Source organism: Gekko japonicus, unplaced genomic scaffold, assembly GCF_001447785.1.
Source record: "Gekko japonicus isolate JY-2015 unplaced genomic scaffold, Gekko_japonicus_V1.1 scaffold71, whole genome shotgun sequence".
Taxonomy (NCBI): Eukaryota; Metazoa; Chordata; class Lepidosauria; order Squamata; family Gekkonidae; genus Gekko; species Gekko japonicus.
The window spans coordinates 674,801-818,979 of record NW_015164667.1 but is presented as its reverse complement, the minus strand read 5'-3'; the positions used below and the strand labels follow the sequence as shown (position 1 = coordinate 818,979).

General features: G+C 44.2%; 2 protein-coding genes across 4 annotated transcripts; both read right to left on the bottom strand.

Moving 5' to 3' along the window:
- Positions 1–7,938: 7,938 nt before the first annotated feature.
- On the bottom strand, positions 7,939–18,649 carry NXNL2 (nucleoredoxin-like 2). Its single transcript, XM_015409106.1, has 2 exons — positions 18,035–18,649; positions 7,939–8,272 (listed from the first exon to the last, which is right to left on the bottom strand). The coding sequence occupies exons 1-2, from the start codon at positions 18,334–18,336 to the stop codon at positions 8,104–8,106; spliced, it is 471 nt and encodes a 156-aa protein (XP_015264592.1). The 5' UTR covers positions 18,337–18,649; the 3' UTR covers positions 7,939–8,103.
- Positions 18,650–26,050: 7,401 nt separating this feature from the next.
- On the bottom strand, positions 26,051–76,172 carry SPIN1 (spindlin 1). 3 transcript variants are annotated; one of them, XM_015409111.1, is made up of 7 exons: positions 75,894–75,966; positions 46,642–46,850; positions 46,169–46,292; positions 33,644–33,692; positions 32,946–33,199; positions 29,986–30,219; positions 26,051–29,245 (listed from the first exon to the last, which is right to left on the bottom strand). In XM_015409111.1, exons 4-7 carry the CDS (start codon positions 33,667–33,669, stop codon positions 29,046–29,048), a joined length of 714 nt encoding a protein of 237 aa, XP_015264597.1. In that variant the 5' UTR covers positions 33,670–33,692; positions 46,169–46,292; positions 46,642–46,850; positions 75,894–75,966; the 3' UTR covers positions 26,051–29,045. The 3 variants fall into 3 exon arrangements, with proteins under 3 accessions (XP_015264597.1, XP_015264596.1, XP_015264600.1); XM_015409110.1 differs by lacking the exon at positions 46,169–46,292; XM_015409114.1 differs by lacking the exons at positions 46,169–46,292; positions 46,642–46,850 and having other exon boundaries at positions 75,894–76,172.
- Between the last annotated feature and the right edge of the window lie 68,007 nt (positions 76,173–144,179).

The following is a 144,179-nucleotide window of genomic DNA, read 5'->3' as shown; positions in this document are numbered from 1 at the left end:
AGTAAAAGGGAGCACAAGCTGTTTAAAGAATTAAGTCAATTTATTAAGAAGAGAACAAACTTTGTAAGAAAGAGGGGAGAGAAAGGGAAGTCTAAGTGTCTAACTAGCTAGGAGAGAGTCAGTTATGAACAGTTCTCAGCAGATGTAGGGAATTAGGGAAAAACCCTAATTGAGTCAATCAGGAGACAAGAAGGAGAGTATTTGAAAATAGCAGGAAGTCCCTAATCTCACTATGATAACTAGTTGTCCCCTATGCTGCCCCCTGCAGGATGTTCTTGTCATCTTCTTTATCTATGCACGATCACCTTGCCTATTCCAAAAATAGCAGGATCTCAATTATTTACTCACAGCATTTTGATATATTTGTTTCCTTCACTATGTTTTCCCCTGGAATTAAACCCAAATGGTGACCATATAAACTAAGCTTGTTATTCCAGTTTGGTCCTTGCATCTGTTAAACAACTTTGATAAGCTGTATGCTGATTTGCTGCTCACTGCCTACCTATATGTATGGAGTGGTAACTTCTATTTCAATGTATCTGAAGAAGTGGGGGTGCACACAAAAACTAATACCTTGAATAAAACTTTATTAATCTTAAAGGTGCCACTGGACTCAAACTTTGTTCTGCTGTTTCAGACCTACCTGAATTAAGTCAGCTGTGACTTGACAACACACAAAAATAAAAGAAAAGAAAAAGAGAGAGTGAGTGTGAGAGAAAGGAAATGTAGTGTATGGATTTTGTTCTTGTTTGGGTTTTTTTGTGAGGACCTATATAACTGTTTACAACCTTTTTGTATTTTATTTGATTACCCCAAATATCTGATTCTAATCCTTCTGATCCACAACAATATTAGACATGAACTTAACAAGAGAAATGTGAGCCTTTTGTTCCCACAGCACAGGTGGCTGTTGCTAACTAGAGGCCACAGGCACATCAATTAAACCTCCAGAGGTTTAGTCTCTGCAAGAGAAAGAAGTAGCCTCTCGCAAAGGCTTTCTGTTTACAGCTTGCAGGTTGTGAATGCAATAACGAAATGAGGGTCATGCAGATGAGTGGATTGAGCAGATTGTTCTTTGCTCCTCTACTTCTAGCAACATTGTCCTTGAAGGAAGGTTGGATGTGAAAATGCTTTGGACAGCCATAACCCAATCCTGTATTGTGGAAACCCCAGAGCATGGAACTCTTAACACCAGGGGTCATTTCATAGAAAAAGAGGTGCAGGGGCTCATTAGCATAACTTCTTTGCATATGCCACACCCCTTGACATCACCAGAAGTGTGTCAGAAGGCAACACCCACTGCTAAGGCTCCACTGAACTGTTTTTGATTGCTAGCTATTGGGGGAGGGGGAACGTGCAGATCTGTCCTCACAGAGAAGGGAGAGTTTGTACCTGAATAAAACTTGGTCTTAAAGGTGCCACTGGATTGTTTTGGACCGGGGGGTGGGGGAGGGGTTCTGTAGCTTACCTGGCTGCTTCTTGCTCTGACTGAGGGCTGCTGAGAGCAGGGGGTGGGGCTTGTTGCATGTGCCCGCCCCCTGGGCTCTTTACTGCCGGAGCTCTGCTCCTGTGCACTCCTGCAGGAAATGACCCCTGCTTAACACTGTTCCAGTTGCCAGCTGATATCACTTGGTATCGTACATCTACCTCATAATGCATAAAACTAGAAAATCTGGATTGGATTGGGCCCTATGTCTCCATTCATTCTTCAGGGTCCCAACAAGATCTCTGTGTCTCTCATAGTGAGTACCTCCTGCTATCTTAGACTGAGCAGTGAAGTATGCTTTGTGCCTTGAAAATTGTATGGATAATGGATGTGCCTCTTCCACATCATTGAATGTGTTGTAAACCTGACAACAGGTGAAAATGTGGCTTTTTACGAAGGCCATTTTAAGTGGCTAAGTTGCTGAAGTCTCTGGCATCTGATTATCAGGTAACAAACACAGGGGGAACCTTCTCTGTGTGAGTGTAAGTAAGTCCTCGCTCTTCATTGGTCACAAAAGAAGAACCCTGCGAAAACATCACAGCTCGGGTCAAATTTTCATCAATGGCAGGGTCAGACTTAGGCATTATCGAGTCATGAACCAGTTTAAACAATTGAGCTGGATGAGATTCTGCTTGTTTCCTGCAGAAAAGAGTCTTCTTTGCTGCCATCACTGCCACCTCATAGGCCTGCAAATGGACATCATTATATACTCTCTCTCTCCAATCCATCCCAAGCCTTCTGCCAAGATTGCTCTAGTTGCCTTCCGCTAAGGCGTAATCTTTGTGGGGGCGGTGGGGCGTCCAGGGCTACGGACACAATCTGGCAACGTTTTCAGGGAGGCATCATCATCAGCAGTAAAAGCAGACATATATTTCTGGACCCAGCCCCCCCCCCCCCCCCCCGGGAAATTGGAAAGGCTACCCCCTGAGCCTTCCCGGGAAACCCAAGGGGGTGGGGGGGGGGGCTCACAGATCATGGAAGAGGATGCCAAGGAGCAACTCTGTTTATGGCTCCAGTCAGACCATCATTCCATGCAGCTACAATGGCCTCCACAGAGTCACTGGGGAGGCTCTCAAAATCCCCCACAGCCTCTTGGAAGCCAACAGGATCCATTGTTCTTCAAGGTCAGACCATCCAAATCAGTCTATTGCCCCTGCAGGGAGGAGGCAGCAAGCTCAACTCTGCCTTCAGAAGATAGTGATCTGACCACAAGGGTTGCACTTCCAGCCCCCTAATGAGATCACTGGCAAGCCACTCAATGCAGAAAGTTCAGTATATGCCCTTTTTCACAGGTTGAGCCCATTACAATCTGAGACAGACCCATGGATGTCATGGCAGCCATGCAGTCCTGAGCCCAACCTAACAAGGCAGCCTTAGCATGTATGTTGAAATCTCCAAGGACAATCATCCTCAGGATTCTCAGCATCAAGTCTGACACCACCTTGGTCAGCTCAGCCAGAGACCCGGCTGTTAAGTTACGAAGACAGGACCCCAGCAGGATCCACAGTCTGTCCCTGGTGCCAAACAGAGGGGTACATATAATCAAAGCCAGCCTCTGTCTGCACCAAGTACCTAGTGATACAAAAATATTCATGGGAAATAAGTTCTACCCCTCCCCCACCCCCATCCTCTTGTTCAAGGTTGGTTCAAGGACTTTATACCCAGCCAGTGTGAGCTGTGTCAAAGTAACCACATCAGAGTCATTCAGCCAGGTTTCAGCAGTGAGCCAGATAGACCTGTTCCTCAATCAACAGGTAAGTATTGTTAAAATATTACTTTTCACAGATCTGGCTTTGCACAACACCAAGATTGAAGCTCAGTCACCTGACAGGGCCTCAGCACCCACATTTATAAGGATGGCATGGATAGACTTGCATTATATCTCCCTGCATGTCTTCCAGAATCAACACTGCTCCCGTCGCCATATCTTCCCACCCCTTGCACCATTTCAGTCCAAGATGGAACAAAACACAGTCTGGAAGACAGCCAAATGCAAGTTCCTTACCTCTGACATCCAGAACCAACACTTGCAATTGGGTTCTGCCAACTACTGAAGCACCTTCTGGAAGGACACCCTTTTAATGTTCCTCTCCAGCACCACCAGAGGGAGCCACCCTCAACAGGAGGTCTCCATGATGAAGGCCAGCTGAGCTGGAAGGCTCTGATAGCTAGCGGAGCTGTGTCAGCATGCAGGCTCCTCCAGGTGCAGTCAATGTCACAAATTTGGCACCTCAGGATCCTTCCATCACTCACAGTCTCTTCAGCTTGGCCTCTCCTGACTGATTAAGTGTAGCTGGTAGCAACAGGAGGGTAGGAGGACTAGATGGACATTGTCTTCTTTCTTCCCAACCTGCCAGCAGCAGACACTCAGCTGACATTAAACATTTATTTAAAATTGTGTATATTTTCTGCTGCCCCCCAAAAGATGCTAAAGAAGTATATACCAGAGCTCTTTTTAAAAATCACCATAACTACATGTAGCTGCTCCTGGGTAACTCCTGGGTAGCAAATTACTAGGTGATTGCTGCTAGGCCTGGCCCTAATGCAGGGGTGTCAAACTCATTAGTGATATCTTAATATGGAATCTAGAAAAATATTAGAAGGATGTTGTTCAAAGGAGAACTCAAAGTCCTTTGTCCTTCTCTACCTCCTGCTTCGACATCTGTCCCCACTGCCATTCCCCTCTCACCCTCAGCCATCCTTTGCCCTCAACCACCACTCAGAAAGAAGAGCGGAAAAATTGATTGGGAAGAAGAGACCTTCTTTCCCTCCCCCATGCATCCCCACTCCAATTTAAGTAATCCATGCACAGAAGCAAGCTTACATGTGTGTATGTCTTATTGAACCAAGAACCACAAGAACAAATGGAAGTCTAGCCAATGCACTTTTGAATGCAGGTGCTATCTATTCCACACAGTTGCAACTATAGTTTTTCAGTGTGCAGCTGCTACATGGGCGTTGCTGCACATCCAAACGCACATCCCATTGAAAGCTGCACAGGCGTCTACATTTGGATGTGCTTCTTTTCCAGCAAGAGATACATGCACAAAAGTCTACTTCTTTGCACAGATTTTTGGGACTTGGATTAGGGCTCCTATCTTGAGGGAACTTCCTGCCAACCTAGCAGTTCAAAAGCAAGAAATTGCAAGTAGATAAATAGGTACCACTTCAGTGGGAAGGTAACAGCGTTCTGTGCGCCTTGGTGTTTAGTCATGTTGGCCACATGACCATGGAAACGTCTTCGGACAGCGCTGGCTCTTCGGCTTTGAAACGGAGATGAGCACCGCAACCCTAGAGTCGGATTTAACTGGCTTTCAAGCAAGGGAACCTTTACCTTTACGGAACTGCAGCTCCTCTGCTCAAACTGGGAAGCACCCTGCTCAGATAGAGTTCTTGCCAGGCCTGGCTTCACAGAACTGGCATCATTCATATCCACTGTAGTACTAAGGTCAAGATGTGGAGTGGTGGAGCTGACATCAAAGACAGCCACAGCGGCTGGTGCCACACTTCTGCTTTAATTGGAAAGTGCCCAGTCCAAGCAGAGGCGGGGGGAGTCTTAGCCAATGGGCAATGGGCAACAGGGGCAACCTACCACGGACTCACCACACCCCTGGAAAAAAGAAGAGCAGGCTCCTGCCACTTCCCATGCCCGCCCTATCTGATGGCTGGGCTGCAGGTTTGCAGTGGCAGCTGTGGTGGCTCCTGCCCACCCTGAAGGGGTAAGGGCCACCCATTGCTTGGCCCTGGTAGAGGGGCCAGTTGTAGGATGGCAGTGATTCTGGGACCTCCTTCAGGGTTTTTGCCCAAGGCTCCAGTATTACTAAGGCTGCCCCTGCTCAGAGTTGGCTCTGCTGTGCCAAATCTGGGCAATGTACTCTCTACTGTCTCTCTACTGGAGCCAGGCATTTCCTGTGTCAGGCACAGAGGCTCCCAGCAGTGCGAATCTTCTCCCATTGGCTCACTTGAACTTTAAGTGGGAAGCCGGTTTCCACCTACCAGAAGCTGATTGGATAAGGTCTCCTCCATCAACCCTGAGCAGGCAGGGTAAAAATGATGTTTCCTCTCAACCGGTTGTCAGAAGAACCTGTCCTATTCATGGCATGCAGAACAAGCTGCAAACATGCCTAGAGTTTCAAATGTACAAGTCTCTCTCTGTGTGTAAAATGTCATCCAGTTGCAACCAACTTATGTTGACCCTCAAGGCAAGAGACTAATAGAGTTGGTTTGCCATTGCCTGCCTCTGCATAGCAATCATGGAGTTTCTTGTTAAGTCTCCCATCTAAACACTAACCAGGCCCCACTTTGCTTGCTTCTGAGATCTGGCATACTGATAACATACCATCATTCTTTGGTTTTGACTTCTCAAGCTGTTTGTCTGGAACCTCTTCCCCCTTCTCTCTATATACTAGCTTGCTTAATTGTAAATAAGGCTCTGACTAATGAACCTGCATGTCAGAACACTTCCCTTGCTCTGGCTCATTCTCATGTTACTGGGTTTCAGGGTGTGGAAGACCCTCGGTGCAGACTGGGAGGATTCGTTGTCTAACTCCACAGTATCTCCTTGAATATAGTCTACTATGCCTATGTATTGTGAGCTCTCAGGGGTTTGATAACTCCCTTCCGTTTGCAATTCCTGGCAGACAAGAAAAAAACAGGAGGTTTATAAAGTGCCTGATGAGTCGTCATCCATGACTTGGCAGATCACAAGCAGTATAGCATTTGAATACCTCAGAGACCTGTGCGAGTGATGAATCATTTCTCTGAAAGATAAAACATTCTGAAATCAGCTCTGGGAGTAAGGCTGCCAAACTGGCAATATGAGAAAGAAAAGCTACACAGCTTTCTTATTGCTGCCCTCCTAGCAAAGCACCTCTTTTGTAAGTTATTTTTATTCCTTGACAGGGGGATTGGGTATACGAGGAAAGGAGAGGACAGCCATAGAAAAAGCATGTGAGACATTCATGCACAAAATATTCACGATACAATTTAGAACAATTTTGGGCTGGTGCTGAAGGGTGCTGCTCAAAATGTACAACCAAATTGTGATTCAAGAAGAACATTTGCTTATTAAGCTTATATAAATTAGGTGGTTAACACAGAACAGAATATGGAGTCACCATCAAATAGAGACATTATGTATATAGACCAGGGGTCCCCAAACTTTTTAAGCCTGTGGGCACCACTGGAATTCTGACACTGGATGGTGGGCACAACCACAAAATGGCTGCCACAAGAGGTGGAGCCAGCCACAAAACATAACTTTTCAACATTTCAGAGAGAAGCTCTGTTTAATGTCATGGGCATGGATGAGGATGAGCTGACAGCGCCCGCAGAAACCACAGCTGGCTGCTCTGAAGCAGCAGAGGAGGATAGCTGGCAAGTTCCTGTAACAGCAGTCTTCACACCTGGCCCAGATAAGAAGAACTGCAAGCTGAAAGTCCTCCTGACTCACCCCCACGTGTGACTCATTTAAGGGAGCGACTGCGACAAAACTTAGCAAGCAGACGATGAGAGGCCAGGCTACAAGGGAGACGCTCAGCCAGCCCAGAGTTCTAACAGGAGCCTGGCTGATTGTGCAGCTGGCTAATTGGTAGCAGCATTTAACTCCACACTCTGGGCCGTACCCTTCGTGGAAGCAACAAGTCAGCTTCGTGCTGTTAGCATCCACTCCGGCTCGGGTCTTGCACCTAGACCTTCGGACCCCCTGGCTTTGGACTTGGCTCTGTGTTCCTGCCTCCTGATCCCGGCTTGGCTTTTTGGACTTTGCACTGTCTTCTTGGCTCCTGACCTTGGCTTGTTCTGGACTCCCTTTGAAGAAGAGAATGTCCCAGCCCGTGACATTTAACAGGATGCCTTTTAAAATGAACATATTCTTTAAAAATATTTTCTGACATACATACAGCTTATCTTCAGTAATACAGTGAAGATCTTTGTGCTGGACTGGCAGCTAGTGCAAAAGCAACATTTAAAAAATCTGCACAGCCAATCAGAAGCCGGACGGGGCAAAAGCCCCACCCGCTTTCTGAAAATACTTGGTGGGCATCAGGAAAGGTACCTGTGGGCATCATGGCACCCACAGGCACTTGCTGGGGAACTCCGATATAGACTGAAGAAGCTTTAGGTAAAGAGCCATCAGTTTTGATTTTGTATGAAACTGAATAATACAAGGAAATAGTAGTAAGCAATATGTAACTTTATTAAAGCAAATACTCTTAATTTTGTAGTAATATAAATTTTTGACCAACATTCCAAAAATTCTTCTGGTTAAGAAATATAAAGTTTTCCTTTGCAAAAATAAAGTGCTTGCATAGATTTGAGAGGGCACGCTTTCTAGATGTTAGAAATGTGCCTACGATACACAGCTGACCTTCGGTCTTCACTGATATTAGGAATGCTTTGGTTATCTTCTATATAACAGACATCAGTAGTAATAGAGAACAGAAGCAGCGAGATCAGAAACATTTAACTATTCCATCTATGCAGAATCTGAAATAAAGCAAAGGAGCATGAGACGAGGCAACTGTAAGCCCCCTTTTGAAAAAGTAGCAACAATAAGAACTCTAGATTTATAGAATGTATATAACAAAGCTATCTCCTCTGCAGATCCCACCATTGGTTCAAGTACAGAAATTCTCAAAGACATTCGCCCCCTCAACCCAGTTTCGGAAGCAGTTGAGCCCTCTCTCCCGAATATGTTTTCTGCCTTTATCTGTAATGACTTCTCCAGTTTGTTTAACAATCACAAGTTTGGGAATGGCCGTGATGTTGTATTTCTTCTTCAACTCACTACAAAGAAGAAAAGAGGGAAAGTTAAACTGATAGGTGCATAAACAATGGGGAAAAAAATCTTATTTTTAAAATTTTTTTGTTACATTTAAATCGCTGTGTGCGGTTTCTGTACAGATAATTTTTAAAAACTTTTCTTAGATTATAAGCAAACATGTTAAACCCTGCTTAATACATGACCCTCCATCAAACACATGGGATTAAAAGCTGTTGATCTAAATCAAAGGTGAACCTGGGGGGAAGGGACCATGTCCTGCTAGAATTCTTTTTGCTGTGGGGGACCAAGGAAGTTCGTAACCACACATGTATGTTAGATTTCAGTAAAGCAGACTTTAATAAACTCAGAGGTATGATGAGAATCATTCCATGGGCAAGACTGCTGGAAGGGCAAGGAGCAAGTGATGGGTGGGCTCTCCTAAAACAAGAGCTCTTGCAAGCTCAAGCCATCACTATTCCAACAAGAAGGAAACACGGTAGGGGATCCAAGAAGCCAATGTGGATGAACAGAGAACTGCGTGATGTGCTAAGGGGAAAAAAGGAAATGTTCAAGAAATGGAGGCAAGGACATACCTCTAATAAAGAGTATCTGTGGGTTGCTAGGCACTGTAGATCAGCCATCAGAGAGGCCAAAGGTCACAGTGAGCTAAAGGTGACCAGGGAGGCTTGCTGCAACAAGAAAATCTTCTTCTGATATGTGAGGAACAAATGCAAGGTAAAAGAGGCAATGGGCCCACTGTTGGGTGAAAATGGAGAAACTCTGACAGAGGACAGAGAGAAAGCAGAAAGGCGCAATGCTTATTTTGCATCAGTTTTTTCCCTGAAGAAGAGAACAGGCTCATCTAGAGATGGCAGTAGGCAAGGCATGGTGTCCAGGCTGCTGGTTGACATGGACAGAGAGGTAGTTGAGAAGCACCTGGGGGCAGTGAATGAGTATAAATCTCCCAGGTCAGATGGTATGCACCCAAGAGTGCTCAAAGAACGTTCTAGAGAGCTTGCAGAGCCTTTGTCCATCATCTTCCACACCTGTTCGAGGACGGGAGATGTGCCACACGACTGGAGGAGAGCAGATGTTATCGCAATTTTCAAAAAAGGGAATAAGTATAACCCAGGAAACTACAGGCCAGTCAGTCTGACCTCTGTCCCAGGGAAGATACTGGAGCAGATTTTAAAGAGATTGAACTGCAAGCATCTAAAGGTGAATTTTGTGATATGGGGGAGTCAGCACATATTTGTCCCCAACAGGTCCTGCCAGACCAACCTCATTTCCTTCTTTGATCGAGAGACGAGCTTACTTGATCAAGGGAATGCTGTTGATGTTGTTTACCTGGATTTCAGTAAAGCTTTTGACAGGGTTCCCCATGATGTTCTAATGGGTAAACTAAAGGACTGTTGACTGGACTCTAGGATAGTTAGGTGGTTAGGGATCTGGTTGGAGAACTGCACTCAGAGAGTAGTTGTCAATGACATTTAATCTGAATGGAGGGAGGTGTCCAATGGGGTGCCACAGGGCTCGGTTCAGAGCCCAGTACTTTTCAATATTTTTATCAATTATCCGGCTGAGGGTGTGTAGGGGCTACTCATGAAATTTGCAGATGACATCAAATTGGGAGGAGCAGCGAACACACTGGAAGATATAGAATTCAATGAGATCTGAACACACTGGAAAAGTGGGTGGATGTGAACAAGACACAATTTAACAAGTGTAAGTGCTGAGTTCTACATCTGGGTAACAAAAATGAGGAACAAGCACACTGGATGGGGGATACACTTCTGAGGAGCAGTGTGTGTGAACAAGATCTTGGGGCATAGGTGGACTGTAAGTTAAATATGAGCAGCCAGTGTGATGCATTGCTACTGAATGACCAAATGTTTTTCACTGTTGCAGCTTGCCAACCGTCCACCAGTTTTGTTGTCATTTTCACATACACCTCACTTCAAACTATTTTACTTTAATTGAAAATAATTAACGTCAGGACTGATTTCTGGCTGAATCCATATGCCTAGCACAGAAATTCCCAGATGAACACAACTGTACCCAATTCTGTCCCAGTTAAAACATTTATCAGACTGGTGTCCTTCTTTGTGTGGTAGAAGGGCAAACCCACCAGCATGCCCTTCCTTCTGCACCTAAATTCATGTACAATGTCTGGTCACATGGAAGTCCTATTTGATGTGGACCAGAGATCTGTTTACAGGTTTCCATGTATTTATTATTTCTATTTATTTGCATTTTTACCCCGTCCTCCCCAGCTACTGGCCTCACACAGGACAATGTCCATGTGATATGAAGGAGAGATGTTCATTCAAGTCTTCTACCATGGAAAATGCAGTGCTGTCAAGTGTATCATCTGGGCTCTGTAGATGAACATCAAGCTGACAGGTTGTAGATGTTAATAAAGAAATAGACGGGGTGAGAGAGCTACGCTCAGAAGTGGTACACCTAAGCAGAGCCTATATGGGTAATTAGTGCCCTAGGTCAAACCCAGCTTGAAACAGGGTCTAAATGAAGGATTGTGATTTATGCTGGCAAACTGCTATACACGCACACATATAACCCCATTGATTTCAATTTCTGACTATGCAGGTAACAACATGGGAATGGGATATAATTTGCTACTCACTGTTCCTAATCAATTTCTCTTACTTTGCTTGCTTCATCTCCTCTTGTTTGTCCCTTTCCCCTCCTGCTGAGATCAAAAGTGGATTTGGAAAGTACCAACCAGAAAATGAAGCTGATTGAAAAGCAGGTTACTGGGCATTATATAACCTGGTTGTTGCTAGCCCCACCCATATGGAGTAGGAAAGGTGCAAGCTTACCATGGGAAGATTTTAAGAAAGGAACTGAGGGGTTTGATTTGATTTATTTAATTTGTATCCTGCCCTCCCGGCCGAGGCCGGCTCAGGGCAGCTTATAGAACATGGTAAAAATTCCAATACATATAAAAACACAGCAACAGTTAATATAAATACAATATTAAAACCAAACAGATAATAAAGTGCTAGCATAGTTCTTCACTTTTAACGTCAGCTCCATTGGTCTGCTTCAGTTGTTTTACCTCAGTTGCTTTGGGGGGTTTGGCTTGGGCAATAATGAAAGGGACCAGCGTATCAAGGCTCTTCCACCACAGGGTGTTAATTGTTGGTGATGGTAGTGGTGATTATAGTGGTAGTGGTTGCGGCCCCAAAGGTCTGGTGGAAGAGCTCTTACAGGCCATGCAGAACTGTAGAAGGTCCCACAGGGCCCTGATCTCCTCCAGGAGCTCATTCCAGCAGAGTGGGTCCGCCACTGAGAAAGCCCTGGCCCCAGTTGTCATCAGCCTGGCCTCCTTAATGATCGGGAGGACCAGCCGATTCTGGGTCCCTGATTGCAGCACTTTCTGGGGTACGTATAGGGAAAGGCGGTCCCTCAGGTATGTAGTTTGAACAACTTGGTATAAAATGGAATCATGTTTCCTGAATACAGAGGTCATCTGTGGTACAAAAAAATGCCAGGCGAGCATCTCTAGTGAAGGTATGATACTAGCAGGGTGCTAGAAAACAAACAAACAGGCATGAAGCAGGTACATGTGGGAGCAGGTGAGCCTTTAGGTACCCTAATTGCCAGTCAAAGGTTTTACAGACCAGGTTCCGGTTTTGGCGTTCGCCATGGCGGTCGCTTCTCCTGATCCTCCGGGAGAAAACTGCCAGAGCCTGTGGTGTGGAGGGGGTGCGATTGTCCGTGCCACCCCCGGAGCCTCTGAAGGAAGCTCCCAGCCATGGGGCGCTAGGAGGCTCTTCCTCCAGTGAGTCTGCCGGTGAAGGGGGGCCTCCCCATGCCCCGAAGGTCCCGCCGCGGAGCGTCCCAAATGGGAATTAGAAGCGCACACCGGAGCAAGCGTTTGGTGGCCAAGGGAATGGAAAAGGAAAACGGATTTATCGTTGGAATGTGAGTTGGAGTTTAAGAAAGAACCACCGAAAATTTAAGCAGAAACCTACCCTTAGAAAGTGAGGGGGGAGGGGAATCTACCCTGATAAGAAAAACTAAGCGAACTTTGCGTGCATACGAAAAGGGGGGTGGACTACTGAAGCAAGATAGACTGAAATAAAAAGCATTTAAGAACTTACCAAGCTGTTTAAGGAGTATCAGAGACTGTGATAACTTTTCTAAAAAGTAAACAACCTCAAACATGGTGCCCACGAGGAAGGATGAGAAAGACAAACAAGTAAAACCAAAGCTTCTTGCCAGAACTGCTGGTCCAGTGAGTCCTGCCCCTAGACAGGACACAACTATGGAGCTACAAAAGATGCTGACAGAAGCATTGTGACCCCTGCTGGCACAAGTGACGGCACTGCATAGCAAATTTGACACACAGCCATTGCAACTGACTGAAATAGCCAAAAAAACAGATAAAACTGAACAAATAGTAAAAGAAGTGGATAGCAACACTAAAAAGCTTTAAAAACAACTGCAGGTGATGGAAAAAAAGAGACTGATGGAGGAGTCTCAACTGTTACAGCTACAAATGGAGAGAGCAAGCTATGTCTTAAGATTTCAAGGTGTTCCTGAAGAAAAATCTGAGAATCTGAAACAGACTATGTGTGAAGTATTGGGACTTATGGCAGATTTTAAAACAGACATACTACAAAGTGAAATAGATATGATCTATAGATCCTATCCAAAATTTATAAGAAAAAATAACCTGCCTGGGGAAGTGATTATAGATTTTCAAGAAGACAAGTGAGAGATAAATACTTAAAGTGACAAATGGATCTACCTTGAAGATCAAAGACAAAGAAATAAAAGGGTTAAAGACATCCCGTTTGAAATAAGAAGGAAGAGGAGGAAATATAGAGACTTGGTGACATTTTTACAAAAGAAAAACAAACCCTACAGATGGTTAGTTCCCGAAGGTACAATCTTCAGATTCATGGATAAGAAAAAATTGACTCTGTTGAAAAGGCATGTGAATTTTTGCGTCTACATAGTCATCCTTTAGGAGAGGCAGAAGCGGAGAAAGAGGACAGCATTAAAGATAGCGAAGAAGAAGGAGCAGTGGCATCTTCAGATGAGGACTCAGACTCTAAATTAGGGACAGTTGCCCCGAAGACAAGCTACCATTTGAGAAAGCAAAAGCATAAAAAATGAGATGTTATTACACTCTGAAAGCTCATATAATGTATTATTATAAATAAGTCTTATATTGCTTTTTTAGAAGTTAGAAGTAGAGGTGTTTAAAGTTATATTATCAGCATAAATTGATTGTTAGATGACCACATTCAATGAACTTGAATGGAATTATGAGCTAAAAGCTAAATTTGTTAAGCAGTATGTATGACCACCATCTCTTGGGTTTTTAGTGGGTTTTCTTTACTTTCTCCCATAGTATGTAGTTCCCTAATTTCGTTGTAGCTTTTAATAGTTTGTAGTTTATAGAAAATCCAAATTAAAAAAAAATCCCCTACGGGGGGGGGACAAAAAAAGAAGAAGGTTTTATAGACCAGAACCTGAAGGTGTGGGTGTTTTAAAAACTTAGAGAGTGCCAGTGAGCAGCGCCTTATGTTCCTTTTTTGAAAATCTACTGTGGTTGTACTTGTAATGTTATGATGTTTTCCATTTTCCACGACATTCCATTTTTATCCCACTGTTCCTTCTAGGAGCTCAGGTTGATGTACTTGCACTTTCCCCTTCTCTCTTGTGAGAGAGAATGTCTGGCCCAGCAAGTTTTGGGGCAAGCAGGGACCAAAACCTGGGTCTCCCTGGTCCTAGGCCAACACTGACCACTACAACACAGGCTCTCAATGAGGAGCAATGAAAACTGTACTCCTTATTGCAAAGCCTATTTGCACTGTGGCAGCTGCCAGCACTGTCCCTATTGACCTTCCCTGTCTCTTCCCACATTCTAAAGCCTCCCCCAATTCTCCTGCATCTCTGTCTTTGCCATGCTGCCTCTTGTTAGCACTTCCAGAGTGAGCACACTGGCTTCACCTGTTACTCATCACCCGGGTTCCATCATGCACAAAACAGCCAAGATTCAAGAGCTTTCTCCACACTGCTTTGAGCACATTTAGTACAGCTGTGAAGGAGCCCACAGAGATTCCAATGTGCTGGCAGTAGACAGTGCCACAGCATCAGGGTCTTCTCCACTGCAAGAAGGCCAGGCTGACTGGCAAAGAGGCCAGCATGTGATGAAAACATGGAGGGTGTGTGTAGGGAACATGGGTCCAAGTCAACCAGGGGAGAGGGAGTGCTGTGCTTAGACGAGGCCCTACTTACTCACGGGGTGTATGTGTGTATGGGGACAAGAAACAGGTGAAATGAACTCAGGGACATGGTTTAAAGATGACTATGAATGAAGGAGAAATTATGCTCACACAGGAAACAGGGATTAAGGTCAAAAGATTTGACTGTGGAAGTATAGCTGACCTCAGCAATGAAAAAAAACGATATGATAAAATAGTGGCAGAAGAGGTGGAATAACAAGGAGGGGGATTGCCACGGAGGGAAACAGGAAGGCAGCTGTGACCAGAGTGCTCCCCTGGGTGTCCTATCTTTCCTACCAATTACTTTTGTCACTGACAAATTGGCTACCATTCCTGTTAGTCGAGTGCTGCTACCATCTTCCTACCCAATTCCTCGCTATTTTGCTTAATCCCTGTATCTTCCTTGGTCATTCTACCAGGTCTGCTCGCCACACCTGGTGCCCTCATCATTCCAGACCCCCTTAATCCCAGATGCAGACCTACCTGTATTTTTGTGCCCGTTTAATGGGGACTGCAACTAACATCAAGATTGCTTACTGAGAGGTGTCACTGAGGCATCTGTTCCTCCAGAGGGCATTTCATATCAATTTCATCCTGAGACCAAATGCTTACAAAACACTAAAATAGCACTGACACCAGCATTAGTGTTGCCCCCCCCCCCACTGGCAGAGGGAAACAGGAGGGGGAGGTCAGTGCCTACACAGGAGTCTCCTGGGAACCTCAGGTAAACTGCTTTAATGGAACAAAGGCAGACTATTAGTGGAACAAAGAAGACTGAAGCCACAAGACAACTGCAAAGTAAAAGTTCCTGGAGTCCAATACATTAAACTTGCACTTTATTAGGCTAAATGCACTCACCAGTTTCTATTCAAGATTGTATAACTTCCTATCTTTTTTGCTTACATAGTGCACAAGTTAAAACAGGTGCTCTAACTAGCAATTTCCTGGTTCTTTTTAGCAGAATAAGTGTATTTATATTTTCTTTTCTTAAATCTGAGGTTGCTGCTTTTTTAAATATGAGCATCTGGATGTTCATACTACTAATGCAAGTCTTACAGTTACATTAAAGGACATAAAGAGTGCAACAAGCAGTAAAACCAACAGACTCCCTGTCTTGGTACCTATTCAGGACACAAATGTTACGAAATGGAGCAAGCATGGCAGAGTGTTGAGAGTGTCAGACGCAGGTCTGAATCTCCCACTCTGCCATGGAAGCTCGCTTGGGTGATCATGGGCCAGCCCACACTCTCTCAGCCTACCCCACTGCACAGCATTGTTGTGAGGATAAAATGGAGGAGTGGAGAACAGTGTAAGCCACTTTGGGGAGGGGTATAGATGATATAAATAAACATTTATCATGTGAAAGATTTTACTGCAGCCAAAGAGAATGAGTGAATCACCCAGGGTTTTGTCATTACAGAACAATGTTCTGCCAGTCAGTCGCCAGAGGTTGCTGTGACTTCCATGTGTGTGCGTGCACACACGCACACATGCATGCAGAGATGAAAAATACAGGAAAAAACTACCAAAAACCAACCAACGTTCTGCAGCCAATGGAGAGAACAGGATGCTTTTATTTCCGTTGCTCACTTCTCTCAAGATGATCAATGAGACCAGCAAAGCATGTTGGCCTTTGAGTTTATCTGCAATAACCTCAAGATGGTCTCTGGCACGGTATACACAACTAGGGACAATTATCTCCAGTCAAAATTTATGCAAGGTCAAGATCAGGCATCAAGAATGCAAGTCTGCTGCTCTCGCCACCAGCAAAGTGACTTCTCTAGGCACAGTCATGAGTGCAGTTCGGTCTTCAGGCAAACTTGAAAGAATGCAACTGCCTACCTGATGCAGAACTGAGGAGATGCTGAAGTGCCAGCCCCTTTCCTGCACTTCTGTTGCTATTTAAAACAGATGTGTGACTGGAGCAATATATTTTGGACACCTAAGGCTGAATCCAAAGGTTATCCTGCTGTGAGCCACATCTGCCTGTGTGTGTGTGGGGGGGGGTAATTTTTGCCAGTTCCCATCCTCCTCTGTGACATTTTTAAAAGACCTCTTTAAAATCATGCTAGTCAGAGACAGCAGATCCTCACAGCAATAGGGGCAAAATGGGGGCTTAGAGTGGGAGGGAAATCTCAGGATTTTGCTCTATAGTTTAGCATTCCTGTGACTTCAAAAAGAGTGCCCAGCACTGCCCTTGTCCCATCCATTCTTACAGCATTCACTCCAGCAGTAGACTTTTACATTTGTGTGGGGGCATGAAGGGAAGGAAGCAAACTTTTGGCACATGTTTATGCATCCGTCTTCTACACTAGCCTTCTTCTACACTGGATAATGTTTTATGTTTTAAAAGAAACAACAAACAGGTGATTCCTTCTGCAGACACTTATTTCCCTTTGCAAGCAATTTACTCTTATTTAAATTTTTCTAGGCTGCCTTTCCCCACTAATGCCTTTCCATGCTAACAAGGCCACCTCACTCTGAATTTGTGAGGCTGGGTTATTGCATCACTACACTGGATTATTAGGCTAAAAATAGGCTAAACTCTGAATAACTGGGATGCAAGTTCCATTAAAATAGACAGGATGCTTCTTAGTGGCAGCATGGCAGTACAGAGGATAGTGCGGGACTTGAACCAGACACAGGACTCTCTGCTTAAGGTGATAGCCATATGAGCAGTACTAGATAGACACAGGACTCGATTCTTTTCCTTACTAAGACATGAATGCACAGAGCCTGGAACCTGTGCCTTTCTCAGCTAATCTGCTTCACAGGGCTGCTGGGAAGACAGTGAAGCAACTCTCACAGGTGCTGCTTGGAGGAAGGATGGGACACAGGGGTGGTAGATAAGCAATCAGACATTCCAGGATGAAAGGTTAGTGTAAAATAGATGCTGGAAGATTTTGAAGACTGAGTTTACAAATACCAATTCATCATTTGATGGTCAAGGGACTCTTCATGTATCACATATCCATCACACATGTGGGGAACTAATTTTTTCCTCTCTGACCAAGGGTCTGCTTAGACAGCACAGTGAATGGCAGCTCTTGGGGTCCTGCCATTGTGAGGGAGGGGGCGCCTTCCCAGCCCCTCCCCCACTGAAATCCTTTTGACTGGCCTTGCCAGGAGTTCAGCTGAACCTGGGCCCTTCCACTGGCAAAGCACATTCTCGGCCACTGAGCTATCGCCTATCTGCCCCTTTCCAGATTTTGTTTGTCACTCCACAAGGATTTCACCTGAAATACCCTTCTTCTCCCACAAAGTCTTCCGGTGGTAAAATCATCCCATGATGGAAGTATCAGTGTAGGTCCATATATATGTGAACCGACCCCACAGGCGAGCCAGCTTGCGTCCCCCCTGCATCGAATACACCCCTTTTGGGATGTGCTACAGCCCTGGCATTTCTTCCTCCGGAGAAACTGCGATCTAGCCGCAAACGGAGGGCGTCCCCCCCCTTCCCGACACTGCGCAGGCCTGGCCCCCACCGGCACGTGGCGAAGCGGCGCCCGCGGGCATACTCACTGCTTAAAAGGATCGTGGAAAGGCAGCGCCAGCCAGTCCCCGTGCGTCTCTTGCATGTAATCCACCATCTCTTCGGAGCTGCGGTCGGAGGAGATGAAGACGATCTCGAACGGGGCCGGCGAGGGCGCTTCCTCCACCAGCTCGCTGTAGAAGTCGCACAGGGTGGGGGTGAATTCGCGACACAGGGAGCACCACGCCGCCGAGAAGTACAAGCCCACGATCTTGTTCTGCAGGGCTTCCTCGGGGTCCACCAGGTGCCCGTCCTTGTTCATGAGGAGCCTCCCGCTGAACACATCCACCATCCTTGCGGGGGGAGGGGGAGGACACACCGCTTCAGGAGGCGAGCGGGGGGGGGTTGCGGGGGTGTTTACACACCCGATGGTCTGAATCCGGAAGAACGGAGCTACCTAGACGAGGGAATGTTGTTCACGTCGAGACTGACCCAGCCTCTCCGGCGCAAGTGTTTCTCCTGGAGGAGAGAGAGCGTCTGAGGTGGCCCGGCCCAGACCTCTCTTTAATCTCCCGGGCTGCTCAGTGAGTGAGCTTTATTTTCTCCACTCTCCCGCTTCAGCGCCTTGGGATGCTGGAGGGAGAGAAAAAGAGATCAGCAACAAGTGCTCCAAGCGGATACCAGCCCCAAAAACTTGGCGCGCCTCTGAGTGAAGGCAGCAGGCATGCGCGTGCGTGCCGGTGTGGGGAGGGGGGTTATTCAACCCGCTGAGCGGGAGGCAAGTGCCTCGGGGCTGGTGGGGCCTTTGTTTGCGACGGCTATAAATGGAAGGCGCGCCTCTAAAAATAGAGCCCGAAAGCCAGACCGGAGAAGCGCTGGCCAAGGCTCCGCCTCTAGATCAATATCCCTGGCGAGGCTTCCACAGCCGGGCGGACACATCTTCTCTCCCCCCCCCCGCCCCCCCGGCTTCCTAGCTGGCCCGACTCAAGGCAGAGTTTTGTATGAACTCTTTTAAACCCTATTGTTCTCGGTAAGAGACTGAGAGTCTCAAAGCACGTTTACATTGAGTTTTTTGAAATGCTTAACTTTGGGATTGTAACTACAGAGACTGAATGTGCAATTATGAATTGCGATGAGTGCTTTATAACAAGCTACAGGATTCGGTGAGAGCCTAGCCTATTTATTTCCGAGGGGAACGAGAGCCAAAACCGACATGATGAACACATTAAACTGCTTTGTTGTTGTTCAGTCGCACAGTCGAGTCCGACTCTTCGCGACCCCATGGACCAGACCCCGCCAGGCCTTCCTGTCTTCCGCCGTCCTCTGAAGTTTGCTCAATTTCATGTTCGTTGCATCTATGACACTGTCTTTGGTCTTCTTCTTTTACCTTCAGTCTTTCCCAGCATCAGGGTCTTCTCCAGTGAGTGCTCCCTTCTCATTTGGTGGCCAAAGTATTTGAGCTTCAGTTTCATTATCTGGCTTTCCAGGGAACAGTCAGGGTTGATTTCTTTGAGGATTGACTGATTTGATTTTCTTGCAGTCCAAGGGACTCTCAAGAGTCTTCTCCAGCACCATAGTTCAAAAGAATCTATTCTTCGGCGCTCGGCCTTCCTTATAGTCCATATAGTCCAACTCTTGCAGCCATACATGACTACTGGGAATACCATTGCTTTGACCATGTGGACTTTTGTTGGCAGGGTGATGTCTCTACTTTTTATCATGCTGTTTAGGTTCGCCATCGCTTTCCTCCCAAGGAGTAGGCGTCTTTTAATTTCATGGCTGCTGTCACAGTCTGCGGTGATCTGGGATCCCAGGAACCTGAAGTCTGTCACTACTTCCACGACTTCCCCTTCTATTTGCCAAGGAGTGATGGGGCCGGATGCCATGATCTTAGTTTTTTTGATGTTGAGCTTCAAGCCCACTTTTGTGCTCTCCTCTTTTACTCTGAGCAAGAGGCTCTTTAGGTCCTCTTCACTTTCTGCCATTAGAGTGGTATTGTCTGCATACTTTATACTGAATCAAACCCTCGGTCCATCAAAGTCAGTATTGTCTACTCAGACTGGCAGCAGCTTTCCAAGGTTTCAGGCAGGGGTCTTTCACATACTGCCGGATCTTTTTACTGAAGATACTGGGGATTGGACCTGGGACCTTCTGCATGCCAAACAGATGTTCTGCCACCAAGCCACAGTGATATTGCCAGGAGTACCTTTTACCACCTTTGACTAGTCAGCCTGTAGTAGCCTTTCCTGGGCAGAAAAGATCTGGCCACTGTGGTGCTTGCCAGTTACATCTGGATTAGATTACTTCAATGTGCTCTACATGGGACTGCTGTGGAAGTGTTTGGAAACTTCAATTGGTGTCGCATGCTGTGGCCTGGATATTGACTGGAGTAGGTTGTATGGACCATATCACTCCAGTCTTGGCCTATTTACACTGGCTCCCACTTTGTTTTCAGGCACCTTTCAAGGTGCTGATGCTGACCTTCAAAATCCTATATGGTTTGAAACTAGTATACCGGAAAAACCACCTATTTATTTATTTATTCTTGAGATTTATATCCCGCCCCATCCAGTAATTCAGCTCGGGGCGGCTTACAAAGGTTAAAATATAAATACAACAGCAGCATAATAAACAATATATCTGATATAAAATTTGGTGCTAAAATTATTTACATAAAATCCAAGATGGACGACGTCCCACCTACTATCCAATCATTATAGTCCTATTCCAGGTTAGGTGCCCCTGCCTTCTGAGATTAGGCAAGTGGCAACCCAGAAGAGATCCTTCATGTTTGTGGCACCTAAACTCTGCAACTGTCTCCCCAAGGAGACTTATCTTCTCTGTTGCCATTTCCCACCAACAGGTGAAGACTTTCTTGTTACATTTGGTGTGTGCCCTTGGTGAATCCCCCTCTTCCTCACCAGATGTTTTAAAATTGTTGGTTTTATGTCTTTGATCATATTTTACCTCTGTTTTAAATTGTTTTAATGATGCTTTTAATTGTGATTTTATTATGCATGTTTTAATTTGTTAGATGCTTTGTTGGCCTTTGTGAAGGCAGAAAGGCAGGATATAAATTTTGTAAGTAAATAAATAAGGCTCACATTTCACTCAGATTAAGGCAGTTTTATGTGTAAGTAAATCCCTAATTAACAATCCATTTTAACTCAAACTTTAAGACAGCGTTCAAAGCTGGTTTCAAAATTCAAAAAACGTTATCCATGGAGGCACCATGTTAATGTTAAACCTAGATATATCTGCATTTAAGGAGGGATAAGCCTGGGGTGGGGGAGAGAGTGTATGATCTAGTCACCCATTCTTAATCCCATTTGTTTTTGTAAATGGCCTTGAACTAGGAAAAGTGTGGCATATCAGTTCAGTGAACAAATTAAATGGCTTGATACTTCTAGGAGCACTGAGAAACTTCAGGGTTGCTTTTGCCTGTGCTCATATTAAACCATGAAGATAACTTATGTAGAAGTTCACTTTAATTTGGATTCTAAAGAAAACCTTTTACCTCTTTCTGCAAACAACTTATCAGTCATTATGCAGTTCTGTTTTCACTGCATTTTTTGGAATTGCAGATCTGTTATACTTACAAGGATTTCTTTCTGGTCATTTTGTGACTTTGTAGTATAGTCTTTCATTTTATTAAAGTTATGCATATGATACTGTAAACATGCTATGTTAATTGATTATTTCAGGTTTACCTTACCTTAATGATTATTTCCATTGGTTATTATTTTTCATCTTTTGATCCATTAAAGTTTATAGGAGACAAGCTCCTCTTTTGTTTGATTTAAATTAAAGCTCAGGTCGGAGTGACACTGCTGTAACAGGTAAGCATGTAGAAAGAACTGTTGCACCTGGTGGCCTTGGTAGACTTAATGAGGAAGCACACAGTTCTCTAGAACCTTTGCAAGCTCTTTGCCAGTTTTAAGAGAGTTTACAGAGGAAAATCTGAAGGTGAATACATTTAACAGAGTTGTTTTGTTCATGGCAAATTGTCTACACCTATTCTATTTCTTTAAAGGCCTGGGGAGGGTGGACTTCGTTCTGTAAGCCTCACTGAGATTTATCATGCCGCTATTTATACAGAGTTCCTGATCTTTTCTCAAGGGAGCAAATTAGCTTTAGCTTGAGACTGAGGTGACATTGCTTATTGGAAAGCTGGTAAACATTGGAGATCTACTGCCAAGTATCAGCTGTTACACACATCAGAAAGGTATTTTCATGCTTCCAAACACTCCATTTATATTTTGACTAGAGAAAGTTTCTATTGTGCAGTCAGTTTACATTGTGATTTTAAAAGCTGTATGTGGTGGGGGGGGGGGAGAGTAACTTAGCTGGGCACACTGAGGTTCAAACCACATCATTCCTACAGGTAAGTAACCAAAACTTCCCAAGACTATAAAAATGTAAGAGAGGTGATGTCTGAGTGAGCCATACCTGCAGACAGCATTACTAGATCCAAATCTGCTTGATCACACTACCTCATTTAGCTTGACACATCCCAGGTCACCAAGGTACATAAGAATTTCACTATGGCACCTAGTATTTTTAGCAATGATTTTAGTGTCTCTCAGTGAGAAGTACAAAGCTGATCATTTCACATCAGAATATGTTTTATTGTAGGGCATAACATACATATGCTTATATACTAACTTTACATCATCCAATAGTGGTGGATGAATTCATTTCTTAACCAGTTGCTTTATATAATGGCTCCCAAGATTCAGTTAAATGGAACTTTTAAGGCAATAATGGAATTATCAGAAACAGGGAAGAAGTTAGGCTTGTGTTAGGGATTGGATTTTTGTTGTAGTGATAACTAGAACTATCCTTATATTTATATTTCACACTTTTGTCACAGCTTTAATAAAATTACAAGAACCCCTGAAGAGGTTAGGATTAAGTTTTGTACACATAATTAGAAAATACCATAATTAATATACAAAACTGTGAGGACTGACAGACAAGCCTGGCTCCTAAAGCCAAGGAAAATTTGGCAAGGCCTTGTATAGCTTGTTTAAAGTATAAAATCAGGAAAGACAGATGCAGTGGCTTGAGTGCTGGACAGGGCTCAGATCTCAGCTCAACCAGAACCCACTGGATAAACCTCCAGGCAGTCACCATCTGCCAGTTTAATCTACCAGACAGAATTATAAGACAAAGCAAACTACTTCTACATACATTGCCCTAAGTACCTTGGAAGAGAGATGAAGTACAAATTTAACAAAAACAATAAAACTCTACTTTTAGATTGTGAAGTAGCTGAAGTGATGCCATTTCATTAGGGTGTAATGCCAGTATTTCTGCATCTAGGGATGCAGCTGCCATTTTTTCCTTTAATGACTCTCCTGCAGTATATTAACTATTACTTCACAAGAGTGATAAAGCAAAAAGATTTTTTGCAGTCACATATTCACACAGCCTTATGTTCATGCAGCACATCTGATTTCATTCTGTTGCTCTTAGATTGTCCTTTCACACATCTAAGTGGAGAAGGGAGGAGAAATTAGTGGAGGATGTATGACTTGCACCCTTTACTTTCTGCTATTGTGGCAGAAATTCCATGGCTATGGCTCTGCATTGTATCATAGTGTCTAACAGGGAATTGGGGTAGTTTCTGCAAGATTTTGATCTGCGCTAACAGACAAGCACAGCTTGGAACATTGCAGGGAAGCACAATTTTGGTACAGTCATGTGAGAAAGTGAACCCAAAATAAAAACCTTCCCAAACTGAAACCACTTTTATTGCTACTGAGAATCCATTGTAAGAATATTAACTTAATAGGAAAAATCCATGAGCATCTTCAAAAGGCAAAAAACTAGACAGTTTACTTTGATGGAGGAATCTCCATTTTAAACGTTAATTTCTCATATGGTTTTTTCACATTTTTTGTGTTAGGTAAGAGAAAATCACTGGCAAAGGTGGCTGATGACAAAATCTGTTGAATGATTCTCCCTGTGATCCTTGAGTGGGTTTCTTTAAGCAAGAAATCAATGCAAAGTAGTAACAGTAACTTGACATTAGAGCCAATGTGCTAAATGTGACAATTTAAAAACAAGCTCTGTACATGTTGCCTATGCAGGGAAAGGTAACGGGAGCCATCAGATAGTCATTAAAGAAAGGAAGCAATTTTGGTGCAGTGGCAATTTTAACCAGAGCTCAGTTGATTTATGAAGGAAAATTATACATGCTTTTAAGTTAGGGAAGTCTCATTTTAGACAGATTTTTGAAAGGTGTTGGAACTGGTTTTATTTGGTATTATAGATTGTATTAACTATTCTGTTCAAGTTTTGACAGATGGTTCTTTTTAATTACAGAATACCACTATGAGCAAACATTCTAGGAGTGTGTGTCCATGCGTTACAGGAGGAAACACTAATACCCTTGTATGATGGAGTCTCAAACATCTTTTCTGCTTATTTTAGAACGAAAAATTGTTGGGCTACTCAAGTCAAGGCCACAAAGAATAGTGTTTCAAAATACCAGGGTTGGATCCTGTTCAGTACAAGTACTTACAAAACTCTCCACCACTCTTTTCCCATTGCAGCCTGCCATACCTTCTCTGAAATCATATCACAAGGAGAGCCAAGTGAGAATGTACACCAGAACTAATTGGCAAAAAAAGTTTCTTCAGTTGGCAGAAGTGCCTTCTGCAATCAGAAAACAGGATATTATCCACATACCTGTTCTAAACATTAACCCAGAACATGCCAACAGTCTGATCCTGAAGCTCTAATTATATCACCTTATAATCCTGGATAATGGTATTGGCAGTGTCAACTACAATATTAAATCAATCCTTGTCTTATACCTGTTTGTTCTGAACACTGGCAACATTGAAGACATCCTAGGTAGACAGTTTAGAATTTTAGTCATGTGACCTTTAAAAAGCTACAGCTGACAAGAGGATATTACTATGTGGTTTCCCCCCTCCCCACCTTATGATTTATATTTCTGAACTGGTTAAGGCTACCTACTGTATGGTATGTAGCTGACCTTGGCAAATGTCGCTTAAGTGGCCCCCCCTTTTCTTCCTGATACTGCTACAGGAAGATACGCTTCCAAGAGGCTAATATGTAATTCGTCCTGACAGAACTCTTGCTTACTTTACAACTCTTAATAGCTCAGGAAGTCATAGGTTTGCCACAATGCCAAAATCTGCCATTGGGGAATGTGGATATGTCCATTCTGTAAAATCTAAGTCCTGGTAGCTTGGTTCCAAGAAACAGAGTAAGTGTATAAAAAGGTTAACATTTATGGTCTCTGCATGTTTGATTCCCCACTCCTCCACACACATCTGCTGGATGACCTTGGGCAAGCCATAGCTCTGTCAGAGGTGTTCTTGAAAAGAGCAGTTGCTGTCAGAGCTCTCTCAGCCCCACCTACCTCACAGGGTGTCTGTTGTGGAGAGGGGAAGGGAAAGGAGTTTGTAAGCTGTTCTGAGACCCCAGGTGAAGGGCAGGGTATAAATCCAATCTCTTCTTCTTCAGAGGTTGTACAATCTCAATCCTGAACTACAGGATTGTACAATCTCAATCCTGAACTCAATTTTTGAATGACAGGTTAAATGTTTATGCTGGTGGTGGATGATGCATTAAAATACTGCCTCATATTACTTTCAATACTTCCTTAGACTGTGGTTTGTGCTTTTACTAACAAATTTCATCCAGTCCAAATGGATCACATCAGCCCTGTACTTGGCAAAAATTGCCCAATAAGTATAGCCACTCAGAGGCAAAAATATGTCTCAGCATAAATTGCTCACTGAAAAAAAAAAACAACTGAAAAAATTATCTTCTGTTTTAAACATATTCACTACAGTTGCCCTATGAGAATAATGTTTACAGTCATAAGTTGCACATAAAGGGTTTATTTTAAATGTTTTAAGGATAGAGTTACATCATAATTATAAAAATTACTTACAGAATTAAGTAACAGATTTAAAGTGTTTATACTTCTAAATGCAGAGAACAGGGAACTGTCTACATTGTTAAAAATAAAAAATGAAACCAAGCTCTAGAGATGAATTTATCTAATTTTAAAATGTGAACACGAAGACCTTTGAACTATACACATACCAAGAACCATCCAAATTGCACTAATGATGTAAAATAAAAAAGCAGCATTTCCAAGGAACCACAAATGAATTGTTTTTTCAGGTTCTCTGAAATGTTTGCAATTAGTGTGTATTTGGAGAAGCCTTTATTTATAAAATGTATCAATTTAAGAAGGCTAAAGAGCCAGCACAAATGCTTATCCCATTATTGTTTGGGGGGGATTCTAATAGGAGTCTACTTCAACTTATTTTATAGTATTTGGCACAAAAAAAACATTTAATTAAACTGACTTTATTTTTATTTTGAGCAAAGTACATGGTCCCTTCAAATGCTGCATGACATATACACCTGGAAAGTTACCTCCTGTTGGCACTATGTTTGCCTCACCAGTGCATTTAATTCTACTAACCACCATTAAAAAACAGCACAATAAGCAAATTCACAAAAAACACAAAATAAAAAACTAAAAACCTAAACATTTTTAACATGCAACTTTAAAGTTTGTTACACTGAACATTCTACCTTCTAAGCATGCAAAAAAGGATGGTCTGCATTTAAGTTTTTCTTAAAATTTTACAGGGCAGCCTGACATCACGCAAAACACACAATATACAATACTACAGCAGGTAAATTGAGAGAAAGGCCAGTAACTTTTTTATACACAGATCCATAGCTTGTGCCGCCACAAGCCCCGTGATAACTTGGAAAATCATGTTGAGCCCCTAGAACAGGGAACCAACATTTAGTTACCAGGGTAACAAGCACTGCATGCAGATCTGAAACATGAGCCTAAAACAAAGCCCAAAGCAGATGGGCAGGGAGTAGAATTAGTCTCAAGCCTCAAAAAAGGTGGTCTAAGCTATTAAAAAAGCGGACAATGTGGACACTTAAAAAACCATAAAATTTATACAGAATATAGATTATACTCTAAACTGGCAGAATGTGGTGTATCCCAGTGACTTGCAGAAAATCCTCAAATGCAAGCCCTTTGAATAACATTTTCGGTCTACTTAATCCTCAGCAAATATCTCAAGACATACCTTGGATTTAGTGTTTATGTAGCCCACAATTCATGTGTATGTTTCAATACACTCACTCATTCTTGTGCCACAAATATCAACTTGGGCTCATGGAGCCAGGCTCAGTTTTGAGATTTACATGCAGGACTCTAAAGAGTCAATAGAAAACGTACAGATCTGCAGGATGAAAAAAAAATTAAAAACACACAGGGTTGCAAATCTGCTCACTTTGTTCAATAACACAAAAACATTTATGTTTAGGGCTTAAGGACTGCATTGAGAAGCTCTTCATGAAAAAAGACAATAGTCTGCCTTTGGTTGCCCATGATGAAATACTGGACAGAATGCAACAGTAGCAATGGACAACAGATTTTAAGATACTGTATTTGGGTGATGTATATTTGTTACCATTAAAGAGCAAGAGGCACAAGCCTTAAGGCTAAAATATGAAGACAGGTAAAAAAAGAAATGAGGGCTTAAGCCACACTGAGTTTTCAATATGCATACCCACACTAGAGGTAATTTGGACCTCTGAAAGCTAATCAGCAATGCTCTTCTTACCCTTCCTAAGAAAACCTGTATATACACAAGCAGTGGTGATGGTTTCATATATACTTCTGTACACAGTTCTTACTACTGCAATGTCCTGCCTCAAGGTAACTTGACAACTTTGTTACTGCTCTGATATCTTTCCAATGATTACTTATAAAACCACCACATCTACCACCTTGCAAAATGAAAAAAAAAAGTATTGTGGTTGTGGGCGGCTTATTTACATAAACAATCTGGCTGCAGATGACTGAACCATGGAGACTGCTTAGCTTGTGTTAGATAGTACACCATTAGCATGCAGAACTCTAGAGTTTCTTTTTTTAAATGAAGTTCACATTAACAGCATACCTCGAGAAATACAATGTATACCACAAAAGGTGACAACGTGTTTGAGCTGTGGAAAGTCTTGCCTGGATGCACCCCAAGAAAAAGGCCAGAAAAAAGGTGCCTTCAACTAAGAGCAGTAAAACGAGAAGGAATGCAGCAGATCAAGTAGAAGGCAACAAAATGATTTTCCTTCTCAGCAACACAAGATCTCTTTAATACAAAAGGACTTCACGTTCATGAGATCTGTCTTTACATGTCACACATTTTAAGTCCACGCACAGAAATCTAAGTTGCTAGTTCTGATATTGAGACACCCAGTAGCTGCTGTATTCTTTAATGTTAACCAGACTGCTATGGCACGAAGCACCTGGGTTCTGCTAAAAATTACAAAAAATCTCTATATTTAGAACTGAAGGCATCCTTGTTGTAAATATTTTGACTGGTTCCTACAATTTGCATTATCTCAAAAACCTGCGATTTTTGAAACTATCCATTATATGTATCATGGTCTCCTTTCCTCAACTAAAATGTATAAGACTCTCATGTAATAGTAGCTCAACAGTTAAGCTGATCACAGTACACTGATGTTAATTAGGTCAGGCACTCCTTAACACTGCTTAAAACATTTTATAGTCATCATTGCCCAACCCCCAGAAAGAAGGACTGCTAGACAAGAAAATTTAATGTTACATAAGGAACATAATATCAAGCTACACTTGCATGTGGCAGTTGAACAGTTAAGTGAGAAGCTGAGAGAAAGTTACAGTTAAAAAAAAATCAAAAATCATAGTAATGATTACATTGCTAGAGCCACTTTTTACACAGCTTGAATCTGCAGCTGCTGTTTTCTCTAACTTCATTCACATACCCCCTTCAGAAGGCTTCCTTCAAGAAAAGGAGTTCCCTTACACAAAACTGTATCATGTTCACATAAGTCTATTTGTAAAGTTCACAATGGAATAGTTTTCCTTGCAAGATTGTGGGCTCGCAGGGACATTTAAGCTTTCAAAGAAACTGGAAAGCAGTTAAGTCTTTGTGTCTACAAATTTTACACTGAAGTTCCACAAGTTTGGCAAAGTTTGCATGGTGGTGTCTAGGATGTCTTCACCAAATCATAGACATAAATATGGAAATCATCATCAAATTTGATGAAATAGACAGAAGGTTTGGCTTCAACTTGATGAATGACCATGCCAGTTCTTTTTGAGCCATCTTCTTTGGCATATTCCACTTGTTTCCCCACTAGGCTGTCCACAACTTCACCTGGTTCCCGTTCTGCTGGAGGTGAATCATCTGAAAGAACAAGATTCAGTTGTTAAAAAAAATTATAGAACAGGCCACAACCACCTACCCCCAGCTGACCAGTAATCCTTTGTAAATCACAAGCAAGAGTCAATGGTATCACTTCAAAATTAAGCAGGATCTAGCATGTTACTAGTTCACAAAGCTATCCCCCAAGTTTTGCAGTATATATTCACTAAGACACAAAATAACAGATTCTGCTTAAAATCTTGCCTGGAATGTCAGCCAATGCTGCTAATACTTCTGTTCACAACCTGTTTACTATTTTACTCTTTGGGTGAGAAAAATCCATCCTCATTAGATTTCCAGCCACCACCACAAACACTCTCAAGTGCACTATTTCCCCATCCCATCCCATCCCTGAGGGTCATCTGATCCTCCCAAGGTGCACTAAAGGGAGAGACGGCAAAAATCTATTCACTACACTGTGCTCAATGTTCTGTGAATCAAAGCCACTGAACTGGGAGTGCATTAGGTCAGTTGTCCAAAGTTCTGCTTTTGAAACCTAGGAATTTCATTTTGTTTACAGAAATGTCAACATTGTATTCAAATTAGGTACTTTTAGGGAGCATTTTGTGTTCAGTTTCATACATAAGGTATACGAACTAATGCAGCATTCATAATTTCGGATTTGAGTATGCTAATGTTGAAATTTCTGTACATGTTCACTGACCCATTGAAATGCAAGCATTTGAAGAGACTTGATTACATATCAATGCAAGTCAACTTACTGGAATCAGGCATAATGCGGAGGTCTCCTTCTTTATAATCATCTAAGAGCTGGTACATGTACAAGACAGGATCCTTCTCATAGGTAATATAAAACCATGTGTTCATTATTGGTGCTCGAGCCAACACCATTCCCCTCCATTCATCTTTTGAGCCATCTTCTGTCTCAAACATATGTTCCACTGCTTTGCCAATCATTGTGTCTGCCAAGTGGGCATCACTGATTCGAGATGAAGCTGAAAAAAATACCCATCAATATTTGATCAGAATAAAAACTAAATTCCAGAAATTCTGAACTGTAATTCTTAAGTTTATCCAAATGCCTGTGTTCACCCATGGTTATATCCTCAATCATTCCTATCTGTAAATGCGTACTACTTTTTGTATGAAGGGTCTAAGGACCACAACAATAAACTGACTGACTGAATCATTCCCATCAAATTCAAGTCAGAAAGTTATATAAGGGGGGGGGGCGTGGTGGCTGAGCTTCCAGCTGGTTGCATCCCTCCCACGCTCCTGCCATTCCCTCTGAAAATATCAAAATTGCTCTCAAAGAACAAAACCAACTAAGAAACAAACTTTATTGCTGGCTATGGGAAGGACTAGGGGGAAGAAGGGAGCAAAAAATCCCCCCTACAGACCCCCAAAGAAAACGAATATAGACTTTGAAGACTCAGAAGACGACCAAGAGATATCTCTGCCGGAAGAAATGGCGACAGGAGGAAGGAACTCCAACCCAGGTTATCAGTCTATGATTCTGCATGCCTTGACAGAGATAAAAGATGAAATTAAAAATGAGATAAAGACTCTGAATGGGGATGCTGGGCAATTAAAACAAGAATTTGCCCTGCTTAAACGAACAATTGAGGCTATAAATAAAAAACTTGATGAACTCACCACAACATTGCAGATTACGGAGAGGAAAGCTGAAGCAGCATTCTAGAGTGTGAAGAAAGCAGCAAACGAATTGAAAGAGGTAAAAGACTTTGAAGCATGGGCAAAAAAATATATATCAAATTATGCTCCAAGAAATTAAATTGAGAGAAAGGAAGGTCAAGCTTCGTGGGGCCTCTTTAAACTTTGCTGAAACAGAACACCTTTCTGCATCTTTAAATAAATGGCTGCAACAGATACTTCAATCAGCAGGGGAAACAGAGATCTCCGAAAGAATCATCACATCTGCCTTCCATTTGAACATCTCCAAAAAAGCCCCTCCAGATGTCGCTCCAGATATTCTAATCGAGTTTACAGAGGTACAGACCAAAAACAAACTCTAAAATTGCGAGTGAAAAAGAGGGCCTGCGCCTTGATGACACGATTGTTTCTTTGTTTGCTGACATCCCAGCTGAGATTCTTATCGCAAGAAGGAAGCTGCAAGACACAGCCAAGGCTCTCAGAGAACATAGAATTCAATACAAATGGCTTGCACTAGGCCACTTAGTGGTCAACTTAAACGGCAAAACTTTCATAGCTTGAGAGCACTGGAAAGAAGCTACTAGAGCGACTAAGCAACCAGACGGAGCCGTTTAAAAGGAGACAGTTTGTTTTGGCAAATAGTTTAATAGTCCATGTTGAGAGCAATTAAATAAATAAATAAATAGGGTATTTAGAATTATATTATAAGCAGTAAATATTTAATGAAAGTACATATATAAGCAGTAGTGTTATATCCAGAGAGCATGGCAAAGAGGTGGAGGGTGTACTCCCCCCAAGACCTCTGGTAACAGGGAGGAGGGTTATCCTCCTTCTGAAGGGGTTTCCTCTTTGGCCCCCAGTATCAGAGACAACCCCATCCAGCTTTCTTTTTTAGGTATAGAAGTAGATAGAATAACAATAAAGACTGAATGAACAGAAAAGAAGAATGAGTAATAATCTATTAGAAGATTCAAAAGATGTATTAAGAGATAAATCGTGATTTAGAGGTAGTTGTATGGTGGTTTTATATGTGGGTACGATAAGGGAATAGGAAAAGAAGAGATTACAAACTGATTGGGATTAAGTTTGTTAGTTATATAGTTTGGAATGTAACCTCATTTTTGCTTTTTTTTCTTGTGTAATGCATGAAAAGGAGTATAATGTATAAGGATATTAATCATTTTTATGAAATATGAATAATATACTCAATAAAAAGTTATATAAAAGGAAGTTCTTATGCACTGAAGGAGCCTATATTTTTATGATGTCTATAACCAAAAGGATCTGACCAAATGTCACTTAATTCCAAAAGATCAACACTGTTCAAGACTAATGCACAGTATTTTCTAAAACCTTTTAACAATAAAGATACTATAGTCTGTTTCTTAGGTATACACAAGCTTCTCTCTCCACTAATTTATCAGCTGTATTAAAACCTAGATTGATAACAAGAAGCAGAGCCTTCTCTTTGGTGGTACCTACACTGTGCAATTCTCTTCCCAAAGGATCCATCAGGCTAACTTCATAAAAATTCTTTGTTTTGCTGGGTACTTGGAAGATAGGCCCTGCTGCTAGTATGTGTCTGTATCTTCCCTGAAGTCTGCCATAGAGAGTTTTAAAATGTTTTTTAATCTTATGTGTTAAATATAGTTTATAACATGCTATCAACTGCCTCAAGAATTCTGGAGCCATGTTTGCTGAATGTTAAAATAAATTCACAGATTAAAGTAATTAACTTCCATATTTCATACTGCAGGTAACTACTCCCATTCTAGTTTTCTGAAGTCTAGTGATACAAACCAAATCTGATGCTTAACACAACGTATACAGCCTATTTTTATTAATATATACCCCATCTTTCTTCCCAGTGGGGATCCAAAGTGGCTTATATCACTGTCTTCTTCATTTTATCTTTGCAACAACAATGCAGAGTAGGTGTGTGATGGGTCCAAACTCATCCAGCAAGCTTCCATGGCAGAATGGGGATTTGAACCTGGGTTTTCCAGATACTAGACCCCCAAACCACAGCCTATATCAAGACACTTACCAACTCTGTCTGGAAGAACTTCAAGTGCCGAAACTCTCTCATCTTTGTGCAGCTCTAGTCCATAGACACAATCAAATCCATCATATTTAATAAGGTAGAGGGAGGGATTTACAGGAACCTGATCTAGAACCGTGCCTTTCCACTGAGTCACAGGTCCACTCCCTTCTTTCCATCCATGCTGTATTCTGCAGCCTACAATATTTCTTCTGGGTTGAGAAATGGGTTTGTTTGGTCCCATGTTGTTTCGATGCTTCCTGTATTTATATATAAAGCAATATACTTTAAACACAGCATTAAACTACTCTAATATATGCTCTACAATGGAACACCTCAAAACTAGGGAGGTCTTCTCATTATATTAGCTCATACTGTCAATATACATGCTTTTTGAGTGAGATGTCCTCACAAATAGTTACAAATATGAAAAATGGGGACATCCTGGCATATATTATGGCTTTCCAGAAAGGACACAGGACCCCTAGAAAAGCATCAGGTTTTGAGGCATCTCTAGAAATGTTTCTGTTTTAACTGAAACTGTGGCCTGGTCCAGGATTCTAGTTAGAATGACACTCTGCCCAGAATATATACAGGCCTCTATTAGCATATCCTGATTTGGAGTGTCTACTTTAATCACTAGTCAGATAAACCTCACACAAAAGCTGCAAAGCACTGCTTTTAAAAAGTAGGAAGTAACTTACTTGTGGGAGGCTCTCTTCTTCATCATGCTGGCAGACACACCTGCATGCCCTACAAGGAAGATGTCAACAGTTATTAAGCCACCAAGGTTAGATTTACGTAGGTTTCAAATATACATAAATGGCTTAAGTTCACTTTTCAGAGCTGAATTTCAAATTGTTCCTGTGACACAAATCCTGTTTCAGAATACATTTTTGATATACTGGGTATCTATAAAGTAAATTATCTCCAGGACTGCCACTGAGCACACCAGTTAGTTGCATTCCAGGAAGCTACAAACGTGTCTTGGACAACTGTGTTACAGTTACTGGCCCTTCAAACCCACTACAGCTTCCACCTACTTAAGGACCAGCTATCAGGCAAGCTATCAGCTAAGCTAAACTGTCCTGATACAGTTCCATTTACTTAAATGAACAAGATCTTGGGGTATGGACTGTAAGTTAACTATGAGCATCCAGTGTGATGCAGTGACAAAAAAGGCTAATGTGATCTTGGGGTGTATCAACAGAGGCATAACATCCAAATCACAAGATGTCATAGTTGCGCTGTACACTGCATTGGTTAGGCCATACCTGGAGTATTATGTGCAGTTCTGGAGGCCTCACTTCAAAAAGGATGTGGACAGAATGGAGCATAGCAGAGGAGAGTGACGAGGATGAATCAGGGGCCTGGAGACTAAGCCCTATGAGGAAAGGTTGAGGGACTTGGGAATGCTTAGTCTGGAGAAGAGGAGGTTGAGGGGGGATATGATTGCTCTCTTTAAGTATATGAAGGGCTGTCACTTAGAGGAGGGCAGGGAGCTGTTCCTGTTGGCAGCAGAGGATAAGACTCACAATAATGGGTTTAAATCAAGGGCAGGAACGTACCAGCTGAATATTAGGAAAAACATTTTTTTACAGTAGGAGTTGTGCAACAGTGGAATCAGCTGCCTAGGGAGGTGGTGAGCTCCCCCTCCCTGGCAGTCTTTAAGCAGTATCTGGACAAACACTTGTCAGGGATGCTCTAGGCTGATCCTGCATTGGGCGGGGGGCGGGTTGGACTAGATGGCCTGTACGGCCCCTTCCAACCCTGTGATTCTATGATTCTAACACTCTGGAAAGGCCAGCTTCAAGACTAAATTTTCCCACTGGCTGACCCACATCTGGAAATTCTCAGGAATCTCCAACATGGTGCCTGTGGGTAGCGTGGCACCCACCCAACATGCTTCCTGGCACGTTCTTCTTTCTTCTTCAAAGCAGAGAGCCAACTCCAGCTTTCTTTTCACTTCAATAAAGCAGGCAGTGCCTCAGAAAGGCCAGGAAGTACTGTCTTAGAAACAGTTGTCTCCAGCACAGGACGATTTGATTGGAACTTCCCATCATTTTTATTGTCCTTACTCCCAAGGCAGTTACTGTGGCAGAGCCCACAACTATTTTTAAAAATTCCAGAGGTGTTTAGAGGCTCAACAAGATTAGGGAATCCAGGAAACATTTTAATATTCAGAATACAATACTGTATACACTAATTTAAAACTTAACTATGTTTTCATGCTGGCCTAGCAAACCTCTATCAATGTAGTGCTTTAATTAACAGTAACAAAGAAGTCTTCTACATGCTTTTATTAAAACCACTTCCACATGCCTAGATGCATGAATAATGGCAGAGATTGAGCACAGTGAATTTTGGATAAAGATCCTGCAGCCAGAGGGTTGAGATCAACAGACCTGCACTCACCAGCATTTGTCTGCCTTGGGCAAGAAACAGTCTTCAAGGACTGGTGACAGTGAACTACCTCTACGATAATAATGAGAGGCGTAAGATTTAGGCCTGGTACACAGATGCGACAGCAGAGGAATAAGATGGTAGAACAAACTGCACCACTTCAAACTGCAGATGGAAGGTTGCATTTTAGAATCCTCCTCAAGATTAAAATTCCTTGCAAACAAAAACTAGCACAGCAAGCAGAGAAATGGGACATACTTGCACTGAGTTTTATTTATTTATATAATCTATAGTCCACCTTTCTCATTTGGATTTAAGGTGGATTACATAGAGTGAGTCAATACAATCAATGGATGGGGCATTCAATAAACAATACAATAGGATTAGGGTTGTAGAACGGATCAGAAGTCTAAAAACAGAACTGAAGCAAAGTTTAAGTATTAATATGACACATTAAACAATGCAGAATTTCATAGCAGGATTGTATTTTCAACAAGTTATACACAGTAATATAGACAACAGTACCTAATAATTTTTCTAATTAACTCTGTGAATCATTTAGTACAGCACAAGTCTATTGTCCATGTAGAAAAGCCTTCTTGAATTATTCAGGCTTGCATAGTTTGTGGAAAGCCAGGAGCATGGGAACCTTCCTGACCTCTCCAGGCAGGTCATTCCACAAGGTGGGAGCCACAACGGAGAAGGCACATGTATGGGCATTGATTTTGCCCATTTGCTTGCATCAAGTTGCTGCAGAAGGCCCTGTTCAGTTGAATGATGCTGTCATGGCAGAGCATAGAGGGCGAGGAAGTCTCATGCATATGAGCATCCAAGGCCTGAAGGGTTGTGTGTGTGATAGCTAATACCTTAAAATGAACCCAGTAACTGATGGGCAGCTAGTGAAGTGCCTACAGGATGGGAGTAATATGCTTGCTCCAGGTAGCTCTTGATAATAGCTAAGCTATTGCACTCTGCACCAGATGAAGTTTTTGAATTAATTTTGAGGGGAGACCAATGTACAATGCATTGCAGTAGTCTAGTCTCGATGTCACTGTGGCATGGTGTAATGCTCCCTGGGGGCATTCATACCTGAAGTTCATGGAGTCTTGAGATCATGAACCCAGTCCATGTTTTTTTATGCAATCTTGCTTTATTTATCAATCCAGATCCCTGACAGAAAAACTGAACTTACCTGAAGGTTTCTTCTCTTCAGTGGGGTGAAGACATCCAAGCTGGTTAGGTCACACCTCCACTCGCTCCAGGCAGGGCTATGCAAATTTTTGACTTGGACAGAGTGAGGGTCTCTTTCCAAACATACAATAGCCCAGCTTAACTTCAAAAAACTTACTTGAAACACCGAAGAAAGGTTAAAAAAAATCCTTTACTTGAAAGAATCTCTTCTTTTTTTTGTAAACGAGAACCATGGAAACACATAAAGAAAAAAACTGAATGGTCACATCTGTAAGAGCATATCCCCATATATATGAACTCCCAATAATAACAAAAAAAAATCACCTTAAATGGGCGGGAGAATTGGATGCCTTCACCCCACTGAAGAGAAGAAACCTTCAGGTAAGTCCAATGTTTCTTTCTCCTTTGGTGGGGAAAGGCAACCAAGCTGGTTATGTAACCAAGCTGAGTTTGGGTGGGAGAAAATTAACACTACAGATCTAACACTCATTGGAGAACCCATCTCCCAAAAGCAGCTTTAATGGAATTTTGCTGGTCTATCCTATAATGTCTGACAAAAGTATTACAGGACGATCAAGTTGCTGCCTTGCAAATTTCTTCAATAGGGGCCCTGGTTGAAAAGGCCGCTGATGCAGCAGCTGCCTTTGTAGAATGAGCAGTGAACCCAATTGGAATCCTCATACCTTGCACTTCATAGGCCCTATGAATACACATTCAAATCCACTATCCCAAGGTAAACTGACACCTTCTTCCCCAAATTTGAGGCCTGTGTGACACCAAGAGGGAGTCATCAGCTGAATGGGAGCTGTCCTCCAAATGTAGATACAGAGGATCCTCCTGACATCTAATGTATGTAATGCCTTTTCTTATTGTGAACAGCTTTGGGCAAAAAGAGGGTAACACAATGTGCAAGTTCATCTTTGGGATGAAGGAAGGATCAGTCCTGAGAACCAGAGTTTTTTTGAAAAGTACACAGGTCCCTTCTAATAGACAGTGGTCCAATTTCTGATATTCTCCTGGCTGATGTTACAGCCACTAGGAAAACTACCTTCCATGATAGGTGTTTAAGATCAATGGAAGGCAGTGGCTCAAAAGGCGGCTTTGTCAACGACTGTAGAACCTTAGGCAGGTTCCAGACAGGAAACCTGTGTTGCACTGGGGGTGCCAATTGTCTGGTAGCCTTCAAGTACCTCTGAATGTACTTCTCCCTGGCTATGTTGCCCATACCACTGTTGTTTAGAACTGCAGCTATGGCTGCCACGTCTCTTTAATGTGTTAGGGCACAACCCTTTTTTCCAACCCTTATGTAAAAACCTGATAATATCTTGCCTAGAAAGATTTTGCAAGTTCGTTCAAGTGCCCACTTTTGGAAGGCCGCCCAAGTATATATGCCTCATAGCAGGGCATCTCGCCTGGAACATAATGTCAGCTATGTTGGTAGGCAGTCCCTGAGAGTACTAAGTCCCTCCTTTCAGCCTCCATGCCATCAGTTTCAGCCAAGCAGCATCTGGGTGAAATACTGGACCTGTCTCAACAGATTCTGCCTGACTGGTAGCCTCCAAGACTCCGCTTTTGATAGCTGTATCAGTTCTGAAAACCATGATCTCTGTGGCCAAAAGGGGGCCAGAAGAATGATGTCTGCCTTTTCCATCCGCTCCCTCTCCAGCACCCTGTCAAGGACAGGGAGTGGAGGAAAGGCATATAGTAGATCCATGGGCCATGGATGGTAAAGAGCATCCAACCCTTCTGCCTCTGTCTCATGAAATCTCAATAGAAACTTTGGTAGTTTCCAGTTCTGAGCAGATGTGAAGAGGTCCATCACTGGAGTCCCAAAATGTCTTGTCACTTCCAAGAACACTTGATTGTGTAGAGACCATTCTGCTTGGTCCACATCCTTCTGTTTAACCAGTCTGCTTGCACGTTCAAGATACCTTTGACATGCTGTGCTCTCAGTCCACTCAGGTGTTCCTCTGCCCACCTGAGAATCTGCATGGATTCTAGATGTAGAGGCAGTGCCTTTGTTCCCCCTTGTCGGTTTATATGCGCCTTGGCTGTGATGTTGTCTGTATGAACCATGACAAACTTGTTCTATATCAGATCCTAAATGGCGAAAAGGGGACTCACTTGGAGTTCCAACCAGTTAATAGAGTTCTCTCTTTCTTTTGGATTCCACTTTCCCTGTACAACCTTGTCCAGGTAATGTCCTCCCCAGCCCAAGACTTGCATCCACTGTCACTGCAACATGAGGAGGCTGGGTGAGAGGACTCTCCCCCCATTCAGATTTGTTGGGGAAGTCCTCCAGATTAGAGATTCTTTTAATGCCGGAGATAGGCATATCAGCTCGTGTCTCTTTGTTGCTTATCTGCTTCTGGTAGGGTAGCAATGTCCACGGCAGGGTTCTGGCTTGAAATCTTGCGCAAGGTACGAGATCTACTGCTGCTATGAAAAGTCCAAAAATCTGTGCTAGAGCCATCAAATCCGCCTTTTCCTGATGCTGAATGTTCCTTGTGAGCAACTTGATCTTCAACTGCTTCTCTAGAGATAGGGAGACTTTTGCCAACTGGGTGTCTATGCTCGTTCCAAGATGAACTAGGTTCTATGATGGCAACAGCTGGCACTTCTGCATGTTTATCAGAAAACCGTGTTGTTGAACAAATTGCACCACCGTCCTTGTGTGTTTGGTGCTCTGCTCCTGGTCCCATGCCCTGACCAAAAGGTCATCAAAGTAGGGATATGTGTGTTCTCCCTTCTGTCTCAGTGCTATTAGGGTGACTCGGACCTTTGTGATTACATGGGGGGGGGGCAATTACAGACTAAAAGGCAAGGAAGGCCTTGTACTGAAAATGCTGCCCCTTGAAAGCAAACCAGAGATACTTCCTGGATGAAAGGTGTATGGGAACACGTAGGTATGCTTCCTTGAGGTCCAAGGAAGTAAGGTAGTCTCCTTGAGTGATAGCCTGAAGAACAGTCCATAGGGATTCCATATGAAATTTTTGTTGGGTTACCCAGAGATTGAATTCCCTCAGATTTAATATTGTTCTTCGGTCACCCGATTTCTTGGGTACAATAAATAGGATCGAATATACTCCTTGAAATTGCTGGTGTGTGGGCACAGGTTCTATGGCCCCTATTTCCAACAGGTGCTGTATCACCCCTTGTAACAGTTCTGCTTTCATCGTGTCCTTGGGAACTGGCGAGGGAATGAAAGAGCGAGGAGGTAGCATCATAAACTGAATTTTGTAGCCAGATTCTACTATGGATAGCACCCAGCAGTCCATGATGGTTTGCTGCCACTGAGAAACAAAGTTCATTAGATGCTCCCCCTATTTTGGCGTCGCGCTGACTGTTTTTTTCCTTGGGTGCCTGCATCTCATTGACGTTGATAGAACTACTGCTGTTGGGGTCTTGCGTTGTACCCGAATTGATGTCCTCCTCTGGCCTCTTTCTGATCGCTGCCTCTGATTGATGGTCTGAAAGATCTGAAGGACAGGAAGGGCTTTTTTCTGAATTCCCTCTCCTTAACTGGCTTATGTAGACGGCATAGCACTCTTCTTTTTCTTAGTTTCAATTAGGACTTTGTCAAGGGCCCCTTCTCCAAAAAGAAGACTCCCAGAAAATTTTTCAATTGAGAAGTTGGATTTTGACAGAGGATCCATAGTCTGCTCCGGGAGGGTACAGAATTTCTTGGCAATTGATTGTAGGGAGCTACCATATCCCGGCACTGCCCATTCAGACTGAAGGACTTTCCTGAATGACTCTGGAAAACGGCATCCAATTAGCCTTTTGGGTGGTTATCTGAAACCTCTCTCATCTAAATTGGTTGATGTATCTGGCTTCTGTACTGATTTTGAAGAATATTTGAGAGTAGACACTACCTTCTTTAAAAGTCTCTGAAAATGTTCAGCTTGAAAAAGTCTGGTTGAGTTTTCCTTGGTGTCAGACTCCTATCCAGACCACTCTCCCTCTTCCTTGTCAGAGGGGATGACAGCAGAAGAAATTACTGAGATAGATTTGTCAGGTTCAGTCTCTTGCCCGTAAAAGCTTTGTTTGTTTTTTCTGGTATGGTCCGGGTTTTTGGGAAGGAGGGTGGAAAGTTGGAGAATCCTCCCCATTTCCTCTTGATCTTCTTTTGTGGCTCAAAGGGGGCTTTAACCTGTTTTCTAGGTTGGACCCTTTCAGAACAATCCAAAGAGGAAGAACAGACTGAAGAACCAAGGGCCGTAGATGGAGAGGTACTGTGTCTGTGAGGCCTCCCCTGCCCCAGATCCTCCTCTGAAACTGCTTGTGTCCCTTCAGCTCCCTCTCTGGCATGCTCTCCTCCCTATCTGCCCAATCTTGTGCAAATGGAGCCAAAAAGGAAGGCCGAGTGGGTGGGAACCAAGCTGGCCTCCAATTTTGCATCAGATGTGGGCTTTGTGTAAAACATAGGAGAAAACAGCTGCTGTGCCATGTTGAGGGCTCCCAGGCTTGCAGTTCCCCCTGCAAAGGCATTCCAGACTGACAGATGGGAGGAGGATACCATCCGAAAGGTCCCAAGCCTGGGGTCCCAGCCAATTTGAAACAGGAAGCCCGGGGGGGGGTCCCCTTCTGAAGGGGCAGCACTGCCGGATCAAGCGCCTTATCGGTGGAACCCAGTTTCTGTTTTGCCATAGTGTTGTTCCTCCCTGTTTCTTTCTAGCCAGTTTGGAGCCTCAAGCTCTACTTGCGGCTCTGCTGAAGCTGCTGCTGATGTTAACGTGTTTTTTCGGGGGGGGGGGTCTGAGGCCTCAGACACACCAGCCCAGTCTCTCAAGTGCGGCTCTCCTTCCCCTTAACCAGGGGGGGGGGCTTGTGTTTCTCCCCCCCCCCTTTTGCAGGAAGCATGCTCCATTTGGTATATCTGTTCTCTGCATCTTTGAACTGATCCCGGTTTTCCAAATACTTTCGTTTTTGAATAGGTATTTATTTATCAGATTTGTATCCCGCACTCCCAGCCGAAGCTTGGCTCTAGCGTCCTCCTGAAGCAGCCTTATCGATTCAAACTGGAAGGACACCTTTGCTCTGTCCAAGTAGGCGTACGCAAAAATTTGCACAGCCTTACCTTCAGCAAGTGGAGGTGTGACCTAATGAGCTTGGATGCCTCCCCCACTGAAGGAGAAACTGTGGTTCACTTTGCCCACCTCAGGATTACACTGTATTACATAGGAGCCATGATACTGCAACCTGCCTCCTACTTCTACCTTCTTCTTTTCCTTCCAGCCTCCTCCCATTTCCCCTTCCTCCCTTTTTACAGCCCTAGGTTCACACCTCGCCCTTGAGTTAAGCTCCACCCTCTTCTCCTCTGTTCCCAGCCCTGCCTCAAAAGATCTGGGCCCAGAGAGCCATTGTTCTTCCACCCAGGCTTGCTCACTGCCTCCACATCCTCTGAGCTTCTCTAGGCCAGACTGCAAAGGCTGCCCTGTTGCTGAGGCTACTGCACCTTTCTGCTCTTGGTCCCACCCTGCTCCTCTCAGGTGAGTTTTGCTGCTGGGCCCAAGGGCCTGTCCTGACCTGCCAGTCAGTGTGTTTCTGGGTAGCCTGCAATATGTGGATCCAGATGGTCAGATCAGCCATATAAAGATATGTATAAGATCAAGCTGTCCTTGGGCTAGGCTAAATTGGAAGAAAGCCTTTTTAAGCAACTGCATTAAGTTGCTTTTCCAATAATATTTGGGTCCAGTATAACCCCAAGGCTCTTAACTGAGTCAGCAAGGTCAGTTTCAGCAGATACACCCATAGCCCGGAATTTCTAAGTCAGGGGGCATTTAAATTTCTTGGGGGGGGGGGGGGGCACTTAGCCAATTTAGATAATTTAATTATTTCTCCCGTGCACCCCCCTCCCTCCACCTCCAATAAGTGGAAAAAACCCAGGCCCTGCACAAGACCTGCACTCTCCCTTCTGTTGCTGCAGCCATCTCTTCTCCACCCTCCTACGCCTGCTCCATCAATGGCTTGGCTGGCATTGCTGCTGTCCCCCCTCCCCCAGCAGCAGCAGAAAGCCAAGCCTGGGAAGCAGCTGCTGCCACCACCGCCATGCATGCCTTGTCCACCCCTGGCCAGCTGCCTGTTCGCCATGGCCCACATGGGGGCCTCCCTGGGTAGCCCAGAGAGTTGGGGGGGGGGGCTGGGCTGACTAGGAAGTTGGGAGGCCTTGGCAGGAAGTTGGGAGGTTGGGCCATAGCTACAGGCTTGTCAGCAGAATTCCATCAAAAGTGGGAAGCACAATGTCTTTCAAGACCGCCGCCTTTCCAACCAGCACTACCTCTGTCTTTTCAAGGTTTAGTTTCAATGTGTTCACTCTTAGCCAATTTACTACAGCAGCCAGTCAGTTATTCAGGACCTCTATTGCATCACCACTGCATTTGGATAAAGATATATAGAGTCGGGTATCATCCATATATTGAGGACGTGCAACTCCAAAGCTATGAATGATTTGTCCTAAGGGCTTTACATAGAGATTGAAAAGCATGAGGGAACAGGACTGCACCCTGTGGAACTCCACAGGATAGGTCCCACACTGATGACAACTAGTCTCCCACAGCAACCCTTTGAGTCTGAACTGTGAGGAATGATTTGAACCACTTTAGCAAGCATCCTGATACCTACCTGATACCTTCTATCTCCAAAAGCCTCAACAAGATGGTATGATCTACTGTATCAAAAGCTGCATAGTCTAATGAGAAGGTATGGTCCTTTAGCTACACTCAGATGGAAGTCATTAACAAAAGCTAGCAGAGCCTTTTCCATCTGAAGGCAGACTGAAAAGGGTCTAGAGCAGATGAATTATCCAAGACCACCAGGAGTCGGACTGCTACTGCTCTCTCAATCACTTTGCCAAGAAAAGGCAGGTTAGAGATTGGATGACAACTGGCCACATCATTTTTGTTGGGATGGTTTCTTAAGTAGCGGAATAATAACTGCCTCTTTGAGTGGCAGAGGGAAGGTGTCCTGAGTTAGTGACTGATTTATAACAGATACTAAGGATTTGTTGATGTGGTCCTTACATGATTTTAGTATCCAGCATGGGCAAGTATCCAGAGTGCAAGTAGCGGCCTTCACTGATCCCAGGATCTTGTCAACATCCATCATAGAAACCAGAGCAAAATGATCCATGAATAGACAGGTGGTGTACTAGTTCTGCTTCCTGCTATGCCTATGGTACAACTGACATCCAGGTTAGAGTGTATTCTTGATATTTTATCAGCAAAAAACATTGCAAAGGTATCACCACTAAAGGCTCAGATTGTGACATCAGCAGCTGCTGAGCTACCTTGAACAACTGGGATGGTCATGAGCTAACTGGTGGTATAGTAGCAGAGTAGTAACATTCCATTGCCGTGGTCACCGCTATTTTATAGGTCTTACAATGAGCTCTATAGCATAACCTGTCAGATTGGTACAGGTTCGCCACCAGCATTGTTCTAGACATCTCCCAGCTATCTTCAGGTCACCCAGTTCCATGGTAAACCATGGGGCCAGTTTATGCCCCAGAGGTAGAAGTGCTTATAAAGGGGAAAACCTTGTTGATAGCTGCAAGGAGCTTCATGTTCTATACTTCCACTGAAGTCTCAGCTGAGCATGTGTTTGGGATCCTAAAGTCCCCTAGAGCATTCTGGAATCCAGTAGGATTCATGAACCTCAGGGGGACGGACTATTTTAACTGGACCCCCTGTCATTTGGGAGTGTTGGAGTCACATTTACCTTGGCTTTAAAAGTAGGTAGTGATCAGACCATGCTTCAGGTTGAATCTCTAACCCAGAAACCAGGCCATCCCTCAGTTGCTCAATGCAAAAAATCAAATCCACTGTGTGACCTCTTTCATGTGTTGGGCCCAGGACAATTTGATAGACGCCCAAGGCAGTCAAAGAGACCATAAAATTCTGGGCCGGTTCTGGTAAACTATTGATATTGAAGTCCCCAAGAATGATTAGTATAGGAATCCTCGGTACCACATCTAACAGTTCCTCTACTAACTCATGAAGTGTGCTCACCGGGGAACTAGATGGCCAGTAGTCAAGAAGAATGCCTAATCTGTCATTAGTCACTAGTGTAAGGAGTATGAGTCAATGAAAAACAAGTGTCTATGGTAGCGCAGTCAGTGTTTTTTCACCTGAGCCAGGCCCATCAGCTGGCTCTTTATTTGTCTGAGTCAGGTCTTGCCACATTGGTCCATGGAACAGTCATGGAACAGTCGAGACTGGACTACTGCAATTCACTCTACATAGGGCTACCCTTGAAAATTCTTCAGAAACTGCAGGTGGTCCAGAATGCAGCTGCCATGCTACTAACTGGAACATCATGGTCAACTCATAGTCCTCCAGGTCTGCGGCAGCTGCAATGGCTACAAATTAGTCTCTGGATCCAATCCAAAGTGTTGGTGTTAACCTTCAAAGCCCTCAATGGCCTGGGACCCTCATACCTATGGGACCGCCTCTCCCATTACAGCCCCCGTGCTCCCTTCAGTCATCGTCTAGGGGCCTCTTACGGATGCCTGGTCCCAGAATGGCTCAGTTAGCTGTCACCAGAGGAAGGGTTTTCTCAGTTGTGGACCCTGCCCTGTGGAATACACTCTTGAATGACACCCGTGCCCTGCCAGACTTCTTTAGTTTCTGCAGGGTGTGCAAACCTGAATTATTTAGGTTGGCCTTTGGAGAGTAACCACATGTTAAAGCTGTTTTAATAGTGGTATGGTGATAAGTCACAAATATTTTATATTTCTTATTTGTTTGTATGTTGTTTTTACTTTATTGGTTTTAATATAAGTCACCACAAGACCCTTCAGGTGAATGAAGACTAAAAAAAATCTAATAAATGCCAGTGATAGTTTGTACTAGATGTCTGCGAAAGTTGAAGGATTCATAGAGGATAACAGCCACAACTTCCCCTCGGCCAGTTGTACGGGGTTGGTGGAGGACAGCATAATTGGGGGCATTCCATTTCTTCTTCCAGCAACATCTAATAGAAGAGGGCAATTTTGTGCTTCACTGATCTAGTGTTGCACTATATTAATTTAGATGTGGTGGGATAAGGGGCCTTGATATATGAAAGGACATTCAGTGCTGAAATCTACCACCTGCAGTCCAAAGTGATGAAGTCCATTCTTGCCATCTCAGTGTTTCTCCTGCATTTGTGAACCAGGCATAAATGCAACTTGGAAAATCTTGTGTGAAGGGGGATGGTTAGAATTAGATTTTCATGTTCCTAAGAGGTTCATTAGTTGCCCAGTTACTCAACTGGAATGGACACTTCCTTCTACAATACCTGTAGAAGTTATTAGGGTGAAAATCAGATACTTCCCTGTTAGCAATACATCCAACACCAATTATTATGCCTTATGTTGTGGAAAGGCACACCACTTCCACAAAGGGATTGCTGCTGGGATACCTATAATATATGCAATGTTTAAATGTTACCTTACAATTTTTTAAAGAAAAATGTATTTTCTCCATACTTTACTGGTGGAAAGCTTCGGGGTGTGTGTGTGTGTTTGAACCCAAGGTCTCCAAGGAGGAGTCTGTACTGATTTTGAATTCCAGCCAGCTGTTTCTCCTGTTGACTGGTTAAAACTGAAGACTACTAACTGAATTAATACACAAGATAGTGAGACATTAACTTACAGATATAAGGAAAGCCAATTACGTAGAGATGATTTCCAAAGTTGCAATACAATTAGTTTGGCAGCAAAAACGACATGTTGGATCCACTATGCATTGAAAAGGCCCATATAATGGGGGATACACCCTAACAAATGGAGAGCACTATGTTAATGCAATGTTCAGTCTCACACCAGAATGTGATTATCTGGAAGGAATTTTAAGTAAGTACAGAAATCTGTAGATGCAATAAGCCTCAAGTACTTGTTATTTATCAGAGATGGATTTTATTCCCATCACCTGGGTTGAAAGGTATTTTTTAATTCTATATTCTGTGTCTGCAGTCGTTCATCCAGATCTATTTACATGTATTTAGTCAGAAATATGAGCATAAATATTTTATATGAAGTAATTTCTGGAATTCCTCTCTCTGCCAGCACTGTAATACAACACACAGATATGCACCTGTTAGCATTATCCAATGAGCCATTACCTACCTGCATCAGCTCTGGATCGCTGACCTGGTGCCTTTCCAAATGGGGTCTTCATTCATCTGTATTTAAGTGAGCAGCAAAGCTGCTAAACTAGGGTGAAAATCCAGTTCTAGGGGAGATTATGAAGATCCTCAACCTTGGAATAATGAGGAGACAATCCAGACTGTGACTATGTTTTTCCAAACTTGGGAAACTCCTTCAATTATAATATTCTGCAAGACAAAGAAAAATAGCCAAATCTGAAGGACAGCTAATACCCTGGAGAATAATAGTGAGCCAGTCTAGAGAGACAGGACAACCTACCACTCACCTCTTGTTCCTCCACCATCCCCATCCCAGTACTACCAAAGGAGGCCATTGGTAGCACTGCATTACTTCTTCACTTCATTCCAGTGTGGCTAAGCAGGAAATACCACCAACTTTCAAGTGCAGAAAATTTGGCTGTTTTGCTACTGGGCCTCCCAGTATTTGCAGTTTTCAAAATTCACAGTATCCAGGGAAAAGATCCCCTGTGAATGGTGAGGATCTACTGTATTTAAAACAACTTTAACTTTACCTAACTTAAAATACCAACAATTCAGTTTGGTGTGAGAGCCAGTTTGGTGTAGTGGTTAAGTGCGAGAGCCAGTTTGGTGTGAGAGCCAGTTTAGTGTAGTGGTTAAGTGCGTGGACTCTAAACTGGGAGAACTGGGTTTTTCCCCACTCCTCCACTTGCACCTGCTGGATGACCTTGGGCAAGCAATAATTCTGGCACAGCTGTCCTTGAAAAAGAGCAGTTTCTGTCAGAGCTATCTCAGCCCCACCTACCTCACAAGGTGTCTGTTGTGTGGAGGGGAAGGGAAAGGAGTTTGTAAGCCGCTCTGAGACTCCTTTGGGTAGTGAAGGGCGGGGTATAAATCCAATCTCCTCCTCCTCCTCATTCTACATAGCTGATTATAAAATAAAAGATTTTACATGGGACCAAAGGTTTTCTTATTCCCACTAGTACATAGAGGAGGCTAGAAGCTTTTTAACAAATTTATTTATTTAAATATTTATTAGTCGCCTTTCTTCCTTGTAGAATTCAAGGCAGCTTATGATATAAATAATTTTAAAAACACAATAAAAACAACAATGATAAAAACTCAGTTTAACTACTCCAATTGAGACTGGCAATAATAAAAGCTAAATAAATCTAAATAGCTAAAAGCTAAATAAATCAAATGCAGTCCTAAATAAAACTAACTTCAACTACCTTTTGAAGATCAACAATGAGGGGGCCAGGGGTGCACTTTCCTGGGGAGTTTGTTCCATAATCATGGGGCTGCCAAAGAAAAGGCCTTCTCACGTGTACCCACCAAATGAGCCTCTTCAATTGGTGGGACAGTCATGAGGGCATCTCCCTGAGATCTTAATTCCCAGGTAGGAATGTATGGAAGAAGACAGTCCTTCAGACACCCTGGTCCCAAGCCAAGTAGGGCTTCTAAGGACAAAACCAACACCTTGAACTGGGCTGGGAAGCAGATCAGTAGCAAATGTAATTGCTGTAGCATTGGGGACATTTGCTCCCAGTAGCTGGCCCTGACCAGCAGCTGCAGCATTCTGCTCTAGCAGTAGCTTCCAAACACTCTTCAAAGGCAGCCCCAAGTAGCACACCTTGCAACAGTCCAGTCTAGATGTAACTAAGGCATGGATCACTGTGGCTAGATCTGACTCAAACATGAATGGACACAGCTGACACACCAGCCGGAGCTGGGCAGAGGCACTCCAAGCCACAGCAAGCACCTGGTTTTCTAAGGTGGCTGCTGTGTCAAGAAACAAAGAAGTTAGTTTTACATGCTTATAAGCTTTCAAAAGATTACCTTATAACAAAATCACCTCTGTCAATGCCTAACTGTCCCTCTTTAATAAGGCTAACCCTTTTCATAGACTTCAAACACCCTAAAAGATTATTTGTATGCATATATTTTCAGATAAATCTACTAAAAATATATGCACACACACTCTTAACATGTTTGCTAGTTTTAGCATATCAAAATTACTACCAATGCTGCATACCTATAAGTATCTGTTGGCCACTACCTAATAAACCATGTCTTTGAACAGTATATTGTTTTCTGTCCTTAACTAGGCCATTCTTACTATTTTCCCATACACTCCCTGTACCTGTACCTGTACCTGTACCTAACATGCAACTAAGTAGTTCTTGCATCATTTAACTGAACACGACTTTTCTTTTCTACCTCAAGTCTACACTCTGCAGCCTCTTTATTCAGCAAGCATTTACTGAAACCAGTTGTTTTCCCATGCTTGCCTCTATAATTTTGTCAGTCAGGACCAGCAACTGCTTTCCCCATAGTCTTAACTAGATCAGTGACAGCAGTCAAGGTTTGGAAACACTACTCTTTCTCCTTCAAAATGTAGACCTATTAAATGAGTTCTCCATATAGCTTTCAAGCAGTGGTGAATAGACAGAAGAAAGATTAGTAACTTCCTATTTGTTATCAATGTATCAAGAAAGTGGGATTAAACAAAATGGCAGAGATTTGGTCTACCATTCTCTGTCTTCTCAATACAGCCTATCCATAAATGCAATTTCTAGCATTGGATACAGAAATCATGCACTAAGTACACTTTATTCCATACTTCATTGCAAAAAATACAAGACAACTTGACATCTAGCCAATATTTAAGACATAAGATTATGTTGTTCAACACTAGAATAACAGGAAAAAATAAAAATTAACATAATCATATGGTAGGAAATACATAACTCACACCTATCACAGCTTAGATTCTTCAAAACCCCACTCTAAGAGTTTAGAAGTCAAAAGGTCTACAGACACCAGACCCAGGATTGATGCACATTTTGCCTTTAGAAGCAAGAACTTTAGCACCCTCTTGTGGCAAACTACAGCTATCCCAGCAAAACCTCAAAAAACCCCACAAAACTTCCCAACTACCTTCCCTTGCCAGAGCGTTCCTAAACACTGCTTCTCCTGGTTCATTATCTTCTTCAGGCTCTTTTAGTCTCCATACAGCTGTGAAGAAATGGACAGAAAATCTAGAAGGGCATTTGTTCACACTGTATTGTGAATTTTTCATTCTATATCTACACATTCTCTTAAAATTTCCAGGACTTTTCAATAATTCGTCAGCGACAATTTAATAATCTCTCATGGGACAGTGACAGCAAACAATAAACAATAAGATTCAGACTCCTAACAAAGTCAGTTGAACTTTTACAAGTTCCTGATACAGATTTGCTAAACAGAGTTTGCAAAGGTGCACAGGAACTACTGAAAGGAGCCACAATGAATGCTGAAAAAGGAAAATGAACTTGTGAATATAAGCAAAAGGAGTAATGGTTTAGAGGCAGAAAGTCCAGGGATCATAAGCTGGGCATCATCAGCATAGAAGTAATACTGAAAGCCATGGGTGGCTGTCTAGGAACAATGAGCAAAGATTATTTTTTAAAAGCAATCAAGGACAAATCCCTGAGGAATCTAAAGGGAAGAAAGCAAAGGAAAAGCTTTCACAGATGGCCCGGTCAGGAATTATACTTTTCAGACTCTCCCAAGGCCAACTGATTAGAAGTGGTATGTGGCAAGCATCCAAAATAGGTAACTGCTATGTTCCCACTACTCCCTTTACCAGGTGTACATATTATCAATAACATACTTCCTAAATTCAGTACATCAACTAGAGATACAGGCAAAGCAAAGATGAGTGTTTCAGTCTGCAAGGCAGCAACTCAGACCTACTAGTGGAAATTGTGGAACACCATCTGACCACTTGAGATGATAATGGCCTTCTGTGAATGATATCACACTTTTCTGTTGGAGGAAGACTACTTGTAAGAATCATAAAATGTTACAAGTTGGAAGGGACCTTGCAGGTCATCTAGTCCAACCCCCTGCACTTTGCAGCATAGCCGAAAGACAGCCCTACAACATACCCGAAAGATGGTCATCCAGCCTCCGCATGAAAACGTCTGGCGAAGGAGCATCCACCACCTCCCAAGGCAGTCTGTTCCACGGCTCAACCACTCTTACAGTTAGGAAGTTTCTCCTGATATTTAGCCGGTATCGACTCCCTTGTAATTTCCACCCATTAGATCTGGTCTTGCGGAGCAAGAGAGAATAGATCGGCTCCATCTTCTACATGACAGCCCTTCAAATATTTGAAGACTCCAATCATGTCCCCTCTAAGCCTTTTCTTTCCCAGGCTAAACATACCCAACTCTTTCAGCCTTTCCTCATAAGACTTGGATTCCAACCTTCTCACGATCCTGGTTGCCCTCTTCTGGACATGCTTGAGCTTGTCAACATCCTTCCTAAAATGTGGTGCCCAAAACTGGACACAGTATTCCAGGTGGGGCCTGACCATAGCAGAATAGAGCGGAACTACCACCTCCTGTGATCTGGACACAATGTTTCTGTTAATGCATCCTAAGATTGCATTAGCTTTCTTCACAGTCACATCACACTGCAGGCTCATGTTTAGCTTGTGATCAACCAGAACACCTGGATCCCTTTCACATGTGCTGCTGTCAATCCAAGTCCCTCCCATTCTTTATCTGTGCCTTTGATGGTTGCATCCAGTCCAGTACAAAATTAGTGCCTTTCTACTGACATAGTGGCACTTTTGCTAGAGAAAGGGATTCTGTTGGTGGGGATGGAGGGTGATTTTCTGCCACTTCCTGCCCTATAACAAGCTTCAACTTTGCTTGCAATCTGCACATATTTCAGTTCCCAGAATTTCTCATTCGTATCCAATCACTGCACTCAGCTAAAGGATGTGCACACAACCCCCCGTTGGGCACTTCATACATTACAGAAAAAAAGAGAAGTGTGCCACCAAGCTCAGATCCTTGCTGCTTGCTTCTTTTTAGCAGAACTAAAAGTAATGGCCGTATTGAACCTACATGTTGTAGCTTCTTAGCTCCAAGGTCTCTTGGAAGAGATTATTTCAACCCATTTTAATCTGGCTTCAAGTCAGGATTTGGACTGCCCTTGGTTGATGACCTCTATCAAGAACTAGATGGGGGAATGTGACCCTGTTAGTTCTGCTGAATCTCTCAGTAGCCTAATGACCACAGCATCCTACCGAGCTGCTTCTCAGCACTAGGATGATGGGGCACTATGTTACGGTGGTTCAAGCCTTATCGGGGGCATCTCAGAAGGTAGTGCTGGGTGATTCCTGCTCTGCCCCATGGCCATTGGGGTGCTGCAGGCTTCCATCTTAATCCCCATGTTATTTAATATCTGTATGAAGCCAGTATGGGTTGCAGTGTCACCAATAGGTGGATGATATCCAGCTCTACCTTTCTTTTCCACCTAATTCTGAGGAAACTGTTGATGTCCTGAAACAGCGCTTGAAGTCAGTAATGGGCTGGATGAGAGTGAACAAGGTTAAACCTAATCCTGATAAGACAGAGGTTTTCTGCGTTAGAAGCAAAGCAGACCAGGAACTCAAGACCTCTCCTGTCTTGGATGAGGTTATACTCTCCTTGAAAAACTAGGTTTGTAGCTTGGGAGTGCTGCTTGACACAGTGATCATCTTAGAAAACCTGGAAAGTGCTTTTGTCCAGCTTCAGCTGGTGCATCAGCTGTGCCCCTTTCTGGTTCAATAAGATCTAGCCTCAAGTGATCCATGCCTTAGTTACATCTAGACTATTGCAATGTGCTCTGATAGGGGATACTCTTGAAGAGTGTACAGAAGCTGCAGCTAGTGCAGAATGCTGAGGCTACACTGCCAGTCAGAGCCAGCTACTGGGAGCGTGTGACCCCAATACTACTGCAATTACTGCTACTGATCCACACCTAAGCTGAATTCAAGGTATTAGTTTTGTCCTTTAAATCCTTAGAAGGTTTGGGACCAGGGTATCTGAAGGACTGTCTTCTTCCATACATTACTGCCCAGGAATTTAGATTGCCCTGAGAGACTCTCCTGACTATCCTACCAATCAAAGAAGCTCACCTGATAGCCACATGAGAGAGGGCCTTTTCAGCGACAGCCACACAATTATGGAACCACCTCCCCAGGCAGATAACCCTGCCCCCCCCCCATCAATCTTCGGGAGGTAACTGAACATTTTATTTAGTACTACAGTTTTTAGTGGCAGTCTTAATTGCAGTTGGTTTAAAATTGTGACCTGTTGTGTTTTTATAATTTTATTAATATTTTGTGTGTTTTATAATAGTTTTATTTATAGTGTAAGCCACAAGCTCAATAAGGAAGAAAGGTGGTTAACAACTGTTTAAAATAAACAAATACCAGTTTTGGGTTTGCAAACTGTCAACTCCCTCCTTACTCAATCTTAGTCTTCTTGCCTTGTCATCTTTATGGACCTCCGTCAAGCTCCTCTCCACATTCACAGCTAGAGGGCCTCCCCCCAATTCCTCTTAACTGTACATGTTCTTTTTGAGGGCACAACTCATGGATGCCTCATGGAAAAGATACAGAAAGAAGATGAAGCATATTAAATTAAGGAAAGACTGACAGGCTTAGCCAATTGATTCTTATGGTACAATTGACCAGAGGCTCATGTAGGGCAACAGATTCTAATGTTGCTGAAGGCTAAGTCATTGAGTGTGGTTTTGGTTAGGCAGGGTGGAGCCTTTGTTATGCCCCCTAGTCTAGTATGGAGGGGGGGGGGGAATGGAAGGGTTTTTTAAAAAAATTAAATTTCTCTCATGCACACAGTGAAATCTGAACTTCTTTCTACACTCCCCTTTTGTTTCAAGACTCTGTATTTCTGAAGATGTGTCTAGGGCCCTTTAATGTAACATAATATTTGGCAACAGTTAAGCCCATGGAAATGAGCCGAAACAAAACCAGATCTCCTTATTGAAACTCTAAATATTCACAGGCTCATGATATTGTTCAGATTTTAAGGTCTGTTTGAGACACAAATTTTGAGTAATTCCAGCTTTCCTTCTATCCCTTTCTCTACTGTCTCCCTCACTGACTAAATTTAGATTGTAAACTGCTTGGGACAGAGGCCTGATTTTAAGTTTTCAGCTTCACCATTACACTGCAAAAAAGCACCATGCACATTTACAGTGCAGCAATCATATTTGTCATCTGCATATGAGTTAGCAAGCTTCTTAAAACAAATACAATAGCAGGGAAAGTGCATATTTAATAAGAAATACCTTACAAACACAGTTACGGAAGACTATTTGGAGCCATCTATCTTTCTGTGCTCATGTATAGGAGGGGCGGGAGTATGTGAGATTTAAGCTAATGCCCATAGTGCAGTGTATCCTTAGCTGTTCTCACCCTAAGGCTCATTGCCTTAATTGAAGGAGAAGGGGTTCGTAGGGGTGCTGGAAGCCACATCATTTCCTACTGAACCAAGGTAAAGACCATTTAAATATTATCTGTTAGTGATCACTGTGCTTGCAAGGGGCAAGGAAGGGGACAAAACTATGCCAACATCTGCTGCCCTGCCCTCTGCACTACCAGCTATCACAGGACTCCAAATTCTAAAAACGGTACATTGCTCCTGCCGCACCTGAGTCCCATCTCATTCTACTATGACCAAGGGGGAATTCAAGTTAGCCTGTTCAATCTCAGATCACTATGGCACTAGTCACTAAGATGAAACACAAATATTTTTAAAAGTTTTAGAAGAGAGACCTGCCTTGGGGCCTGAGATGCTCAGGAGAATGGTGGGCATGTATTTTAACTAAATAAATAAAATGAGAAATCCAACACTACTAGAAGAAATGAAAGACTTGTCCCTTAACCTCCTTCCTTCTGAAGATGTTATCCACAAGGTTAGCCTTATACTGTCTTATGAGTTGTTCACTATGAGGTATATACATTTTTTATTTTACTTTTCGTTGAACATTACATCATCATAGATTACATTACATTTCCGGAGTCTTTCATTCCTCCATACTTTTTATCCAATTGTAAACCCTTTTCCATCTATTAAGTTGTACCGTGCTATTCCTCCTCTGTAGTTTTAAGCTCAGATCATCCATTTGTGCAAGTTCCAATAATTTTAAAATTAGGTCCATTTTAGAGGGCAATTTTTCCAATTTCCACTGTTTAGCCAACAACATTCTTGCCGCCGTTATTATATATGTTATCAAATATACATCTTTAAAGTTATATCCATCTGGTACCACATTTAGGAGATAGATTTCTGGTCTTAAATCAAGATTCAGTCCCAAAATTTATTGTATGACTTTGCGTATCATTTTCCAGAAGTTAGATAAAGCGGAATGTGGTCAGTATTTCCTATCTATGATTAAAGCTATTTACAAAAAACAATATGCTAAAGTAATTTTAAATGGAGATGCTACCAATAATACAGAAATCTGCAAAGGATCAAGACAGGGCTGTCCACTATCGCCTTTATTATTTATTTTTGCATTGGAATAATATGAAAAAGTGACCACATAAAAGGGTTGAAATTAAAGGAAGAAGAATTTAAAATTTTGGCTTTCGCAGATGATCTACTATTTATATTAGAGAACCCTAGAATATCCATACTTTCCTTGTTGGAGGAGATAAAAATGTATGGCAGCGTTGCAGGTCTTAACATAAATTATAAGAAAACGAAGCTTATATAGAAAAATTGTTAACCAGATACCCTACGAGAAATTAAAGAACTAACGTCGATAGAATTTGTCAAAACAACTAAATATCTAGGTATAAACCTGACTAATTAAAGCAGCTCACTAATAGGGGACAATTATTATAAATTGTTAGAAGAAATCAAGAAGGACTTGTCAAGATGGAAGGATATACCTTTATCTATTATGGGTAGAATTGCGGCAATTAAAATGAACATACTGCCTAGATTTTTACTCTTGGCACAGAATATCCCTGTCTTAAAGAACCAGACTTTTTTCAAGGAACTAGATAAAATTACCAGAAAACTTGTGTGGTATCCCAAAAAAGGAAGGATAAGATGGAAAATCCTGCAGGATAGGAAAGATAAAGGGGGGAATGAGTGTACCAAATTGGTTCTTATACTATGAAGCGGCCGCCCTTGTTTGGATAAAAGAATGGCTTTTGTTAGAAAATAAGAGAACGTTAATACTGGAAGGGCATGATTTATTTATGGGTTGGCACGCATACGTTTGGTACGGTAAAGATACAATACACTCGAATTTTAATAGACATGCGATAAGGGGAGCTTTAAATAAAATCTGGAATGAGATTAAGTTGAGTTGTTCACTATGAATTGTCATTTGTTCTGGGACACCTGGGAACATTATTTTCATATTGTTACCCCCATGTTACAGCCTAAACCTCAAAGCAGCTTTTAAATTTTAAAATTCAAAAATACAATAAAGTTAAATACAATAGATAACAGATCATTACAACAGTTAACAGAGGGGAAAAAACCAGCAACTCTATTTTACAGACACCCACTAAAACCAACTACCAGGCAATTAGAAAGACTTTTCTTCAGCCAAGCAATTGTTCTAAAAAGTGTTCACATTAAGCTTGCAAAAGGGTCCAATGTACTTCCCTGTGACAGGCAGGTTAGGTTCCATCTCTCCTTAAGGGCGACCACTGAGAGCTGATGGAATGTGGGTGAGTGAACAGTTGGAAAACAGCAGTTAGGAGAGCAACTAGGAGTTAGCAGCTAGGGAGCTGAGAGCGAAAAGAAGATATCTGATTGAATGAGGCTGAGGCGAAGATTAGCTTAAAGCTAGCTGACTAAAAAGAGTCAATTCGTAACATAAGATCCAAGACATTGGAACAGGGAAACAGTCCAAAAGTTTAAGGGAAAAGAAAGGCTATTTACTTCTACGTTATTCTTTAGTGTTATGTTCAAAGATAAATAAAAGCTAATTCCTCTTTTGTTTAACACTGTGGATTTAAAATACACACTCACACAAGTTACTATCTTGGTCTCTCTCTATATATACACACATATATAACACGATACTACTACATGGTGGCAGTGTGTGAACTGAACAGTGTTTGAGCCCCCAACCGTTATAGCATTGTGAACTGTTTCAGAGAGGGCTTGTTATTAAAGGGGGGGGGGTCTACTCTGTCTGCTGATGTCAATGTGAGTGACAGGACATGAGAGATGAAACGATCATGGCTCTCTAAAGATTTTAAAAGGGACGAGAAGGGAAGTGAGGATGACATCCTTACCTACTTGCAACCCAGAAACTGAGAGAGGTGTAGAGGGTGGTAGGCATTCTGTGGGTGGAGAAAGGGTGTTACATTCCCCAGTCAAGGAAAAAAACATGTCAGGTCTTGAAGGAACTCACTCCCAACAACACTCTCTTGGCAGTGATTTGTTTATTGAAAAATAAAGGAGTTTCAAACATGGATGAATCTGTGTCAGAACTGACTCCCTTGGTGCCAGTTCCCCAGTTATACACATTTCAAACAATTCCCCACCGGTGACCAAACCAATCACACCCCTACATCCAGCCTGCCAAAATCTATGGTACATTGTTAGCCCTCCTACAGCACCTGCAAATCTACGGTTACAGTGTCTGGTATTCAAGGTCAAGCACACATACTTCCCACCAAGGGGAGGTCCTGCATGGACACAGTTACAAACCAGCACAACTCTCAGCAAAGCAACTCACACACACATTCACACTCCCCCCGCAAATTCCCAGCCAAAGTGAAACAAGGCAGTGAGTTTACAGACAGGCCGGTAAGAAATATATGGTAAACAAGGTCCACGTTTGACATTCTGCCTCCCCCCCAAAGGTCCCTTACCCCCCAGGTTAATGAGGATGAGTTTTATGGAATGCTTGAACTAATCTCGGGGCTTTGACATGATCACTTTGGACCCATTCATTGTGACTAGGGTCAAAGTCTCACCACTTGATGAGATAGTAGAGGTGGCCTTGTTTCATTTTAGAGTCTAAAAACTCTCCCACCACTTGGTGGAGTTCCCCATTCACCATCAGGGGAGGTAGAGCCGAAGGTCGAGGGTCTTTCTTCAGCAGATAGAAATGGAAAACAGGATGAATGTGTTGTAAGTTCTTTGGCAAGTCCAATTCCACAGCCACTTGCCACTTTGTTACTAACTCTCACCACCTTAAAAGGTCCAACATATTTCTATCCCAGTTTTTCCCCAGGCTGTAACCCCCTCAAGTTTTTAGTGGAAATGCACACCAAGTACCCAGGGCTAACGTCCCACTCAAGTGCCCTAATATTATCTGGCTGGGCTTTATAATCCTCTTTTGCCAAGTCCACTGTAGGGGCAACTCTGACCACCAGGCTTTCAAGTCCCCAGGCCCAGTGGGTTCCGCTATGATTGTAGGAAGGGGAGCCACCTCACACCCATGCACCACTTTAAATGGGGTGGCCCCTATGGAACTACTATAGCTATATTCCCCATAGGGGAGCAAGTCCAGCCAGTCATCCTGTTGACAGTTAATAAAACATCTCAATAATTGCTCCAGTACTTGATTGGTTCGCTTGGTTTGGCCATCTGTCTCTGGGTGGTAAGCACTACTGAGTCCTTGCTCCCCTCCCAGGAGTTTTAACAATTCCTTCCAGAAAGTAGCCACGAATTGGGACCCCCTGTCTGAGAATATTTTCCTAGGCATGGTCTGCAGCCTCACAATGTGATGCATAAATAATTGTGCCAGCTTTTTGGCAGAGGGTAATTGCTTACAAGGGATGAAATGGGCTTGCTTTGAGAAAAGGTCAACCACCACCCAAGTAACTGTTCTCCCCTTGCTGGGTGGTAGATCCATTATGAAGTCCATAGAAATGACCGCCCAAGGCCTCTTGGGGGTCTCGAGAGGCTGCAACAATCCAGGGGGTTTTCCAGCCTGGTGTTTCTCCATTAAACATACTGGGAGATGTCAGCCCACATACGTGGCCACCAAAATTGTCTCTGTATGAGTAAAGTTTTTAAATACCCATAATGGCCAGCCAGTTTATCGTCATGTCCCAATTTCAAAATTTCCCCCCGCAGGGAATGCACCATGAACAACCTGTGCTGGTGATACCAGCACTCCTTGTGCCAGAGTGCCCTCCTTTCCCAACTCCTCTTTATTGGCTTCACTGAAGGCAGCCTTGAATTTTTCCACCCAAGGCTCGGGACTGAGGGCCCCCTCCTCCTTTGCCCAACTGGGCATGAGCACTGCCCCTCCAGTTTAGTGGGGGTGAACATAGACTCAAAGACTTCTTCTCTCTGACTGGCATGGTGGGGGAGGCGTGAGAATGCATCAGCAAGAAAATTAAGACTTCCCCGGAAGGTGCTTAACTGTAAAACTGAAACTTAAGAGAAAAACTCCACCCAATGTAACTGTTTAGCGTTGAGACACCGGGGGTTGCGTAAAGCCTCCAGATTTTTATGGTCAGTTCAGACCTCAAATGGCACCCTGGCCCCTTCCAACCAATGTCTCCAAGTGGTTAGGGCCAGTTTAATGACAGTAGCTTCTTTGTCCCAAACCGCCCAATTACTCTCTGTGTCAGAGAACTTCCTCAACACATAGGCAAGGGGGTGCAATTTCCCAACCACCACCCCTTGCAATATCGCCCCCCATTGCCATATCCGAGGCATCCAATTGCACTACAAGGGGTTTATTTCCGTCCAGATGGGCTAAGATTGGTTCAGGGGTGAACAGAGTCTTTAGTCAGTTGAAAGCCTGTTGGCACTCTGGGGTCCACTGTAACTTACAGCCCAGTTTTTAATACTCCCGCCCCTTCCCTTTCATTCTCAACAAGTCTGTGAAGAGTAGGGCTATCTGGGCAAAATTTGGGATGAAGGGGCAGTAGAAATTGGTGAACCTGAGGAATGCTTGTAACTGTCTCCTCGTCTGAGGGGAATCCCAACCCAACACATCTCTGATTTTGTGGGGGTCCATGCCCCGCCCTTTCCCAGAGATCCACTACCCCAGAAAGTCCAACTCTTCCTTATGGAACTCGCACTTGGAAACCTTACAAACAACCAGTTCTGATAGAGGGCTTTCAGTAGGTCTCTGACCAACTTCACGTGCGAGTCCTTATCTTTTGTATCGATCAAGATGTCATCGAGATAAACAAGGACCCCCTTGAACAACTATTCATGTAACACTTCATTGATCAAGTTCATGAACACTCCAGGGGCCCCCAATAGCCCAAACAGCATTGCCAGGTATTCGAATTGGCCAAGCGGAACACTGAAAACAGTCTTATGTTTGTCCTCCTCCCAGATGCGTACTCGAAAATAGGCATCTCTTAAATCCAACTTTGTGAAGATACGGCCCTGAATGGCCTCGCCAAGAAATCCTTTATCAAAGGGAGAGGACAGGCATTGGACATTGACACGGTATTCAGACTTCGGTAGACAGTACAGTCTCGACCGCCCATCCTTTTTCTTGCAGAATAATACAGGGGTGGCTAATGGTAAGGCCACTGGTCGGATGAACCCCCAGGTCAAATTCTTATCAATAAACTTTTGTAGCTCTTCCGTTTCAGCTAGACTCATGGAATACAGCTTCCCCTTGGCCATTTTGTGGCCAGGCAAGATCTTGATAGCACAGTCAGTGTTCCTGTGAGGGGGGAGTTCATCTGACTCCCCCTCCTTGAATACCTTGGCTAAGTCCCTGTATTCTGGGGGAATTTGATTTAACCTCTCTGGCCAGGCATACCCACTCCAGCACCGGTTGCGGCTCCCCCCCCCCACTCCGGGTTCCAGTTACGTGCCTTGCAGCAGGGGTCCAGAAACCACAGGGTTGCTTAAATCCACTGGATAAAGAGGTTATGGGCTCTGAGCAAGGGGCTCCCCAGTACCATCAGGAACTTAGCCGAAGGGTTAACAATGAAAGACGTCTACACCCAATGGGAGCCCACTCCCACTGGTAAGTGAGCCGTGCGGTGCACGCAGGGTTCCCCCTTCATAGGTGTCCCGTCCATCTGGGAGAAAACCACGGGATCCTCCAACTGTTGCAGCTTGGCCCCCAATCCCGTCACCATGGCCGGACTGATTAGGTCTCAGGTACACCCTGAGTCAATGAGAGCACACACCAGAATATGGGTGCGAGGGGGGGGGGGATTAGCCACAGTCAAAGTCATATAAAATAGGGGAAAGAGGATCTCACTGATTCTGGTGCGGGAGAATTTCGGACCTGTCATTTAGCGCCCTTCACAGCAGGTCCCAGCCTTTTCTCGCTGGCTGTTGCAGCTCCTCCTTACTAGATGAGATGCTCTCTAAATCCTCTCTCCCTCCCAACTGGAGGGCCCTCAACAGCTCAGAATGACTCCCAGGTGGTATAGTTTTCTTCTCTGGTCCCTTGCGTTCCTCTTTCTTTCTTTTTAAAAAAATCTGTTTTATTTAGCATTCCTATTTCTTGGCTCCACCAGGGCTCCTCTCGTGCAGGCAATTGGCAGCGAAGTGTCCAGGGGCTCCACACTTTAACCTGTGCCACACATCCTCTGCTCCTGGACACCTGGAGCCAACCTCATTGCACCTTTGCCTCCCTACTTGGTGCCTTTGCCATTGGCTTGGGGTGGTACATCTTTAGAAGGTTGCAGTGGGTTCTCTGCCTCACAGGCCACCCGGATCCAACCACTCAGAGCTTTGGGGTTGTCTTTGGTCAGGGCTTTGACCAGGATGGAGTAGTTCAGGCTCGCCCGGTAAAAGTCAATGAGCACTTCTTCTGGCCACCCCTGCAATTTGGCCACATACATCTTGAATTCGTCAGAGAACTCCCTGACAGACCGGCTGCCCTACTTCAGTCCTCAGAGGCAGGTCCTGGCTTGCTTCAGCTCCAGTGGGTCTTCCTATTGTCGGCAGAGGGCCCTCATGAAAGCATCCACATCTCAGAGTTCTGGGGCCCCCACATTATACAGTCCCACAAACCAGTCAGCTGCTCGGTCTCGCAGCCATGACTCCAGGTAGTCCACCCAGTGCTCATCCAAGGCAAGAGTGTGCCCCCACTCCCTCAGGAACTTCTGGACCTGGAGCATGAGGAATGCGTTTCCCCGGGGTCCCATTGAACATGGCTTTGAGAGCATCTTTGTGGGGGCCAGGGCTGGGGGCACCCTGAGCGCCTTCACCGCCTGCCTGCAGTCCCAAGCCATGGAGCTCCTGCTGCAGCACATCATGGATGGTGTCTGTCAAGCTACTCAGGGCAGCCTGGGCATCCCTGTGCAGCTTTGCAATCTCTGCCTGCAGTTCTTACTGAACATGTTCTAGGTCCATCTCTTCCAGGCAGCATGTTTCCACTTCTGCTCTTACGACCATCAAGTGCTTGGGATTATGGCAGAAGATTCCCAAACCGATGGTCCCTTTCTGACCGTCACCACCAAAGGCCTGTGGCCCCCATGGCTTCCCACCATCCCATCTCGAGCCATGGCTGTTTCCATTTCACATCCTTCCCCTTAGGCCCTTCTGTGGGGTGAGCAGGGCCCTCTGGGTTTGGGTGACTTCAGAGGGGATTTAGCTTCCATTTCCTTGCCTCCATTGCTCATCGCTGCTGCGGTGCTACGAATCGAGGGAAATGCAGTTCTTAAGGAACTCACTCCCAACAACACTCTCTTGGCAGTGATTTGTTTATTGAGAAATAAAGAGGTTTCAAGTATAGACGAATCTGTATCAGAACTGACTCCCTTGGCGCCAGTTCCCCAGTTATACACAATTCAAACAATCCCCTCCCATGACCAAGCCAATCACACCCCTACATCCAGCCCACCAAAATCTACGGTACACCGTTAGCCCTCCTACAGCACCTGCAAATCTACGGTTACATTATCTGCCAGACATTGCTAGCTAGCTAGTAGTGTCTGGTACTCAAGGTCAAGCACACATACTTCCCACCAAGGGGAGGCCCTGCATGGATGCAGTTACAAGCCAGCGTGACTCTCAGGAAAGCAACTCCACACACACATTCACACTCCCCCCCAATTCCCAGCCAAAGTGAAATAAGGCAGTGAGTTTACAGACAGGCGGGTAAGAAACATATGGCAAACGACGTCAGAGTTTCACAGTACATAGGGGCCCTGACTTGGATAGCCCAGGCAAGCCTGATCTTGTCAGTTCTCGGAAGCTTAGAGGGCTGACCCTGGCAACTATTTGGATGGGGGACCACCAGAAAATACCAGGGCCGGGAGGCCAAAGGCAGGCTGTTAAGCCATTTCTCTGAACGTCCTCCATGCCCCAGGAGGAGTCGCCAGAGGTTGCCATGACTTCCAGGCACTGGCAAACACACAAATGCAAAAATGCCCCTCCCCAAAGAAAATACATAGGGAAGAGTACCAAGAATAAGTCCATCAACTTTATAGTCAACTGCCAAACTTTGGAGCAGAGTCTCCCTGGAAGATTACATACAGGTGAGTAGTTCCTTTAGATATTTGCAATTTAGTGCTAAATGATCTTTGAAGGCCAAAACCAGCAATTTGAGGTGGATCTGGAAAGCAACTGGCATCTAATACAGCTCTTGATAGTATAATATGATCCTCATAACTGGCTCCATTTAAAAAGTTGAACCTCTCCATTGTGGACCAGTTGCAGTTTTCAAACATTTTATTAAAGACATCCCCACGTAAAATGCATTACTAATCTGCCCTTTATGTTATTCAGGCAGAGTATGGAAAACAGGTTCCTCCTGTCAGGGAAGGGCTGCTGTACCAAGCAAAATATGAAGAGAGCACTCCTGGCCACAGCCATCACCAGTGAGACAAGCAGCACTGTTTTGTCTAAAAGTACCAAACTGTAGGCCTGCTCCTTCAAGGGCTGTGTAACCCTGTCTGATCATTCCAGGCTTCCAATCCTAGGCCAACTGACCCAGCCACCAAAGGTGGCTGGATTAAACATCGATTTATTAACACTCAGTTGGGTATTTCATTGCCTCATGACAGTTAAAGAAAAGAGAGCAGGTGACTGGATATCTTCTGTATGTTGATGCAACTAGATTCCTTCTCCTGGCTCCTTCCTGTCTTGTAAGAACAAAACAAGTGCAGCATAGCAGTCCAATAAAGTCAGAACATGCAAGATAACTATGATCTATGGCCATTGGGAAGAGGATGGGAACATGCATGTGTATGCATCGCTTTCCTTATCAGATATTTTCTAGTGTATCTAGGGCAATTTGTGTCCCCAAACCCACCCAAAAGGCATACTGAAATGGGGCTGCCTGATTAATTCAATCCAAGAATGCTTGGATTTGTTCCACTGTTCTATGTTCCAACACTTTGCCCAACATGGGAGTCGATAATGATGAGGGGTGTGCATTCAGCTTCTCCAAGCTTCTCCAACGCCTTATCGGTAATTATTCAGTATTCCTAAGCCAAATGCAAACTCAGCAAACTTTTTGGTCACCAAATAGAGTTTCACAAATTTATTTGGCTTTTCCAGCTTTCGGGTAGCTGAATGCCGACTTCCCTCCCCCTCGGCTTCCCTGGTCAGTTTCACTCCCACCTGACAGTCAGCTACTGGAGAAGCAGAGGCAGAAAGCCCAGGCATGTTTAAATGCCTTTCTTTCCCTCCCCCAGTTTGGGAAGGGAAAGAAAGGCATTTAAGGCTGCCCTTCTCTGCAGCCACGGGGCAACTGGAGAAGACCAAAGAGCCCAGACATGTTTCCATGCCTGCCCTCAGCTTCCCCAGCTGGTCCAACATGCCTCCTTTCCCTTCCTGAGCCTCTCAGCTGCTGAGGAGAGACTCAGGGATGGAAGAGAAAGACATACATGTTTAAATACTTATTTATTAAATTTATATCCCACCCTCACCAAATAGGCTCAGGGCAGCCCTTCTATCCCTCCCTGAGTTCAGGAAAGAAAGGCGTTTAAACATGCCTGCCCTGTCTCCGCCTGCTCTTCTCCAGCAGCCCTGTGGCCATGGGGCAACTAGAGAAGGGCAGGCAGGGAGCCCAGGGCATGTTTCCATGTGGGCCAGCTCTGCTGTAAGGCTGGATGCCTTTCCAGCCATTGAAAGCTGGATGCCTTTCCAGCCACTTTCAGTCCCCTCTGCTTCCAGGCAGCTGGCTGGGGAAACCAAGGGCAGGCATGGAAACATGCCTGGACTCCTTGCCTGCCCTTATTCAGCTGCCCCAGGGAAGCGAAAGAAGGGAAGGCAGAGAGAAGAGGCTTTCCCTGCACTATAAACTTAAACCTAATAGCTGACTGGCAGGGAGTGAAATTGACCAGGAAAGCTGCAGGGGCTTTGAGAGGGAAAGATCATGCAGCAAGCCCCATCCCCTGCTCCCAGCAGCCCCCCCACCTTTCCCGGCCTACTGGCCGACCCACCGTAGCGCTGCCACAAGCTGGCCCTCAAGCTGCTTCACCACAGCCTGGACTGTGGCACCCAGCCCCACACAGGCGCTGCCTGTCCTCATGTCGGCTGTGACTGCTCCTAATTCCAAGAATGAGAATCAACTGCCAATTGAAAAGAGCTGCAGCCTTTCTACGTATGCGCGCTCTGCTCTTCTGTTTGGAGGGAAGCAGAGGTGGAAGTAGCAGCGTGCGGTGAAGTAGTGGTCGCTGCCCGCATGGTGAGGTGTCACTGGTGAACGGTGCCTCAGGCTTGGCAGGGATGGAAGTGGCGAAGCAGTTAGAGACATTGAGCGTCACAGGTGAGGCGGCGGATCCCAAGGGGAGCTGCAGCGTGGTGGAGGAAAATGTTTCGCTCCCCTTGGAAAACCTCTTGGAGGTGGGACAGACGGCCTTCCAGGGGTGGAGCGGGGCTGGTGGAGCAGCAACTGAAGGGCTTCTTCAGGCAGGGGAGGCCGCCCTGGTGAAGGCACCATTGATGGACAAATTCCAGGCCTCCTGGAAGTCCCCACCACAGACTTAAGTCCCATGAACGGATATCCGCCTTGGTGCCTTCCCTAGTGACTGCACGTGGCCGAGTTGTAACCCGGGAGCGGTTTGTGTTGTGGGAGGAGAGCCAGGCGCTGGAGGAGGTGAGCAGTAAAGCCAGGTCTCCCAGGCACCCACAGAAGGAGAGGACCTGCCTGGCCTTCTGTCCGGAGAAAGGGGCGCCACCGCCACCCTTAGATCTCAGTGGCCCCTCCTCTTGTCTGGGCTTGACAGGAGGCCCTAGCAAGGGGGCGGTGCATGCTCGGCTGGTCTCTCCCGGCACGGAGGAGCAAGACCAGGGCCCCAGTGATGTTAACACTGGGAAGAAGGAACCGTTGGTGGACGAAGGTGACAGTGCTTCCACGGAATCAGAGGGATGGGTAACTGCCTCCCTAATTAACGCTTCTTGGGACTTGTTCGGAGAGCAGGGGCCATGTTCTTCCCTTTTGCATTTCTGGAGAACACGCAGTGCGGGTTAACAACGGTAAAAACTTTGCCTCAAAGTTTGTTTGCTGGTGACTGTTGGCAGAGGATATCGAGGCCGTATGTGACCTTGTGGACTACTAAGAAGGACTCCTTATCGCTTTTGCAGTTGCTTTTTGTACATCTTTTATTTTAGCTCTGGGTGCTGTTCCTTCTTATTGTAAGAAGGGATTATTATCTGGGGTCCACAAAATGGTCTTGCCACTCATGAGGACAAGAGGGAATTAGATAAACATATGGAGGAGAGGTCTATCAGTGGCTATAGCCACAAGAGATAGATAGGAACTCTCAGTCTGGGGCAAGTGATGCACTATATTCTTGGTGCTTGGGGGGGCAGCAGTGGGGAGGCTTCTAGTGTCCTGGCCCCACTGCTGGACCGCCTAATGGCACCTGGTATTTTTGGCCACTATGTGACAGTATGTTGGACTGGATGGGCCTTTGGCCTGATTCAACATTGGCAGGTGGGGGGGTAGGGTTAGCCTCCAGGTGGGAGCCTGGAGACCTCCCGCTTTTAGAGCTGATCTTCTACAAGCATGGATGGCTTCAAGAGGGGATGGGATCAACATCTGGAGCAGAGGTCTGTCAGTGGCTATTAGCCACAAGGTATAGGATCTCTTGGTCTGGAACAAGTGATGCTCTGTATTCTTTGTGCTTGGGGGGCAACAGTGGGAGAGCTTCTAGTGTCCTGGGCCCACTGGTGAGTGAGAACTGGGGGAGGGGTTCTCCCTGACCCCTTGGCTGTCTCAGAGGTAACTAAAACTAAAGCTATATATGTGGCCAGTTCCTCCTGATGGAGAGTGGCCATTCAGTATTGTTTTTTAACTGCCCCCCAAAGGGGCAGGATTTTATTACATTTTCCACATAACATATACAAACAATCATAACATATACATACATATACATACATATACATACATACTAACATACAAACAAATACATGGAGGTTATTCTTAATTCCACCTATATTTATACTAATACCTATTCCGCCTTAATAACAATTTCTCATGAACTGTGTAAGCAACTTTTCTGTCACTATCATCCTAACAGGTATATATTTCATTTAGTAAACTATTGGTCTGTCTCTTGCAAGCTTGCCTACATATGTTTGTCATACCAGTTATAAAACCGTGACCAAGTATTCTCAAATGTCGAATCTGTTGCGCCTTCAGAGTGGCCATTCAGTATTATTCTCAGGGGTATTTAGCATGTTTCCCAGCTAGCCTTATTTTTTAAAAATGTAAACGTATGATGGAAATGCTCCCCCTTTAAAAAAAAGTGAAAATGGTTCTCAGCTCTTCTTGCTTAAAAGATATATTTTGCTATAATTTATTTGTATGAAATTATATTGTAAAGGCTGCTTAGTGTACCCTTCTTTGCAGGCACCTTTTGTGAGATGTGCAACATGACTGTTATTGCATCTTCCTTGTGTAATTGCTCAAAAGTCCTGAAAAATAGGTTCTTTTCAACCATCTCTCTGCACAACTTAATTCTCTCTCTCCACCATCTGCATGAACAAGATTGGGGGGGGGGGGACATATGCAGATCAGAGGCCTTTTAAAATTTCCTTTTGCCCTGTGTGCAACCCAGAGAACACTGTCATGAAATGTGCACTCTGCACATGTTCATGCTCTTCATTATGCTATTACCTAAAATGTGGTGGTATAGTTTCAAAGAGGCAACTAACTGGGATGTATAAAAGGAAAGACAGGATTATGGAAACAATTGGAGAGGCTTGAAGGGCCATTGGAGATAATGAGATCGAGGAATGCCAAGTGTCAGTATTTGAATTTTAGTTCAGGGCTGACCCAAGGTGTGTTAAGAAATTCAGACTAAAAAAAAATGGCATGAGGTGTGAACTACTGGGAAGCTGTCCGGTATCATGACTCTTTGGAAGTTGATGTCATGCAACTCCCACTTGCTCTGTTTGGGTTTGGGGTAAGACAATTCCCCAGTGTGTTGGGCCCCCTGGAACAAATCTGTTGGTTTCCCTCCCCCATTGATAATGACACCCAACTAAGGCAGATCGGGCCTTACCAGATCTTACTGTAGGACTATCCTTGCTGTAGGCTGCCTTGATGTGTTTATGGTAGATGGCAAACATGGGCAGCATTGTGTACAAGGCTGCTGGTGTGATGTCTGTTTGGGATTATACCTTGTCTGGTCTTAATGTGTGTGAAGGTACAATAGAATGCATGCTCCTCAAGACTGCTATAAACATTACCCTTTTAATTAATCTCTCTCCCGGGCATGTTGTTGCAAAAATAATCTTTTGATTGTTTTCCTGATTTATTGCAGAAAAAGAAAAAGCATACTAACTTGATCTGTATTTTCATGCTTGTTGTAGGGTAGCTTTCCTGCAAGAGAAAAGGAAAGCTAGTGTTTTTAGTCAAAGTGTAAAGCTGGCTCGCCAGCTCTTGAGTTGGGAAAAACCTGGAGATTTTTAGGGTGGAGCCTGAGCGGTGGATGTTGCCTGCTGACACACATCCAGTTATGTCAGGGGGTGTGTCATATGCAAATAAGTTATGATAATGAGCTATGCTAATGAGCCCCTGCACCTCTTTTTCTACGAAATGACCCCTGCATAAGATTGAGGGGTTCAATACCTCCTTTAAAGATCTGTCTATCACTGCCTTGTTAGATTTCGCTAGTCTCTCCTGGCAAGCCACACCCAGCCAGCTAGGCCAATCCCACTATTTACCAGCAGCAGCAAGACAAATGCATAGCAAATAGCTGTTTCTATTTATGCAATAGAAAACCAACTTTTAAAATCTTTATTTCATGCCATTACTTGTATTATCTCAGAAATAGAATCTGCAGTCCAATAAAGTTTACCAATTGGTACTGTGTCTCAGCTTTTGCAACAAGCTGGTACCCAACTTTCCTGTGCATGCAAAAGTTGCAGTTCCCCATATAACCAAAAGGCAAAATTTCAACATCTGCTCATAGCAAATGACTCATCTCATCTGGCACAAAGAGATACTAAACAAAATAAATTAGATATTGCATGTGCACCGACATATATCTTCTGCCCCGCATTTATTATTCTAATCATATACAGAACCTAGAAAAATCTACTGTAATCAGTTGTGGCAAACTAGCTTGCTGGGCCTCAAGAACAACAGTTAAGAACATGCTTTCAGTTACAACGTACATTATATACAGCTAAAGCTGCCTGCAGAAAGTCAACAACAACAACAACAAATGTGAGCATGGGCATTTCAACCTCAGTAAAGTTGGTGATGAAAGTTTGAGATAAGAATCCACTGCATATCGCATTATACCATATTACTTCTCCAATGGGGTTTGCTCCCTTGTTTGCTTATTAGTTACATATGGATACCTGGAAATGGTATCACTATTCAAGCATTCATGCATTTACACAACACTGGAACCCTCCCAAGCTTTTTTTTAAAAAAGCAATGCATTACTGCAAGATAACCAGAACGTCTTTCTCCCTTGCCCCGAATTCTGTAGTATGAGGAAGTCTTCCTTACTTTTGTAGAGTAAAAAGTTTGGTTTGTTTGCAAGTTCACTGTTAGGGGAATTAGGAGAACAGGAGCCTTTCCTGCAACTCCCAGTCCCAACAGGTTCAACAGGGAGGGACAGAAACAGGCAGGGACCCTAATTGCATTCAAGAGAGAGATAGTTGTTCCAAAGAATCTCTTATTATGCAGAAACTTTCAAATATATAACATTCTAGTATGCAGCATACAAAATTAATCAAATACCTGAAATAGAGTGCACTGTAGTTTTATAGGATATATTCCTGGATGTTTGTCAAGACCCATAAAGAGGGTGATTGGCATACAATAATGACCAAAAGAAAATCCAGACATTACTCTTTTGTCATCTATAGGAGCCAGTGTAGCTGTCAATTCCACCTGTGACTAACATCTGACGCACTTGCCAAAATCCAGCCCCTCATATACAGCAAGCATGAACTTTACCTGTGGTTAATGTTAGTATCTATAAGGGCAAGAAGCCCCAGACTGCTATGGTGTAACTCCAAGTGACAATCTGTATGTTATCAGGTAGGTCAAGAGGGTCCAGACATGTGCTATGTCAAGGATACCACAGGAGCCAGAAAATCTATGTTTAGGCTTAGGGACTGGTACAATGGACTTGGGGAAATATAAACTGTTTCCTAGAGCAGACTGCATCAGAGAATCCAGTCTTGTTTTGAAAAACACAGCACTTAGCCAGACTGCAAAGCCTTGTGGGATGCTCAGCCCAAGAACCAACAGACTAGTGGCCAGACCTAGTCTCACTTCCTAATAAATTCCCTGCCTTCCCCCCTTTGAGACTGGTCTGGTCTCAGTTTAGAAAAAGGTTATTCCATTTCATTGCTTTCAGTGCATGGAAAATGCAAGCTTACATATGCGGGGTTTTATATAAACAGAAATACAGCAAGAGTAAAATAAAGACTATCAATTCATAACGTAGCAAAAATTTAGCAACACAACAAGTTTATAGTTCTCTTATGACACTGAATGCATCTCTTGTATAGCCTGCATCATCTCTATTGCTGCAATGATCCTTCTTCATTCTAGAAGACAGAAATTACATATCCAACTAGACAGGGCGTGATCCACTTGTAACATATTGACAATTGGCTCTGGTAAAGTAAGTGTGTAAACAGACTCACCAGTTCTATGTACCCAAACTCTGTCTATTTTGGGTTTGCTTTGGCTCTTAATTTGAAGGATTTCAAGAATGGGCACCCCCTGGGGGAAGTATGATAAAAACAATATTTCCAAACATTCCCCTTCAAACGTAACACTGGATAGTGTCCCATATCTATGAAGACATATCCTACCTTCCCTCACATTCAGATATTGAGTAGGTGCTGCTCTAATCACGGGGGCAAATCCTATACATATAAAAGCCCAGTGTATTGGCACTTTCTGGCTCTCCCATTGGCTATGCACTCCATCAGCCATTGGCCCATCAACCACTGGGATTCAGAGACTGACTACCTCTTAATGTGGAGGTTCCCTTTAGTCAGCATGGCTAGTAGCCACTGACGGACCTATTCCCCAGGCATCTGTCTAATCCCCTTTTAAAGCTGTCTATGCCTCTGGCCATCACCATATCCTCTGGCAGTGAATTCCACATTTCTATTGCTGTGCAAAGATTACTGACAGTCTGAGTGGACAAATACTGACCTTAATGGACTAATGGTCTGATTCAGTATAAAGGCAGCTTCATGAGTCTTCCTTGCAGCCAAAAATTCAGGTAACAGCAGTTCAATCTTTATTTTGTTGGATTCTAACTTGACATGATGAAGCAAAGTGTGAAAAAGTGCCGCAAGTGTGTACACGTTACACCAGTGTGCCATGTTCTGTACTGGCTTTCCATCACCTTCGATGTACTCTGTGGATAGGGCAACCTATTTAGGTCTCTCCAACCCAATTAAAACTTCCATAACTGGGTAAGAACACAGACCTTACTTAATGCCACCAAAATCAATGAGACACTACTAAGATTCACAGTAGGGCCCTGAGCTGGTGGAGCTGGCCAGATATTACTCATTGATCAGTATGCCATCTAAAGCATCCAGACAATACACGTTCTATAGAAAAATCGGTTCTTGTATGTTGCATCTCCTCTAATTCAAGCCAAGAGAAGGAATTCCTGTACACCCAAATCCTAGGAAGCCAGGCATGTTCCATTTGTTGTCACTGCTTGTTTATATATTAACTTTATACCCTTCTGTGGTGCTGGATGAATTCATTTCTTCATCAGTTGCTTTCTATACTTGCTCTAATATTTAATTAAATGAAGCTTTTAAAACCAATAATGAAATTATGAGAAATAAGGGAGAGGGTGGGTTAGGGGTAAACTTTTTTTTAGTGATGACAACAGTTGGGTCACAAGAAACTGTGAAGAGATTAGGATTAGAAAAATGTGGTCATTAAAATATGAAACCCTGAAGGCTAAAAATTAGCCTGGCTCCTAAATTTTGGGTCCAGCACCTCAAGCCAAAGAATATTTGTCAAGGCCTGATTTTTATAAATGTTTTGGTAGAATTTCATAATACAGAATTTACATTTGGAAAACAAGGAAGAGTCTGTTCTTGTAGAATTTTAAACATGGTATGCGCTCAGCTGGCCACATAGAGACAGACATGACCCTACTGATTCCACTGGAATGACAACCAAACACCAGTGTTCTGCAACTCTTATTTATTGGCAAAGACCAATTTATTTCAAAGCTCAAGAGGTTAGCCAACTTACAATACCAAAAGGTTTCACTTTAGCATGACCTTAAATCTTTTAGTTGCAAGTATGCTTACTGGTTGACCTAAATGTGTTGACCACCCTTCCATGGATTACTGCCTAAACTGCAAGCATAAACTTCATCCATATATTAAAGCCTCAGCATAAGAGAAATTTCTACCAGCTTGAGAAATTTTAAAATTCTTCTCTGAATATGACTCATCCTGACTTCCACCTTCATGTTTATTTCTGATATCAAAACTATAAAAATTGTCACACATAAATATTTCCAAATGCTCAAAATGGCTGATCCTTTGTCCAAGGTAATGGAACTCACGACTGTATCAAGGAACAATGAAGTAAGTACTCCAATATAGTAGGCTTGGCAGACACCACAGGGTCTACATTAAGCCATTACATTGCACATTCCCATAAAGAGGAATGAGGAGACAAATCATGGTACTAAAACAGGGGATGTATCTCTGACTAGTGTGAAGGCTCCAAAGCTTGGCCAATCACGATGCTATGAACAGTTTCGGAAGCTTTGCAAGTTGCCAGCAATAGTCCAGAGCACTGACTCAACATGTTTATTGGATAGAAGCACCATCTCCAAATAGTTTATAAAGCTAACATGTTCAAAGGCATTGTTGACTATGGTTGTAATCCTATGAACATCTACTTCCTCTTCATTCACAAAACTGTCCACCAAGTATACTTTTTGCTTGAAACAACTTAATTAGCACTGGTAGGACAAGATAAGATTGCATCCCCTCAACTACCATGCAGGAATAGAACTCCACACTTACCTGTCCCACACTAAAATATCCTTGGGACAGGTAGAACTCATATGGCATCTCCTAGCTCCTGGACAATTAAAGGTTAAATGCATCTGGCTGATCTACGTAGGTATGCCTTCCTTGCTCTCCCACCAAGGATGGTTCAAGTGCCAGCAGGAAAAGAGGTATTAAATACAGTTTTCCCACCTGACCCACTGGCATCCTCTTGCCTAAAATATCAGTTTATTTTAATTTGTAATCCATCCCTCTTCTCCCAAAGGTGTTTAACAATAACTGATAGAAATAATTCATTCAAGTTAGAAGCTAACAGCTTCCTCAAGGGTCTACATCAACACAGGTAACAGCTGGAAAGACCCCCTCAAATGCTCTAAATCTAGAGTGAAGATGAGCAAACCTCTTTCAGAACTGTGGTGCCATCATGGAAAAAACCCTTGCTCTTTGAGTTCACAGATTTAGGAAGAAAAACAAGCAGGAGGAATTTTGTTCTCAACAAGTGGTTGATATTACCATAACAAGAATGCCAAGGAAACAACTCAGCAACCACTGAACCAAAAGCTTCATATTGTTGCCAATGGGCTTCAAGCTCCTTTCACCATGGCTCTACTAGTTGGTAGAGCCCAATTTGTCACACATTTTAGCAGACCAAGTGCAACTTTATTTCACAACCTTTTATCTAGCATATATAACTAGAAAACATACTATACTAACAAACATACTAAAACATAATGATTTGAAACAAAAGTTCACAGTTGAGCATTTACAATCTTGTAACTTTGACAGTTACTCCAAAAATTCCAAGTCCTACTCCTAACGCCTTACTAAAAATTATTCCTATCCTGGAATTAAGGCAATTTCCTTTACAATCAAGAATTTAAGAAGGGATTTCTCTCACCTAGTTTTAAAGATAGTACTAGCTTACTTATCCAACTGCAAAAACACAAGACAGTATTTATAAGTTGGGATAAAAGATTAACATGATTTTGCTCATCAGCGATATCTGCCAAATAAAACATGGAAGAGTACAATAGTAAAACAGCTCTTTTTAACAATTGCAGCCACTCACAGGCAGAAGAGAATCAGAGAGAAAAATGTCTATGCTCTATCGTCCTTTATAGATAGTTGCATTTTATCTTCAAGGTCATTTTACAACAGAAAATATGCAACAAAAAGAAAGAGACCTCAGTCAGCTAAGGATTTGCATGTGTGGCTCAAAACTGTTTCATGAAGTTCTGCTGGAAGCCTGAAGGGGGTGCTGGTAGTTGATAAAGAGCTTGGGGGTGAAAGCCTGTAGGCTGTGAGTTATACTATGCATATTCTTACTTAATGTTTTTACTACCAAACATGGAATACCAAAGAATGTCAAATATGTGCATTCACTATTAAAAAAAAAAAAGGAATAACCCTTCATTACATACAAGTAGTACACTCATGATAAGGTCATTAAGAGAAAGCAAATAAAAGGGCTGCTCCAGTCACAAGCCATTAAGAGGGCCAATTATTTATGAAACAGAAATGCATTACAATTAAGTATTTTCTGCAGCTTTGTTTCTGAAAGGACAACACCAATTTTAGATACTAGCACAGTACAGGGAAGGGTGGAAAAGGCTGGAAAACTGCATAGCTCTGCCACCCTGTTCAGAGCCAACACTTTGGCTAATATCAGGTAATGAGCCACATCCCAAAATAAAAGAAATGGCCCTGAGCATTCTGCTAGTGCAATACCTATTTAATCACCGCCAACATTTTGGTGCATCGGCCACCCTTCCCCCATGCCTAGGAAGATAGATACGAACATTCCAGTCAAGTCTCTCAGCAGAGGTCGCCCTACTTGCCACCCCCTCCCCCTCAACAAGGCCTCACTAAGCTTCCCGAATCTTTTGGACTCTCCGTTCATTATAATGTACACAACAAATCAAAAGGAGACAGCTTACAGAGCAAAGAGCCATACCCTCAGTTTCATCTCCCCCACATACATACAAATACAGCCTTTCCTCGGTTTGGGAAGGGAGAACGAGAAAAAAAAGGGAAAATACAACAGAAAGGTAGTAAAAGATGAAAGATTAAGAAGCAGAGGCAAAATGAGCTTGACGGAGGGATGAGGGACAGCGTCAGCCATGTTTTGCTTGTGTGTGATGTGTGGGTACAGTATTTACAAACCTGCAGCTGCAGCAGCTCTTGAAGTCTGCGAGGGAAGAGAAAGGAGGAAAGATGGTGGGGGGGAGGGGAAGAGGGAGGGGGAAAGGGACAAGAAGGAAAGGCGAAAAGCAGGAGAAAGAAGGAAGGGAGGAGAGACAGGCAGCAACAGCAGACAAAGGAACCCAGAAAAGCCACACACACACACACACACAGAGCTGTTCCAAGAGGAACTGTGCTGCGTGTCTGCGACTTTCGGCCACACAGTAATTGGGGGAGGTAGAAGCATATTCTCTCTCGCGCGCGCACATTTTCTCCCCCATCCCCAAACGGGGCTGTGGCGGATCTTCAATCCCAGAGACCACGGAGAAGGGGCCACAGTAAAAACAGAGCTGGGGCTGAGAGGGCACCCCTGCAGGGGCCCCAGCTTGAACACACAATAGCGGGAAGGAACCAGAACGTACAGGCGAAATATTCCGGGGGGCGGGGGGGGGAGTGAGAGATTGAACAGGGGCTGAGAAAAGCACGGGCAGAGCCTGGCACCTCCCTGCCGTCCCCTCCCCCCAAAGGAGGAGCAATTAGGAGGAGCAGAGTCGACTCCCGCTCACCCACCAGGTTAGAGGGTTCCCCTCTGGCCTCCCCCCCCCCTTTCTGGCAACAGCTTCCGGGGGGGAAGAAGCCGAGAGAAAGAAGGGGGGAGGAGCAGCGCGGGGCCGCCGTGAATGAATAATAAATAACGCCAGCCCCAGGGGAGGGGAGGAGGGAAAGGGAGCGGCGGCGGCGGCGGCGGCGGCTCCCCCCCAGCCACTCCCTCCGGTTGTGGCCGGTACTGACGGGCCGGGCCAAGGGCGGCGCGGCAGCACTCGTTCCCCCCTCCCCTCTCTCCTCGCTCCCGCTCTCTCTCTCTCACCTGCTGCCCAAGCCTGCTTCTCGGCCGCCACCTCCTCCACCCGGGCGGGCGTGAGGTGCCCGGAGGGGGGGCGGCTTCTGCGGGGGTGCCAGTGCTGCAGAGGCTTCGTCACCCCCGCTGGCCCGGCCAGGCCGCTGAGCTCGTCGGCGGCGGTTGCTGCGGCTCCCCTTGTCTCGCTTGGCCCCCTCCTTCTCCGCCGCTGCTTAGCCCTCCTCTCCCTTGCCACATTGGGAGCCTCCCCTTCGCCTGCGCGGGCGCCGCTGCCTGAAGAGAGGCCTCCTCGCCTTCCTGCCAAATAGTGAGCCGCTCCAAACACGCGGCCCCGCCTTCCTCCTTTCTGCAGCACGCAGGCGCACTTCGCCCAATGAACTGCGACAGGAGAGCGGCGCCTCAGCCTGCCTCGCTCGCCTCCCTCCTGGCGGCCTTGGGGCGCTTGCGCGGCCTGAGCTTAACTCGGTAGCTGTGTGTGGATGAGGGGAACGTAACTTCGCTCCTCACCCCTCGCAGGGAAACAGCTGGAAGGGAAACCATCTCTAACGTGCGCTAGCCCCCTCCCCCTTTTTTGTCTGTGTACGATATTGTAGTCCGGTCCCCGGAATAAAAAAATTCTCTCTACTAGTTAGTATCAGAAATGTGGCAGGACCAAATGTACATCACTCTTGTTTTGTGGGAAAAGAAAGTTAACCAAAAGCCAAGTTATGTACGCCCGTCACTGACTCAGGGCTGCTTCCCACACTTGGCTTTTCCTATGGGAAAGACGGATGCTGTTACCACGAATACTCCAAAGTATGACAAAAAGTTTTACCCGTAGTAGTAGAAAAGAGCAAGAGTCCAGTAGCACCATGACCATTAAGCAGTGCCTCAAGATGGCTTATACCCTACCACAAATTTTGTTAGTCTTTAAGGTACTAGTGGTCCTGCTCTTTCTACCACTACAATCAAATACAGCTTCCCATCTTGATCTTTTAAATGTATATTATGCATACACCCAATAATATATACACATAAGCAATTTTCATCTGATGTACTGCACATGCATTTACACTATTCATAGCCATGTGTGAAATGTGACACTTGACAATATATGGTTTTCATGTTGTTTCCTTCCCAAATATACTCTCCCACCTTGAAAACATTTAGCAGTGATCTTTGTAAATTAGGCCTTGTAACCAATTTGAGGCTTAATTTTTAATTTACAGTTTGTGAAAGTTTAGAGCTTAAGCTAAAAACTTAATTCCTAGCTGCACCAAAGATTGCAGATAAAATCTTTCTAGTCTGAAGACCAATTCACATAATGGTGTTAGACAGCTAACAAGACAAAAGACTTTTTCCTGTGACACTCCACCATTTGGTATCCAGTTACTAATGCTTCAGGGAGTGGGGTGTTAGAGAAACTTAAAGGAATACCTGCCTTGGTGAGATTGGGAGAGAGCCTTTTGAACTAAAGGAAATTTCAGCAGGTTTTTAAATGCCAGTTTTTGACACAGAGAGGGATGGGGGTGGGGGAGAGGGTTGATCAAATCAGCTTTTCTGCTAGTGAAAAAGGAAGGAAGGGTTTCCTTTGTTCACCAAAAAAGGATAGGGTTGCCACCTCCAGGTGGGGCCTGGAGATCTCCTGCTTTTACAACTGATCTCCAGTTGACAGATATCGGCTCCCCTGGAGAAAATGGCTGCTTTGAATGGTGGACTCTATGGCATCGTACCATGTTGAGGTCCCTACCCTCCCCAAACCCCACCCTCGCCTGGATCCACCCTCAAGGTCTCCAGGTATTTTCAAACCCAGACCTGGAAAAAAGGAGTCTGCTTGGGATCACAGGTTACAAAGGAATAATCATTGTTAGTCTGTTGTCTCAAAATAAACACAACTCTATTAGCATCTTATTTCAATATGAGCTTTCCTGGGTCACTTTGTCAGATAGGTATGTGATAGAGAACCCATACTGGGAGATTTTTAATTGGGCAAGTAGTGGAGGAGGAGCCAACGTTTGGTGTGAATTACACTATGAGCCTTTCAAGTGTAAATCTCAATGTAAGGAAAGAGGAGAAGCCTACAGGGACAAAACCCTTGTATGACGAATAGAGCTTTAGTAGAGAGGGGAACCGGGTAAGATTGAATGGAAAAGGTCCAACCCAGAAGAATGGGAGCCATTGAAGTGATAAAATGCTATATGGTCTATTCTCCAAAGCACCCACTTTTTCTAGAAGAACTGGTCATGGTTGTCTGGAGATCTCCAGGTACCATCTGGGGGGTGACAACCCTAACCATTCTGAATACACCCAGAAATGGAAACCTCAAATATGACAACAAATTAGGCTCCTTTAAACAAAGTGTTGTTGCACTTTCAATTATCTTTTTGGTGTGTTGTTGTTTGTTTTCTTCCTACTACAGGTTACCTTCAAGAATGCCAGCTTCTGAAGCATTCAAGGGCAATTGCTCAGACTGAAGGTGGTTGTTTTCTTGTTCTAGTAGTGAATGGCCTGGCTAGAGGAAATGTTACATTCCCATGACAGGAGTTGATCTCAGGACATACGGATTCTGACCTAGATCACTGAATGTATACTTGCACTGCCTTGAAAAGGTACTAGTAGGGCCTCAGGGATCAAGCAGTACCTGTGGAAGTTTGTGAATTTCTTACAAGCTCTGATTGAAAGTCCTGCAACACTTTCCTTAGTTCTTCTCTGTTCATCTTATCATTAGCTCTACTAGTTAGTATCAGAAATGTGGCAGGACCAAATGTACATCTTCCTCAATGTTTAGAAACAGTGAAGGGGAAGCTGGCTTGGTAACAGGAGGGGGCAGAAGAATGTGAAAAAAATCTGGTAGTTGATACATCAATGAACAATGGGGCTGAGGGATACTGATGACTATGAGGAAAGTCATAGCTCTAGACGGTCTTTGAACAGTTTAGTTTGATATAAGACAATTTCAGAGTTTTGAAGGAAGAATGAGCTATCAAGTTCTATGGGGAAGGGATTCTGATGAGTAACTGTGTGGGTCTGAAGCAACAGAACAAAGTTTGAGTCCAGTGGCACCATTAAGCCCAACAAACTTTCTGGGTATAAGCTTTCGTGTGCCTGCACACTTCATCAGATACATTGAGACAGTTTTCCTCAAGGCTTACATATAGATAGGGGGGTAGTTGCCGGGAAGGGCTAGTTAGAGTCAGGATGCATAAGCAACTGGGCAATAAGTATAGCCAGGGGTCATTTCGTAGAAAAAGAGGTGCAGGAGCTCATTAGCATAACTAATCAGCATACCTTATTTGCATATGCCACACACCCTGACATCACCAGAAGTGTGTCAGAAGGCAACACCCACCGCTTAGGCTCCACTGGACTGTTTTGGATTGCTAGCTATGGGGCGGGGGGGGGGACATGCAGATCTGTCCTCGCAGAGGAGGGAGAGCTTGTACCTGAATAAAACTTGGTCTTAAAGGTGCCACTGGACTGTTTTGGACTGGGTGGGGTGGGGGCTCTGTAGCTTACCCAGCTGCTTCTTGCTCTGATTGAGGGCTGCTGGGAGCAGGGGGTGGGGCTTGTTGCATGTGCCCGCCCCCTGGGCTCTTTCCTGCCGGAGCTCCGCTCCTGTGCGCTCCTGCAGGAAATTACCCTTGAGTATAGCTGAGATTGGATTAAAGCAGCTGTGAATGGCAGCAAATTAGCAGTCAAGTGCACCACTAATGAGAGGGCTGAGACTGAGAGAGAGCAGGCCACAGAAAATGTACCTGGGTGGGACGGTGTAAATTCTTGTAGAATAAGTGGGAGGCCCGACTGGGCCGCCGGTGAAATACCACTACTCTGATCGTTTTTTCACTTACCCGGTGTGGGGGGGAGTCCCGAGGGGCTCTCGCTTCTGGCTTGTGCAAATAAAATGCAAGAATGTAAAAGGGCTTTGAATAAGAAATAGTGGGCTTTCAGAGGTCTACAATATACTAAAAGTTCCTTAAACTGGCCCCTTTCTAGCTCTTGTACTGTATTACTCAGACAAGAATGAGTGCAGTGAAAACTGATTCAGGTGAGTAGCCATGTTGGTCTGAAGCAGTAGAACAAAGTTTGAGTCCAGTGGCACCTTTAAGACTTTGTTAATCTTAAAAGTGCCACTGGAGTCAGATTTTGCAGTGAAAACTGAGATAGTTTTATTACTAAGTTTAGACCTTTATTTCTTTGATTTCTGATATTTTTAAAAGCAATGATCTTGCAATATGAGAACTACCAAATTGGATTATGTACTGCTTCACTCAATGCATAATGAAATTGGGGAATCCATTGCTAGTGGATGTAGTAATGGCCATTAGTATAGATGGGGATTATTAGACAGATTCATGGAGGAGAGGCCTACCTAGCCACAGTTGCTAAAAGGAACCGCCATTTCCAGAGGCAGAAAACCTCTGAACCCCACTGCTAGGAGGAAACATCAGTAAATGGCCTTGGTTTCCACGCCCTCTTTGTAGGCAGATTACACACTAAATTAGTACAGGCAACAAAATGGGACACTCACAGTACTCCCCACCTACAAATGAAAGGATGCCACAAATTTCAGGTGGGGGGGGGGCAGTGAAGGATAAGCTTTCTGAAGTTGGCATTAGCAAATTTTACTAGTTTTGGGGTCTGAATTACCCACAATTTAAAGCTTTTGATTCTAAAATTCTGTCTATGTTTGGGACAACATACATTGGTGAAGAGCTCTTTTCTGCAATAAATGTCAATAAAAGTACCTTGTCAGCTTACAGATACATACCTAAATTGCATACTCAAAATTGCTGCAGCACAGATGTTGATTCCAGATTTTGATGCAATAATTCAGAGCAAGAGGTGTCATTAAAGACTGTTAAATAAAGGGAATACTCTTAAGAGTGTTAATGTTTTAAGCATGTTTGTATTTTGAGTAAAAAATAATATTGTTAATTGGGTTTGCCTGTGTTCTTTATAAAGTTTATATCTCCCGTACCTGGCATTACATTTTATGGCACACATGGGCCGGTCTGACAAAGTGACATTTATATCAGATCTGGCCTTCATAACAAATGAATTTGACACCTCTGGTTTAAAGGTTTCTGCTGGGTTCAGCTTTTGTCTTCACTGCTTTTGTCCTATTTGATGTCCTTGTTATCATCCTTTTTCTTCTTGGTTGTCCATTTACTTTTTCAGGCAGGATACATATCCAAAGGAGTGTTGCTTTGCTCAGAAACATCCAGTTTATACAGCAAATCTGGAGACTGAAACCTCTTTGCATTAGGTTTAATAGAAAAATAGCACATGTTTTGCCTCAGGGTGTTTGGGAGTTTCAATAGCTGATATTACAAGGGGTATTACAGCAGTGGTTTCCAGAGAGGCTTTATTTTCACAACTAGGTTTTGGCATTTACATTTTTATTCTGAGTTTTTTCATTGTTATATATGAGAGGTATTTCAATGTCTATTACAGCAGCTGTTTCAGTTTCTTTGTTCTTCAGGATTATGTTTTCCTGGTCTATTGTAACCTATTGTTTGATGTATTATAATAGGTTTAACCCAATATAAAGTATTGTGTTTTTCTGTGTACTGTCTCTTTAATATGAATAGGTCAGTATGGTTTGGCTTAAAGTGGAACATGATAGATAGGACCTTGACAAAGTAATGTAAATGTTCTTTAACTCTTATGGATATTTTTTCAGTGGGAGCTACTTCTCAGGAGATGGTTTCTTGATAGCTGTCTTTCTCTTTACAAAAACCAATGAAGATATAAGAGCTGGAGGTGACCACTCCACTTAAGGGGTTTGTGTTCTTTTGATCAATGCTGAGGGTCAGGCTAAACTCCATGAGGTGCATGGACACATCTTCAGTGCTTTGAAATAAAACTTGGAGCAGCACAAGAAATAAGCAAAAATACATGTCCCTCTTGATACGAATATTATGTGTGATTATGCTGACTAGATTTATTAGTAGAACAAAGTTTGACTCCAGTGGCACCTTTAAGACCAACAAAAAATTATTCAAGGCATAAGCTTTTGTGTGCAAATACACTTCTTCAGATACAGTGAAACAGAATTTCCTCAAGCCTTATATATAGGTGGGGGGTTAGTTGCCAGAAAGGGCTAGTTAGAGTCAAGATGCATAAGTAACTGGGTGATTATAGCTAAGATTGGATTAAGGCAGTTGGTAAGATCTGTGAATGGTAGTAAATTTGCATACAGGGGTCATTTTGTAGAAAAGGGTGCAGGAGCTCATTAGCATAACTTATTTGCATATGCCACACACCCTGACATCACCGGAAGTGTGGCAGAAGGCAACACCCACCGCTCAGGCGCCACTGGACTGTTTTGGATCGCTAGCTATTGGGGGGGGGACATGCAGATCTGCCCTCACAGAGGAGAGAGAGCTTGTACCTGAATAAAACTTGGTCTTAATGGTGCCACTGGACTGTTCTGGACCGGGGGGGCGGGGGGGGGGCTCTGCAGCTTACCTGGCTGCTTCTTGCTCTGACTGAGGGCTGCTGGGAGCAGGGGGTGGGGCTTGTTGCATGTGCCCGCCCCCTGGGCTCTTCACTGCCGGAGCTTCGCTCCTGTGCGCTCCTGCAGGAAATGACCTCTGCAAATACAAGAGTTAACAAACAGATGTGAGAATGAAGTCTGAGTCCAGTGGCACCTCCAAGGTAACAAAGTTCAATTCTGGGTATAAGCAAGAACTGAAAGACTTAGCATGTGTAGATGCACACTCCTTCAGATACGTTGATACAGATTTCCTCAAATGTTACATTTAGGTAGCGGCAGTTAGTTGCCAGGAAGGGCTACTTAGAGTCAAGATGCACAAGTAACTGAGCAATAAATATAGCTAAGATTGGAATAACGCATTTGGTAAGACATGGATAGCAGCAAATTGGCATACAGATAATAAAGGAATTGACAATAGATGTGAGAACTGAGTTTGAATCCAGTGGCACCTTTAAGACCAATGAAGTTTAATTTCTGGGTGTAAGTGAGAACTGAGTGACTTATAGGCTTGCTAGCCTCCAAGTAGCACCTGGAGATCTCTCGCTATTACAATTGATCTCCAGATGACCAAGATCAGTTCCCCTGGAAAAAATGGCTGCTTTGTAAGGTGGACTCTATGGCATTATACCACAATGAAGTCCCTCCAGTCCTCAAACCCCTCCCTCCCCAAGCTCCACCCTCAAAGTCTCCTGGGATTTCCCCACACAGAGTTGGCAACCCTAGACTTAGGATGTGCAATGAAATAAGAAGCCAATACCTCTGTTAAGCCCGGGGGTTCCATTGACCTGAGGGTTGTAATAAGTTGTAATTCAGCAATCTTCCAGTCCAGTCTGTTTCTGAAATTCCTTTGCAATAAAACAGCTATTCTGAGTGCCCTGGGAGACTGAAATGTTCTCCTACAGGTTTCTCAGTTCTGTGATTCTTGATGTCAGGTTTGTGTCCATTTATCATTCGGCGTAGGGTTTGACCTGTTCTGTGTAGAGAACTGAAGGGCATTGTTAGCATTTAATGGCATATACAGTGTTAGAAGATGAGCATGCAAATAAGCCTGAGATGGTGTAGTAGTTGATGTTGTTAGATCCAGTGATTGAGTTGTCTGGGTGTATGTGGCAGCAAATTTGGCATCTGGGTTTATTGCAAGCTCTGCAGTGTCCATGTTCAAATTAGATGTGTATTATTGTGGGTGAGGAGTTGTTTGAGACTGGAGGGCACAAAAAAAGGTTTGCCCCAGTACTTGTGAAAGAGAACTGTCCTTATCCAGTAGAGGTTGTAAGTTACTGATGATATGTTGAACTGTTTTGGATTGAGAGCTGTATGTGACCACTAGTGTTGTTTTCTTATTGTCTCTTTGGGGCCTGTCTTGCAACAGGTTTTCTCTGGGTACCATTCTTGCTTTTGAACTGCTAGGTTGGTAGGAGCTTGAACCAGAGACAGGCACTCACTCCATCATGTGGCACTTGGTTCTTGAACTGCCAAACTACTGACCTTCCAGCCTGCAGTTCAGCATCTTAACCACTTGAGCCACCACAGCTCCTCTTAGATTAGTACTTCTCTTCTTTTGACTGCAACCTGAATGTGAACTGGATCTACTTGAATTTTACCTTTTTTGCAATATACTTCTTGGGAGATTTATTTATTGCACGCTTCTATGACTGGGCAAAACTATATTAACCAAATATCCTAATAATTTTTGCCTCTTTTTCTAGGCTACTGTAGAATTACTTTCGATTTTGAAGCAATTGACGTCTAGATTGGGTCTTCCTAAGAGATAGCTGAATGTCATGAATGTTTTTACTAACTGAAATTACTAAAATTGTCTGGAAAACTCATCAGATCAAGAGGAAGGATCTGAGTAAGAAAAAAAAAAAGGGAAGGGGGTCCTTTGTATGGAATAAATGCCCCTTTTGTATTTTGGGGAAGGAATGAAAGTGAGAAAGAAAGCTGCTGGAAGAACAATGGAGACTGTCTGCTCTATAGACCTGAGGTAAAAGGTAACTTAATTCTCTAACTTTAGATTTACTGTATGTAGAAGAAAAACAGGTTTTTATACCCCACTTTTCTCTACCTAAAAAAGTCTGAAAACAGCTTGCAATCACATTTCCTTCCCCTCCCCTCAACAGGCACAGGTAGGTGGGGCTGAGAGAGTTCTGAGAGAACTGTGACTGGCCCAAGGTCACCCAGCAGGCTTTGTGTGGTGGAATGGGGCATCAAACCCAGTTCTCCAGATCAGAGTCTGTTGCTCTTAAGCACTAACCCACATGTTTACAGTTGGTTAAAGATCTAGTGACAAAGGTTATAATATTCCATATTTTTGTTTCCTCTTTTGCCCAGTTTCTGTAAAAATAGCCATTACGTTGTTCAATGTTTTTCTTTTTCTTTTTTTAAAAAAAGATCAATAACTACAATGTGCTTATTAAAACCTGAATTATTTTAAAATCCATTTTGTGTTTCTACTTTGTCTCATCCCTTGGTCTGTATGAACAAAGAAATTAGGAGAAAAAACTGGGAGGTGGAGGAAAGTGCTATTTATTTATTTACTTAAATTTTAGAAACACCCTCCCCTATAAAATAGGGCTTAGGGTGGTGTACATCAAAGAGAACCATTTACAAAATTCCCAATGAATAAAATTCATAAATTACATTTACAGTTTAAAACATTAGCTTGTGATCAGTAGATGGTGATTAAACTGCTAAAAACATGCCACTGCTTCATGGAAGGCAGGGAGAAAAGCAGGAGTGCCAGCTTGGCAGAACATCTCTACCTTACATACACTGCAGAACTGCATGAAGACCCACAGGGCATGGATGTTATTTGGCAGAAAGTTCCACCAGGTTGGGGCCAGGGCAGAAAATGCCCTGGCCTTGGTCAAGGACAGCCGGATGTCTCTCAGGCCTGGGACTACCAGAAGGTTCTTACCAAGTGAGTGCAATGCTCTTCAGGGGGCATAGCAGGAGAGGTGGTTCCAAAGATACATGGGTCTAGGGTTGCCAAGTCCCCGCTGTATGCACAGCGGGGGACTCCAGCTGCAGTCTGGGAGTGCGTGTGCGTGTGCATAGCGCGCGCGCCACGACCACATTACCCGGAAGTAGCGCAGCCATGCCGGGCGCGCCGGGGGCGGGGCCGCAGTCATCTGAGGGAAAAACATAGACTTTTCCCTCGGATGACCGCGGCCCCGCCCAGGCGCGCCCGGCATGGCTGCGTCACTTTTGGGTGACGTGCTGACGCTGGGCACGTCATGTGCTTTGGGGGTGGGGTTCCCCCGGGGCCCGATCTGTCGGTGGCGGGTAACGGGCCTCTGGGGTGGGGGTTTCCCTGCCCTGGGGGGACTTGGCAAGCCTACATGGGTCCCTGATTGTTAAGGTTCTTAAAGGTAAGTACCATAACGTTGAACCTGATCTGGTACTCCACTGGAAGCCAGTGCAGCTCTCTCAACACAGGTTGGATGTATGCCATGTACAAAGTCCCCATGAGGACCCATGCCATTGCGTTTGTGATCAGTTGATGTTTCTGGGCCAGTCTGAAGGGCATCCCTATGTAGAATGAGTTTCAGTAGTCTAGTCTGGAAGTAACCATTGCATGGATTACTGTTGGGATTCTTTATTCAAGGTCGATGGTTGTATTGCATTACATTTGTGATCTGGGCCTCCATTGATAAGGAGGCATCCAGGATCACACCCAGGCTCTTAACAGTTAGTGCCAATACCAATGGCACACCATCAAGAGCTGGTAATCAGCACCCCAAACCTGAGTCCACCCTCCCCAGCCACAGAACCTTCATCTTAGTTGGATTCTGTCTCAGTTGGCTCTGTTTCAGCCATCCCACCAAGGCCTCCAAAACTTCAGCCACATTTGCTGGGGCAGTGTCCAGCTGGCCACCCATCAACAAGTAAAGCTGGGTGTCATCAGCGTACTGGTGGCAACCCAGTCCGAAACACCGCTCCAGTTGGGTGAGGGGGTGCATATAAAACAACATCTGAGAGAGGCAGTTTGGTGTAGTGGTTCAGTGCACGGACTCTAATCTGGGAGAACCGGGTGATTCCGCATTCCTCCACTTGCACCTGGCTGGGTGACCTTGGGCAAGCCATAGTTCTGATAAGAGCTGTTCTTGAGAAAGAGTAGTTTCTGTCAGGAGCTCTCTCAGCCCCAACTACCTCACAGGGTGTCTGTTGTGCGGAGGGGAAGGGAAAGGAGTTTGTAAGCTGCTCTGAGACACCTTTGGGTAGTGAAGGGCGGGTATAAATCCAATCTCTTCTTCTCTTCTCTGAGGAAACCCACGTACTAACAGGTGCCTGGTTGACACCCTCTGTCCCCAACCTTGGAGAAATGAGGCAAGCCACTTCAAGGCTACCCCATGTACTCCTACATTGGTGAGGCGGTAGATCAAAAGATCATGGTCAACCATGTCCAATGCTGCTGTAAGATCAAGCAATAACAGCAGCAATAACATTACAGGACATAGCCATTTACTGAAAGGTAAATGTCTAGGAGACAGGTTAATCATTTTGTGGTTAAACTGGCCAGAGCTTAGAGGTTCATTCTTATGGGTTTCTTTTGCATGCCTATCTGGAAAGTTTGAGACCGGCTTATGCAAAGTAACAATCAGAAAAGAAGCTGCTGATTGAAGCACCAGGCAAGGATAGTCAGGATGAGATGCAACAGGACTGAGTATGAATTTATAAATGTTGCATAAACCTTTCTTGCCATGTACATGTGAAAGGATGTTTCTCTTGGACATGACATAGTCAGAAGATAATTGGGATAGCTGCAGAGAAATGATGTAACTGATCCTTTGACCTGCTTATTGAAAGGATTTTCCTTTAAAGATAGACTATTTTCCCAATGACATATCATCCCAAGACATACCATTGGCCAGTTTCCAATTTGCCCTATCTGGCACTGCATCTCTGAGTTTCTTTTGCCTAGCCTTCTTTGTCCAGTAATATGTCTTCTGATTGGTTTCCAATTATCTGTGTTTATTAGGATTTATGCTTAGTTATTAAAGATCTAATCTTTTAATGATCTTGAGTGTGACTTGACTGCTTTAGGGATTCACCCATGCAACCTACATATTCCCACACAAGCAGAGCCAGCCTAGTAATGAAGAAACAGAGCCGGCTGAGTGGGGAAAGAGAACAGGAAGGGAGGAGGATGCCATTACCTTTTTCTGTCTCTCATATGCAAATAGACTCCGGGGGGGGGGACAGAAAGGGGAGCGAGATCTTTTGCTCTTGGTTGTGGAAGGGATGGATCAACTGAACTGCAGTCCCATGCCCAAGGGATTGGGGGAAAAGGTTTTCTACAAAAGAACCTTAAACCAAACCACCTTGGTCAACTTGAGATGGGAAAGCAAGAGGGCTCAGAGGTAGGCTTATGACAATATCACTGATTCCTGTGGGTGAGCTAATACAATGTGTTTTGTATGCTTGTACTTAGATGAGCACCGCAACCCTAGAATCGGACTCGACTGGCTTTCGAGCAAGGGAACCTTTACCTTTACCTTTTACTTAATTGCTGTTGCTAATCAACCAGCTCAGTGAATGAACTGAACAAGCATTGTGTGTGTAAAGTACTGGGTTCACCACATGGAGGACTCGGACAACGACATATGTAGACACACGTTTATTGTTCTTCACACTGGAACTGGAAAAACGGCCCTGAAGGCCAACTATATACACACCCACCCAGCACACCCACAGTCCTGTTGGAGGGTTTGAATTTCCTGCCAAAGTTGCTACTGGTGAATGCTGTGGGAACTAGGATCCTAGGTTCCTATTGTTTAGAGGAGTTAAGCTCCGACTCTAGCCACGGACCCCTGGTGGCGGTCCGCGTACATAACAGTGTGTGTGGTTGGTGTTGATCTCACTAGAATCCCGAAAGGAACTGTGGCACTTTGACCAACTCAGCAGAGTGCAGCATTGGGGTGGCCATTCCAGCTGCCAGTAAGTAGTACTGAGACCTGCAGTACTGAGAGCTGAAGGAGCTGCAGCTGAGAGGGCAGCAGGTGCCTGAAGTTGTAGCTAGACTATGTTTGTCTTTTTTGTTTAGGGAGGGGGGGTTGGTTGAAAGCGCTGAAACAAGACTTCTGCAACCAAAAGAGGGGGGGGGGATGAACTATGAGAAATGAACACAAGAAGTGGAAGAGACAAGGAAAGGGGGAGATGCATGGAAAATTTATACTGCCACCCCCACACCACCAGTCTCAGCCAGACTAAGGTCGAATCCACATGTGTGTTTCTTGCCGGTTTCTTGTCATTTTCACTCCCGTCCCCCAACAAACTGTCTACATTTGCATTCGGTTTCATACTGGCAGTGTGCCATTATAAAAATCAGTGTGTGCATATGTTTCCCACCCTCTGGTAGTGACTCCATTGTCATAGCCGCTCTGCACTGGTTTAAATGACTGAGGAGAAACAATATTCTGTACAGATGGTTGGTACCTGAATGTATAACCTTCATTTATAAAGGGAAGAATTACAGACTGAACTCAGTAATGAAGTTGGAAGATTTTCTTAAAAAACATTCTCAGGAACTTGGTGGGGAAGAGGAGGAATTAAGTGAGTCGGAAGAGGAATCTCAAGATGAAAGGCAAGAAAAGAAAAATCAGAAAGTAGGAGCAACTAGGAAAGATAGACGCCCCAAACTGGCAGCGTCCACAATAGCCACTAGATTACAACAGAAGAAAGAAAAAGAACAACAGAGTAAACAGAATGGATGTACAGAAGATTAGGTTATTGTCGATAAACATCAATGGCTTAAATATACCACAAAAGAGAAGAAAGATCTTTCATCAAGCCAATAAACTTAAGCCAGACATATTTTGTCTTCAAGAGACCCATATCAGAAAAAAAGACGAAAAGTTATTAAACTGTAAAAAATTGGGGATGCTCTTCGTAGCGGCTGATGATTGCAAAAAAAGAGGTGTAGCAACTTTTGTGAAACCAAACCTACAGCCGGAGTTAATTTTTAAATCAACAGACGGAAGAATTTTGATTGTTAAAATCAGACGTCGAAACGGAGTAGCATTAATAGCTAATATTTATGCACCAAACCAAGGGCAAGAAAACTTTTATCAAGAACTACGGAATATAATAACAGAGTTACCGGCTGAGGAAATATATATAGCTGGAGATTTCAATGCGGTCTTAAACATAAAAGAAAATAGGAGAAATCAAAGAAGGGAAACAGCTAAGATAAACAAACTCCCACGATCATTTTTATTGCTGGCTAATGAACTAAAACTTATAGATATGTGGAGAGTTATAAACGGAAATAAGAAGGATTTTACCTTCTTTTCTCCTCGTTACAAATCGTGGTCAAGGATTGATACAGTTTGGGCCTCTAGCACAGTATTATCAGACGTCATAGAAATGGAGATTCTACCGGCCACATTTGCCGACCACAATCCGGTCATGATGGAAATTAAAGACATTCTAAAGACAAGGCGATGGATGATGAAGAATTGGTTGCTAAACAATCAAATATTTGTAGAAGATTGTAAAAAAGAATTTGAAGCCTTTTTTAAACACAATTTAGTTCCCGAAACAGGTACTGATATGGTGTAGGATGCATTCAAAGCTTTTGCAAGAGGTAGAATAATTAGACAAGAAATATGGTTGAGGAAACAAAAACAGGGAAAATATAAACAGATAGTAGAACAAATTAAAAAAGAAGAAAATGATTTGAAGAAAGACCCACAATCCAAACAATTAAGATTCAATGTCATGAAATTACAACACCAACTAAATTGTCTTCTAACACAAGAATTAGCAGAAAAGGTTAAGTTTGCAAAACATTATTTCTTCGAAAAAGCGAACAAACCATCGCGTTGGCTATCATACCGTTTGAGGAAAAATAAAGAGGAAAAATTGATATTAAAACTAAAAAACGAGCAAGGGGAAGACTGTTTCCAGTTGGAAGACCTTAAGAGAATTATAGAGAAATGTTATAAAGAATTACATAAACAGAGTGAACAAAATGTATTAGAAATAGACAACTTTTTGAATACATTTAACAAGAAAAGCTTCACGGATGAACAAAAGGAAGTATTAAATGAACCAATTTCAATTTGTGAATTAACTGAAGTAATCAAAAAGTTAAAGACAAGAAAGACACCAGGAACAGACGGGCAGTCAGCTGAATTTTACCAAACATTTCGAAACGAAATAGATATTCCACTGAAGATGACAATCCAAAATATTTTAGACAAGAAGATTATTCCCAATTCTTGGAAAGAGGCTTTGATTACACTAATACCGAAACAAGGAAGTGAAATATCGCAGATTAAGAATTATAGACCTATTTCTTTACTCAATATTGATTATAAAATCTATACGACAATACTAGCTAATAGGTTGAAGAAGGTCTTACAACAAACAATACACTCTGATCAGGCAGGGTTTCTGCCACAAATAATAATGTAAGAACAATATTAATAATGTAAGAACAATATTAATAATGTAAGAACAATATTAAATGTATTAGAATTTTACGAAGCTCATCCGGATAAACAGATAGCCTTGGTATTCCTCGACGCCGAGAAGGCTTTTGACAACGTCAGCTGGGAGTTTATATTGAGACTACTTAGACACTGGAACCGCGGAGAGGTATTTTTTCAAATGGTGCAGGCGATTTATCAACATCAGGAGGCAAAGATAATATTTAATGGTGATACAACCTCCAGTTTTGCCATCCAGAAAGGGACGAGACAGGGCTGTCCGTTGTCGCCTCTGTTATTTATTTTCGCAATAGAAGTACTTACTGAGATGGTGAGAGCAGACCCCCTAATCCAAGGTTTAAAAATTAGAGGTGAACAATTTAAGTTACAGGCGTACGCTGACGACTTAGTATTCATTTTAGAAGATCCATCAGAATCAACTGAACAACTAATTCGAGTGTTACAAATATATGGGCGGGTGGCAGGTTTAAAGATAAACTTTCAAAAGTCCAAAATTTTAATAAAAAATTGTTCAAAGATAACAGAAAAGACATTAAGAGAAAAAACGAGTTTTGAAATAAGTAAGAAAATTAAATATTTAGATGTGTGGCTAACAAATAAATGTAGCTCTTTATTTGAAGACAATTACCAAAGATTGCTTGGAGATGTGAAAAAAGACCTGGCAAGTTGGAAAGGTTTACAGTTATCACTATTAGGCAGAATTGCTACAATCAAAATGAGTGTCTTACCCAAAGTAATGTTTCTGTTCCAAACGTTACCCATTATTAAGAATAAGAAGTTTTTTAAAGATCTAGAAAAAACTATTTCCTCTTTTATCTGGCAATCAAAAAAACCACGATTCAGGTTAAAACTGATGCAGGACAGGAAAGAAAAGGGTGGTTTTGGCCTCCCCGATTGGGAGTTATATTATAAGGCATCTGCTATGGTCTGGATCAAAGAGTGGGCCACATTGACAAACAGCAGACTCCTTAAGCTAGAGGGGCACGAACTTTTGTTGGGGTGGCATGCTAGCCTCTGGTATAATAAAGGAATTAAATTTTTTGAACGACATTTTTTAAGACAAACCTTACTAAAAATTTGGAAGGAGGTTAAAAAGCAGTTTTATGAGAAAATTCCGAGGTGGATTTCACCTATAGAAACCTCAATGTTGCCAACTGTGTTTGACTATGAGAAAAGGTGTTGTTATGAGGAACTGCTAGAGAACAATAACGACTTAAAATCCGCAGGATCTCTAAAAAATCAAAATAAAGAGTTGTCGTGGTTTCAGTATTTGCAACTGAAGACCAGATATAAAGAAGATCAGAAAATTGGGTTTTACTCCAAACCAATAGATATAGACAAAATTTGGTTTGGTAGGGGAACAAAACTGATAAAGAATATATATAGGAAATTGCTGGATGGGAAGATGCAAGAGGAAACGAGGAGGGTTAGTTTGGATATGTGGAATAAAGATTTAGGGTACGATATAGAACCTGATAAATGGCTAAAAATTTGGAAGACAAATATGAAGATCACCAGAGCAATTCCCTTTGAGGAAAATACTTATAAAGTCATACATAGATGGTATTTATACCCCTCGAGACTCGCCAAATTTTCCGCACCATCAACCAGTACTTGTTGGAAATGTAAACAGAAGGTTGGTACGTATTTCCACATGTGGTGGACATGCAATAGAGCTAAAGAATATTGGGAAAATATTAATGTAATGTTAAAGGAAATTTTGGAGGAAGCAATACCAATGAAACCAGAATTATATCTACTGAACATTATTCCTGAGACATATAAGAAAGAACAGAAAAACTTGTTATTGCATTGTATAATAGCAGCAAGGATAAACTATGCTAAATACTGGAAAACGAATAAGATTCCTGATAAATTAGAAGTATTACAAAAACTGTTTGAGCTCGTCGAAATGGATAAACTATCTGGTATATTAAAAGGGAAAGACGAAGCTATTTTTGAGAAAAATTGGGGGAAATTGTATAAATGGAAAGTCCAATAGAACAGTCAGGAACAGATCTGATTGATGAATACTGTAACCTATTAAGGCTGTATGCTCGTCTATGTGGAATGATATAATCAGCACATGTTGTCGGGTGTGGGTGATGGGGAAAAAAACTTAATAAAAATATATATTTTTTAAAAAACAGTAAAATTCATAGGTAGCAACAAATTGCATTAAAAAACTGTTATGGTCATATAGGTGGAATCAATGAGTATTTTAGTAGACTGGGAACTAAAGCAGGGAGGCCAACTAAGATGGATGCCCACTGCCTCACCCGAAGGCCTGGCAGAATGGCTCCATTTTACGCGCCCCGTGGAACAATAAAAGGTCCCTTGTTCCCTCTAAGCTGAGTTAGTGTGAGCTAGCTCACAGTTTTTTAGCCTCCAGCTCACACGTTTTTGTCTTAGCTGAGGAAGGATGGCTCCAGAGCAAACTAATTTATGCAGTAGCCAAATTGTTTACTCATGACTTTAATGCCAGTAGCTCACAAAGTAGAATTTTTGCTCACAAGACTCCACAGCTTAGAGGGAGCATTTCTCTTCCCTTCAGTCCTTTCCCTTTTATTTCTGAGGCCTGAGTGGAGATCAGCAGACTGTGGTGGTAGAATGTAGGAAGGCAGGGTTAACCCCTCCCTCCTACAACATGCATGCATAAGTGCATTGCATGCACCTTCTCCCTATTGGTGTTTCTTATTCTGTTTGCACACACTGTTACACTTAAACTTTGCTGAAACATGCCATGACTTGTATGATTCAACCTTAACCATATTCACTGATAAGTGAGTTTCAGTGGTTCTCATGTTAGCAATCAGACCCCTCCTGCAGATGGATAGTTGGCATCCTGAGATAAATGAAGCCCAAACACCCTTCATATAAAATCACTCCAGATATTATATGTACAACACACTGCCTGGCCTAGAAATGCCTCCAAAAGATATGCTAGTCAGAAGAGCAGCTTGAGAAAATATTTGGAAATGATTAAAAGAGGCTGCCTTACAAATAACTCTCTTCCTACCTAAAATAATGTACGATTTAAAACAATGGGTTTCTCAGGAAAACAGCATTTCACTTTGAGTGAATCCCTTTCATCCAAGAATCTGCTTCCTCCTCCTGGCAACTTTACTCTTATCAAATATAACACCTAGATGTACTGGTATCCTGTGCTTCAAGGGGTCATCAAGGAATATTAGCACCCATATCCTTGGCCATTTGGCTACACTTAATTCTTTGATCCCCCTCACCAAGTCTTTGGAAAATTCCAGCAAACACATCAAGCTGTTGTTTTGGGGCAAACTTGCTATGCTGCCTTAGCAGTACATTTTCCCTATAAATACAAGCACTCATCTTCATTATGTGTGTGTTCTTGGCCACACCCCCACTCTGTGGCTTCTCTCCTTGAAAACACTGGCCGTTGTCACTGCTTTCTCCATGGACCTGGTTAATAAAGATTGGTAAATATTGCCCTGACCTGGATAGCCCAGGCAAGCCCAATCTTATCAGATCTCGGATACTAAGCAGGGCTGACCTTGGCAAGTACTTTGAAGGGAAACCTCCAAGGAATACCAGGACTGGGACCCAGAGGCAGACAATAGTAAGCTACTTCTTTGAAATTTCCAAGCCCCACTAGGGGTCACCAGAAGTCAACCATGATTCCCAGGCACATGCACACATACACACACAATACTCACAAAAAAAGATTGGTAAATATTGCCTTTCCAACAGGGCCATAGCTACTGTGGGGCCCATGGGCCCCCCTGTGTTTTTTATGGCCTCTCCCCAATCCTCGGCTCCCCTCCTCCCCCGGCCCCCTCGCCCCTTTTTTGTTTTGTTCTCCCGTGCCCCACATTCACTCAAAAAGGTGAAAGCAGCGGTGGGAATTTGATTGCTACTATTCAGCTTCCCCCTCTCGCTGACTTCTCCTTTCTTTCTGGGCTGGTGCGTTTAGGGCTCATGTTTTCATTAGGTGTGTTAGCCATGGAAACGTGTCTTCGCGTCTGCTCTTAGGAAAAGATCAGCCACAGATTATGCTCCTCGTCACTCTGAACTCTCTAGACCTGCCATGGGATCGGAGTCTCATTTCTCGCCATCAAAGCACCTGATCCACGTTCCCGATGCTTTGCGACAAGGTTCATTGCCACAGAATGGAAAGGGCGGTGGGTTTGCGCCCAGTGAAGATAAGGAAGCCCGGGACACCTAACTGATAGCAGGGTTGCCTCTGAAGGGACGCAGGGCGCCCCTCTCCCCCCACCAAATCCAGCAGTCTGTATCTTTCGGAGGCAGGAGGTTGTTGGCATGTGCATAGGGCTTGCCTTGCAAGATTGCAGCTTGTCAGAGAGATCGTAATGATCTAAGTGATAGCCAAGAGTCACATGACTGGACAGATTGCATCAGTCTGCAGGAGGTGCTACAATGACTAAGCATCTCTACTCTGATTGGTTATGTGGACTGTACTATGTGTATATAGTCTGTGCTGTCCTTACCTTAGTGTGCCAGTATGGTAACAGGTTGCCTGACGCACTTTGTCAGTCTGAACTGTAAATGCTTTGCTGTAAAGGACTGTGTGTATATATTGTAAATAAAACTGTAAATAGCTCTGCACCAAGCTGGTGTGTGCAGGACATCATTATTCGCACCACCGACAGGGTTATGGGCCCAAGGTGCATGCGACTGCGCTGAGATGTGGAGTTTCTACCAAAATTGAACAAGGTGATCTCCTGAGTCTGCAGTTGTGTGGATGTCTGCTGCTACAGCCAGTGATGCAGAGGATTCTGATACACAGTCCATGTCAGGTTCCACAGCCAACAACAGAGTACACGCTTATCAGAAAGGTCATACTTTATTGCAGAGCTATAGAGGCATTAACATAGTCACTGTTAAGAATGGCAACAGTCCTACAAGCATAATGGGATCTATGGTATTGTATGCACCCCCCCTTTCTAGAAGCCAATTAGCCAGGCTCCCGCGTGTGGGAGAAGGGTCCCCAGGCCATTAGAGGCCGCAGCTGGGAACCAAAAGCGCTCCCACGGTTCCAGGCATCCCAGACACTGCCCCAGCAATCTCCAAGGTCATTGATAAGCAAGCAGTACAGAAGCAAAAGTAAAGAAGCTGCATCTGGCTCAAATAGGAAGGGAATTAATCCCCCCCCATCATGGCAGCATAGCTGACAGTCAGGTGGTAGAGGCGACCTTTCTCCTTCTGACCATTAGGAGTTGGAGGAACTGAAGGTGAGTGACCAGAACATGCCTGAGAGTGAGTACATCATGGCACAGGTGGCAACGGCCCTGCTGGTTGATAAACTGAACTCTGACAATTATTCAGTTTGGTCGCTCCGGATGGAGCATTATCTCAAAAGGGAGTCTCTGTGGACTTATGTGGTGTCTCCCCCGCAAGATCTGATGGCTGATGATACTGTCAATGACCAAAAGGCATTGCCAATGATCAGTTAGTCCATGTGTCGGGCAAGGATAAGGCTAATGAGGCGTGGAACAGTCTCAAGGCTGTGTATGCCCAGCAGGCGGCTGGGTCTTTGATATCCCTAACGAGATGGCTTTACAGAACAGTGATGCAGTCTGGCCAGTCAGTGAGATCTCATCTCAACTCACTGACTAACTGTTTCCAGCTTCTAGCTCAGAGAGGGAAACAAATCGAGGAACAGGATAAAGTTTACATCATTTTGAGCTCGTCGGAGAAATTTGATCCACTTATCACAGCTCTTGAGTCAGTGAATACTGAAAAGTTAACTCTGAGTTATGTGACGGGATGGCTCTTAGAGGAAGAAGCACAGCAGCTGCAGAGAGAATTTGCTGTTATCCAGCCCGGGAACCGTGCCAAGCCAAAGAGGAGGATGGAAGCCAACTGCTGTGCCAAGGATGACGCAAGCTGCAGGAAGTAACCGGTCGCTTTGAAAGTCCAGCATTGTTATATCTGTGGGTCTACAAATCACCTGAAAAAGGAATGTTCGGCGGCACTGAGAAGCAGAGGTAGGAAAAAGCCTTGCTATCTGCCAGATCAGCAAGCCACTTTGGTCGTGGCAAAGAAGCCTTCTGCTGAGGAAGTCTGGATTATAGATTCATGTGCTTCTCAAATGTTTGCCTGGGACAAGAGTTTGTTGCAGGATGTACAACCTTCTACGCTGGGTCACGTAAGTCTGGCAGATGGACGCTCTGCAGATGTAGCCTGCCAAGGGAGCGTATTTTTTCCAGCCTATACTTTTCACAATGTGCTATGCATTCCAACCCTTGAAAACAATCTATTAAGTATCTATGCTCTAGACAGAGCTGGTTTCAGTGTTGTATTTAAAAACAAATGCTGTAATATTTTCAAGGGTGAAAGAGAGCTAGCAATGGGAAAACTTAAAAACAATGTGTATGTACTTGACAGTGGGTCTGTAAAGGTGCAGTCTGTCATTAATAAGAGTCCCCATGACACATGCATACACCTGTTGCATAGGCACCTAGGTCATGCCAGTTTTGGCATTATCAATAAGACTCTTGCCCTACTTGGCAAAAAGAAGGTGATGAATTGTAAGGCATACTTAGACCGTAAGCAGTGTAAGTCCAAGGCACACCCAGTGGCAAAACAGAATGAAAGGGTGACAGAAAAGTCTTTAGCCCTGGTTCACGCTGACGTTGTGGGGCCATTTCCTAATAGTCTTTCTGGGCGGCATTTTGCACTAATCTTAGTAGATGATTTTTCTCGGTTTACATTGATCTATCCACTCCAGAAAAAGTCTGAGGTATGTGCCACAATTAAAACATGGGCAAGGAATGTGCAAAAGCAGTTGGGATACGAGATCTGTCCATTCTAGTCAGACATGGGTGGGGAATTCATGTCAGATGAGTTGGCCCACTGGCTGAGAACTCAAGGAATAAAACACAGGGTTGCCAATGTAGCCACTCCCCAGGAGAATGGTATTGTGGAGAGGAAAGGGGGGACTCTCCAAACTATAATGCATTCAATGCTAATGGATGCTGATCTGCCTATAGCGTTTCGGGCAGAAGCAATAAAAGCATCCTGCTATGTCCTTAATAGAATATGGACTCGAGCCATTGATGATATCCCCTATAGGGTGATATATGGGAAGGACCCTAGTTTAGGTCACTTAAGGATATTTGTCACCAAGGCCTGGGTAAATGTCCCTCTTGGACAAAGATGAAAAGGGAGAGAAAGAGCCAAGAAGCTTACATTTTTGAGATACCAGACAGGGATGAAGTCTTACCGCTTTGCCAACCCGAATAATATGCCAAGCTTCAGTAGGTCTGCAAATTTTTGTGAGGACACAAATTGGCTCAGGATCCATGCCAATCAGCTGCCACCCCCAGTCTTGCTACCTCTAACAAATGGTGATAATAGCATACCAGAGGTGAAATAGAAGGTACTGTCCCCAGCACGACCAGCCCTTGAGAGTGTGCAAAGTGCAGAACCTCTTCCTAGGGTATCTTCTAGGGCAACCAAAGGTATTCCTCCAGAACGTTATGGAGGAACTGCTAACCGTGTATTTTTAAATGTGCCCAAAGATTATGAAGAGGTGCTGTCTCTGAATTCTGAAGAAAAGAATGCTTGGCTGCAAGCCATAGAGGTGGAGTAAAATTCATTGGTTTCACACAATGTGTTTTCGTTAGCTAAACTGCCTACTGATAAAAAAGCACTTGGATGCCGTTGGTTTTTCAAGCTTAAGAATAAGCCAGGGTTTTTTTTTGGGGGGGGGGTCCAATGCAAAGCTTGCTTAGTAGCGAGAGGTTTTTCTCAAATAGAAGGACAAGATTTTGATGAGTCATTCGCTCCCACAGTCAGAGCGGAGTCAATTAAAGTAGCATTGATGAAGGCAGGAGCAGAAGGAATGTCTGTTAACCATTTTGATTTCAGCACTGCTTATCTCAATGCCTCAATACAGGAAGAGATCTATTTAGAGCAAATTCCAGGGTTTACTTGTCAGGATTCACACTTAGTGTTAAAATTACATAAGGCTTTGTATGGATTAAAACAGAGTGCGCATGCTTGGGCTGAATGTCTCAGCAAGGCATTGGCTGAGCAAGGTTTCAAACAAAGTGTAGCTGACCCCTGTCTTTACAGCATTGCTATCTATGAAAAAACTTGTTAGTTACTGGTTTTTTTAGATGATATTTGCTTTATATATCATAATGAAGAACAGTTGAAATGGTTCATGCAAATGATTCAGGGATTGTTTGAAATCAAAAACCTGGGGCCCATTCAGAACTACTTGGGTGTACAAGTCACCAAAAGTGACTGTGGGTACTTTGAATTAAGCCAAGAATTCAAAATTCAGCAGTTGCTGGACAAATTTGGTATGTCAGAAGCACATAGTGTACACACAGCAATGACTAGTGGTTATTGTAAAGAACCAGATAATGAAATATTCCCTAACAAGGAGTTGTATCAATCATTGGTGGGCTCATTGCTGTATATTGCTTGCTGGACACGTCCTGACATATGCATAGCAGTGCACTGGTTATGTCAAAAAAGTACTTGCCCATACAAAAAGGATTTGGTGGCTGCTAAAAGGATTCTTAGATATTTAAAAGGGCCTATAAGCAGCAAAGGAGCTGCAGTGGCTCAAGTGGTTAAGACGCATAACTGCAGGCTATGGAAGGTTGGTAGTTCAGCAGTTCAAGACCCGGGTGTGCCGCAAGACGGGGTGAGCTCCCGTCTCTAGTTCCAGCTCCTGCCAACCTAGCAGTTCGAAAGCAAGAAGTTGCAAGTAGATAAATAGGTACCACTTCGGTGGGAAGGTAACAGCGTTCCGCGCGCCTTGGTGTTTAGTCATGCCGGCCACATGACCATGGAAACGTCTTCGGACAGCGCTGGCTCTTCGGCTTGGAAACGGAGATGTGCACCGCAACCCTAGAGTCGGATTCGACTGGCTTTCGAGCAAGGGAACCTTTACCTTTACCTATAAGCAGCAAACTAGTTCTGAGAACAGACAAGGAACAGGAACTGATGGCCTATAGTGATGCCAGTTGGGGAGAAAGATCTGATGGTAAATCTACTTCTTGGTATGTAATATACATGTATGGAGCTTTAGTTATGTGGAAATCAATCAAACAAACACATGTTTCCACTAGCTCTTGTGAGGCTGAGTATTCAGCACTTGTGATTGTATTGTGCAACTAGAATGGTTTTATCAACTACTTATGGATCTGAATGTAACTTGTAAACTGCCTGTGATTATACTGTGTGACAATTCTGCAGCTCAACAGTTGGCATGTGACAAAGCAATTTGTACAAGAAGCAAACATATCAACATTCGATACCAAAATGTGCGGACAGCTGTGTCTCAAGGGTTTATAACTCTGTGGCACTGTGCATTGGAACGAAATGTAGCTGACTTGTTTACCAAATGTTTGCCTGTAAATAAGTTTGAACATCTCAAGCGTGAATTGGGTCTGACATGCTTTATCTTGGGAGGCGTGTCGGCATGTGCATAGGGCTTGCCTTGCAAGCTTACAGCTTGTCAGAGAGATCACAATGATCTAAGTGACAGCCAAGAGTCACATGACTGGACAGATTGCATCAGTCTGCAGGAGGTGCTACAATGACTAAGCATCTCTACTCTGATTGGTTATGTGGACTGTACTATCTGTATATAGTCTATGCTGTCCTTACCTTAGTGTGCCAGTATGGTAACAGTTGCCTGGCAAAGTACTTTGTCAGTTTGAACTGTAAATGCTTTGCCATAAAGGACTGTGTGTATATATTGTAAATAAAACTGTAAATAGCTCTGCACCAAGCTGGTGTGCGCAGGACATCATTATTCGCACCACCGACAGAGGTCACTGGGGAGTTTCAATACAGGTGGCCGAAGTCCCAATCCCACATAAACTGCTCCCTGCCCAGCAGAATCTCTAAGCCCTCTCTGAGGGCATGAAGGCAGTGCTCAAGGACAGGAAGGTGCAGGGGGGGGCTGCCTGGTGCTAACCTTCCTTTTCGAGTGTGAGGGGAGCAGGGTTGGCTGCCTCCTGCCATGGACGGCGGGATCGTGCCAGAAGGAGGCCCCCTGAGAAAAACACTGCCCCCCCTAGCAGAAAGTTGTTAGCTACGGGGCTGCTCTCCAAAATCTATATCCCCCCTATATTTCTCTTAGTAAGCTCGTGTGCATTACCATGTGCTTTCTCTGTGTGTGTTTTGCTTGTTTATTATTTTTCAATAAAACACTTCCAGTTGAATACCTGCCTGATTTATTTTGAGAGTTCTCAATGGGGAGGATCTCTGTATTCAGAGGTGGAGATTTTGCTAGTTAACCCTTCTTACCCTGTCTCCTTAAAGCTAATTTCCTAACCTTAATAAGAGACAGCACTTTGGGTAACACTCATAGGTTCTTACTATCAAATCAGCAGTCCTAGCCTGTGTCTGTTTATTCACAAGAACATCCCATAATTTTAATAGAATTTCTCAGGTAAGTGTACAGAGATCATGCTGTTAGGAGTAAAGTTAACATTGTGACAATTTCTTCAATGGAAGAAATATATGCCTTGGATTTCAGAAGGGCCCAGGATTGTTCTATTTTCGTGAAGCAGCTCAGAAGATGTGATAAGGAGTATTCTATCCAAATAATTTAGAAGACCACAGATGGTTAGGTAATTTTAGGAACCTACCTTGTCTTCCTAATGTTCTTCTGACATAATGATTTCCCAGTAATACAAATGTTTATATTCTTATGCCTATATCCATCATTAGCATGCACAAACATATTATGCATATAAATTAATATTTATAAACATAATTTTCAGCACAAGGTTTGTAAGCCAACATAGTGTTGTGGTTAGAAATGGGAAGGTTAGCCTAGGATCGGAGAGGCCCAGGTTCAAATTCCCAATGTTCCATGGAAGTTTCCCAGGTGACCTTGGACCAGTTACAAACTCTCCAACTAGTCTACTTCACAAAGTTGTTGTGAGGATTTTTCTTCCCTGTGTGGATCTAAAGTTGTGTACAAAATTCTCTCCTTCTCTATTCTATACCTCACATTGGGAAGAAAAGTGGGATATAAATGATGTAAATAAATAATGAAATTTGAGGATATGGGTAATTGACTGTACTCAAGAAGTTTAAAGGCTGCAGTTCTGTTTATAAGTACTCTGGAAAAGCTCAGTTGAACACCAATTGGGCCTCACCCTCTGAATCCACATGTATAGCATAAGCTTGTAAAAGCATCTGCTTAAAAACAAATGCATTCTATATATATGGTATAAAAGCTGGGAAGGGAGATGGGGTGCCAAGACTTGTAAAAGATTGCAGTGCATTCCTAAGTAGAGTTACAGTCTTCTAAGTCCATTTAAGTCAATGGACTTAGAAGGGTGTAAGTCTGCTTCACACTGTGTTGTTAGTCAACTGTCCTGAATTCTCAACCTGGTCATAGCTAGATGTTCATCAGTGTGGCAGTCCATTAATATGTCTGAACATATCTTCTGAGAGTCCTACATAACCCTCTCCCCAAATTTAAAACTTCCCTTAAAGAAAATTACTCGAAGTTGAATCCAATGACAGCCACATTAGTCCTTTGCATCAAAAACAAACCTTAAAGACCGACAAAGATTTTGCAAGTGGTTTTCAAAATACAATTATGTGAGTGGAGTGACACAGATTCATAGCAGACTGGACAATCCAGCTCATAAATCATACCTGTTGGTTCCTTAAGTAATATTTTACCAAATTAATATTGTTACAAAGGACAGTGCGACAATAGCTGATGGTAAGATATGTGCTTAGAAGTGTTGGTGGGAGAATACCATTGCCATCCTAAGCAGAATTACACTCTTCTGAGACTATTGACAGGAATTGACTTAGAAGTAAGTGACTCTGCCTGGGATAGCACTATAAGCAAGCACAGTAGGAATAAAACCCTCTGTGTTTCAAACTACCACTGAAAGTATTCATTAGCTCAAGAATTGCTGTACAAAAGGTCAGAGGAAGAGTGTAATTGATTTGTTAAGAATCCCTGTTTTCTCAGGTTTGCAGATTTTTTAGAATGATGTGATATTTAAAACAGCATCTACCGGTACGTCACTGCATTTCTACCTTGAACTGAAGCAAGTGTCATATTTTAAGCAGAAGAAAAGTGAGATGGGGTGACCTCACGTTGACTCCACTCCTGACTGATTTCTACTGCATCAGTACCACCACCCAATATGCCTGAAGTGCAGCACAGCGATTCTACAGGGACCTGCACAAGTCTGTAATTGCAGGGATAACTGAACAGTCATCTGAGGCACATCTGGTCTTGTCATAGCGAACATTACTCTAGTTTTATCCTATAGCAGGTGAGGAAGGATGCTGGGAAAGGGTCCAGTGAAGGAGCATGCATGGAAGCTGCAGCATCTTCTGCTGCTTTGGAGCTTTGAAAAGTAAGGCATGGATCTCTGGCTTGCAAACAGGCAATTCTGAGATCATCATCTGAAGGCTATAACACAAGACCTCCCACTGGCAATCCCTGCTTCACAGTGCTGTTCCATCAGCTGGCAGAAGAAAAATCAATTTAAAAAAATTGCCAGCAGTATGATGTCACTTTTGGGGAAAACCCAGACGTGACAGTGGCTAAAGGGAATTTCCCTAAGAAGTTAATTGGCCAGTCTGTCCCTGGTCAGGTCCATCTGGATTTATGACTCCCCAGTGGAGGTCCTTCCTCTACAAACATTACATTTTTTTACATTTGCGATTTATATACTGCCCTATTCATGAGGCTCAGAGCGGTTTACAGACACAATTTTATCTAAGCTAGGGGTACAATGGTGAGGGGAGGGTATTTTTCCTAAATAGGCACCTAACAGCAGGATCTTTCTTTGAATTTGGCGGTGGATTCGATGGTGGTTCTTTTCCTCAAGGGCGCAGATGTCCAGTGTTGAAGTACAGATTCTCTGCATTAGCGGCTCTTTTCCAGCAGATGGCCCCCACAGAACACGAATGAGGCAGCTCGACTCTTTGTCCAATCGGCTCCAGTCTTCGTTGCACATCATGCTCTTCAGGCACTGTTCTCCGTACTCCGGGCTTGCCGCTTGCTGCCATCTTCACCTTATCATCATCGATTCAACACCATTGCTTCTGCTTTTAACACCGATCACGGAGGAAAGGTGCCCCCCACTCGTAAGGAGCAGGTACCCATTTACCTACTTGCCCATACAGGCTTTCGGACCGCTGGGTGGGCAGGAGCTGGGACAAAGGGCCGGGCGCTCGCCCTGGCCGCTGTTGGCAGTTCGGCTAGATTAACCTGCAGGCTTTTTAACGCCATGCGCCACCACTCCCTACTGGAGCAAATAGTACTTTCCTCTTGGTGTAGGGTTGCCTTTAAGGGTCTTTTTGAGAGCCAAGTGTGCAGCCCGCAACCTCCCCATCCCTCCCTCCTGCTAGATTTAAAGGGCCCTCCAGCTGGTTGGTGGGTCACGTGGCCCCTACCAATCAGCTGAAGCCTTTTAAATCAGGCAGGAGGAGAGGGAGAGGGGTGGCCAGGGTGGGGCTTCCTCCACTGGGCAGCTGGCTGATGGCCAGATGGAAGCCCCCAGAAGCAGGGCTGGCAACCCTATCTTGGTGGCAGGTTAAAACTGTCCTGCTCTTCTGGGCCTTGGATGGTAAATAATATTGATCTTTTTATTGATTTAACTGCAGCTCATCTCTGATATTTTATTTATTTAGAAAATAATTATGCCACCTCTCCAGGAACCTGCCCAAGGTGGCTTACAATTTTTTTTAAAAGATATTAATTAAAATCCAGCATTAAAACCCCCAGCCCAGCATAAAACTAGACAACTGAGAGCTTAAAACAATGCTTTCCAGACTATAAAATGGTATTTTAAAATGTACTCCTTAATTTAAGAGCCTGTGAGCAGAAATATTGTTTGTTGTTCAGTCGCACAGTCGAGTCCAACTCTTCGCGACCCCATGGACTAGATCACGCCAGGCCTTCCTGTCTTCCCCCGTCCTCTGAAGTTTGCTCAATTTCATGTTCGTTGCATCTATCTCTAACCATCTCATCCTTTGCCGTCCCCATCTTCTTTGACCTTCAATCTTTCCCAACATCAGGGGCTTCTCCAGTGAGTGCTCCCTTCTCATTTGGTGGCCAAAGTATTGGAGCTTCAGTTTCATTATTTCATTATCTGGCCTTCCAAGGAACAGTCAGGGTTGATTTCTTTTAGGATTGACTGATTTGATCTTCTTGAAGTCCAAGGGACTCTCAAGAGTCTTCTCCAGTGCCTAAAAGTAAGTAATGTAGGTGGCAGGTGAGTCTCAAAGGGAAAAGCATCCCATAAATGAGGTACCATTACTGAAAAAGCCCTGGTTGCCACCTGTCTCACCTCTGAACGAGAGGGCACAGAGAGCACGGCTTGTGAGGCAGAACTTAACTGGTGGGATGGACAGTATAGAAGGAGGCAGTCCTTCAGGTACCCTGGTCCTAAGCCATTTAGAGATTTGCAGGGGTCTTTTTGTAGAAAAAGAGCTGCCGGAGCTCATTAGCATAACTCATTAGCATATGCCACACCCCTGACATCACCGGAAGTGTGTCATGAGGCCACACCCCCTGACATCACCGGAACCTCTTGATGACTGTTTTTTGTTTCTTGTCCTTGGCACTTTCGGTCTGATATCACATCCCGGGATGCTCCTTTGTTAGCGACTGTGTGACACAGTGTTAGACTGGATGGGTCACTGGCTTGATACAACATGGTTTCTCTTATGTTCTTAAGTTTAGTTTAGGTTTGACAGGATAACAAGTATTGCATGTATTTCAATTTTCCCCAAAATTTCCAGTTTTTCCCAGGGTGGAAAATGCTCCCCGCCATCATGGCTTCAACATTTCCTGGAAATTTTACATCTCTCTCCAGGACACATAACAAAAGACTACCACTGATTGAGAGAAGCCAATGTCTTTCTACCAATGGATCAGATCAGCTGCTAGAAGATGCTGGAGAGGAGAAGCCCCCTAACACCCTGGATGTGTTCCTAATACTTTTGCAGCACTCCAGCTAATACACAAGTTATCTCTTCTGTCAGCAATCATAATGAGCTGAGGGAGATAGCACATGCTAGATTCCATCCAAGTGTGACCTTCCTCTACCTTTTCACATTAATTATACAGAAATAATTTACCCTTACTGGCAATGACTCAGAAGTAATATTGCATGCAGAGAGGACCCTCCCTGACAAGAAAATGGCCAGAGAGAGAGGGACACCCTTTAAATAATCGCCTTTTACTCAGAAGGTGTGCGATCTCCTCTGCCAGACAGAGCCCTATGGAAGTGGGGGCAGAAGGCGCCCGTTCCACAAACTGAAATGTTCCCAGCGAACTGAGGGAGTTCCGTACACATCCACACCTTGACTGGAGAGCCAGCCGCTTAGCCTGGGCACCCAGACGCCGCACACGAAAGGCACGCACGAGGCGCTACACACACACACACACGCGCACACACACACGCGGGAACAACAACCGTGTCTGCTACCGCTCACCTTACAAAGCCTCTCCAAATGAGTGCCAAAAATCTTTCCCGTTATGAAAAAGATTACATTTATGGCCCAGCGGCTCCCGGCACCGCTCGTAGTCCAGCTCCGCCAGGGCCCGGGAGACGCGCTCGCACATGGCTGGCCCGAGGGCCTTGCTGCTGAAGACGGTGCCGGCGCGCCTCTACCAGCCGTTCGTTGCCCCACACGGCGATCAGCGCGTTGGTCTCAGCCGGTGTCCACGACATGCCCTGGCAGGCAGCCGTCATGGCGGTGCCGCTGGGCGAGATGGAAATGGATGGTGAGGCTCTGTCACGGCCCTGGCACCACTGCCACAGCCTTCCCTCAAGCCAGCCGCGGCCCCGTTGAGGTTGCCATGGCAACGGAACCCGGGCTGGTGGGGCTGAGCAGGGAGGCGCCGCTGGGCGTGGAAGGGTTGGAGAGGCTGGGGTTGTCGTCGCTGAGTGCCCTGGGCGAGCTGGGCGACAGCACCTCCATCTTGGGGATCTTCAGCGGCGGGGAGCTGTGAGGAGCCACAGGGCACCGTCATATTGGAGCTGCCGAAGCAGCGGGAGGCGCACATGCGGTGCTGGCTGCAGTGGATCACACGAGACTCGGGGGAAGCGCAGGGAGGGGTGGCCGGGCTTCCTGGGGTGCCACGGATCTCCGTGGCCCCGTGAAGCGCAGGGAGGGGTGCCGGGGGAAGGGGCTAGGTCATGTGACCACCCCGCCCCCTGGCCTCCTCACTCCCAGAGCTGCGTTCCGGAGGGCTCCCCCCCCATGAGACCCCTGGAGATTTGACAATAAGAATTAGAAGAAGAAGAGATTGGATTTATACCCCGCCCTTCACTTGGAGTCTCAGAGCGGCTTACAAACTCCTTTTCCTTCCCCTTCGCACAACAGACACCCTGTGAGGTAGGTGGGGCTGAGAGAGCTCTGACACAAACTGCTCTTTTTCAAGGACAGCTGTGCCAGAGCTTGTGACTGACCCAATGTCACATCAGCAGGTGCAAGTGGAGGAGTGGGGAATCAAACCCGGTTCTCCCAGATTTGAGTTTGCACACTTAACCACTACACCAAACTGGCACTTTGAATTGTGCTCAGAAACAAATGGGCAGCCAGTGCAGATCTTTCAGCACTGGGAGTGATATGATCCCTGACTGCTACCCCTGATACTAGCCAGGCTGCTACATTTTAGATGAGCTGAAATTTCTGGACCATTTTTAAAGCAGCCTCACATGAAGTGTTTTACAGTTTATATATACACAGAGAGAGAGAAAGAGAGAGAGAGAGAGACTCGGAATAAGGCCCATTGTGGAAATAAATACAATGAGCTCTAGAAAGAGGCTCTGGGTGGGTGCCCTGGCCCTGGGAACTCAGTGTCAGTTTGCTGTGGTGACCTCAGCAGGGTATAATGGCAGAGAGCTTACTGTTTTCTCCAGGGGAACTGATCTCTGCCATCTGAAGAACAGTTGTAATTCTGTGTGCTCTCCAGCCCTCCCCTGGAGATTGGCAAAAATGGTTCACCAGGAGGAAATGGCTTGGAGGGTAGAATCAATGGCATTGTACCTGTCTGAGGTCCCACCCCTCCCCAAATGCTACCCTCCGCAGGTTACACCCCTCCAATATCCAGGAATTTCCCAACCTGGAGTTGGCAACCCTATCTCCTTACCAGCCAACCATCAACCTACTTTTATCTGTCCCTCTGACTTCAGCTTTCCATCTCTCCCCCCTGCAGCCTCTACCTAGGAAAAGTACAGTCTTTCTCCACAGTGGGACCCAAGCAGGAGGGAAACGACCTCAGCAGGAGATAATGACACAGAGTCCACCCTGCAGAGCAGCCATTTTCTCCAGGGGAACTGTTCTCTGCAATCTGGAGAGCAGTTTTATTCTGAATGATCTCCAGCCTTCACCTGGTTTCCCAAGGAGAAAACAACTACTTTGGAGGGTGGAGTCTATGGCATTCTATTCAGCTGAGGCCACTCCCCTTCCCAAACTCTGGCTTCCATAGACTCCACCACAAAATCTCTACAAATTTCTCAACCTGGAGCTCACAACCCTAGTGAGTTCCCCACAAAGGCCTGGAAAGGGACTTCTGCCTTTGCCTTTGCCTTTGTACTGACAGAAACAAGTTTGGTTGCCTAGCAATCGCCACTAAGGGAAAAGTTAGTCCCACAGGAGCCAAGCAGGATAAGTGTCTTTGTCAGGAGAGACAGCCGTTTTGGCAGTTTATTCTGGGAGGGAAGAATGTCCAGGCTGGCAGTGGGTGGGGGTGAGAACATTTTATGTTCTGTTATGCCAATGATTGCTTTTATTGGCTGTTTTTATTGGGATTGTTTTATTGATAAGAACATAAGAGAAGCCAATGTTGGATCAGGCCAATGCCCCATCTAGTCCAACACTCTATCACACAGTGGCCAAAAATACCAGGTGCCATCAGGAGGTCCAGCAGTGGGGTGAGGACACTAGATGCCCTCCCACTGTTGCCTCCCCAAGCACCAAGAATACAGAGCATCACTTGCCCCAGCCTGAGAGTTCCTATCTATACCTTGTGGCTAATAGCCACTGATGGACTTCTGCTCAATATGCTTATCTAATTCCTTCCTGAAGTTGTCCATGCTTGTAGTTGCCACCACCTCCTGTGGCAGTGAATTCCATGTGTTAATCACTCTTTGGGCGAAGAACTACTTCCTTTTATCTGTTCTCACCCGACTGCTCAGCAATTTCATTGAGTGCCCACAAGTTCCTGTATTGTGAGAAAGGGAGAAAAGTACTTCTTTCTCTACCTTCTCTATCCCATGAATAATCTTATAAACCTCAATCATGTCACCCCTCAGCTGTCGTTTCTCCAAGCTAAAGAGCCCCAAGCATTTTAACCTTTCTTCATAGGGAAAGTTTCCCAACCCTTTTATCATTCGATTTGCCCTTTTCTGCACTTTTTCCAATGCTATAATATCCTTTTTGAGGTGTGGTGACCGGAACTGTACACGGTACTCCAAATGAGGTCGCACCATTGATTTATACAGGGGCATTAAAATACTGGCTGATTTGTTTTCAGTTCCCTTCCTAATAATCCCCAGCATAGTGTTGGCCTTTTTTTAATTGCAGTTGCACACTGTCTAAACATTTTTATTGAGTTATCTACTATGACTCCAAAATCTCTCTTGGTCAGTCTCTGCCAGTTCAGACCCCATCAATGTGTATTTATAGCTAGGAGTTCTGGCTCCAATGTGCATCACTTTGCACTTGGCCACTTTGAACCCCATTTGCCACGTTGACACCCACTCGTCATCCTCGACAGATCCCTTTGGAGTGCCTCAGAATCCTCCCTGGTTCTCACCACCCTGAACAACTTTGTGTCATCCACAAATTTAGCCACCTCACTGCTTATTCCCAACTCCAAATCATTAATAAACAACTTAAAAAGCATCGGACCAAGTACTGAGCCCTGTGGTACCCCACTGCTTACCACCCTCCACTGAGAAAATTTCCCATTTATACTCTGTTTCATATTAGCCAGTTTTTGATCCAGAAGAGGACTTGTCCTTTTATCCTGTGACTATTGAGCTTACTTAGGAGCCTTTAATGAGGAACTTTATCAAAAGCTTTCTGGAAATCAAGGTAAACAACATCTATTGGGTCCCCTGTGTCCACATGTTTGTTCACTCCCTCAAAGAACACTAACAGGTTAGTGAGACAAGATCTTCCCTTACAGAATCCATGCTGAGTCTGCCTCAATAGTTTTTGTTCATCAATGTGCCTACTAATTCTTTCCTTAATAACAGTTGGTGTGATTTGTTTTTATTGTTTTTACTATGGTTTTATTTGACTGATGTAAGCTGCCTGAACAGGTCTGGAGAGGTGGCATACAAATGTTCTACACAGATACTAAGCTACAGAGTGAAATTAGGCAAGCTGTTTTCTTTTAGCCCCTTCTCTGTCAGTAATGTAGGTGTTAGATTACTGATGTAATTAGTCTGTGAGCACCTTGAATGGAATGAGTTAATTGGTAGTAGCTAGCATGGGTTTATCAAGAATAAGTCATGCCATGGGTTTATCAAGAATAAGTCATGTCAGACCAACCTTATCTCCTTTTTTGACAGAGTTACCAAAATGGTTGACTCTGGCAATGCTGTGGATATAGTGTATCTAGATTTCAGTAAAGCATTTGGCAAAGTTTCTCATGATATCCTTGAGGATAAGCTGGTTAAATGTGGGCTGGATGGTGCAAACATTGGATGGATTCATGGTTGGTTGAAAAATTGTGCCCAACGAGTGCTCGTAAATGGCTCTGTGTCTACTTGGAGGGAAGTCTTGAGTGGAGTGCAGCAGGGCTCAGTCCTAGGCCCGGTGTTGTTCAATGTTTTTATAAATGACCTGGAGGAAGACATAGAGGGGATGCTTATCAAATTTGCAGATGACACGAAGTTAGGTGGGATTGCTAATTCTGAAGAAGACAGGATTCAAAATGATTTAGATAGGCTGGAACAGTGGGCTGAGACAAATAAAATGAATTTCAATAGAGATAAATGCAAAGTCCTACACTTAGGTACAAAAAATCAAAGGCATAGCTATAGAATGGGAGGGACTTGGCTTGACAGCAGCACATGTGAAAGGGATATAGGTGTTCTGGTTGATCACAAGCTAAAGATGAGCCTGCAGTGCGATGTGGCTGTGAAGAAAGCTAATGCAATCTTAGGATGCATTAACAGAAGCATTGTGTCCAGATCACGGGAAGTGGTAGTTCCACTCTATTCTGCTATGGTCAGGCCCCACCTGGAGTACTGTGTTCAGTTTTGGGGACCAGACTTTAGGAAGGATGTTGACAAGCTCGAGCGTGTCCAGAAGAGGGCAACCAGGATGGTGAGAGGGTTGGAATACAAGTGTTACGCCAACAGCTTTATCTACAGCTGAGGCCAACTATATTTTAATGTGAGTTCTGACCAGCTATACCAGGGTCGTGTCCAAACCTAGAGTCCCAGTAATATAGACCACACAGGTGTTTTCCCAAAACAAATAATTTCTTTACTAAGCAATATTAAAGTCACATATACAAAAACATCAGTCTCTCTCTTCACATACGTTCAAGTTTCCTTTAGAGTTACAGAAATAGAAATAAAATAGATTCTCAGTTACTTGGAGGTAGGTAGGTAGCTATTTCGATTTATACTCGCCTGTGTCCAGAAGTCTTGTCTGTTGCAATGGAATGGGGTAGAAAGGAATACCTAGAGGTTTAAACTAAATCACACCTGCTAGAACCGGCTAAACAAGTATGGGTCTCTTTGGCTGCAGTTCCAAAAGATCTTAAAGTAGACAAAGGATTGTTGGATAGATAGCTGGACTTTAGGGGTAGAAAAGAAGATAGAGGTTGTGGAGAAGGGAGGTGGCTAGCAAAGACCTAGGGTTTGGGTCTTTACTTTTATAGTTGAATCTCCAGGTGGGTGGTACCTTGCCAGTCTGTAATCCCACCTACTTACAAGTCCATCCCATAGTTCTTCCCTATTGGTGCACGTGAAAAGGGGCAGGTATGCTATGGGTTGGGTCAATATTTGAAATACTACACTCTATCCCATGGAATGGCATCTGGCCATGTGTGAAATGTCGGCTTCCTGCATCTCCTTTGAAGTACAGATGAATCTTGGCTTTCCCAGGCATAAACAGGAAACTTGCAATACAGATGCAGATCAGGTCCGTGTCCTGCGTGACATCTCGTCCTTTCAGTAATGGGGGAATTCTTCCTCTTAGTCGTTGTTCTCTGCTCACAATGGCGAACATGTGCTTCTTCTTCCCATGATCCTCTCTGAGCTGAATGTGTGCAAGCTATAAACATAAAATGCAGGCAAGGGTTCCCTATGTGAAGTCTCTCACAGTAGGTGATGCAAACAGCTTTCTTTGGCTCATGGTATACAGATGTGTGCACAGTCCTTGTGTTGCGTGTGTAGCAGATATAAAATCATAACTTAGTTCATTTACCAACACAAGTCTTATGAGGAAAGGCTGAAAGAGCTGGGTATGTTTAGCCTGGGAAAGAGAAGGCTTAGAGGGGACATGATTGCAGTCTTCAAGTATTTGAAGGGCTGTCATGTAGAAGATGGAGCGGATCTCTTCTCTCTTGCTCGGAATTGAAAGACTAGATCTAATGTGTGGAAATTACAAGGGAGTTGTTACCGGCTAAATATCAGGAGAAACTTCCTAACTGTAAGATTGGTTGAGCAGTGGAACAGTCTTCCTCGGGAAGTGGTGGATGCTCCTTTGCTGGACGTTTTCAAGCGGAGGCTGGACGACCATCTTTCAGGTATGTTGTAGGGCTGTCTTTCGGCTATGCTCCTGCAGAGTGCAGGGGGTTGGACTAGATGACCTGCAAGGTCCCTTCCAACTCTAACATTCTATGATTGTATGGATGACTGCATTAATATGTGACCCATTTAGAGAACTTAAGGAACTGTGCTGTCTATACTGGTCTGTATACCAACCATCATTTTTCTCTGACAGAATTTTCACTTTTCCTCCCTGCCTTTGCATCCTAATTCCCAGGAGCAGAAGTGGAGGAAGCTCGGTGGGTTGCAGTGAATGTGTGTGTGTGGGGAGGAAAGTTCCATTCTGCAAACTCTGCTTTGCTTATGGGAGGTCACTAGAATGAAACTAGAATGGTAACTAGAATGAAATTTACATTGCCTACTTTATAAAAACTTGGTACTGATAACTCAGACTCCCTCTGCCAATGCAGCATGTGCAGAAGCAGTTTGTAATTTTGCATTCTCATATTGCATCTTTCCCAAATTAACTTGGTTTGAATTAGTTCAGGTTTTGTAGGGGAGGAAGGGAGTTACATAACCAAAAACATTTTCTTCCCATGAAAGAGTTTTCTTGTTGAAAGAGTGAGAATTTCTTCCATGATTCATAATATTGGCATTTTGTTTTAAAGCATTTAAAGTCAACACCTCCAATGTTTGCAACTTGTATCACCACAAGAAAATAACAGGTTCTGTTTTCCCCCCTTGGTTTTGGTTTCTTTCTTTTTTTGGTGAAAATTAGGGGGAAAGAGTGAAGTATGAAGGAAGTTGTGTCTGATGAGGAACAGCTGAGATTTTATGGCCATCTTGCATAAACATTTCTTACCCAGAAACTCTAAGGGAGTGCAGCTCTTTTTCTATAAAGCATAATAATATTAAGTTATCACAGCTGTAACAGTTAAAAAGTATACCATTTGTACCCATCTAGTTCTCATAATACAGCACTGCTGAAGTCAACAAATGGACACATCTGGAGAGTTTCCGAGAAATGTCAGAAGACAGCCTATACCAATATTATACTTTTTTAATTAAAGATTTAGGGGATGAAATTCTATCCTGTGGCTAAAAGCATAAACCCTATGTAGTGTTTAAGAGCTAAGAGATGGAGTGAGGAAGTATCACTTGAGGAACGATGAGAAATGAAAAGGATATATATATATACACACACACACACACACACATTTTCCAGGCAACCCTTTTTTTTGTTCTCTTTCAAAAAGCAGAAAAACTTTCCCAAAAGTTATTGGCCAGCTGGATCCTCTGATTGAGTGCCCCACTGCAAACACCACAGAATCAAGTTGAATGATTCGTGCTAGCCACAAGAACACAACTAGAACCTTTTTTGCTGCTGTTGGAACAGCAACAGCCATCATAATTTACTTCTTGTCTTTAGTGCAGCCCTTTAGTGTGGCGGCATGAGAAAAGGGAAGAGACTGGCAGAGACTGTTATTTACTATCTTGCTTTTTAAAAGAAAAAAGAAAGGGCTACTAAAGAGATTATATTTATTCCTCTTATTTAGGACTTTTCTAACAAGCTTTTCAACAATGTTTGCAAGCATGGTACATAGAAGCAGAGTTCAATAAAACAAATCAGTTTACACTACACATAGGACTATGGCAGTACTAATCAAACCACAAATAGCAAGTACATTAAATACCAAAGGCCTGTATGAACAAAGGGGCCCATAAAGCCCTCTTCAGAATGCCAAGGACTAGGATCCTATGAAACACAGTAGGAAACTGGTTTCAAAGTTTTGGAGGCCACCTCCAGGTATGCAAGATGTTGAAGCAGGCAAGGAAGAATATAGTGTCATGAGAAGTATGTTTAGTAGAAACAGCCATATTATTTAAAATTGTGCAATACTGTAAAACTGCATTCGAAATTAAGTATTTTGGTTTTTGCAGCCACTTCTGCATTGTAACGAAAGACAAACTTCAATCACTCTGCATTGACAAACTTAGATCCTATAAGGACTTCCAGGAGTCACTTCATTTTCCATGCACCCCCTTCCTGTAGTGACAATGTGGAAGAACCACCAGTAGGATTAGGGCTGGTGTGGTAAGGTGACCCTTATTCCAGTTTACAGCACTTTGGCAACTAAATTCATAGCTATTAAGTACAGGATTACTTTGTACTCTTCGTCATTCAGCCCTCCTAATAAGAACTCCAGGTGCAGGTAGTAGCCCCCAAGCCAGTATCACTCAGTAGATTGTCAGATGCGACCAAGAATCATTCGTCCTGGGAGGCTGCACCTAAAATTGAGGAGCGTATAAAGAAGGAAGAGGAAAGGGGGCTTTAGCAGAAGGGAACCAGGCTTGGGGGCATAGCCGCCACTGTAAGTAGCCCCCCCTTTCAGTGACTAAGAGGCACATATGAAAATACTGTTGTTGTTTGTATTGTGGATTTTTAAAATTAAACCACATTCACTTTATAAAGGTATCTTGCCTCTGTGAATTTTCTTGACTATCCAAATCCCTTAAAGGGCCTCTACCTCAGGCAAAACAGCCTTTGGCATGCACTATTTTTCTTCTCCTGGCAGCATTCATACCCTCTCCCCTTTTCTTGCTTCCATCTCCCCTTTCAACCAAGCTTTCTTTTATCCGCTTCCCAGTCTTCCTAGCCATGTGCTCAATCCAGTTTCGGCCGGTTCCACATGCGGTTAGGAGAGGTACCTGAGCTTCGCTCCCAAACACAATAGAAGCTTGGATTCTAGTTCCCAGCCAATCGGGAAGCTAGGGTCTCCAGGAATAATCTAATCAGTGTAAATAGACTATTCACGGGTGTGGGGTGTGTGTGGGTGTGTTTTCCTCGGGGCATATAAGCCGGCCTGCGAGCCAGCTTCTTTGTCTTGTTCTTCTCCAAATAAAGTAAGAGAGCTGAATTCACTAAGTAAGTCTCACTACTTTTCAGTGGCGACGAAGGTGGCATTCTACCTCCCATGAACAACGACCAGCAAGAAGAGCCAATCCTTGCATCGAGCCCCAGCACCGAGATCACGGCACGGCACTCTGTTTTGTGCCCCACTTCTCCGGTTTCCGCTCACCGCACTGTTCCAGGCTCCGCACCTTGCACTGCTGACCCTGAGCACAGCATCACATCACCGCCAGCTGCCGCCGCCGCTCACAAACTACGCACATCTCCTCCACAAATCTGTAACATGGCAGCCAGCCAGGGCACCATTTCAGAGTTCAACGCAGCCTATCCTGAACAATGGGAAACGTGGCTAGAACATCTGGAAAACCATCTTGAATTCCATTATGTCAGCGACGCCGGTAAGAGAAGGGCCTGGCTTCTCAGCACGTGCGGCATTGAGACACTGCGGTTGCTGAAGGACCTGATCAGCCGACGGACCACGAAAGAGGAGACTTATGAGGTCTTGGTAAAAGCCCTGATGGACTACTTTGCTCCCAAGCCCACTAAGATTGCTGAGTGCATCACTTTCTTTGCGCGCATCCAGAATCCAGACAAGACCGTGATGGATTTCTTAGCCGGGCTCCATTGGGCTGCCACCCGCTGTGCATTTCCAAGCCTGGCAGACACGCTAATGAACAAGTTTGTAGTGGGCCTCCGGGAACTGAAGCTCCACAGGAAATTGGTCAGCCGTGATGATCTGACGCTCGACATAGCCTTCAAGGAGGCAGCAGCCTAGGAAAAGACACACCAAGACAGTCACGGCAAAGACGGTACATCACACAGATGCTTCGGCTGCCTCTGATGGGTCTGACAAGGAGAAGGTTCTACAGGTTTATCATCCTTCACAGCATCCAGCATGTCCAGCGGGATCATCAGGCAACAAGGGTTTCACGTCTTCAACCCCCTGCGCCAGGACCTGCAACAAGGCTGGACACCTGGCAAGAGTTTGCCGCTCCAAGGGAAGACGGCAGAAGACAACGGCGCAGCTCGATGCATCGGAGCTCCACACCATTTTGGACCACCATCAACGGCACCAACTAATGGTATGTAACTTACCCCCTGACGGCCCATACAAAGTGCATGTGACTGTCCATATTGAAGGGTCCCCCTGTAAGATGGAAGTCGACTCGGGCTTGACTTATTCTATAATCTCGGCCGATACCCTCCGTTCTCTATGCCCATGTGGAGGGCCCCGGTTGCACAGCCACAGGGTCTCATGTTGCAGGACTTTAATAAGAACCCTGTGGTGGTCTGTGGCTGGGGTAAGTTTCGGGTCCAGTTCCAGGACTTTTCGGGACTACTGGACCTCTTGGTGATGGAGGAGTGCTTGTCCAGTTTATTGGGACTGTCATGGTTCGTGCCCCTGGGACTGAAATTGACGGGGACTCACCAGATCCGGACGAGGGATTTTGAAGTGGTTTGCCAGGAGTTCCCCAAGGTGTCTGATGGGTCCCTAGGGCGGTACACCGGGGCCTCGATTTCTCTGGACCTTGATCCAAACGTACGCCCCATCTGCATTAAGGCATGGCTCCTTCCCATTGCAATGAGGGCCAAAATAGAGGCTGAGTTCGACCGCCTCGTCGAGCAAGGGGTGTTGGAACCGGTCGTGTCCGCGTGCTGGGAGACCCCCATCGTCACGCTGGTCAACCCGAATGGTGACATCTGTATATGTGCCAATTATAAGTGCACTATCAACAAAGCCTTGCAGGACCACGCTTACCTGGTCCCAGTGGTAAGCCACATCTTAGCTTGCCTTGTGCGGGCCAAGGTCTTTGGTAAGCTAGATTTGGCGCAAGTTTACCAGCAGTTGCTGGTAGAAGCGGCTGCAGCCGAGGCACAAACCATCACTATGCACAAGGAGGCATTTCGAGTGACTAAACTGCATTTCGGTGTATGTGTAGCCCCAGGGATTTTCCAGTCATTCATGGATTCTCTCCTCAAAAGCATCCCAGGAGTACAACCTTTTCTAGATGATATCATCATTGCAGCACCTTTGCTGTCCGGCTCTGGGCAGTGCTCCAGCGGTTCGACTCCGCTGGCCACAAGGTGAAGAAAGAAAAGTGTCTCCTTGGGGTGCCGCACATCAAGTTCCTGGGGTTTGCGGTGGATGCCCAGGGTACCCACCCCACTTACGGTAAAGTTCGGGCAATTACGGGGGGCACGGCTCCCACTTCCAAATCTGAACTGCAGGCTTTCTTGGGCCTGCTCAATTTTTATCATGCTTTTCTCCCCTTGAAAGCCCCGGCACTGTCTCCTGGACAAAGATGCGCCCTGGGTCTGGATGCCTGCTCATGCAATGGCATTCCAGGGGGTCAAGGATTTGCTAATTTCTAACTCCGTCCTGCACCATTTCAACGAGGCACTACTGGTGGTCCTTGCCTGCGACGCTTCTCCATATGGGGTTGGGGTGGTCCTGGGTCACCGGTTGCCGGCCGGCCGGGAGGTCCCGGTTGCCTACTACTCTAGGACCTTGTCTCCTGCGGAGTGCAACTACGTGCAGATAGACAAGTAGGCGCTAGCGATAGTGGCTGGGGTAAAAAAATTCCACCACTATCTCTACGGCCGGGCCTTCACAATGGTGACGGACGATAAGCTTCTTCTGGGTCTCCTGGCTCTGGATCGTTGGACTCCGCAGATGGTCTCCCCCAGGGTTCTACGGTGGTCCATTTTCATGGTGGGGTACAGCTACGACCTTGTGCATCGCCTCGGGAAAGCCATTGGACATGCCGATGCCCTCAGCCACCTGCTGCTGCCCGTCACAGACCCTGACCCCACTCCCACACACATGATCGCCCTCGTGGAGTCACTCGCTGATCGCCCAGTTCATGTGCTGGTGGCCTCCCGCTTCATGGGCCGGGACAAGGTTCTCTGTCGGGTCCTGGACTGGGTGGGGAGGGGATGGCCTACGGCCAAGCAGGGCCCCGAATTCATGCCGTTTGTCACCCGGAAAGATGAACTGTCTACCTACAAAGGGTGCCTGATGTAGGGTGGCCGGATGGTGATACCTGCCCCACTACAGCAGCGAGTCTTAGCGGCTCTACACAAGCACCACCCCGGGGTCGTGAGGATGAAGGTGTTAGCACGGAGCTATGTCTGGTGGCCTGGCCTTGATCAGGACATTGAGGACATGGTAAAATGATGTCAGCCTTGCCAGGTCTCTCGCCCCAACCCACCTAGGGCTCCAGAGAGAGCCTGGGAGTCCTCACACCGCCCCTGGTCTCGACTCCACCTAGACTTTGCGGGGCCGTTCCAGGGGCAGCTGGTTTTTATCCTTGTGGACTCTTTCAGCAAGTGGCTAGAGGTCGTCCCAGTTCCATCCACCTCCTCGAGATCTGCCATCAAGGCCATGTGGTGGATCTTCAGTGCCCAGGGTATCCCGGACACCCCGGTAACAGACAATGGCACTGCATTCACGTCTGGGGAATTCCAGGACTTTACATCCTACTATGGAATTCTACATGTGCGGTCAGCTCCATTCCACCCCGCCACAAACGGCCAAGCGGAGCGCATGGTCCGAACCACCAAGGATGCACTCTGATGGCTCGACTCAACCGACTGGGACTACAAGTGGGCTTCCTTCCGGGACTGGGACTGGGACTACAAGTCAGCCAATGAACCACACCACACTCAACAACAGGGTGCAGTCCAGCCAAATTACTCCTGGGTCGCCGCCTCACGACAAGTCTAGATCGACTGCATCCAGACCGGGCCCCCAAATGCGAACTGGTCATGGAGGACCAGGAAGCCGCTCAAGGGTTCTTCCCTGAAGACCCAGTGTACATGCGGAACTACGCCAAGGGCCCGCCATGGATCCCGGTGCGAGTTGTGTGAATCAAGGGCCCCCGTTCCTACGAGGTCTACTGTGAGGACGGTATGGTGCTCCAGAGGCACATCAACCAAATGCGCTGGCAAGTGCTCCCTCTGGAACCAGAAGACACCGAGGAGGCTGACCCAGGTGAGACTACTGAACTACCACCCGCTCGAGTGATAGCCGGCCAACTGCAAACCATGACCCTGGTGCTCCCGGACCAGCCCGCAGCTGCACTGGCTGCCTCGGATGAGCCTCTGGGAACAGCACCCGCTTCTCTGGCGCCGGCCAACTCTCCACCGAGAGCATCGGCACTGGTGTCCCCCATCGCCCCAGCAACACGCTGCTCTACTAGGGAGTGGAAGGCTCCAGCATACCTATAGGACTATGTATGTGGGTGTCTTTCGGACCAAGGGGGAAGGGGTGTTGTGTCCTGATCTAGCCATGTGCTCAATTCAGTTTCGGCCGGTTCCACATGCGGTCAGGAGAGGTACCTGAGCTTTGCTCCCAAACACAATAGAAGCCCGGATCCTAGTTCCCAGCCAATCGGGAACCTAGGGTCTCCAGGAATAATCTAATCAGTGTAAATAGACCATTCACGGGTATGGGGTGTGTTTGTGTGTGTTTTCCTTGGGGCATATAAGCCGGCCTGCGAGCCAGCTTCTTTGTCTTGTTCTTCTCCGAATAAAGTAAGAGAGCTGAATTCACTCCCAGTACGTTTCATATTTATAGCCCACCTTTCTCTCCAGTGGGAACCGAAAGCAGTCTAAATCACTCTCCTGTCTTTCATTTTACTCTCACAACAACCCTGTGAGATAGCTTAGGCTGAGAAAGAGTGATTTTGAACCTGGGTCTCCCAAATCCTAGTCTGACATTCCATCCACTGCACCACACTGGCTCTCAGCTTTTACGTTCCCTCATAGCCTCTCTCTGGGGAAGGTTGTGCAGTAACATGTCACTCATATGAGTTGTGTGGAGGTTGTTGCTGAGCCCAGGTGAGTTGTGTTGCATCGAGTTGTCTAGTAGCTAACTGCATGGTATCTAGTTGCCCTGTGGTTGTGCTAGGTCTGGCCCAATGCGGGGAGGGGCTGTGGCTCAATGATGGAGCATCTGCTTTGTATGCAGAAGATCCCAGATTCAATACCCAACATCCCCAATTGAAAGAACCAGGTAGTCGGTGCTATGAAAGATCTCTGTCTGTGACCCTAGAGAGATGCTGTCAGTCTGAATAGACATTTCTGACCTTCATGGACTAATGGTCTGATTCAGTATAAAGGAGATTTATGTGTGTGTTCAATGAGTTTTTCTTCCAGGACAGGAGGGGAGGGAAGGGGGACATGGGGGACTGGGAGGTCAATATAGCTCTGAAAAACATCCTTCTCTCTGCCTTTTACTGACAGAAACCAAGGCTTGAAAGCTGTTGATATTGTTATGGTTACCTAGCAACCTGTGCAATCCTCACTGAGACTGTAGAAGTCATTCATTTTTTAAAGGTACAGGGGCTGCTTCTATTATTTTTCAGGGCTAACAGCCTAATATACTTTTTTAATTTTTTTTGGGGGTGGGGGGCTTTCCTTAGGCTTAAAGAAAGACTTGGATTGTCTGTCCAGGGTCCCAGTTTCTGGACTTAAGCATCCACAGATGGGGACATATTGAGAACTAGATATATTGACAAGCAGAAACCCTCCCTGTTATTTCTTCTTTCCTTTCCCTGCAAGTCCCTATGGCCTTTTGCCTTTTCCTGCTTCCTCCTCTCCTTCTACAAGCCAATGTACCTTTATCTGCCTCCATCTTCAATTTTCCTTCCTTCCCTCTGGAAGCCTCACCCTCAGAAAACTATCACACAGTTGCATAGTCCCAGCTGCTGGGGCTGGTTACCTAGTGGGGAACCTGCAAGGACATGTAGGGAATTCCCTGTATTCCCTTTCCCCACACTAATTCATCTTTTCCTCTTCATGGAAAACTCCATATCCTCATCCTTCTCTGCTTCCTTCCCACCCACCTTTTATCTGCTCCCATCTTCTGCTTTATTTATTATTTACTGACTTCATTGCTACCTAATCTTTCTCCCCAGCAGTGACCAAAAGCAGATTACATCGTTTTCCTCTCCTCCATTTTATCCTCACAACACGGGTGGCCTGGGAGGGGAAAATACTGGAAAAGGTACCCTCCCTCAGCCTGCTTAACCAATTGATCAGGGGGCTTGGGTGGGCTGGGGGCTGCCTCTCTGATCCGCCTCATCTTGCATGAGGTTGAAGAAGAAGAAGAAGAAGAAGAGATTGGATTTATACCCCGCCCTTCACTACCCGAAGGAGTCTCAGAGCGGCTTACAAACTCCTTTCCCTTCCCCTCCCCACAACAGACACCCTGTGAGGTGGGTGGGGCTGAGAGAACTCTGACACAAACTGCTCTTTTTCAAGAACAGCTGTGCCAGAGCTTGTGACTGACCCAAGGTCACATCAGCAGGTGCAAGTGGAGGAGTGGGGAATCAAACCCGGTTCTCCCAGATTAGAGTCCGCACACTTAACCACTACACCAAACAATGCAGCGAAGCTGGAGGCTGCATTCCACATGACTCAGATGGGGTGGGTGCTACCTCCCTCACCTTGCATGCGGTTTGGCGAGATCAGGTGCCCAGCCCCCATTGCCTTGCCTCAGGCATGTTGGGCTCCACCTCCACCACTTAGGATAGGGCTCCACTGGGCTGGGTATTGGACATTGGCTGTGAGGCATTTGCGAGCTATTTCATGGATAAAGTCTTATTGCTTCACCGCGACCTCCCCACCACAGTTGAAACAGTGAGTGAACTCGAGGCCCTGAGCATGTCTTCAGTTTCGGTTCTGGATCATTTCAGCCCACTTAGTCTGGAGGAAGTCGACAGATTGCTCTTGACCATACGTCCAACCACATGCAGCCTGGAGAGGGTGAGGTTTCAGGAGGCGTGGGACCTTGGACAGGTACAAAGCCATAGACTCCACCCTCCAAACCAACTATTCCCTTCTGGGAACCATCGTTGCCAATCTCCAGGTGAGGGCTGGAGATCACTCAAAATTACAACTGTTCTTTAGGTAGCAGAGATCAGTTCCTCTGGAGAAAATGGTGGACTCAGTGTCATTATACCCTGCTGAGGTCACCACAGCAAATTGACACTGAGTGTCCAAGGCCGAGGCACCCACCCAGAGCCTCTTTCTATAGGTCGTTGTATTTATTTCCACAATGGGCCTTTTCCCTAGTGCCATAATATTGCACACACTTTTGAAATTCAGTGGAGGTGAAGGCCGTGCCATTGTCAGTTACCAGGGAGTCTGGGATACCCTGGGAGCTGAAGATCCACCACATTGCGTGGATGGCCAAGCGGGATGAAGTGGAGGGAACCAGCACTACCTCCAGCCACTTAGTGTAAGCATCTATTAATATAAAGAAGATCTGACCCTGAAACGGCCCCGCAAAATCCAAATGTAGCCATGCCCATGGCTTGTGAGAGGACTCCCATGGCTGCACCGGGGCTTTCGGAGGCTCTGGTAGTGACTCCTGACATTTATGGCATCACTTCACCTTGTCCTTAATTTCACCGTCCAACCCCAGCAACCACACATAGCTCTGGGCTAATAATAATAATAATAATAATAATAATAATAATAATAATAATAATAATAATAATAATAATAATAATAATAATAATAATAATAATAATAATAATAATAATAATAATAATAATAATAATAATAATAATAATAATAATAATAATAATAATAATAATAATAATAATAATAATAATAATAATAATAATAATAATAATAATAATAATAATAATAATAATAATAATAATAATAATAATAATAATAATAATAATAATAATAATAATAATAATAATAATAATAATAATAATAATAATAATAATAATAATAATAATAATAATAATAATAATAATAATAATAATAATAATAATAATAATAATAATAATAATAATAATAATAATAATAATAATAATAATAATAATAATAATAATAATAATAATAATAATAATAATAATAATAATAATAATAATAATAATAATAATAATAATAATAATAATAATAATAATAATAATAATAATAATAATAATAATAATAATAATAATAATAATAATAATAATAATAATAATAATACTTTCCATTTATTAATCACTTTCCTCAGTGGGCTCAAAGCGATGTACAGTTACTCAAATATAGACAAGGGACTAACAATGTTTGTAGGGGATAGGGAAGACAACATATATATTCATTTTTAACTGCACACGCCGATACTGCCCCGGTGTAGAACGTCTTCTTCGCTGGCTTCGTCGTTTTCCGGCACGGATGCTTGCTGCTCAGGCTCCAGGACCCGTATGTCTGTCGCCACACTGCCACCGCCAGAACGTCCGTTGCAGGAGTTTGATCTGTAGCCGGCAAGCTGTTTTGCCTTTACAAGCCGTGACCATCGACGTTCGACCGTCAGCTAACGCCCTCCCAGAAGGAAGATTGGCGTGCCCGCCCTCGCTAAGGAGCGGTTCCCATTTTATCTACTCGCCGGAGCTTTCGAATCGCTGGGTGGACGATGAGCTGGGGACAACAGGCTGGCTGCTCACACCAGCACGGGGCTTGAACTGACACAGTTCAGATGTTAAGGCAGTGGGATATACCCACTGTGCTAGATCCATTGCCAATCCCTGGGTGGTTCTTGTGCAGGGCACTGAGTACTTGTTTTTGTAGAGGTGTGGGGATCACCACCTGGCTGCCCCACAGCAGGCACCCCTTGTGGGAGGACAGCTCATCCCTGCAAGATGAGAATGCAGTGAACTCTGGTCCCACCTGGCCCACAGGCCACCCCCTCCCCACCCAATCTAAGACCCAGGAGAGGATGAGATCCCAGGCAGTGTGGCGTGACACATCTGCCACCAGGACCAGGCGATCAGGCAGGGACTCCAGAAAGGCGATGTGGTGAGCTAGAGTCGGGTCGGGATTGGAGGACGGCAACAGGAGGTGGCTCAGAGCATTGGCATGGCCTATCGCTTTACCGGGGCGGTGAATGAGCGAGTAGTGGTACCCCTCCAGGAAGATCGACCAGTGCAGCACTCTGGGAGACAGCATTTATGGGGTCTGGTGGTCTGGGGCAAGTAGGCCCAAGAGGGGCTTGTGGTCCAATATGACTGTAAAGGGCCATCCATACACGTAATTGTGAAATTTTTTCATGCCGGCAACTATCGCCAGGGCCTCTTTATCTATTTGCACGTAGTTGCACTCTGCTGCAGATAAGGTACGAGAGTAGTAGGCAATGGGAACCTCATGGCCATCTGCCAACCTGTGCCCCAGGACTGCCCCCACCCCATAAAGAGAAACATTGCAGGCCAACACCACCGTCAGGGTCTTGTCAAAGTGGGTGAGGACCGCATTCGAGGATAACAGTTCCTTTACCACCTGGAAGGCAGCGATATGTTTGGGACCCCAGACCCAGGGAGCATGCTTGTCGAGGAGGTGGTGAAGCGGCTCCGCCATGGCTGCCTTGTGGGGCAAGAATGAATGGTAAAAATGTAAAAATCTAAGAAGGCTTGCAGTTCCACCTTGAAGAGGGCGTAGGTGCATGAACGATGGCTCGTATCTTGTCTTCCATGGGGTGGATTCCCTGGGCATCCATGGCAAACCCCAAGAATCCATGGCACCCCCAGGAGGCATTTTTCCCGCTTTACCTTCAGGCCGGCGGTGTCGAAGCACTGGAGCACCATCCGGAGCCGGGCCGCAAAGGTCTCGGAGTCGGAAGCCATGATTAGAACATCATCAAAAAATGGCTGGACTCCTGGGATGCCTTTGAGGAGATAGTCCATGAAACTGTAGCCGCTTAACTCTGAAAGCTCCCCTGTGTGTAACTATAGTCTGGGCCTCTGCGGTGGCTTTGTCCACTGGTAGTTGCTGGTAAGCCTGGGCCAAGTCAAGTTTACCGAAAACCCATGCCCCTGCCAATGAGGCCAAGACGTGGCTGACCACCGGTACCGGGTACTCATGGTCCTGAAGTGCCTTATTAATTGTACACTTATAATCAGCACAAATCCTGACATCCCCGTTGGGCTTCACCGGGGTGACTATGGAGGTTTCCCACCGGGCATGTGGCACGGGCTCTAGCACCCCTGTTCCACAAGGCAGTCTAGCTTGGCCTCGATCTTGGGCCTTAATGCAAATGGGGGCCACCTAGCCTTCATTCTGATGGGCCTCACCATGGGGTCTAGCTCAAGCATAACCAGGGGTCCAGAGTAGCGGCCGAGCGTGCCATCGAACACCCCTGGAAATTCATCACAGACTGAGGTAAAGTTCTGCGGCCATACGTGATTCACGCCCATCACTCCAAAACCCATGAGAGTCCCAGCAGGCTCGTGAGCCTCCCTTCCACCACCAGCAATTCTAAGAGTCCGTCAAAGTCTTTGTACTGCACCCTGAACTTGCCCCACCCCTTGATGGCCACCAGGTTCTTTTGAAAGTCCTGCAGTGTTAGGCCCCGTGGCTGCTGAAGGAAGGCCCCCCACCGAGGGCAGAGTTTCAGCAGGGTTTCTGCTGAGATTATAGAGAAAGACGAACCCGTGTCCAATTCCATTTTACAGGGGGACCCCTCTATTAACACTGTAACATGCATGTTGTTGGAGATGTCAGGGGGCACGTTCAGTACCTGTTGCTTCTGGTGGTTGATGGTTAAAGTATGCAGATCCATTGCCTCATTGTGGGTGGACATCTTCCATCAGGTCCCTCGGGATCAGCAGGCATGGGCGATGTGTCCTTGTTTGCCACAGAACCGGCAACCGGCTTTGTGAAAATGGCAGGACCTCTGTTCATGCACTTCCCTGCAGCTGGCACAGGACGCCTGGTTGACCAGCTTCTTGGGATGCGTGGTTCCTGATGCTGGTGGTCGTGGATTCCAATGAGCGGGGTGGTGTACTTGCAAGATTCCCTCCTTATCTTAGGCGTCAGAGGCCGGAGATGCACTTGTGGTTTGGACCACATGGCTGCAGCGCTCGTGATGTGATTTCTCGTATGCCGTGGCTTCCCTAAGGGCCTTGTCCAGGGTCAAATCGTTGTGGCTAGCGAGCTTGCGGTGTAGCTTGGGCTCCCAGAGGCCCACAATGAACTGGTTCATCAGCATGTCGCTGAGGCTGGGGAATTCACAGTGGGTGGCCACACAGCGAAGGCCCGCCAGGAAGTTGGTTGCAGTTTTATTGGAGTCCTGGATGCGCACAAAGAAGTCTAAGCGCTGCACCATTTTGGTCGGCTTTGGCACGAAGTGATCAGTGAGTGCCTTCTCTAGCTCTGTGTAGGTGGCCTCTTTAGGAGATTTTTGGGGCTAGCAGATCTTTCAGTAGCCAGAGCGTCTCAATCTTGCATGAGCTGAGCATTAGGGATTTCTTCTTACCCTCGACCATGATGTTGTGGAAGCCGACATAGTACTCCAGTCACTCGATCCACGTTTCCCACTGCTCAGGATGTGCAGCATTGAATTCGGGGAGGTTACCCGGAGTGGCAGACATGACTTGGGCAGCAGCATGTGGCTGAGTGTTGCCTGCAGCGGTGCAGGGCGCGGGGACCGGAGAAGCGGTGCACAGTGTGGTGCTGGACCCAGGGGCAGTGATGTGGGGCACGGCATCCTGGTGATCGGATCGCAGTGCCGTGCTCATGTCAGCATTGGAGTCCGGCTTGCTCATCGGGATCCCACCTTCATTGCCAGTGTAAAGTACTGAGACTGATGCATATCGTTGTGATTTCTGCTCATACTTTATTAGTGAAAAGAGAACTTGAGATACTTGCGGGACCCGAAGGTCCACTTATATTCCCGATCAAACTACACCCAACACATACACCCATTCCCGTGATAGGCTATATACAATAGTACTTTCCCGCATTGGTTTCATTTAGGATCCGGACTGGATAAACTGGCGAGTTCTAGGATCCTCTGCTTCTATTGCTGTTGGATGCAAAGCTCAGCTTGTCCACCCAGCCACGTGTGAGCTCGACCGCGTGTGCAGTCTCGCTTGGTACGCAACAATATCTAAACATACAGTTAATATGCTGTATATATGCTTAGTCAAAGGACTAAGGAGGCAATGGGTTTGTATTTATGGAAGATCATGATGTCCCACTATAATGGTTTCAGTATTTTTTTTAAAAGATCTTGAACACATTTAGGCTGAACTCCAGGGCTGCAGTGGCTCAAGTGGTTAAGATGCTGAACTGCAGACTGGAAGGTCGGTAGTTCAGCAGTTTGAGACCCAAGTGCCGCATGACAGAGTGAGCTCCTGTCTTTGGTCCTAGCTCCTGCCAACCTAGCAGTTTGAAAGCAACAAATTGCAAGTAGATAAATAAGTACCGCTTCAGTGGGAAGGTAACAGCATCCCGAGTGTCTTGGCATCTAGTCATGCCGGCCATATGACCATGAAAATGTTTTTGGACAGCACTGGCTCTTCGGCTTGGAAACGGAGATGAGCACCACATCCCTAGAGTCAGATTTGACAGGCTTTTGAGCAAGGGAAACCTTTACTTTTATCTTTTACCAGAAGACTGCGGCTTTGAAGAGGCAAATATCAGTATTCACATAACATGCTTTTTCCATAGATGATTATGTGAAGCCTATGTATTTGTACTCTCTTGAACTGTGGCATTTACTTGGAAAATGAACCCACTGAATGCAATCAGCAAAAAACTTTGTAGTACCTTACTGTCGCATAAGCTCTAGTAAGCCACAAATCATTTCTTCAGATACATGAAATCAGGTGGCAGGAATGTATACTTGGGTACAAAGAGAAAATGTATACATGATAAGAACATAAGAGACGCCAATGTTGGATCAGGCCAAAGGCCCATCCAGTCCAACACTCTGTGTCACACAGTGGCCAGAAATACCAGTGCCATCAGGAGGTCCAGCAGTGGGGCCAGAACATTAGAAGCCCTCCCACTGTTGACCCCCCCCCCAAGCACCAAGAAGACAGAGCATCACTTGCCCCAGAGCCCCTAGCTATACCTTGTGGCTAATAGCCACTGATGGACCTCTGCTCCATATGCTTATCTAATTCCCTTTTGAAGCCGTCCATGCTTGTAGCACCCACCACTTCCTGTGGCAGTGAATTCCATGTGTTAATCACTCTTTGGGTGGGAACATATAACAAAAATGCATTGTGCTTCTTTTTTATATATATTTTTTATTGCTTTTATACTACACACTACATAGAAACAAAAGGTGGGTAAACACTAACTGACTACAGGTGATAGGACAGCATTACTAAAAGAAAGGCTAACAGGAGTTTTATATATATTGCTGGTGGTAAACGCTTATTCAAGTTTCTCATATTAAGTCATACATGAGTGAAGCTTCTTTTCAGTTTATAACAGTACGTAAAAGCTTAAAGTGTAAGTATTTGCTCTGAGCAAGTAAGCAAGATAATTATCTCTTCAAGTGCTTATATCTCAGTTACATTCTCTTCTTATTTCTTCTTGCCTTCTTTTTATCTTTATCAAAGTCAGTTTTGCCTTTGGGCAATTTGGGTGCAGCTTCTCCCAATTCTGATGAGGAATCTTCTTCAGATGAACTGGCTGTATCCAATTCTGAACTTCTTGAGCCACGCGAGCTGTATTCTCCTTCTTCTTGATTACTCTTCTCTTCTTCTGCTATTTCCTTTGGTAGTCCTTGAACTTTCCTCAAAAATCGTTTTGCTTTATCAACAGAGTCAATCTACTTGAATGTTAATCCTTTCAGCAGAAGGCATCTGTAGTTTATTGATTTCTTTTGTAGAAATGTAGTTAAATTTTTATAATATCTTCGCTTCTTTCTGATTTCAAATGGTACATCCTTTAGAACTCTTATTTCCAGCTCTTTAATCTTCAAGATGTTTTCATTGGTAGCTTTGAGAACCGTGTCTCTTGTAGACCATTTCGAGAATCTGACTATAATTTCCCCAGGCAGGTTTCTCTTTTTTATGTATTCGGGGTATGATCTATAGACCACATCCAGATCGCTTAATAACTCTTCACATTTCATACCTTTCATTGGGGCTAATGCTTCAGTAAAGATTTCTTTGAGATTCTCACCACTTTGTTCTGAAACATCTTGGAACCTCAGCACATAGGCTGATTTTTCTGCTTGAAGCCTAAGGATTTGTTCTTTATCAGAGGTTCTTTCTTTTTGTAATCGGTCCACTTTTTGATCAAGTACAGATGTTTTAAAAACAACCTTTTTGACTGCATTAGAGTTCTTTACCATCTGTTTTTGGAGTGTTTCAAAATTTTGTTTGACATTTGTCATTTGGTCCAGTAGGGGTCACAGTGCTACAGCTAACGTGGCTGAAAAGTCTGTACTGGCTTCCGGTTTCACTCCCAGAGATGACGTTTTGCCAGCACCTGAAGGAAGCTTCCACAGCACCATTTTTTCCTGTTGACTCATTGTTTTCTTTTCCCGGGAAGTTTGTAAAAGTTCTTAAGAGGGTTTATCATTGTTTGCTTTGCATGGCAATGCACTTGCTCATTCAAATAACGTTTTTCTGGACTCTTTCCCCCATTCCGATAAGGCTTTAAATTATAGTTTCGATTTTGTTGGGGGGGGATATTGCTCCCTTCCCTATCCCTGGTGTATGTGTGTGAGGGTGTCGGAGCCCATTTAAAAGTTCATGCGCTTGATGCAAATTCACTCATATTTCCTCCGGTATCGTTAAATTGCCGAGATGTCTTGCATTTTCACTAAAGCTCCTGAACCCTTGATCGGTGTGCGCCTCTTGGTACCATGATGGCACTGCAGCGGTAGGACCTTTAGGGCAAAGTGTGCCTCAATCCCTTGGCATCGCGCTTCGGGAGTGGCACTACTCGAGCTCCATGGCTGAGGGGTCCTCTGTGGGGACCCCAGGGGGGAACCGGCACAGCTGGATCCCCTCCTAGCTGCCATGGAACAGGCCGCACAGTACGGAGCTTGCCGGTGCACGCCTGCTAGGCGAGAAGCCGAAACCGGAAAAACCATTGTGGTTCTTCTTGTGGGACATGCAAGTACTGGTTCATCCACACTGCCTTGGGCTGTTTTTCAAACTGATTAGTTTCAATATGTGTGTGGTTTCTAGTCATCTGTGAGAAACTGCCACATTTTTAAAAATGCAGCAGCATGGAAGCAAAGCACACACAAAGGTTTTTTTTTAAATGCAGCAGCATGGAAACAAAGCACACATAAAGGTATTTTGAAGGAACGACTTGGACTCTATAGGGTTAGGGTGAAAGCATATATGACGAGTTCCATGCATAAAACTCCAGATGTGTTATTTGGCTCCCAGAAGCAGCTGCTGGGGGTCCCAGTATGGATCAGGTCCATGGCAATGGGAAAGGGAAGGAAGTGATTACCCCTTTCCTTCTACGCTCTTTTCCTAATCAAAAATGCCCTTCAGTGGCCTTAATTCCTAGTAAAGAAAACTGTTACTCAATACTGCAGCTGTGAACAACATTCTTTTCTGCCTCCTGCTGATTTTTAGAGCCAAATTACATACCTGAAGTTCCAGCTCCTGAACTCCACTGACATGCTTAATTTGGCCACTAAGCATTTCTCCTTCTGTCATGGCAATGTAACCCATGGGGCCAAATGTGCATTCTCTCTCTCTCTCTCTCTCTCTCTCTCTCTCTCTCACACACACACACACACAGAGCGCAAGGGGAGCTGCACCTGGCCCCCTCACTGTTGCTCTTCAGGAGGTAGTTGAAGACAGTTATTTATCATTGCATTTCACTGATTATGTTTTATTTATTGTCAGTCCTAATTGGAGTTTTTTAATTGTGACCCCGTGTGTTTTTATAATTGTTGTTTGATTCATATTCTTTTTATTCTGTTTTTATAATTTTTTTTAATATTGTAAGCTCTGCAAGGGAGACAGGCAGTTAATAAATGTTTAAAATAAAGAAGTAAAGGTGGTGTTTAAACATTTTAATTAATAAATGTGAGACAAGTGAATCTAGGAATAAAAGGGTTAAGACAGCATAATGCATTTCAAAACAAGTAATGAACTACACCCCTGAGGACAAGAGGTAGACTCATCCATTATCTTTTAAAAAGGGGGGGTGAGATGGTGCCTAAGAGGGGAGCCCTGTGACCTGGTCTCTGGGGTATTATCAGGCTCCTTGTAGGAATGCCAACTTTTAAATTGGTCCATCTAGCCTCCCCTTTAATATCAGTTTGATCAGCAAGCAATTATCAGGTTCTGTTATTTAATTTCATCCCATGAAAAGCTTCAGCTGCCCATTCCCACTCATTAAACCTCTTTCCCCAGTCCTCTCCAACCCCCCATCCAGTTGGCAGCCTTAGCTCCTTGGGCTCTCTCATATGGCTCTAAGAACCTTTTAAATCTGTAGTTACTGTGCACTTTGTAATAAATAGATGTATTTTGTTCTGTGTTTTGCTGCTCAGCCTTCTAGGTGCATGTCTCAGAACCTTTACCACATACCACTTCAGTCATTTTCAGCCTCTAGAAATTGCATGCTCACCTACTTACAGTTAGATCCACCACTACAGTGGTGTAGCTTGTCATGTACTTGAGCTAAGGCTGAAGCAAGTCAGTATTCCTCACACTGGGGATGTGAGGCAGGCAGACTGCAATAAAAAAAAACACCCTTTTGTCCCCTGCCTGGGATATACTCAGGAAAGTGTAATGCTTCTAGCATTTTATTTAATTATTTTATTTTATAAAAGGGCCACCAAGGTAGCTAACATTAAAACATACATAATAAAAATCACATCTTGATAACCATTAAAACCAACAAAGACACATCATAAAAACAATTAAAACCAGAGCTAAAATATGCATACAATGATATAAAAACAACAGTTAAAACCTTGGGCAGGAAAGAGGGATCACTGAGGGAACACCAAATGAAACAAAAAAGTCTTTATTAGCTGGTAGAATATGACAACAGGGGGAGAAGACAACTCTCCCCAGGGAGAGAGTTACAGAGTTTTGGTGCCACAACTGAGAAGGTCCTCTTCTGGGTTGCCACCTGCCTAATTTTGGAAGGCAGGGGCACTGGAAGCAGAGTCTTAGAAGATGATCCTCATGGTCAGGAAGGTTTATATAGGTTGTCCTTCAGGTATGCTGGTCTCAAACCATATAGGGTTTTAAAGGTCAACACCAGCACCTTGAATTGTGCTTGAAAACAGGTTGGAAGGCAGTGTAGATAGGCCAAGACCAGAGTGATATGATCCCTACAGCCCACTCCAGTCAACATCCCAGCTGTAGCATTATATACCAATTGAAGCTTCCAAATACTTTTCAAGGGCATTCCCATGTAGACTGCATTGAAGTTATCTAATTTAGATGTAACCATGGCATGTACCACAGTGGCCAGATCTTTTCTGCCTATGAAAGACTGCAGCTGGTGAACCAGCTGAAGTTGATAAAAGACACTCCTAGCCATAACTGCCAGCTGTTCATCCAGCAGCAGACCAAGGTTCCAGAGCATCCCCAGACTACAGATCTTTTCCTCCAAGTTGAGTGCAGCCCACTTCAGAATAGCTGACACCTTAAATCCCAGGTCAGACCTTCTGTGCACCAGTACCACTTCTGTTTTGTCAGGGTTAAGCTGCAGTTTATTAGCCCACATCAACTCCAAAACTGCCTTCAGAGTTTCTACAGCCTCCTTAGGATCAATTGGAAGCATGAGACTGAACTGAAGGTAATCTGAGTACTGGTGAAAACTCAGCGCAGATATCTAGATAAACTCTCCCAGTGGTTTCATATAGATATTAAAGAACATAGGAGGCAAGATGGAGACTCACAGGACTCCACTGGCCAAAGAACAAGGGGCTGAGCAGTAGTCCCCCAGCACCACCTTCTGAAACCTACCCTTCAGGTGGGCCCAGAATCACCATAAAATTGTGCCTCCCAATCCTAGCCCAGAAAAGTGGTCCAGAAGGATACCATAAAAGTTGCTGAGAGCTGCACTCTCCCTATCCATCTCTCAGTGCAGGTCATCTGTCAGGGCCACCAAGACTGTTTTGGTTTCATAACCAGTCCTCAAACATATTGGAAAGGATCTAAACAAGCATATGGTAGATATTGACAAACTATGAGTTTGGAGAATGGATGCCTGTTAAACTGAACAATACATTTGTTTTGCTGACAAATTAGAAATGTGGCTCCTGGATATCCAAACAGCTTCCATACATCTAGATCAGTACCAACTGTAGCTTGGGGTCCGAGGCAGTGCTTTGATGTGTCTTTCAACTTTGAATTGTAAATTCCTGTCCTTCTCAAATTTTAGTCAGCATGAGAAGTTTAGAAAGTTACCTTCATTAACTTGCTTCACAAAAATGTTTAGTCTTGCTTCTTTTAATTCAGAATACATGTCACACACAATCTTTCCTTTCCTTTGCAACCTTAGATTCAAAATGCTATGTGATACCAGTTAAGAAAGCCACATCAAAAATCCATCCAGGGTCAGAAAGTACGTCTTCTTGACCTTTCCCTTTCTCTTTGAGAAAGACATCAACTTCATGATGAAGACTGAAAAAATATTTGAGGACTTTGCCTCTGCTAAGCCACCTGACTTCTGCATGGTATAATACATCTCGATATTCTGCTCCATCAATTTCTGAGAGAAAATTTGGAACTGATGTTGAGTAAGGCCATGATATCTGATGTAATTACTGTTGAATACAGCAATACGCATCACACTTTCCCACTGAAAAATCTTACTACACAAGGCTTACTGATGGATGATGGGAAATGTACCATTTAATTTCAATATCTCTCCATTGATTCTTGCAACCACACCAGTTTTACTTCCTACCATATTTCTTGCACCATTAGTAGTGATGGTTTTCAGTTTTTCCCAACTCAGACCAAAATTTTCTAATGGTTTACACACCTTCAAGAAAATATTTTCTGCAGTGGTATGAGTACCTGCACTTTGCTGGCTAGTAAAGCACCAGAATGGCCAAAAAGCTAGTATGGAGGATAGACCAAGAGGGAGCTGACAGAAGGAACCATGGAGACCAGAAGAAACAATGTTGCTATTGTGTTTTCTGCAAGGAGGGAACAGGAAGAACAGCAGTAGATGGTGCCTCTTGAGGCAGGAAGAACAGTGTGGGTCTGAGGGAATATGCCTTCAGAGTGATAACAGCAGAAAAGGAGGTTGGAGGGCCGCACAGAAAGAGCTCGAGGGCTGCATGCGGCCCATGGTCTGCAGGCTGGGGACACATAGACCACAGTGGTTTAGCACTAGTTCCTTGCAGGAGCTTTCTACAAATTCACATTCAAACCCCCAAGATCTTTGTTTTAGGAGAGTGATTACAGCAACAGAGAAAGTATGAAATGATTCCTAAAATGAATGACCGATCATAGCTTGTGATTATAAAATTTAGTTTATCCTGTGGCTGGCATGCTCACTCCTCCTTTCCTTTCCTCTTCCCATGATGCATGGCAGGTTAATCACTTCCACATTCATTCATAGTTTACATCTGTGTAGCATGTTATGGTTTATGAAGCTACAAGAGGCGGGACTAGAGATGTAAAATTTCCAGAAATTTTGAAGCTCGGAAAAAAACCCGTTTTCCCCCCAGTTTTTTTCAGAAAAAAACGGAAATTTTCAGAAAAAATGAAAAAAATGCTACATTAGCATTTCTTTTGTCTTTTCTAGATTGAAAGTCATTCTGTTACTTTAGGAACATAAAATATGACTATGGACATTTTTACTTGGCATGAAATTATCACAACTAGCATATTAAAAATAAGTGTATCCAAACAATTATTACAAACAGAATACCCACCCACATGCAAAAACAAAACTGAAACCTTTTTATTGTCTTCTGACAATAGCACCTCCTAAAGGAAGAAATGCATCTTGTTCTTGCATTGGAGAGTTCAGTTTGTAACCTACAGCTTGCTTGTCCTCAGTGCACAGAAATTAGATCAATCTGATACCATATATATATATTTTAGAAATGATTTGGAAAATATTTGAACACCTTGTCTTAAAATATTTTATTCATCATGTTAAAATAAAATGTTCCATAATCAATTTTTTTTCTTTTCTTTTCTTTTTTCAATTTTTCCAATTTTTCGGAAAAAACCAAAAAAGGCTTCAGGGAAAAAATGGAAAAAAACCATTTCCCCCCCGAATTTTTCCAGTTTTTTTTCAGGGCCTTCACATCTCTCGGCGGGACCCGCGATACTCGCGGCAGGGGGGGAGTATTCCCCACAGCTCCCGGTCTGCAGAAGCGGCAGCAGGTGAGCCCAGCCTTCTCCCTTTCCCCTCCCTCCCTCTCCCCCAGTGGTGGCGGTGAGGCCAGCCCACCAACCTTTCTCCTTCCCCCCTCCCTCCCCTTACTTGTCAAGAAGGAGGAAGCCACCACAGGTAAGCCTTCTTCCCCAACCCTGCCTGGCCCCAATGGCAAGGCCCATGTGGCTCCAAGCTGCTGGGCCCACCAAACCTCCCCTGCCCCCCGGCAACGGCGGCAAGGCCCATGCAGCTTCGAGTTGCCAGGCCTGCCAAACCTCCCCTCTCCCCCAGCGGTGGCAAGGCCTGGCCAGCCTGCCAAGCTTTCCCCCTCTGCGCAGTGGTGGCGGCGGCTGAGTGGCTCACAGCTGCCAGCCCGCCAAGCCTTCAACCTCCCCCCTAAGCGGCGGCGGCAAGGCAGTTTTTACTTTTACTTTTGGGGAGATTTAAATATCTCCACTATATTTTTTTCAATGTTTAATTTTTCTGCACACCTGGGGACTGTCCCAAATGTGCAGGAAAATCTCCCTGCCCCCCAGGTGCCCCCAATGTGTGTATTTAGATATCCGCACACAGGGGACGCTTTCGCTATTAGATATATAGATGATTTAAAATCCTGGCTAGTAAGGAAGAGAGTTAAACTGTAGTTTGTAGTTCACATGTAATCATAGATTGCTTTCATACAGTGATGATTCTCTGTGCAGCCCTCTTCGAACAGCAACAGAGCATACACATGGGCAGTTTTCGGCTCCTTGCTTCATCTGCTATGGCAGCTGTTCCCTGCAACATAGCAATTACTGATTTCTTTTTTTAAAAGGCTGGAAAAATCCTTCCAGTGATCCAGCAAGGGAAATGGTGCTGATGTGGGAAGGACCTGCACAAATGTGCATCTTCCCATCCACACAGCATGCAAATGCATTAGGATTTTGAGCTTTCCAAAAGGATTACTCCAAAATCTGATTTAATACAATCAGAGCAAAGCAGGGGGAAACTTGGAAAGCAGAGAATTGGAGGATTATGTTTCATGGATGCTCCCCCCTCAAAAAAACCCCACTTCTGTTTAGGTGCCAAACCAGAGCAAAAATTCCATGTGGAAGCAATCACAAACTATGATTTTCCCTGCAAGCAGAAGTCTCACAGTACTGAGCTAGGTGTGACAGTTTAAGGATAAGGGAACAGCTGGGTCCCATAGTAAAGCAGGCTAATTCCCATAAGGAGAATCCATGTTATTGCATTAAGTATGAATTGAGCCACAACATACAGCCCGCCTGGATCCTATTTTGTGGTGTGTAAAACATGAATACTCTCCCCTCAGTCTTGCAAGGAGCTTCTAGTAGCAGTTATGGGTCAATAAAATGATTTTTGATCTTTGTAGTTTCCCCCTGGTCCACTGAGAACTATATAGTGAGAGGGGCAAAGGGCAGTGATGATACAGCACAGTCTGGCTGGTTATGGCAACTGCCAAATGTCAAGGCAGAGAGCTCCACTTCTCAGTAGCAATGAAACCTGCAGTGTTGGTGTTGGCATCATTCTAATAAAAAAGTGACAAATGATTTTGCAGTGCTCGAAGGGTTAAAGAATAAAAGTGAGCAAGACCCATATGTTAGAGAATCAAAGAATGCTGTGTAATACATTAGAAGCCCCTGGCTGTCTTGCGTAAAACCTTCATGTATCATTAGAGTGAAATAAAACAGTGTGATAATGGATGGGGTTCTCTCTGATTATTATAGAGGCATTGTGTGTATCTGAGAATGTGCAGGATTTGGGCTCATTGAGCCGCAGCCCATTTCTATAGCACAATATCCTGCTATTCAAGAGTCGAGCTAGGTTTTTTCTCCATTACCATGGCAGCCACCATCTCCCACCTTGTTCTCCCTTTTTTAGTATATTTATTTCTAATGCATTTGCTGTTTCCAGTACATTAAAAGCTCCTCTGGAAGATCAATCACCTTCTTATACTGTTTTTCTGCCACATTTTCAAATGCTGAAACAGAAGTCATTTATATTCCAACCCCCCCATTGAGACTTTTAAAAATAAGTCTGGAAGGAAACGAATGCAGCTTCAAGTCATGTTCAGCTTACTTAACAAGCCTGTGGCTTTACCTCCTAGAGTATAAAATCACAGTTCAAACCCTTTGGACACATATAAAATGGGAAGTTCCCAGAAGCCAAAGATAGAGACGAGCAGCACACATGGCTGGAGAAAGAAGCAAGCAAACATTTTGAAGCCCGTGGGACTTCTGACCGTACTGTGTGGCAACACCTTTCTTGACTTATCCTTTGTGCGCTTTAGGGAATGCCTTCTCCTATGTGGATCTTGCTGCCTTTCTTCATGTTCCCAGATTTACAAAACCTGTATCTGCTAGGACATGAGACAGAGCCTTTTCTGCTGTGGCTTGCCCAAAGCAGAATTCCATAACTGAGAGTTCTGCTAGGTAGATTCTTTCTACAGCTTCCTTTATCAGGAGAAGACGTTAAGACTTTATTTCAAAAAGCTTTTCCTTTTTTAATAATAATTCATAACTTTCATTATTATTTGGTATAACTAATGATGGTTTAGTAAAGGCCTCTAAAGGTGAAACCCAACTGGAAGTTTTCCTATAATATCTCTCTTTTATGTTATCCCATATTTTAACTAGTGATCCTCTTAATATATGGTTATGGAAATTAGAATGGATTTTATCTTTTCCATACCAGATGTATGCATGCCATCCCATATATAAATTGTGGCCTTCTAATTTTAAATTCCTGTTATTTTCCAATTTTATCCAGTCTTTAATCCAATGTAATGCGGCTGCTTGATAATATAACTTCCAGTTGTTGTTGTTGTTCAGTCGCACAGTCGAGTCCGACTCTTCGCGACCCCATGGACGAGCTCTCTCCAGGCCTTCCGGTCTTCTGCCGTCCTCTGAAGTTGGCTCAACTTCAGTTAGGAACACCAAAAACCCCTCTTTCTTTTTATCTTGTAATAATTTCCATCTTATTCTGGTTTTTTTCTCATTCCAAATAAATTTTATTGTTATTTCATCCAATTCAGTTAATACTTTGTTTCTTTTAACCACTGGGATGTTTTGTGCAAGAAACAGAAATCTTGGGAGCACAATTTTCACAGTAGCTATTTGTCCCATTATTGACAGTTGTTATTCCATTTATTCATATCAGTCTTAATGTCCAGAAGTAACTTATTGTAATTGTCTTCTATTAGGTTGCTGTTCCTATTAGATATCATAATTCCTAAATATCTGACCTTTTTGACTATTTCCATATGTGATATCTTTTGTATCTGATCTATCGTGTCTGCCGAACAATTTTTAGTTAATAATTTCATTTTCTTATAGTTGATTTTTAGTTCAGCTACAGATCCATATTCCTGAATTACCCTTATTAATTGTGTATAAGAATCTTTAGGATTTTCCATAATAAATGCATGGTCATCTGCAAATGCCAACAGTTTAAATTCTTCACCTTTTAGTTTGAGGCCTTGTATTTTGTTATCATCTCTCACTTGCTCATTTAAAGTCTCAAACGCAAAAATAAACAATAATGGCGAAAGGGGGCAGCCTTGTCTTGTTCCCTTTCGAATTTTAATCCTTTGCGTTATGTCACTATTTAGAGCAATTTGTGCATATTGTTCTTTATAAATTGCACCAACCATTATCTGGAAATCAGTTCCACAATCTCATTTTTCTAGTTTTTGTGACAGGAATTCCCAAGATAGGTTGTCAAACTCTTTCTCCGTGTCTAAAAACATTAATAGCAGTTGTTTTTCGGGATGAATCTCTCAGTATTCTAGCATGTTAATAATAGTTCTTATATTATTTTTCATATATCTTTTAGGTAAGAAGCCAGTCTGGTCGGGATGGATAGTTTGAATCAAAACTTTTTTCAATCTTGTTGCTAGAATGCTTGCAAATATTTTGTAATCCACATTTAAAAGCGAGATAGGTCTATAATTTTGAATTTGATTTCCTTCTGAGTTAGGTTTATGTATTAGTGCAATAATTGCCTGATTCCATGACTCTGGGAGCCTACCCACTTTGCTAATATTTTGTAGGACTTCTTTTAGTGGAGATGTTATCTGATCTTCAAATTTCTGATATAATTCTATCGGTAAGCCATCCAGTCCTGGTGTTTTCTTCTGCTTTTGTCTTTTAATTGCCTCTATAATTTCACACATTGTAATAGGATCATTCAGTATTTGTTTCTCCCCATCAGATCCCCAAAGAGAGACCTACAACCCAAAATTTTCCACGTTTAGCCAAATCACAGCTCTCCTTATCTATATATCTATGGTAATAGCAGATCTACAGATCAGGGCCACGATGATGCTAAACAGATTTTTCTGCAAACTTTGGGACTTCCCCCAGGCTTGCAGAAAAATCTGAGATCTGTAAAAAATAAAAGTGGGGGTGGGGTTTAAATTCCTCCTAATATAAAAAAGCACTGGGTGAGCATGCACAGACAGTGCACTTACCATGATTCTGCAGCAGCCATTGGAAGCCATAGCAGGTCCAACGGTGGCTGCAGCAGAGCCTAGGAGTCATGCAGAGTCTGACAGCAACTGTGGTGGAACAGAGGGGCCTGGCCATGGCAGCAAATGTTAAGAGCCACTCTGGTTTCAGAATGGCTCCCAGACACCACTGCCACTGTGGTTCGGCTCCAAGATGAGTGGTGGGGCCTGGAGTCATACCTGCCTCAGTGATGAAGGGGAGGAAGAAGGTGGGCAGTCAGAAGCATCACCATTGCTGGGGGGAGGAAGCAGGTGGGGGGCAGGAGAGTGATGGGGGCAGAAAGAGATAGATTGATGGGGTAGGGAGGAGAAAGAAACTGAGTGATGGGGTGGGGCAAAAAGGCAAAGATTGATAAGGAGGGGGCAGAAAGAGGGAGAAAGAGTGGCTTTAAGGAGGGTGTTACTTGGTTTAGGATACCACTGTGATACTATTTCTTTTTAAAATTTATTTTACTGTCTATTTATAATCGTAATTACTCCCGGTATATTTCCATTACCATGCTGCTCATTTGCTTTCTCCACCAAGGAAAATTCCACTGAGGTTCCATTTGTTCCTTTCTCCTCCACATTAATGGGTGCCACCCCTCTTGTTGCAAATGGCAAGAATGGAAGAGCATTCTCGTGACTTCCCTTAGTGATCAAAGTATATCTAGGAATTGTGTGAACATTGAAAGTACCTTTCCAAAGAATATCTTTGCACAAAAGATGATGATACAGAAGTGACAACTGCAAGGCTGTTACGTATGTATGTATGTATGTATGTATGTATGTATGTATGTACTCACTGGAGAAGACCCTGATGCTGGGAAAGATTGAAGGTCAAAGAAGACGGGGACAGCAAGGATGAGATGGTTAGACAGTGTCATAGATGCAACGAACATGAAATTGAGCAAACTTCAGAGGACAGCGGAAGACCAGAAGGCCTGGCGGGAGCTGGCCCATGGGGTCGCAAAGAGTCGGACTCGACTGTGCGACTGAACAACAACAACAAATGTATGTAAACACACACACACACATTTCTGAAATGTCTTTTGATTTCACATATATCTTGAAATAACTATCTATACACACACACACACACATACACACAAGTCATTTCAAGATATATGTGAAATCAAAAGACATTTCAGAAATTTGCTCAATGGCCTGAGGAAGGATGGGAGAAAAGATTTCATATCATATAATTGTCCGGCTTTAAATACTCAGCAGTAATGTTCAGTTTCATAATTATGTGCTGTTACACCTGTGAGAAGCTGTACTCACAGCCCTGGTCTCATTTTGATGAATGAACTGCTATTCAGATGCCATTCAGCAGTTGCCATGAAAGTAATTTGGAATGAAAGTAATAAGCCTTAATAATATTAAACATTCATGTTGTATGTAAGAAGCTAAAACAACACCATCCCCTCATGAAATGAGAAACAATGATAACAAACAGTAGCTGCCATCTCAACCTGACAAAGTAATTTGCCAATATTACTCCTGACAACATCGCTCCTGAGACCGGCAAGTGGAAGCTTTTTGCACTGAGATCAATTGCTTTCAAGCAGCTTACAAACCTCACATTAATGGATTCTGTTCATAATACACATATTCATTTATTTGTCTGAAAATGTTATATCCTGCCTTTCTTCACAGGATCCAAGGTGGGTAACAGCACAGGTTAAAATTACATTACAACAAGGCCACAAACACAGTTCTTAAGCAACAGGGACTGAGCTGAGATTAGGTGGGCTCAGCCTGTGGGCTGACGCCGGACTGTCCTGTGTTTTCCGATGGGGCTCCCGCCAGCCGCACTCTCCCGGCCGACTCCAGCGCTGCTAGATCTTCTCTGCCGACTCCTCCACGTCGCCCCTCCCAACCACGCCCCCGTTCTAGGCCGCCACTCCCGAAGCCACTGCCAGACTGACGAACTCTCCAGGCACCCTGCGAACCACTCCAGCAGCACCAAGAGGCCCCCTCGCTGCACGGCGGCACCCCCGGTAAACCTCGGTGGTTCCTGCTAGACTTAATGGTCCCGGGTCGGTGGTCTCGGACCAGCAATCCCGGGCCACTCCAGGGGAAGGTAGGTAGGAGTTCAAGCAAGCTCGGAGGGGCCTCAGGGGTGAGGAGGAAGGCGGCCGCCAGACCTACCATGTTGCTCTGCGACTCCCCCAGTCCAATTCGCCCCGCACCACTGACCAGCCAGTCCATCGGCCGAAAAACATGTACTCTAGGTCGCAGCTCCCATGGGGCAGTTCTTAAAAGTAGGCTGCGTCGAAGGGAAGGAAGGGATAGACATCTCATGGTACAGCAAAATGTCGTAGTCAAGGTCTTGCCCAGCATACTTCACAGGGGTAAAAGACCAAAAATTCTTTATCTTTAACTTTATCCTCCTGGATCTGGAGCTGGTAGAGGTTTAATTCCACCTTAATGCGGAGGAGCTTGAGCACCCGAGCTCCGCCGCCACCGCCATCTACCAGGGGAAGTTATGATAAGATTCTCCAGAAGACAAGTGAGAGACCAAATTCTCAAAGCAACAAATGGAACTACCCTTTGTATCCTTCCAGCTATGTTGGCTGTGCTCCGGTTTTTTCAGCTGGCCTTGTTATCGTCCAGCGTCCCCACCATTGCAGGTCTTCTGTTAATTCCCAAGGCAGAGAAGATAACTGAGGCAATTAAAGTAAATGTTTGTTGCTACCCACAGCTGTCTGAGGCTATCCAGATTAAATCCAGCGGCAGGCAAAGAATTATAGCCAAAGAAAGAAACAAAAAGGTCCGGAGGGAGTATTTTGCAGGTTAAAAACCATAATTAAAATGAGAAGCTCAGCATCTGGCGTCTGCAACTGTAAACTGACCTTTTCCAATCCTGTGGTCACTGTTGCATTTTCTAAATTTGCTGGCATATTGAGTACAGCACTTTAACAGCATCATCTTTTAAGACTTTGGATAGCTCAGCTGGGATACCATCAACTCCACTAGCTTTGTTGTTAGTAATGCTTTCTAAGGCTCGTCTGACTTCGCACTCCAGGATGTCGGGCTCAAGGTCAGTGATCACACTGTTGTGGTTGTCAAGGACATTGAGGTCCTTCTTGTATAGTTATTCTGTGTATTCTTGCCATCTCTTCTCCTTCTGTTAAGTCCCTACCGTTTTTGTCCTTTATCATGGCCAGCTTTGCATGGAACGTTCCCTTGATTTGTCCAATTTTCTTTTCTTGAAACCCCCGAGAGGGTATTTTTATTATTTTTCATAAGACTATTAACTACAACGAAAACGTCACTCTTTTCTTCATCTTCTTATTTGCGATATCCATCTCTGTAATTTTCACAGTTGCATGCTCCACTTTCTTCTCCATTTCTGCCAGCTGGCGCTGCTGCAAAGCGAATTTTTGGTTTAGTGTGGCCAATTGCTGGTTAATACCACCGAGTTGCTCCATTACCGGCTTCAGCATATCCGCTAGCAACTTCATGACGTCTGTTCCCTCTTCCGGTCTTGGGCTCTGACTGTCTGGTTTCGGTTTTAACTTTCCTCGGGAAGCCGCCATATTCTACTTTGTTTACACTTCCAAACTGCTATTCCAGGACTCAAAAGACTCGTCGTTTCACTATTGGTACTCAAGTAAGGCCCCTGCCACACGGGCAGGAAACTGCAGAGGAGAAGTGTGGCTGTTTGCCCCGGGGCAAACTAACATGCAGTAAAGCGATCAGACCTACTGTGGAGGTTCTGTGGAGGTACTGTGGAGGTTCCATGGCAAGGGAGAGGTGCCGATCACAACACACGCCTGCGCGCAATGAAGAAGCGCGCGGCGCGGCGAACTGGTTTTCTTTTTTTGTGTACACTACGAATGCGCATGCTCCGTTGGGTGCGTGTGCGCATCCACGGAGACGTGGGGGGAAAAAAAACCTTTTCCGCAAGGGGACATGGGCGGGCGCCGGATACCACCGGAAACGCGATCAGACGCCCGCCCTTGCCCCGCAGTTTCTGGAAACTAGTACCTCCAAGGTACTAGTTTTTTGCTGCGCTTTTTCGGCAGGAAGCCTCAGTTGTGCCACGGAAGCGCTACGCTTCCCAGATGTGCTGGTGAGATCGCGACCAGAAACTCCGCTTGTCTTCCGTATCTCTTGCGTGGCTAATGTTGCGTGTGACCGCAGCCTAAGTCTCTCAGAAAAAACTTGCTGTTTACTTC

Excerpts from the sequence above, each read along its gene's own strand:
- NXNL2 (XM_015409106.1), bottom strand. The coding sequence starts at position 18,336 with ATGGTGGATGTGTTCAGCGGGAGGCTCCTCATGAACAAGGACGGGCAC. Across the intron at positions 8,273-18,034 it reads TTCCACGATCCTTTTAAGCA|TGAGTTGAAGAAGAAATACA; the intron begins GTGAGTATGCCC and ends TCTTCTTTGTAG.
- SPIN1 (XM_015409110.1), bottom strand. The coding sequence starts at position 46,693 with ATGAAGACCCCATTTGGAAAGGCACCAGGTCAGCGATCCAGAGCTGAT. Across the intron at positions 33,693-46,641 it reads GCGATCCAGAGCTGATGCAG|GGCATGCAGGTGTGTCTGCC; the intron begins GTAGGTAATGGC and ends TCTTCCTTGTAG. Across the intron at positions 30,220-32,945 it reads AGTTCTTCCAGACAGAGTTG|CTTCATCTCGAATCAGTGAT; the intron begins GTAAGTGTCTTG and ends TATTTTTTTCAG.